The sequence below is a fragment of the Sebastes fasciatus genome, chromosome 2, assembly GCF_043250625.1.
Source record: "Sebastes fasciatus isolate fSebFas1 chromosome 2, fSebFas1.pri, whole genome shotgun sequence".
NCBI lineage: Eukaryota > Metazoa > Chordata > Actinopteri > Perciformes > Sebastidae > Sebastes > Sebastes fasciatus.
The window spans coordinates 29,850,850-29,970,507 of NC_133796.1; the positions used below are offsets into that span (position 1 = coordinate 29,850,850).

The window sequence follows — 119,658 nt, forward strand, 5'->3', positions numbered from 1 at the left end:
AGAATAACATACTATATACATTAGCAAAGTGTGCAAATTACAATGTTTTGTTTTTAAATAAAAAAAAAGAGGTAGTAAATGTGCAAATGTAAATATGCAAAATTCATTATCCGTCCATTATCTGTAATATCTGATCCCTGGACAGGTCGCCAGACTATAACAGGGCTGACACATAGAGACAGACAACCATTCACACTCACATTCACACCTACGGGACATTTAGAGTCAACAATTAAACCTGCATGCCTTTGGACTGTGGGAGGGAACTGGAGAACCCGGAGAAAACCCAAGCTTTCACAGGGAGAACATGCAAACTCCACACAGAAGGGCCCCTAAACTGGGTTTTAATCTGTGACCCTCTTGCTGTGAGGCGACAGTACTAACCATTGTGCAGCCCAAATATCAACATACAACATTATTACAGGACTAAAACAGAATGGAGGTTGAGACAGAAACGACAAAGCTGCGAGCTTAAGTGCTTTGCTTGAAATGAGAAAATCATTACTTTGCATAAATGTAAACAAAGTGTTTTAAAGTCTCAAGCCTGCAGTCAATCCTGTGAGACCAGGTAGAGGGAGCAGAGTCACCTTAATCACCGAGGAGTCTAGAGAAGGGGAGGCTATGTAAAGGCTGGGTGTGTTCTGTTTACATCCCTTTTGATTGAGACCATGCTGCCACACCAGCAAATTGTTTGCACAAATCCATTTGTTTGAGACCATGCTGCCGACCCAATCCTGGTACTGTTTTGGAGCCACTTACCTGTGAGCTAAAGTCAGATTGAGTTCTGGGTGGAGAATGTTAAAGTCTTTCACCTTTAAGAAGCCGATGCATTAATAATAAAAATCATCAACATCCATATCTTCATTCCTTATCCATCCTTCAACCTCCACCCATTATCCTCTCTGAATAAATGGTTAATTGGCTCTTGGATCCTGGTGTTTAATGTGCATCCCAGCTAGAAGTTCAATGGTCCAGCATTAATACTGTCCAACAAGGCAACAATTATCTAATTTAGGCCTAGATTATTATTTTTTTTCAATATTATATTTATTGTTTTTTTGTTCATTTTGAAACAACAGAACAAACATTCACAAACGTCCCCAATAATAACATTCTCGGAACAAAGAAACTTAATAAACCTAATATTAATATAAAATAAGCCAGTATAGATACAGGAAGAACATATATACAAAAAATAGATATATAAGTAAAAATAATTAGGCCTAGATTATTAAGTCTTTTTTTCACAAAGGGTCTAAGAATGACCTCATTGACCACATGGCAGTCACACTTTTTTATGTGATATTTTATTTTGAAATGTAAGCTTCGGCGGAAATGCTGAACGTGATGTCGCGGCACGAGCTTCACGAGGTTGAAGCGTGACCGCGTGCGCTGTGTGCGTTCACGTCCGGGTTGAGGCATGAGTCGCAAAATTTGTGTTTTTGGAAGTTGAGCACGACTGAAACCGACTGTTTTTGCACATTTTCCGGTTTTTATTGAGCAGCAGTGAAGCTGCATGTGTCCTGCAATATATGAGAGTCAAACTGAGCAGGAAATTAAATGTATTTGTCCAGTTTAGTCTGTTATAAACACAATAAAGTCAACTTACAGTACAATACAGTACAATACCACACATACACCTACATAATGCATGCACCCAACACACTGTAAACTACTATAAAGGGGGGAATAAGCCTGAAACGTTATATTAGCAGTAGAAATGTCACTATTATTTAATTTTTTACTATAAATGAGCTGTAAACTATAATGGGCGTGGCACAGCACAGGTAGGAGGAGGACAGCTCAAACAGGAAGCTGAGACAGGTAGGCTGTTCTTTCCTCTCGGCATAAACAAAAACTGAGATTGCGTACGGAGCCAAAAAGGTAGGAAATAATAATAATGTGTCTTTGTATTATTCACGACCCTAGAAACACTTTACTTTACCTTAAAACATGAACTCTAAACACAGGATGAACTTCTGCAACAGGGAGGAACAGCTCATAGCAGCTGCTATGAACTGTGGGCCTTTCACTAGAATGTGCTCTGGGCTCACATGTTGAAATACAGTCATCATGTTAAAAGTCTGATTTAGTTTGCTGACTTAATGCTCCTCATAGGTAAACATTTCATACCTTCCTACTGGAATTTATGAGCCCCAAAGTCATCACCACCTTTTTTCCTACTAGCCACTTTACAACTGAAGAAGCCTCTCTCTGTCTTTGGACCGTCACTTAGATAGATAGATAGATAGATAGATAAATTAATTAAATATATCCGTAGTAGTATAGATAGATAGATAGATAGATAGGAGTGGAAAAAGCATATTTCCCCAAAACGCCCTTCTTTTGTTTAATTTTTCTTTTTTCTAAATGTAATTTCTTTTATTATTATTATTATTATTATTATTATTATTTATTTTAACTTATTTCACATGAAAAGCACCCCATGTTGTATTTGTATGTTCTATAATTTCATTGTAAAAAGTGGAAATGTTGGTTCACTTCATTTTTGTATCTAATTAAGTATGTCTATGTAAATGTCTGAGTAAAACCAAATAAAGGAAAAACAAAAGGAAAAAAAAGATATAGATGTAATTTATTGATCCCAAATATCCAAAGAATACAAAATATGAAGAATATTGTAATACACTATAAATACTGTATACCCGACTACTACAACTAACATAAAAAATCTAAATTATAAACATACTACATACATTAGCAAAATGTGTGCAAGTCACAGTGTTTTGTTCTTCAATAAAAAAAATAATTGAGGTAATAGTCGTAATGCTTTATTGAGTACAAAAGAAAACAAAAAAAAGAGGACATTTTACAGAGGAGTAAAAAGTGCCCACAATATACAGAAAGCTAAAATTTTATTAAGTGCTCTTTGTATTTTCAGTTCAGTTATAATTAGTATGAAAAGTAGAGACGGTGACTTGGTGAGGGACCACTGCACACATTATCTTCTATATTTTTGTTACCATTGTACATTTTATCATCCAATATAATTCGTGCTGCAACTTGGGCAGATTTTCAAGAAGAAAAAAAACAATGCATCACTGCATTGTAGTTCACATTAATAGTAAAACCGTCACCTGCCATTTTTCCCCATACACCTCTAGACCTCCAGAATTAAGTGTTTCATCTTCATCACAATTATCGTTTTAACAAAGCAACTCCACTTTACCACCGCCAAACCTGCTGGTCTGCCATCTGATACAAGCCACATAATATCTTGTTTATTTTCTGATAAGTGCTTACTAAATATGTCTTTAATACATACCTGGGATTCAGATACATCTAGATTCTTGTATGGGAAAACACAACCATAAAAGTTGTGACACAGTCTAACATATAAACAGTATATTTTTGCTGGCGATTTCAACCCAATCAATATTTAAGTGTGTAACATTTGTCACAAGATCACTTATACACAAGTTTTTAGTATGGTACAGAGTTTCTTCTTCTTTGGTCCTTCACCTCAGCCAGCCGTTAATCTTCATTAAATAATCCTCCGTGTTGCTTTACTGTCCTCAGTGGCAGTTACAGAGACACAAGCCAACTATCCACTTTGTTTATGAGGGTCTGTAATAGCATTCATGTCCATCATCTTCTTTTGTAGGCAGAGGAAAATGCCAGAGAGGGGGAGACACCACCACCAGAGGAGTGATGTGTACGATGAGTACAGGGACAGGGACAGGGACAGGGACAGGGACAGGGACAGGGACAGGGACAGGGACTACTCACACAATGGAGACCAGCAGTCATACGATGGCAGAGATCGCCACCAAAAGCCGAGAGATGTGGACGAGAGAGGCCCTGCTGGTGACAGGAGGGCCAAACAAAACAGACGGAGGGACGTGACAACTGCCGCTCATGAGGAACCTGCGTACAGAGACCACGAAGGACCCTCAAGACTGTAAGGGACAGCATAGTGCCTGCACTCACTGTCATGTCTTCCACACACACACTTTTCACCATCTGTGGCATGGTTGACATTTGAATGTAAAATGACATTTTGTAGAGATGGAATTAATTCTGTGGTATTGTCCTTGTAGGTCCAGAGAGACGTCAGTGTATCAGCCTGCAGGGGAGTATTACGAGCAAGAACACAGACAAGCTCTGTACAATCTCAGATACGTCTTAACCAGCAGAGGCAAGTTTATTTCTTCTTCTTCTGTGAAATGTTGGTTTACAATCAAAGTGCATGCTCGTCAGCGGTTTAAATTTCTAGAATTTGTTACGGATGGCCAACTAGAAAGGCCCCAAACAACTATAGATTTATTATGATGTTTAGATAGATATGAAAAATATTAAATCGTGCTTCTAACTCATTGTATCCCAGAATAACTACAAAAATATGCAACTCAACTGTATAGGCCTACTACTTACTGTGTACTTCCACTTGAGAGGAAAACATTTTACATTTATCTAACGGATAAATGTTACTGGTTACGTTGCAGTTTCAGATTGGACTCAAAATATAATAATTAAAATATGATGCATTATTATTAGGGCTGTCAATCGATTAAAATATTTAATCGTGATTAATACTACTACATACTGCATTTAGCATAAAAAATATATGCTCAAATCATAACATGGCAAACTGCAGCCCAACAGGCAACAACAGCTGTCAGTGTGTCAGTGTGCTGACTTGACTATGACTTGCCCCAAACTGCATGTAATTATCATATAGTGGGCATGTCTGTAAAGGGGAGACTCGTGGGTACCCATAGAACCCATTTTCATTCACATATCTTGAGGTCAGAGGTCAAAGGACCCCTTTGAAAATGGCCATGCCAGTTTTTCCTCGCCAAAATTTAGCGCAAGTTTGGAGCGTTATTTAACCTCCTCCGCAACAAGCTAGTATAGGTTTTCTAGTTTACGATACTAGTATCTTCACCATCGCTTTAAAACTGAGCCTGTTACAAAAGATCGAATGCATTTAATAAATTAGTGACGTTAAAACGAATTTGCGTTATTTTGTGTACCTGTGACAGCCCTAATTATTATTCATCAAACTATCCAGCATCATATTAGAATTGAAAGCTCTACCTGAACAGACATTATGTAAATTTAAGTACATTGTGCTGATAATACCTCTTTCACTCTTCACTTGAAATAAACATTTGAATGCAGGACTTTTACCGTAATTAACATTTTTACTTCAGAAAATAAGCTTTGAGTAGCCTACTTCCTCTACCACTGCCAATACCAACATTCCCAGTAAGAGAAAGGGTGAAAAGTAAAGCAAGACAGGGTTTGCCTGAGGCTCTCAAATTGCTAAATCCGTCCCTGGATGGCCCCCTAATATATTAGACAATATAAAATGTAATATCATTTTTTTTTAAGTATTTCTGCTTTTTAATCACCCATTAAACATACAGTACTTCATGAGTCCAAATTAAATTAAATTAAAGCAAATATTTGACATTTTTGATTTAAAAAAAAGATTCAAATAAATTGACTCATCATTCCAGCTCTAGTCTCACCACGTTGCTGTACTTTAATGTCAGTATTGTGTTTATCTCCCAGGTCTCTGCCAACTTATGGAGGTGTTTGTGAATCTGCTTCTCGTCATCTGTGCCGGAGTGCCGCACAGCAACAACGGGGGCTACCGTGACCTGGCTAGCCTCGGTGGAATCTACTACTATCACTTTGGTGGAGCCAACGCCTTCAAGGGAGCCGACGCAGACAGGGTGAAGGAGCTGGATCGGCTGTTCCATGAGCTCAAGCGCCCCCCGTACGTCTTCACCATGGCCTGCGGTGGGTGCTTGATGATCTACGCCTGTGTCATGCTTGCCCTGGGGATTTTCAGGGTGCCTTACCGCTGGCCCCCTGTGCTGCTGGGGGAGGCTCTGGTGAACTTCCTGATCGGCCTGGGCTACATCCCCGCACTGGCTTTCTTCTTTATTAAGCTGCAGGAGACCTACAACAACCCCATCTGTACGGAGAGAGAGCAGATGTACAAGAGCAAAGGGCACAAGGGCTTTGAGTGCCAGTTCCACGGTGCAGATATAGCGGCAGGTCTCTTTGGGGTGCTGGGGGTGTTTGTTTTCATCTTTGGCGCGGTGTTAGCTGTCAGAGCTTTCAAGTCAGTACGGGAGCTGAAGACAAACCGGACAAATGAAGACAATAATTTGTAAGACTTTTCTCCTTGACATGTCTGAACAAAAGTGGGATTGATTAGAAATCCCTGCGACGTTTTTCTTTTTTGTTACATCAGGTGTTATTGTGTATTCACTCAGAATCAGCTTTTTATCCACTTTTTATACATTGAAGGATTTATTTTATTTTATTTTTTAGAATACTTTTTTATTCTTACTACTTCTCCAGTTTACATACCTGTGTACTGTGTCTGTTACATCTACTATAAAGCTATAATAAACAACTCAAATGGTGTATTATTATTACCAATTTTTCATTCATTATTTTATTTAATTATAATCATTTCATATATAATTATAATATGTAATTCAATTAAAAGGCAGATAGAGGAAACATTTGATTGCCAGAAATACCATTATTTATTATTATTTATATTTATTTATTCTTTCTTGAACACCATTGTGTGGCAGAGACAAACAACAACTAAGAATAATATTGTCTGATATGTTACCCAGGTATAGTCCTTTGGCGACCTGGATCTCTTTTAAAGTAAAAGAATTTCAGAGTGAAATGATTGTGCATTCCTCAGATCTGTCGCTGTCAGAGTGAAGCTCAGTCTGTTGATAATTAATCGTGGCAGTTGGATCTTGATACAGAAGGTAGCTGTAATAGACTGAATTGACTATCGAAACCAAATGTCCTGAAAGGAAAACATCCAGTTAACAATGTCAAATGTCTTTTTGTGTATCACAGGAGACAAGTGCAGCAAAGCTTCCTCTGCTTTGAATGCCATCATATGACTTTTTATGTTGTCTTGGTTTGTATACATTTGATAAAAGCCTAAAATATCCACAGTATTTCAAAGGAGTAAATGATATGATGGCTCCTCCATAGACTACATGAAGCAAGCAAAGTGTCTGACTTTGTTCCTCCCTAAAGGTCTCACATAACATCCGAGAAAAACTATTGATACCAGGCCTTTTGTCACATTTAAGAGGATGGATTTTTTCCTTGTAATTTGTCAACCACCACTCTAGAGTGTCATTCTGAGCTTCACCAGTAGATGGTGCATCTACTGTGTTTAGGAATTTTTCTCATTACTTCAACACATTGAACTTAACTGTAGGAGAAAACATCTATAGAAACTAGGTCTGTCAATTGATTAAAATATTTAATTGCGATTAATCGCATGATTGTCCATAGTTAATCGTAATTAATCGCAAATTAATCACATTTTTTATCTGTTCAAAATGTACCTTAAAGGGAGATTTGTCAAGTATTTAATACTCTTAACAACATGGCAAATATGCTTGCTTTATGCAAATATATGTATATATTTATTACTGGAAATGTCCAGAAACCCTCACAGGTACTGCATTTAACATAAAAAAAATATGCTCAAATCATAACATGGCAAACTGCAGCCCAACAAGCAACAACAGCTGTCAGTGTGTCAGTGTGCTGACTTGACTATGACTTGCCCCAAACTGCATGTGATTATCATAAAGTGGGCATGTCTGTAAAGGGGAGACTCGTGGGTACCCATAGAACCCATTTTCATTCACATATCTGGAGGTCAGAGGTCAAGGGACCCCTTTGAAAATGACCATGACAGTTTTTCCTCGCCAAAAGTTAGCACAAGTTTGGAGCATTATTTGGCCTCCTTCGTATTATTATTGCGTTAGATTTGACAGCCCTAATAGAAATCAAAGTAAATATATCAATAACCTCTTATCACATTATGACAAAATAAAACTGTAGACATTATATCTTATACTGACTGAAAAGAGTCATTTTGATGATATTTATTGGCATGAAATCATCATAAAAACGGTGAGCAAAATGGACACTGGACAAAAAAATTCACAGTAAAAAGTTTTATTGCTACTTGGCTTAAAGTTAATTTAAAAACAGCTCGTCTGCTCAAAACTAATGATAGCAGCATTTCAAATGAAAATAACGACCGTCTTCCACTCTCAAAGTTCAAGGGGAGTACAATTCTGTCTGATACACAGCAAAAGTGCTCATTGTTAGTCCTGCTCCTAAATAATAAATCTTTTAATCATTAAACATGAAAACTCAATTTTAGCAGTAATCTGCATGCTAGAATAAAAACCTCAAAATATTAGATATGCTCCGTTTCGTAGAAATAAATCACATTTTGTATGTACTCTATGCTTTTTATGTTGATTTATATTAAGGGCATGCTTTCCACATTAAATACAGCTTGAATTAGTACCTTCAGATAAAGTACCGTAATGAGTGACAGTTTTCTGTAGGATCCCAATCACTTTAAATTCTGTAGTGGAGAGGGAAATATAAATTTTGCATGAAACAATGGAAGTACAAAAATAAACATCAGCTTCTTGGCATCGAGAAAAAAAATATTCAAGCATTTCTAGAAAATAATGTACAGAAAGGAACCGTGAGATTAAACAAATGGCTACTTTGGTCACATGTTAAACAACTGGAGCATCTTGGATCAGTTTCATTCACCATACCCACGCAGAATTACACTCAATCCATTATTCACACGTGCATGCATGCACTTACTGCACTTAAGCTTCATTTTACACACAAACACAGACAATGTAGTTGTACTGGGAGCTTGTTAAGTTGTGCAGAGAGGAAATGATCCCTTACAGTTAAGAAATTAATCAGCAGTTTAAAAAGACACTGTAGCCTACTCAAATGCACACGCCCTCTTTTTTTGGTGCACAAAGGGGATTATGAGCATTTCACTACTGGACCCCCTCCACTAAAGAATTAAAGGGAATATTTGAAGCCAATGCACTGTGTACCCTGTGCTCCCTCTTCCTGTATCTACTGTGCGCATAGTCGCATACAGTCGGCATATGTACACGCACACTGATGGATCAAATATACTTCATGTTGGAAATGTATATTGGACAGGAGAGTGGGTGAATATAAGGTGTCAACCAGGAGACAGACAGTACAATGAGTGTACAACTGTATCAAAAAGTGCAATGCAGACTATTAAAACTACACCGCAAATGAGCCAAAGGAAGGAAAAATAATAAAAGAGCACACAATCCCAAATGACACACATCATACATACATACATCAGTCGTTATTCATTTTCAGACACGTTGGGAAATTGGATTCTTGTAGTTTCAGGTGATGGAAAATGAAGCTCTGATATATATGAATATAGATATACAGTTGACACTTTGCATATTTGTATGAGCGAATTCCCACCATTTTGTTCTAAACCTTATGGAAAGTTCAATCTCTCCTCTCCGAACTTGCTCATCAATTCAGTCTTCCAACTTGTTTCTGGTGTGTGCCAACATTATTCACAATCATAATCTGTCTTATAGCTTTTCTAGCTCCTCCTGTGGCAGGTGGACCTGTAGTGCCCATCCATGTTTCACTGTCACAGACGCCATGCGTGAGTCCCAGGTGTTCGGCAGGCAGACGCTGCACAGTCTGATCAATAAAGTGACTAGACACACTTAGCCTGTGTCCATAGCAACGGTCTTTTATACATAGCAAGGATCTGCTATAAAGAAATAACGGACCGTAGAACGCAGTGATTGACCAATCAGAATAGAGTTTTCAACAAAACGGTGTAATAAATAAGCATAATAAGGATAATAGCGGCTCTTTGATCTGGATTATAGTTATTATCTTAGACTACTGTTTTTTTCATTGCATGTACTTATTATGGAGGGATTTCAAAAAACATTTTCAGGTATGCAGTGGTGGAAAAAGTACTCAGATCTTTAAGTAAAAGTAACAATGTAGAGGTACTCTGCTACAAGTAAAAGTCCTGCATTCAAAATATTAAGTAAAAGTACTAAATTATTAATTACTAATTATTAATTAATGTGTTAATTTAATGTTGCAGCTGGTAAAAGTGGAGCTCATTTTAATTACTTTATATACTACTGGGTAGTTTAATCTATAATAATACATCATAATATATTAGTTGGATTTTATTTTGTATTAATAATCTGAGTCTGCAGAGTAACTGAAGCAGTCAGATATATGTATTGCAATAAAAAGTACAATATTGGCTTCCAAAATGGGAGTAGAAGTACAACGTAGCATAAAATGGAAATATTCAAGTACCTAAATATTGTACTTAAGTACAGTACTTGAGTAAATGTACTTAGTTACATTCCACCACTGCAGGTATGCCAGATATTTAGGAATCAATGAACACATTGTTTCAGCCAAATATTGATACTGGGTATAAATAATAAACAATAATAACTGTATTTCCTCTTTTTCAGCCAGGAGAGGGCCCAATAATTTATATTCATATAGAGTAATTTGGCAGATAGTGTAAGACTAGTTAAGAATATATATTATGTTGTTTGTGGTGCTGATGTTGAACATTTAAATATCATCTTGTAGAATTCTGATGTAATTGAAAGCAAACAAAAACAACTTTAATAAAATAAGAGAGATGTCATATTAAAATCTCACCAACAAGTGAATGTTGTAAATTAATTGTCATTATGTCACTTCACGTTATCATCATTTCTGTTGGCTATGTATTCTTAGACAAGAGGTGATATGTTGGACTGAGGGAAGCCACAATGATCCCAGAACAATATCTCATATATTAAACTCAAATATACTCTGAATATCACTATTTTATATGTACAAAGTGCTTTTAACCGTGTGAACTATAGCAAAACACAAGAAAAGATTCAGACTCGCACATCAATTAAGGCTTCATCACTGACTTATCACTCATTCCTGCGGAGCAAAGAAAGGACAGAGGGGTTGCTTTAATAAACAACACCCCTGGAGCTAAAGACCTCAGTCACAAACAGAACATGAGTGGGATGAAACAAAGGGCTTTGCCTTTCAAAAATACTGAGTAGTGTTTACTTTAAGGCTAAAAGGGAACACTGAAAGGTCCAGCTATGCAACAGCTGTGGAATGCCAGAGCTGCACCACTACCGACTCGGAGCGGCAACCAAAAATATACATCTAATGTAGTAATCACGGACATGAGCAATTGCCCAACTTTGGCCTTCTCATAACCACAGCGGCCCCGGCTGAGCTGCTTTCTCTTTTGGCACAAGGTGGGGAGGTTCAGGGATGGGCAAACTGAGGTTTCCAGGGCTCCATAATATTCACCTGATAATTCAAATAATAATGTACTAGATAAATATGATTGGCCCTACAAATATTAGGAAAAAAACAAACAGATTGGGAACTGATGATACCAACCGCTGAAGCACTGTAAGTGACTTAAAGGTACGTGTGTAGGATTTGGCGGCATCTTCTGGAGTGGTTGCAGATTGCAACCAACTGAGTACCCCTTCGCTCACTCCTCCCTTTCCAGGACTGCGGTAACGTGAGCCACAGAGTGAAAAACCATGGTAACGCTGTTCGCCTCGCTCAGAGGCCATTCTTACCATAATAACACTACATTAGGAGCAACGGAAGTCAGACAGCAGCTGACGGTGTCACGGTTTTGCACTCTACCGCTCACATTACCGCAGTTTCACAAGCGTGTCGGAGAACTACGGTGGCCTTCAGGTAACGTAAAAACATGAATGGCCCTCTCTAGAGCCAGTGTTCGGTTTGTCCGTTCTGGGCTACTGTAGAAACATGGCGGAGCAACATGGCGAACTCCGTGAAGAGGACCTGCTCCCTATAGATATGAAGGACTCATTCTAAGCTAACGAAAACATAACAATTCTCAGTTTCAGGTGATTATACACTAAAGAAAACATACTTATGACTATTATATTCCATTTCGGCTAATACATCCCCCGAAATGTTACACACTGTTCCTTTAATGGGGTAATGCTTTACTTACTTATAGTAAGGGACTAAACCAGTGCGTTCTTATTGCAATACCTCATACTGCTGCTGCACTGATAATCAATATTTATATCAACTGTGTGATCTGAACTCTATAGAAGTATTGCCACCTGATCAGGAAATGGCCTATACAGTATGCTGAACTATATCAAATTATAGCAAGACATCATTTGTTTATTTGTCCCAAATTTCTGCTCATACTTGGAACATATGTAGAACTGTGGGTCAAACTTTGTGACATCTTGTATACCCAGCCCCGATCGTACAGAATACAAGAATATGGGGTTTCGGTTCTGTTTATAATGGGCTAAAATAACACATCCTGAAAGTCATCTGGATGTGTGGGCAGTGCATTACAGAGCAAAGCTGAAAGAAGATTTGCTAAGATGTAAAAATATCAATAACTAAATCTGCCTACAAGGACATGGATGGACGTTTACATATTTAAAAGGGTAGCAGCCTCCAAAATTTGGATACACTAAAATGTACAATCTTAGTACCAGTGGACATATCATACAGTACATACAAATACTGCTTATATCCTTCATCTCTTAACAGTACACTGTGTAATAATTCACTTTTGTGCCTTTGACTAGTTTGTTCAAATGAAAAATGATATTGAAACATCCTGGGGTCCACTAACCAATGACCATAAATCTGACTTAATAATTCAACTCGTATTTTCCTATGCAGTTTTTAAGTAGATCATTTGATCATGCACTGTCACAGATTATACTCTTATAAGGGTTTTTGAACTCTACAACACATCCGCTCTGTACAGTTGAATGACTTTGATATTATTTTTGACAGCTATTCAAAATGCATTGCTCTAAATGGCAATGCTCTTCAATCTTGGTGTCAGCAGCTCGAGCACACCACGTCATTTGGCTGCTAGTTGTGAGTGCGTACTATACTGTATAGAATTAATTTATCCTATATAAGAATCTATACATATTTGTGTGGGAATGTTAAAAAATAAAACCCAACCATAACGTTTCTGGTGATTTAAATGCAGTTATTTTTTTCTTCACATCTTCTAGTCCTATGTGCCTTACAAGCATTTATACCGTCTGATTTCCTTTGTAAGCCACAGGAAGAGGAGGAGAGCAGAAGCTGTGCCAGTGCGGGTCTCTTAGAGACACCGTCCCTCCTCCGAAATTTAACTAACAAGCTCACATCCCCAAACACAGCCTGGACGTGGGGCTGAGCTCTAGGCTGAGTCGTCTGCTTTAGGCACTTTTTCAAGTTTCAGTCACAGGGCTTCTCTCCAGGACCTGAGAGACCACGGAGCCCACGGAGAGGAGGTTTGACCTCACTGAACACAATCTCCCGTACACACACCCTCTAGATTGCTTGCTTTCCAAGTAAAGGGAAATGTTGCTGACATGTTTGAACACATGAGGTATCCCATCTCAAGTCAGGCTTGTTTTGGTCTATGACAGCCAGCCGTCTTTTTCACAACATCATGTTATGAACTGGGATTTTTTTAGTCACCCCTTTATTTTCTTTGATACTCAGGCCATTTTTTTTTTACCTCACATTAATGGCGCAGTATCACTTAGTGACTATCAAGGTCCCATAGGTTTGTCTTGTCCTCACAAAAGATCTGAATGGCAACTTGAATTGGAATATCCCCCCATGTATGAGAAAAAATCTCCTCTTCTTCCCTGGAATGGCACGATCACATTACTCCAGCCACATGGCGCTGTGCTGTGTACCCCCTCTAGAGGGCGGTATCGTAGACTTCCTGCTGTAGGATGGGGACAGGGCCTGGACATGGGACCAGGTTGGAGGCAAATGCAGGGGGGTGTGGATGATCCCACACGGGGTCTTTTAAGGAAGGGGGTATGGATGGTAATGGGGGGCCTGAGACTAGAGGGTTCTGGCCTCTTAGCTGCTCCCTGACTTCCTGCTCCAGACTAGGAGGCACAATGAGCTGGTCCTCGGGGTCCTGCTGTGCTGGGGCAGTGAAGTAGCCAGATTTCTTCTTCGGAGCCTCCAGGGCCACCTCGATGAGATTATGACTGTCCTCGGGGGCTACCACGGAGCCATTGGACAGCTTTTTCCCAAACAGGCTGCATGTGGAAGGAGACTTTTTGAGGTCTGCAATCTCTCTCCCACATACAGCCAGCAGGCAGCCGTTCGTAGCAGAAACCACCACGCTGTTCTGTCTACGCATTTTACCGTTGGGATAGTCAGAGCCTCGCTTTTCAAGGTTCAAGTCTTTGGGGCTCTCAGGGGCCCCTGACCGTAGTTGGAAAGCACAGCAGTGAATGTCGACCTCCACTTCTAACTTGCTGCCGTTGGAGATCACACCCTCGAGCGGAGCTTCGTCATCGCTGTCCAAGCCGTTGTCAGAGTGGTTACTCGAGAACGTAGCAGAGGAGGGCTGCCGCTGGAAGAGGCCTGGGTGGGTTCCTGCCCCAACTGAGCCTGGCACCATGATCCCACACAGTGTAGTAGCAGGGTGTAGGCTACAGCGTCTCTCAGGGCGGGATGCAGGGCCAGAGGACGGGTGCTCGTCTGAAGCGGTGGACCCCGCCTCGCTGCCCACCTCTGAGGCTGATGTCTCACTGTTAAACTCTGAGACAATACCACTGCTGGATGAAAGGGTGACTGGCTCACTGGGGCCTGGGGTCACGGTCACAGGGACAGGCACAGGGGCGGGAGGGGGACCCCGGGGCTCAGTGGTGGAGACAGGTGGCTCACAGGTACAGCTGTCCTCACCGATATGCAGGGATACCACTGCAGCCTCGATGTTGTCCTTGCAACCATAGCTCTGAGCAAGTGAACACAGCTTCTTGGCAGCGGCGCGAGGATCCCGCACAGCCTGTACAGTGCACACCGCCTCCTGGTAGGAGACTCGTTCAAACAGCGCTCGATTCCCCAGGATCAAGAACTCATCCTGGGAACAGAGAGGCTCAGTGTGCACCCAGGGCTTTGGAAGCACCCAGGGAGACAGATAAGAACAGCCCAGCAGGCGAGAGCAGCATGTCACTCCACTCACTTTGTTATCCTGTAAAACAGAAGTGCCATTAGAATTGTAGATGAGTGTATAACTTCATAAAATATACACATCTGAATATGAAGCTGCACATTAACACGAGATCAAAAGTTCAACATAATGGCTCTAGTGTAAAAACAGGAACCCAACAGCTGTGCATTACCTCTGTAATAATGGCTTTACTGAGTTTAACTCTCTCCATCTCCTCAGTGCAGTTCTCCAAGCTGTAAACCTTGGATAGAGGTACAGGTCGGCCATCCCGGCACAACACTGCCTGGCAGGTGCCCACATTGGCCACAGTGAGGCTGAAGGAGCCTCCTGGATCCGAAGGCTCATGGTGAATATAACACAGCAAGGCAGAAGCGCCCAGTTTCTGGCCGGCCATTCCTAGTTTCCTGTCCAATACAAAAACAAACAAAGCTGCTGACAAACTCGTAAAGTTACTGGTTTCAGCCTTCAAAACTGCAGCAAGAGAAGAGTGCAATTATCTGTTTATTTGCAAGTACAAGAAGAAACTAATCTGTTTTACCTGTGTGAGGTGATGAAAGTGTTGCACATATACACATTGTCAATACTGGAGTGCTGCAGTTCCTCGCACAGCACATCTCCCATAGTGCACTGCAGCAGCCGGGGCACTTCCTCATTGCGGTCTCCGTCAAAGATGCCATAACATGCTTCCACACCGTCTCCGAACCGGTCTACAGCCAGCACAGACACACACAACCTGTCCCAAACGATAGATCCACATTAACCAACAGATGAGTCAGTGCCTCCCATACAGAGGTAAACATCATACATACTTCAGCATGTAACACTGCAGCTCCAGGTCGAAGGGGTGACAGCTGATAAAAGACACTGCTGTGTGGGCCCCTCTGGTGGCCATGACCCTGGAGGAGCAGCCAGGCATGCCAGGCTCTCAACACTGATGCACTTAAAACTGTTACAGATATTAAAACCCAATTGATTTATTAGGCTCTACTGCAACAGCTACTCTTATAAAATGTCCATTGACTGCTCTGATGCCAGTGCTAGGCGCGTGCCAATGATTCAGATATTGACTCGGTTGTAGACACCTGTTGTGTGCTTGTACAGCAACATCCAAGCAGATAGATCTACAGTACATCCAATGAACCAAAACAAGATTTAAAGAGTGATTGTGTGCTTGACAGCAGAGGACACAAAGTAAAGCTGGAAACTTCATATTGACTAGAAAGACACTGAATGAATAATCTTTTCATTTCATTTATTTATGTGGCTCAGGACCATGATCACATGGTATGGAGCACAAACAATACATACAATTAGAGCTGCAACAATTAATCGATTAATCAATTAATCGGTTTGAGTAATTTTTTAGGGAAAAAAAAGTAAACCTTCTCTGTTTCAAGCTTCTTAAATGTGAATATTTTCTGGTTTCTTTACTCCTCTATGACAGTTAACTGAATATCTTTGAGTTGTGTATAAAGCAAGACATTCGAGGACGTCATCTTGGACTTTGATCAACATTTCTCACAATTTTCTGACATTTTATAGACCAAACAACTAATCAATTAATTGAGAAAATAATCGGGAATGAAAATAATCGTTAGTTGCAGCCCTACATACAATAATAACAAAACGATGGCACATTCTTCAAAAAGGCACCCAGTTTACTAATAACTTTTGGCTTATCTGATTGTAATAACAAAAAACAATTTAAACATAAATGGGCGGTTTAAATAATACTTTGGCAAATACCTTTCTCTATAATTCATTATGCTTACATTCTTACATTCAAACAAAATTTGATACTCGTCTCCCAAGCGATTGTCATTTCAAAGGTTTGCAGATGCTCTGGTTTCTATCCTGTCCTTTAAATCTTCCAATGACCTTAGACATTCTGGTGTTGTTAAGTTACAAATAGACTGCCTGTACTTTTGGTTTTCAAACAACAGATACTTTTCCAATTTAAACTCTTGTTTGAATTCTACATAATATCACATGATGTCTTACTTATGAGCTCACTTTGCCACTTTTGCATTAATTGATCTTTTAGCCTCTGTTCAACTGTCAACTGTTTTAAAACAGATTTGTTTACACAATCATTTCTTTTATTTGTAAATGACGATTGGGATAGATACTGTTTGCAGTTGAGGGAAATTAAGCTCTTTATTTTCACAAACAAACAAAGAAAATACTAGGGGTGGGGGGAAAAATGGATTCATAGTATCGCAATATTTTGTATTGCAATATTGTATTATACACAGACTTCAATTATTGATCTTTTATTATAGAAATTATTAACCTCTTAACAATCCATCTATTCTGGCTTTCAGAGGTTGTAGCAGGCTCAGTCTTAAAGCTATAGTGACAATACTGGTAATGAAACTAGAAAACCTAAGGAATCGATTGGTACCACCACCCAATGGCATGTTAGCTTGTCGAGAAGAACAGTAAATAACGCTCCAAACTTGCGCAAAATTTTGGCGAGGAAAAACTGGCATGGCCATTTTCAAAGGGGTCCCTTGACCTCTGACCTCAAGATATGCGAATGAAATCTCTGAGATGAACAGAGTGAAAACTGTATCTTATTAGATAAAACAGATGTTGACAAACTGCATGATTTACAGTTGAAAAAAGGTAATAAATCGCAATATATCTTAACACAATACTACAATCGCAAAATGTTTAAAATCCCAATAATATCGTATTGTGACTTACGTATCGTGATAATATCATATCGTGGGGCCTCTGGTGATTCCCACCCCCAAGTACTCACTTGTTCCTTTGGCCGCTCATTTCAGAGTAACCGTGCTTCCATGGAGTGGAGGCACTCTGTGAGTCTCCTGCTGTCGTGGTGGATTTCTGGTCTAATTTCAGGGTGGTGATGTGACTAAAAAATGAGAAGAATTATAGTGGAAGGAATTGTAGAAGAAGATATATATACTGTACATGCACCATTTCATCACACAGATATACATTTATTATTTGTGGATTCTTTATGTTTCACATATAAGAATGAACTGGTCTCACCTGAAGAGGTTGAGGGTTTTATGTTCCAGCATCAAGCTGCTGTTGCCTGTCAGGTCCAGCTCTTGCAGAGTGGCCGGCAGCGAGTCGGGCAGCTGGATCTCAGTCAGCTCATTACAGCTTAGATCTACAAGCTACAAACGTACGAAACACATGTGAGCTGACACAGGCTGCTGAACATAATCATACACACACTGGTCAGGCAAATCATACTAGAACAAGTCTGACCTTGATCTCAGGCAGGTTGAGGATCTCTGGGAAGACAGTAATGTGGTTGGAGTGTGCTATGAGGGTGTGCAGTCTTTTACAGCTGGACACAGTGGAGGGGATCGTCTTTAGCTTGTTGCCACTTAGATTTAGCTCCTCCAGCAGCTCCAGTTTACTCAGCTTACTAAAGACACACAAACATGACAGTGAAAAAGCGAAACAAGTCGAGCACAACACATTATGAACACTGATTGACATGAAAGCTGAGGTAACCCACCTGGCAGGGAAGGAGAGCAACTGATTGTAGGCGATGTGAAGGACCCGCAGGTTCTGGTGTCCAACCAGCAGAGCACCGCAGTTCTCATTCAGGTTGTTCCCCGTCAGGTAGAGCTCCTGGAGTGTGCTGAGGCTCTCCTCTGATGGGCTGCTGGAAGGAATACTTTCCAGGGCATTGGCTGACACATTTAAGTATTTTAGGCTGTGAGGGAAGACAAATACAAACAACAGATACGTTAGTTTAAAAAAGGTATACAGATATCTTCCCTGCTCATTATTTTACAGCCAGGATCACATCCAATCAGGTCTCATTTACAATGGATTTGGAGAAGCTGAAGCTAAACATCTGAGTTGCCTGAGCAGAGTCATCATTATAATGGGGGATATTTATATCCTGAGTTCAGGGAAATACACATATTCTGTACAAAATAATACAAAATAATACAAATAATGTTATCAAATGCAACTTTCTGAAAAAAGGAGGCCCTTCCCCTTCCCATGAACCACCCAATGCAGAATGTAAACAAAAATTAAAAAAACAGGAATTAAAAGTGAGCAAATGGAAGGTCCAGATTAATACAGCTGTTTTTTTTCGGTCTATGTAGCTTTTCTGTCTTTTCCATGGTATTTATGTCTATACTGGGGACATAACTGTCTGCCTTTGTGTTTTAATTTTGTTTTAAGTACTTCAGGACTATGACTAAGAGCAGGCAAAGGGTGTTAATGTAAATATCTATTAGGGAGCTTATAAAATACAACTTCAAATTAAAAAAAAAGTATATTCAGTAAAGTAGTATTTAGCAACATGATTAATATCACGTTACTCTAACAATAGTTGCATGTATTGGTAGTGAGGGATAATGCCCGACGAGGCATCAATTATCAGGAATTTATTTTCCGCGAATACCCTTAATTCCTGATTATGGACACCTCGAAGGGCATTATCCCACTTGTAGAGTGCTCCAGGGATGATGTATTTTTGTAGGCCAACCAGGAAGTCAGCATTGCCCTGGTTCCTTTGACAAAAAGCCAATGGGATTTTTCCATTGGGGTTTGGGTTATTGCAGAAAATAAGCTCTGTGGCAAACACACATTTATGATACTTACAAGTTTTGTTCAGCAAGATAATCTTCACTAATGAACACTACCTTTATGATTTTTGAAGCGTGAATGCAATTGCCAGAAGAGAAAAGCTAACGTTAGGCTATAAACAAACTACAGCACGGTCGCATGAAGTATGGAGTATACACAACGAGGCTGTAAAGGCGGACGAGGCGGCCTGATGACGTTTAGTAATCTCATTTAGCCTCTTGTTAGCAACCGCCTTTTTTAAGACACATAAAGGCTTCAAAATTCACGAGTGGGATATTTACTGAATTATTTTATGTCGTAGAACAAAACAAAAATGTCTTCAGCTTGTGTTAACCACAGACCTTATTTCAGGCATCTAACTAAAAACACATTCAAAAAACCCATTGACTTTGAGACAAGGGAACCAGAAGTGCAAAAATGCTAACTCATTTTCCGGGTTTTAGGATCTCATTCCCGTGATCACTTGCCAAAGAAAAAAAATGAAGACCATTAATTTATATTTCCACTTGTTTTGCAACCAAAATCTTAAGTTTTTCATAATCATTTCACTCCGTTTTCCTGGTAACTCTGAGGGTTTGATAACACCTGGAAAAATCATAACAATCCCATAAGGTTCTTATGCAATGGAAACATTGGTCATTGCTCCAGTAAATAGGACGGACCTTAGATACGACTTGGTAACGGGAGATATTTCTAGTCCACTCAGCTCATAGAGCCCTTTGGCTCAGCTATGAGCCAGGAATCTAACGTTACTATACTAGCAAGATTTAAAGTCAATAGCCACCTATTATGTACAGAATATATAGGACGTACCGTAATGTTAGTGCAGGGATACATGTCGATTTTTGAGGTGTGGGTTTAAGGTTGATATTTTTTCTCATTTACATTCTTATTCTCATTGTACTGAAGAGGATACTTCTAGACACAGACCGTTGATTCATCCCTGCAAGTGGAGCATTGATTTACATGCTGTTGAACCTGCACTGAGAGGAGGACAGTAATTTGAGCTCCACTGGTTCTTATGTAATTGATGTTGTTAAGTCATTGTCTGTGCGTATCACATGCTGAACAGTAATAAAACCTCTCCGTCTGACACATGAGGGAGTGAACCTTGTCATGCTGTTGTTTTAAAACAGACATTATTAAAGTGCAATGATACAAGACTGCTGACACCTCACTGATCTTGTGGTCTTTTGGAATTCTGTCTCTACACGAATATGAGAAATATCAAAGATGTGAAAAGTGTTACTTAACAACCTCTATAGCCGTATAACGTTTCCATCAGTCCTGAGTGTAACTGCTTTACCCTGCAAGCTGTGCAGCTCTTAGACAACGTATCAGGAAACCCATCATGCACAAAGCAGTCACTGCCATTACGTCTCAGCATTAGAGACAGTAAAGTACATTAGGGCATTTGAACTACTAATGGGTGTTAAGTGATTTACCACACAGGAAATAGGAGGGCAAATTAAGCTCCAGTTACGTTTTGGAATGCTCCATTGATCTCGACCACAATCTATACTTCCTCCCCAAAACGATGAGCTGTGATACAATAACTGTCAAACAGGGAACACATGCTGCAGGTAAAGCAGCAGAGGAACCAGCTGCTACAAGACTCAACTAATAGCATAAATAGTCTTGAGGACAGAATGAGAAAGGAAACAGAAAGAGCTGTGAAGAAGAGGAGCTTGAGTGACTCACTTTAAGGCCTTGAAAAACAGACTCTCAGGGAGCTCGGCTAGCTTGTTATGCTGGAGGTCTAGGGCTTCCAGAGGGATGTGGTCAAGTAGGTCAGGCACTCTCTGCAAACGATTGTTCCCCGCCAGCAGCTTTCTCAAACTCAAGCTGTTGAGCAGTCTGTCGGAGGCCAGAAGAGACATTAGAGAGTCAGATTAAAACAAGAAAAAAATAACAGACCAACAAAAAGACAATAAACCAAAGAACATCGTCTCCCTGTGCAGACTTGACTACTAGCTGGGGGGCGGGGGGGTGCGAGGAATGGCAACCCATGCTAACTAATCCACCAATGACCTTTTCAGCTTGGCTGCCGAAACAGACCAGCACAGCGGCTTTTTTTATTCTCTCCTGAAACATCACAGAAGTCATGAGTGGGTACAGTGGATAGAGGAATATTATCTCATTTGCAAAAGCTTTTCTGATGTCTCATTCAAATGCAAATGCCTGCGCTGAGTGTTGAGGGCTGCCAGCGAATGATGGGCAGGCACTATAGGAGGCCATATTTTACTGTTTCACTATCTGACACAAAGAGACTACCTGCTGTCATTTGTGCCTCGTCCTTTCCATGGTTCCACTACCATAACCAATGCTTAAGATGGACATTATGAAAAGCAGTTTGGCAAAAGAGTGAGCAGTTAAAAAGCATGACAGTGTGTAATGTGACACATGATCTTCTAATTCTAGACGCGATAGCCATCTGTTTATTACAAGAGGCTGACGGCATTCAAATTATGCAACATAAAAGATAAAGTATCAGCAGAAAAGGTTCAGGATTAGTGACAGAATAAGGTCAGTAACCTGGAAGGAAGCTCAGACAGGAGGTTGTGCGTGACGTCCAGCATCTCAATTTTTCTGCAGTCACACACCCAGTCCGGAAGGTACTCCAAAAGGTTCCTGTCTCAACACACACACAGTCGCACACATAGAAAGACACACACACACAAACATTCAAACTGAGCGGAGTTGGCATTTTGCTTTTAATGGTACAGATGAGTAAACAGTTTTGGAACTGTGGTAAACACGAGGCCAAAATAATATCCTCCGGGTTATTTAAGTATGCAAATTATCTCTATCTGCATTTTAATAAAAACAGTTAATAGTGTCCACAGTTAATACTGGAGGTTGACTAGAAAAAGGACATTTTACAGATGTTTCTTACTGTAGGTTGGTTCAGACCTCTTTGCAATTGTTTAGCATCTTTGCCTCATACATACATACAAGATTCACTTGATAGATTCCACAGAGTATTTGTTTTGTTGGGTATTGATTATCCAATTCAGTATTCAAATTCATTTACACCTCCATTAAGCGCTGTGCACAACTAGATTAATGAGCATTAAGATAAAGATACTAATTTTAGACATCAGAGCCCCTGTTAAAAAATCTGTGAACATAGAGACCAATTCTTCCTCCCAGCCAGAACTCACTGTGATAGGTCCATGTGTGTCAGCTGGTTGGGGACTGGATAGATGTTGACTGTTGAAAGGCCTGTGGGCAGATAAAAGCAGCAATCAGCAGCTAAACATCTGGCCCGTTCATATGTGTGTTTATAAGACGAATGTATCACTAGGGAGAAGGGCCTGAACATACAAACAGGAGAATGAGGCAATAATAGCAGCTAGTTGACGCTCTGTTAGACTCACGGTTGCTGCCGGCATGAAGCATGCGCAGTGTGAAACCGCTGAGTGTGAGTGTCCCCAGCTGGTTGCGCTGGCAGTGTAGAGTCTCCAGGTTGCAGACGGAGCTCAGGTCTAGTGAGTCCAAGCAATTGTCCCGTATGTCCAGCTGGGTCACCTGGCTCACTGCCTCCAGACTCTCACTTTTCATCCAGTGCAGCCGATTCAATCTGCATTTAACACGGAGCACAAGAGATGAAATATCACTGGTTATTTCTACTGGAGCAGAAGAGATAAAGTGACATTAAATAAAAGTGCAGTGAAGAAACTCTGAAATGTCATTTAGCGCAATTTGAACTTTAAGGTTGGGGGTTCACCAAAAACAAATCTAGAGGAAATGTAATGTGTACAACACAGAGAGGTCTTGGTGTATTGGGATGCTGTGTGTAGCCTACATATCACACCGTGTCCTACCTGAATGCGACAAGAGCAACCGTCTGTGACAAAATCAGTTTGATTGCATTGTTTTCTACTGGAATATCCTAACAGGCGCTGAGCAGTGCGACGTGTTTCTATTTATTCCTGTCGCTCCCTTCGAAAGCGCCACAATGGACAAGGAAGGGCTGATTGATGAAGTTGAAATGAGGAGTTATCTGTACTATACCTCCTCATTTCACTATAAAAACTTAAATAAGGAGGCAGCTGGCTGAAGGGAGATCGCCTGAAAGTTTCCTTTTTGCTGTTGGCTATATTGTATGTCATTTCCCGTAAATATCACATTATAAAAAGTGTGTTTTCAGTTTAAAAAGTACAAATGTAAGAAGATAGCAAGTATCATCTATCTTTAAAGTGGTTACGTCTCCAGTCTGATTTCGAGCGCACAGCTGATGGGTACGTGGTTTGTTTACATTTAATGGATTAAGTGTAGACAGAGAGCATCCGATGTTGTTATAAGTAAATAAAAAGACCACCAATCTATCTTCTTATCTTGTTGGTTTCTTATTCTGTTAATAAGAAGACACAACCGATAGGCCGATATTCTTCATCATTACAATACATTATTAGTTCTGTGTTATTATAAAAAATATAGATATCGTGCATTTTTGGCTACAGTCACAAGGGGGTTCAGTGAGTCCCCTGAACCAATGCAAACTGCGCCTGTGTTTACAATGATTGTGGAATATATAGAAATTAATAATAGTAGTTAACATGTGTCCTCTAAATTTTCCAGTCTGGAATATGTCCCTGCAGTTTCACCTTGGGCCAGAATAGAGCAATAACATGGTAATTTAAATTACATGGTGAGGGGCATGCGGAAGTATGAACAAATATCGCAACAATCTTATAGGTCAATCAATGTGTATTTGAAAATGATAGATGAAACACATTTTAAACACATCAATCCCTCAGGTTTCAATACAAATATAACATTGGCATCCAAGATATTGTGTTTGTTGGAAGACAACACTGGAACCACTCCTTTGTCTCTTCCTTTCTTTCAACTGGGGGACAACTGCTATTAACTTCTTTGTCAGACTTGTCTACCAATATTTAGCATCTTACCTTTTAAAACAAAGTGAACAACAAAAAGTAAAGAAATTCTGAGTTTGTGAGCTCTCCCTGACCCCATCCATCCTGTTAATAAACAACACTTCAACTTTTATGAGAGCTGCCAGCTCACTAATCCACCACAGATGCACCTTGCCCTTATAAATATAGTCTGCCGGTGCCAAACCGCAACTTAACACTCAAGGTTGAATTATTAGCTGGCTGCTGGTTCGATCTTCAGACTGGTAGGAAAATCAATGAGTAGAGCCTTCCCATCCCTCATTACCCACCACAGAGGTCCCCTTGAGCAAGACACTTAGTTCCCAACTGTTCCTGTGGAGCCGCTAAGAGGCCAACACATATATAAGACTGTAGTTCTAGGCAGCTCCCAGGTGTGAAGCAGAGCAATGCAGAAAAAAAATCATTTGTGCTCAGCAAACCTGGCATCTATAAATAAATGTTTAATAAAAAAAAGGTGAGGCGAGGAGTGGCTGGGGTTCAGACTAGTGTCATTTATCTTCCTGTCAATGCTAGAGGATGAAATAAAAAACTAAAATATTATTAATTTTCACTGAATGATTGACCGTGTTTGGGGGTCTCCCTTCACATTACATATTACATTTTAGATACTGATCCAACAGAAAAAGAAGAGAGGAAAGAGACTAAGGAAGTGTAGACAGGCTGAGAACTACTGATTCCCTGGCAGGCCTCTTACCGGAGGTCGATGTTTTTCAGGTGGCTCATTCTGGCCAGAGTACACAACTCTAGACTCTCCACTCTGTTCCCAGCCATGGCCAGCTTGTCCACTGCGCTCAACCTCTCCAGCACAGCAGGGATGTGAGAGAAGTTGTTGAAGGAGAGCCCCAGGCTGTTGAGCTGGGACAGGCCACCCAGCTCTTCAGGTAGGGAGCTGAGGTGGTTTCCATCCAAAGACAGCGTCTGCAGGCTACAAGATGGAGAGGAGAAAACAACACGTCATGTTTTACTTCAAAGACTGGTCAAAATATCTGCTTGTGTTGATTTGTAGTTATATAGCCATTGTTTACTGAGCAGCATCCTACATTAAGCTGATCCACAGTATGAAAACGGCCCGATTTAGCTTCCCTGACTTAATCTGATTGCATAACAAAATATTTTAACTTAATGCATTTCACTGAATCCATTAAAACCTCAATCCAGATTTTATGAGAACATTAATTATGTGCCCAAAAAAGGGGCAAACCACAACAGCTTTTGACACATCACACTTCAGAAAACAAATGAACAAGACGGAACACATGATATTACTGAGAATAAATGGATTATCTTTCTTATTTCTGATTGAATATTGATGATATTCCTCGCAGCTGGAGGGCAACATGCTGTGTTTTCTGTTTTGTTCATTTGTTTTCATTGTTGTTTCTCTAAAATATTTACCATCAAACCTAAAAAATCCACCCAAAATATTATGAAATGTTGTTATGGCTTGCACTGCTCAACCACCATACATGTGATATATGATTATTTGCCAAATGATTAAGCCCAGTGCACCTACTCTATGTGGCATGTTTGTGACTATATCAACTCTCTAGTGTTTTTTTAAACACTACGCATGTATTGTTGTTTCTGTTAAAGGTGACCGAAATTGCAATTTGTGCAAGATTTCACTGTGTGGTTCTCTTTTGGATTAATTTTTTACAGAATTACTCGGTGTACTTTTTTATGTGCTGCTGCAATTACCTCATGCAGTTCAAATACAGTATCATGTTTGTGTGTACTGTTTGTTCATGCATAGCTATTGTATTCACGTACTGTGTGTACTGTTTGTTCATGCATAGCTATTGTATTCACGTACTGTGTGTACTGTTTGTTCATGCATAGCTATTGTATTCACGTACTGTGTGTACTGTTTGTTCATGCATAGCTATTGTATTCACGTACTGTGTGTAATGTATGTATATGCGTGTCACTGTGTCACACCTTTGAAGGTTGCCTATCTGTACAGGGACGGTGTGGAGATTATTACAGGACAGGTTGAGTTCAGTCACGGTGAGGATCTCACACACAATTTCAGGGAACACACCCAGACGGTTGTGAGACAAGTTCAGGCTCTTCAGCTGAGAAAACCTAAAGAAAGAGAAAACAGCATGAAGGACCTCACTTATCATATTCATTGTGACATTTTGCCCAGTTCATTTGCACAAATATCATGATAACAGATGTGTTGTAACAGTGAGTGAACACCAACATAGTGTGACAAACAGCAATCAAAAGCTGCGGTTTGAGTGAGGGAAAAAAGTTAGTTGTTGTTTGTTGTTGCTTTCATATGGATAACAGACACAGAGTGAAAAAGAGTGGTGAAAATATAGGAAGATTCAATGACGCAGAGACGAGCACCAGCATATTAGTTGGCCCGCTACTGTGGTCCACATTTTCAGTTGTGCCTCGGGAGAATGCAGTTGAGAAGGAATGTGAATGAAAAGAAGGTATATGGTACTAAGACTCTTTTTACGCTCTCATTCATTCACAAATCTCTGTCTCTCACTCTCTGGCTTCTATTCCATCAGCTGACTATAGGCGTTCACTCTAAGTTAAAAGGTATAATATGCAGGAATTTTCTAAAAAAACAAGGTACAGACTGATACAAAAATAATTCCTCTCAATCATCACTATTATGACCCACTAGAAGTGTGTGTTGGTGTCTGTATCTGCAGAGAGCCTGCCCTCTGCCTGTATTTTCTCTTTTCTTATATATTTTGCTGTGTTCTGGACGTTTCTGGGCTTCAGCAATAACGTTTTATTTTTCTGATTCACTGCTTTGTTCTCATTAACACCGATCCCTCTCTTCAGTCACTCTATAATTCGCGCTGCTCTCTCTCTCCCTTCCTCACTCGCTCGTTGAGCCGTGGAGGAGGGGGCCAACTTTGAATGCTGTGTTTTACAAACAGCAACCGACAAATGTTACATTATACCTTTAAACCAACCCGGTTTTGCCAAGATCTCCCTTAGCCAATCATATCGTTGCTGTCAAACTTTAAATAAAAAACTGTTCCCCTCTCTGCTGTCAATTGTCATTTCAGTACGAATGGAAGCGACCCTTCTCCACCCAATTCACCTCTAGTCTTCATCACATCCAGTGCCCAAGGTTCCTTCCACTGAGCTCATCAGAAGTCCCGCTCCACATCCCATCATCCAGATCTTCAGCCAACTTTCTTTCGCCACCACCAGTGTCTAGACTCCATCAGCGGGAATATTCCAGTACTAACCATGGCATCACTACACCCCCTAAATATGACTACGTCACGATGGGGTCTAATCGCCAAACACTCTCCACAATTCTAACTTTATTGTGCACCATGTAATAAATGTATTTGTTCACGTTAAATGTCTCTCCTGATTGAACTAACATCTCAGGCTGAACATCCGGGATGAACACTGTGGAAATTAGATACTGTAGATTCATTCACCACAAATTCACTGTGGGAGTTTGGTGCCGTTATTTGTGCTTCGGTCTTACAGCATGTTATTAAGACGTCTCTGAAAGCAGCTGGAAAAATCAGTCAGTGTCTCGGCAATCACCCCATTTGTGCCTTAGTATAACCAGTGTATGATGTTACCAGATTTAGATCGGCCAGTCATACAATGTCTACTACATTTGACGATTTGAAATGTGTGTTTGTTCATTCATGTCACCTCCTAAGGTATCAGCTGGCTGTTTCAAATAAAAACACGTCCTAAGCATCTATCCCGATGTGTGTGTGTGTGTGTGTGTGTGTGTGTGTGTGTGTGTGTGTGTGTGTGTACACATTTGCACATTTGAAGTAGTGCCATGCGGGTGCACAGTCAGATCTTCCATATTAACTCCACCTTCCTCTTGTTCCCCAAGGTGCTGTGAGTGGTGGAGGTGGCTGCCGTGAGTCACACTGTTCAGAGTACAGACTATTTCCTTTTATCTACAGGGTCAACTACAGAATAGCGCCTAAAAAAATGCAGTAGAGATTCTCTATTGTGCAGAAACATATTTCAGCGAGACAGACACTTTCCGCCACAAGGCCATGATCTCCTGGCTGAACAACGGTCTCCTACATCCCTCTGTTAGCAATTGTTTGTGTAACATGATTCAGGTTGAGAATGTGTGATTACCTGGGGAGGTTGAGCAGGCCTCCAGGCCCCTGAAGGCTCATGAAGTTGTGCCTCAGGTTGAGGTGGGTGATATCCTGACAGTAAAATAGATATTCAGGCACTGCTTCCAGACTGTAGCAGGACAGGTCCACCAGGCTGACTGTCTGAGACACCACCTATACACACACACACACACACGCACACACACACACACACACACACACACAGTTAAGAAAGGAAACTTTACTGAGTGACAGAGTGTAGAGCCGGCATATTTTCACATCATACTCAGTGAAATAAGAGTTTATTTCAACCAAACCAGAGTTGGTGATTGTTGGAAAGACTAACGAAGAGAGTTTTGGTGAGTTTTATTTTGATTTTCTCAAGTTTGATTGAAGTGTTTTGCGATGCTCCGCCACCAGAACAGCTGATCTCTACATAAACAAATACACGTGGATGATGACGCAAGTGTACTTGGGTATGGACCAACATTATCAATGTGAAAGCTGAGCGGCGGAGGAGTGGAGAGGGTGGGCAATAGCCAATATGAAAATGCCCCCAAGAGCTTAGAGAGAGTACTACTATTTTCTGTTTGGCGTGTCAGCATCACATCTTCTATATCACAACAAGTAGCTCATACAGTAGCAACCTGAAACTTGTATGCACATACCCAGTCAACATCAGAATCAGAAATAATGTAATGATCCCCGGAGGGAAAGAGGGACGTTACCGTTGCTCTTATATATAAGCATAAAGAAATATGAGGAAATACAGAAATAATGGAGTATGTAAAATGTAAATTATGTAATAATGACATAATATATGTAGAGCAATATAGATAAATGATAAAAATAAGAAATGAGAAATATAACAACTATGTACAAATGTGTGAATCAAACACATACAATATATAGTTACAGTGTAAATAAGTAAATAAATAAAAAATGCTGATAAGTGGGATCTATCTATTACTCCTGTTGTTGCAGTGCAGGCAGAGCAAATCACAATCAAAATGAAATCCATCTGGTTTTTCTGGTAAATTTATAAAACTAAGAGTTACACCACTTGAGCTAACGTAAATTGGTTTGACTTGACAGTTATCCTCATGTGGCATTGATAGCTTTATGATATTGGACTAAAACTCAATTTCAGTGACTTCCCCATCAGCACCAACCAAATCCAATCAAGAAAACCAGTATTCTCTCTTGCCCCATTACATCAAGACAATAAAACTCCTTGCCTTCTTGCTGCCTTGCAGCGACCACCCGAACGCCTCACGCTTTGTGGTGAACTCCAGCTCCAAATACAGCCAACAGCGGGCTCCACTATTTAAAGAGTTTTTACCTTACATGAGCTGGGTCAATGGACAGTGGAAGCAACTGCATTGGCCTCCGATTATGCAAGCAGCCAGCTGCCTTGCCAAGACATTACTTCAGACAGACAATGACCCAGTTTCCAGTTCAATGAATCTATCTTCCAGAGAAACACAGTCATCATGAATGGAGAGAGTAATAGAGTAACTCCTTAATATGAGGAAGTTACAGTCAAACCTTAGAAAACGTGTAGACATACACTAAGTTGCCAGTTTATTAGGTACACCTATTTAAAATTAATGCAGTCATACAACAGTCCGGCAATAAATCCTAACTTCATGAAGGTTATCACATTTAGTCTTTGCTGAAACTATTTTAGACATGTGTTGATTCTACTTTATGGTCATTTTGAAGGCTGTGGTTTGTGGAGGTGTTAAATTGTATTATATTGTAGAGTAATGAATGCGAGACACCGTAATGTCCTCACAAGTAGCAAAACTAATGAGTGTGAGTGTCAAGGAGGGTGTGATTGCATCTGTGTGGGATTTTGTGCTTATTTTGGAATAGTTTAAATCTCAGTTTCACAGCTTTCTCTCACATTTTTCTTTCAGGGCTCAACAATAAGGATGGACCGCTTGCCTGGGGCAAGTAAAATGCCACATCAGGCTAGTAAATCTAGCAACTCACTTGCCTGATTGGGCAAATGGTGAAAAATAATTATACACATTGTTTTTTTTCCTGAGCTGATGATAGAAGTAGCTAAGGAGTGAGCCATCTCACTTCCTTCTCATCTCTGATGAGAGTCGCACATGCGCAGTACCGATTGGGCACTCGCAAGAAAATGGTGGCGGGTAAAGACAAAGTTTATGAGCTGAAGCACAAGCGAGCATTTCAATTATACTGGAAACAGGAGTTTAGTTGGATGTGGGCAAAACTCCAGATTAATTTACTTAATTAAAGATTATACATGACAATTAACTTTGGTCTTTGTTGTTATTTGATAACCGCTAATAAATAAAACAATTTGTGTAGAGGCAAGTAGAATTCTGACCCACTTTCCCTACCTGGCAAAAAAACATAAAAGTTGAACCCTGTCTTGTACAAAATGTAGCTGCACAGACCCTTTACATTGCAGAGATGATTGTTTATCATCGCAGGCTACCCAGCAGTGCTCGTCCAGTCCAGTCTGAGGACAGTCTCCTCCATTAACTACAAGGCTGCACACTGTGCAGCAACCCAGAAAATGGGACGGCTGCTCAGCAGAGCGTGACATCACGTCACAGCTTTTAGAGATGACAAAGAAAAAACTACTCATCTCCCACAAAACTACTCATCTGCCAGCCACTTAAAAAAAACAACTCCCTTTTAAAAAGAGTAATTAAATGTTGTGAGAGTAGGACGATGGACACAGATTGACATAGCAGAATTAAAGAGGGGTAGAAAGAAAATAAAACCGTTTTGCTGTTTGAGAATGATTTGCAAAATAATTAAACATCATGACTGTGAAACACTGTGAAGCAATGTGATAGAGGAAGAAGACACTGAAAGGAGACAGCTGTTTTGGAAGGGGATAAAATGTCATAGCATGACTGGAGGTAGAGTGATTTCTGTTACTGTGGTCCTCTCAGTAATAAGTCACTACACATCGATTCAATCATTCATACATGCAATCAGATCATTTCCTACTGAGCTGAGAAACCAGGACGCTCTGCACAGCTGACCACAGCTAAACTTATCATATTTCTGAGCGCTCTTGTTTGCCTACTGACGTGTACATGCCATCACAGTTTAACATCCTATTAAAAATACTTACAAATATGTTTATTTAATACATTTATTTATCACTGCTCAAAAACATGTCATCTGCTTGCTTATGTCATTTCCTCAGGAATATCTAATCCAGTCAGGTAGCACTTGATTGACATCTCCAGTCTTTAGCTGTCACACTTAAAAACCTCATGATGCCAGTGACAGAGACAAGATGGCACAGTAGTTGAGCCTCCTCTGTGCGGCTTCTGACTTTTTAAAATCTGTAGAGGGTGTCCTTATTCTGGTGTGATCATTACTGAATAATGAGTTACACAATAAATATTATTCACTGAATTAATTAACTGTGCACACAATTTTAGCTGATGTGTAGTCAGGGCTACACTAATAATGCAATTTGTACATTAGCAACTAATAAATCACATAGACTTGTTATTGGCAGGAGATTGTTGATGCCATCTATGTTCTTGTACACAGAATCTCCACCAAATTTACAGCCTGTGGCAGCAGAAGAGGACGCATATTGCAAAATTAGAATGCAATTAATTTCACGTAATAGCTGTTTTTTTTATTGCATGATTACATAAGACCATAAATGCCATATTTACACAGCAGTCATGAGTCACTTGAGAGAAAGCTTTCTTTTGCAGTGAATGTCGTCTAGCAAACACACTACTGTTTCTTTGGTAATATATTAAAATGTACATTTCCTCTCAATTGTAATAAACCAAAACAATTGCTAATTTGCTGTAAAATCAGTTCATAATTAGTTTAAAAATGTAACTAATCTACAATATAATACACATATTCTGACTGAATATGAATATACAATATACAAATAATAGATACAGATACAAAAATTCTGATATGCTGCTCTATGGCCCTGTTCAGACCTGGTATTAACATGCGTCCGCAGTGATCGGATCACAAGTGGACAGCTTTAAGTACAGGTGTGAACGCACTCAAGACGCATTGAGATCCGATCTTTCAGACCACATTCAGAGGTGGTCTGGGCCACATATGACCACATTCCTTTAGTAGTGTGTACACGAATGTGTCCTGGGCCACACTGAAGGCGCTCTCAAGGTGCTCTTCAGGTGAAGAGACAGGCAGACACGAGTGCTTGTCTGCCTCGCAGCATTGAAACAGTTTCTGTGCTCTACTGTATCCTGTCGGCACAACTGTATTTTATTAAAATATATCTCATCTATAGACTACATATCTACAGACTATCAGAGTAGGCACGCGAAGTGGATTATCATACTGTGGGAGATGTGTCGGTGTTTTTGTTCCGGTGCTTTGCACGGAGCTGACAGGGCCTATGTATCCCTATTCAGTCCTGTCCTGCAAGCGCATTTTGCAAGCACAAATGTACTTGCTGACTCCCCCTCTCACGCACACAAACTCTTACGATTTATGCAATGTAGCATAAACACTGGCCCAAATTCACCAAAAACCTTCATCAGTCATCATCCCCATAGAGTCTCCATAGAAACCTCTTGTCTAAGTCTCAGCCTAAACACAGTGCACTAACAGGCTACTCTAACCCAGTAATCCATACCACCGTGGTAGAGAGAGATCCTGGACTTAGCATGAATCTGCAACTAATTGGATTTTCTGTCTTTTTTTTCTGTTGGCTTTCTCCCTCCATGGCTAATTGTATGCTGGCTCTGCCTCAGTGGAGGCTCTCACAGAGGCTGTTCAGCTCCAGGAAGGAGCTGCAGTACAATAGCCATTAATTAGGATATTAGAGACAAAGCAAGCTGAGCAGAACAGAAACAATGACTTTTTTTTTTTGAAGAACAGCTGTGAAGTCCTGGCAAGATTCTCTGAAAGACACGCAGTATATAACACAAATACAAAAATGTGTTTGGGTCATTTAGCATCCTCTAATCCACAGTGACTTGTATGACAAAAGCTCTACTGCTGAGGGCCTTTGTAAAAAAAACTCAATAGAAGTGCCCTCTGATGGAAGCAAAAATGATAAACTATGTGAATGGAGGTATGCCATTCAATCAATGCCAGACACCGCTGAGAGTCTGCCTCCGTGGAGCCAATCAGACGCACTCAGAGAGATGGTTTCTGATTGGGCGACTCAACAGGCAGAAGGCAACTGTAGTCCCAACATCTAATCTCTGATTTAAGTACAAACCTAGAGGGACGAACTGGAAACAAACAAACTGCTGCTGAGAGAAAACATGGGAGACACATATTGTGTCCTGCACACACAGCAACACACACTCTTTGTCTCTTGCTTACTTTTGATGCCTGCCGATGCCATCGCTGGTAGTCTGCGAGCGTGTCAAAGTTGACAAAGTATGTCTGGGCCTGTGATCCGGCGGAGCTGAACATCAGACAGTGCTGCCTCCGCTTCACCTCCTCCACCTCAATACAAAGACAATACACAGATACGATGAGGAGGAACACTGGGAGAGAAAACACAAACGGAAAACAATGATTATCATTACTCATTATTGAAATGATATTGGTAAAAGAATAACTCAATGTCATCTTAACACAGTTACATATCGGTCTGTGTTGTTCATTCCTTCAGCTGTGTGAGCTGTAGAGAGTACAATACTAAAAGCATTAATCAATTGTGACTGCACAACTGAGGTTTACCACTGAAAATCATATCAGCACAGAAATGTCAGCTACGTCTTCATTTGATTGTTGATACAAAGTGAGAGGAAATAGGGAGATGGTCCCTGTCTGGACCCTGGATGTATAAAGAGAACTGGATACAGCGTTGTATGAAGCCAAAATGGCTCGACTGCCGAATGATAAAGTACCCGTATCATCCGGCGATTTCCCGCATCCATTGAGCTCATAGAGCAGGCGCAGTAGCGTTTCCTTTAACCCCGCCTCCCAGCCCTCAGTCCAGCCCTCGGACTGGGGCTCATTCACATGAACAGTGGAAGGGAAATAACTCTGGATTCGGCTATTAATGCATTTTACAACTTTTAGCACCTAATGATTGAAATGAGAGCTATTCAAATGTTTGCATTGGGAAGTTGATTCACCTCAAAAAAATTATCCGCTGAGTTACAGCCGTCTCTTTCCCAATGTAAGTCTATGGGAAAAAGTATTTTTGGGTGTGACGGACACGGAAGTTGTAGTACCACCGTTTGACCACTACGATTAGTAGTAGTAGTAGTCGAGCAAAAAAGCAAAAGCCAACTTCCACAGGCCAGAATATGACAGCTCAATGGTTGTGTGGGGCTTTTAATAAAACAAAATATGTCCTTATGTAAAAGAAAACTAATGAATCTTTGATTTTGTTCTTGCCCATATTTCTACAAGTCTCATATAACCTGTTTCACAAGCCTGAATATGACAGCTCAATGGTTGTGTGGGACATTTAATAAAAAATATCAGTAAAAGATCTTTGATCATGTAGTTTACATGTCACATACAGCCTTCTGGCAGAGTTCTGGCATGCAGTCGGCTGCACATAAAACCCTAAGAATGACAAATAAACTTTGCAGTCAAGCAAAGATTGGTGTGGGGGCCAGATCCAAATTTGCAAGGGCTAGATTTGGCCTGGGGGCCTTGAGTTTGACACATGTGGTCTACATGTACAGTGGTGCGTCATCTCTTTAGCTGATCATATATCTAGCCATCTAACCCAGCTGTGTTGTTACAGTGTAGCTACACTCAGCTTGGAGTGTGGGCCTCAACCCAGGCACAGTGAAAGGTTAACACCCCTTCAGTTTATCTGATCTCCAAACACTGAACTCTCACCTTTCCCCCCACCAGGGGCAGGATGTGCATCTTCCCAGTCAGGCTGTCTTTGACGGAGGCCACGATTAGACAGGTGCCGCAGAGGATGACCTGCCGCTCTGCCCACTTGTGCAGCTGCGACTTGCCCTTCCTGACGCTGAATACGCCTTTCAGCAGGGTCCGCTCCTGCTGGTCTGCATTCACTGGACGCTCTGGGGGGAAAAGCCCACACGCGGAGGTTGGTGTAGATCTACAGACATCGATCTATTGCACAAGAACCCCCAAGCCTGCTGTGCTAAACAAATCCAGCTAATTAATAGCAAATGTTCTGCAGTTACACATAGGATCGAAGCTTCCAGAAAATGAAGTCATACATAGTCACAGGTCAGTATGATATCACCTATAGGTTAGTCAGCTCCTTAGATTGCAGGAACTGATCTTACATCAGCACTTAGGATGGACACTGCCCTATTATCTCATATACGGTACATCTAGACAGATCTCACTGCATAATAATAATATTGATCTTAGACCCCCTTTACACCTGGCATTATAATGCGTCTTGTATCCAGATTGTATCTAGATATTTAACCTGATTACAATTACATCTGTACACCTGGTAAATATGTGTCTTTAGTGTCCATACTGAGATCCGATTACTCTGTCTGAAAGGGCTGAGAAGAAGCCTCCAGAGGCTACACTACGCACGGGCTTACAGCCAGGAGTCACCGGAGAGGCAGTGTGTAATGCGTGGACACATCAGCCTCAATCGCTGTTGATAACTACCAAAGCTACGGAGCCCAAAAAAGTCCTAGCATTATGTATTTCCGCCCACATAGTTGTTGTATGTGGATTGAAAACACAATTGCATTTACACTTGTGTTCAATATGGTCACAATGTGTCCCTGACCACCTCCGGCGGTGGTTTGGCTGATTGGATCACAGTCCGTCCTTGGGTGCGTTTCGGGTGTATGTACACCTGTACTTTCACATGGTCAAGCACTATCCGATTGCAATCCGCTCAACCAAAACACGTGTAAAGGGGTTCTTAGAGAAAGGGGGAGACAGTTTCTCCATTAAACTCCATTATTATATAGAACTATTAAAATAAAGACATATTAGAGTTCTGCTTTGACTCAACCCAAGGCAAAACCCCATAATTTGTTGGAAACTGTGAGATACGGGTTGGGTTTGGGTTCAATTCAGATTCAAATTACTAAGAAAAAATTACTAAGGATTTAATCTCTTTCTCCCTCTGGCCGTCTGTACCAATCTGTGTTCATGTTTGTCAAGTGTTGCAAGTATATACACAATGCCCAGTGAGCAGTTGGAAAGAGAAAGAGTACAGTAAGGTAACAGCACACAAAGGAAGAGGTAAAATAAATATAGCAAAACTATTCAGGTCTAGTTTGGCAGTACCAGTCTGGTTTGGTGTTGGAGCAGTGGGTATGGCAGGTGCCAGAAGTTTAAGCCATAGCGTCTCAATGAAAGATGCAGATGGGGGCCAGGTTCGGGTCTCAGTTGGAGGCCAGTGCAGAACTCGAAGCCAAAGTATCTCAACAGATCGTGCAATTAAGGATCCAAGCTCTTTTTCTCTTTCAAATAATTCCTCCTCCCTCTCTTTATAGATCAACCTTGGATCTGTGAAATCAACACGCCAGTCAACACATCAGAGCTAAGGTGCAGGTAAATTGTCAAAGTGTCCTGGTAATGTTGTATGAATAATTTATCTATCTATCTCTTCGTTCTTTCTCTCTCTCACTCTATTACTGTATTAACCCAGCAGAAGCATCAGTCATATTGATGAATGACTCAGGGTTTTGTCACATTAAATTTCACTCTTTTCAATTAAATTATGCCAACTTGCACAGCAGGCAGCTTTAGCTGACCAGTGCTGAAGGACACATCAGACAGCAGTGCTGTTGTCTCTGCCAGGCTTCAAGTACACTCAGGTTAATGGCAGGTCAAATAAGCAGAGAGGAGACACTGCCTCAACCTCTTGTCCTCTGTTGTTAAATTTTCCTCAAACCAACTTATGCTGCCTCCCACTCAGAGGCTCTCATTGGCAATGAGAGCTCTCTCTCCCTCGTTCTGTCTGACTCGCTCTTCCTCTCCACCTTCCCGTTCACTTCACAAGGGCATCTAAAATGAAATGAAAGGCTGCTCATGTTTTTCTTCGCCAGGGAAACTGATAATGAACAAGCCAAGTGCTTCTGACAACAAATTGGCTGTCTGGCAGATCAATAGTAGTGACTGATCCTTGGGCGTCCCCTCACTCAAAGAGAAAATTGGAGACACAAACGCAGTGATGGAAAGTATGGAGCTATGTGAAAGGAGAAAAACACCTGGACATGGAGCTGGATATTGATTCGAACCACAATACTGTTTGGTACGGACCGTAATGTGTCTGTAGCACAGAATGTAGAAAGTTGGTATTGAATGTTTCAGATTCTTACTCTTCTTTACTTACTCTTTGACAAGACACTGACGTTGGAACATTTTAGTTTGAAGACGTGTTGGACGATGTATGTATATATTCCTCCAAGAAAGGTATCAAAAAAGTATAATTTTGATATTGGTACCGAAACTCAGGTATTGTATTGGCACCAGTGGGCAACCTCCATGGTCTGAGAAGTGAAGCCAATGTGGAAGTGCCTTAAACTTGCATTCTTTCTAATAGCCAGCAGGGGGCGACTCCTCTGGTTGCTAAAAGAAGTCAGATTGTATAGAAGTCTATGAGAAAATGAGCCTACTTCTCACTTGATTTATTACCTCAGTAAACATTGTAAACATGAGTTTATGGTCTCAATCGCTAGTTTCAAGTCTTCCTCAATACAGCATGATGTTCATTTAGTAAATTATGGTCCCATTTAGAGTCAAATAGATCATAAAGCAGGATAGGCTACCTTGTGATTGACAGGCCGCTACCGCGGTGTTGCCTGATCTGGATTGTCTTACAAATTTAACCCTTTCACAGTGTGTTTTCAGTTCATCAAAGTTAATTGTAAAATTTTGGTTGCATTCAATCATTTTGATATTCCTACCGAAACTCAGGGATTGTATTGGCACTAGTATCAAAACATTTAAAACGACACTCATTCCAACTGGACAATTGCCCAACTGGAAAGTATGGAGACAAGGTATCACTATCATGGACTGACGCTTAAATCCATGCAAGGAATCAACACACAAATCCCTTCTCTGTATGTCAAATACCACAAAAATGTCATCACATACTCCATTTGAGTATTTGTAATAGTAGTATACTGTCGACAACATAAAAGGTTTACAGAATATAGCTTACAGCGGAGAGAGTAAGTTAGAATAAACCAAAAATAATATATTCATTAAAACAAGTAATTAAGCAAAACACTCGCCCACTGCAGTGCACACATCAATAAACTCATCCTCACGCACCCACTCGCTACGAACCGACACAGGTTGACAAGATGCTCTCACTGGCTTCACAGTATATCACCAGAAACAAGCACACTCCACACTTAGCTTTGTAATGCTGTCAGGGGGCTACACTCTTAAGAGCACTACCTGCAGGATGTTAACACACAGTCTGGTCTAGCTTATTATGAACATCCATATCGCAAGAAAGAATTCCTAAACAACGCTAAAACCAGTGTGAAGTGGTTTGGTTGAAGATTTCCAAAGTGACTTTCCATTTTATGATATCTTAGTATACCAGCTATAATCTTCTGTAACTTCATCCTAATTTAAAATCACACTATATTTTTATTCTAAAGCTTTTCTTGATTTGTATGAAACTGGTCATCTAACACAGACTGATATGAGGCAGAACATACATTATTTGTGCTTCTGTGTGAGAATTAGCTTACAACTACAGCACCACAGACTCACAACTAGAGTAGAAGCACCTTCGGCTCACAAAGGAGAGCTGAAGCGATTAGTCGATGAATCAATCGACAGAAAATGTGCAACTATTTTGATAATCGATTGATCGTTTGAGCCATTTAGAAAGCTAAAATGTTTGTTTTTGCTCCTCAAATGTAAGGAATTTCAGATTCAGAAGTCCATAAGATCAACAAAACTTTCAATCAGTAAAATAATACCTCAATTAAATTAGTTGTCTGCTGGAGCTTTTTAGAAATATGCACATAATAAACATACAAAATGCACACTTCAATTCACAACATTGCTCTTCCATATCAATACAACCACTCATCTGAAAATCGTTGGCCTATTTACACAATATCAAGCAAGTCCCAGCCATAAAGAGTCAACTTTTAAAACAAACACACATGCTATCCCTCAAGGTCTGTGGGGCTATTAGTTGCTAGGGAAACAGGTTGTTCACAAAATCAAAGTCCAATATGAGTTGGTAAACCTCCATACTGTGTCCAGCAACTTCTGGCTGCTGGCCAAATCAATCCCATCCCACTGATGACGGATAATGTTGACCATTCCCAGCGGTTCCGCGAGGGGTTTGGTGACATGGTCGTAGATGTTGTGAAACACTGTTTTCTGTTACAGGATGTTTTTGTCCAAGCTACGGGAGTCTGGAGGAGCAGGGCCACAGAGAGGCCGTGCTGCCTCCACTAAAATAATCATCAACGTGTCAAGCGGCCTCCTTGGAGAGGCTGCTAAACCACAGGGACAGTGTGACAAGTGACAGATCAGAGAGTCGACTTTACGACTTCTTATCTCTCCTCAGATCATCTCAAGTGTGGCTGCGTCCTTCACTCGCCCACAAAACTCAGTGACACCTCACTTCACATGTCATGCCAGATGAGCAACGAGGTCCCGGCAGGTCAGATTCGGCTCACTTATTACTGAAGAATAAAAATGGAAGGGAGAAAACGGGAACAAAGAGGGATATTAAGATAGGATGTGATTGGGTGATGACAAATAAGAGAGGAAGTGAACTGAGGAACTAAAACAGGGTGGAGGGCTAGAAAGGAATTAGTCAAACTTATGCCATTTGTCAAAATAGCTCCTTACAGAAGAATAAAACTGGGGTAACTGCATGTCTTTATATCTATGAACTGCTATATCAATAGTAAACATTGTTAAAGTCGCTAAATTCAAATTCAGAGGGATTGCCTCCACACAGCTCTCAACATGGCAACGGCTGAGTCGGCGGCTAGCAGCTAACGGTGCCAACAGCACGGACAGTGCAAACAACGGCAACAGTGCTGGAAGAGATAACAATGTTTACGTTCAAGTATTAGAACTGGAGCACTGACAATTAATAAATTATTCGATAAGCTGACTGACAGAAAATTTATCTGCAACTTTTTTGAAAATGGAGAAGTCATTTTTCAAGCAAATTGATGGTTCCAGCGTCTAAATTATGAGAATATTAAAAAAAAAAGTCTAGTGATGTATTATAGCGATATTATAATAATATAATGTAAGTGGATTACAGTATTCATAATTTATAGATATGCAACAATTAATCAATTAATTGATTAGTTGTCCACTATGAAATTAATCGCCAACTATTTTGATAAAAGATGTGAATATTTTCTGGTTTCTTTACTCCTCTGTGAAAACTGAATATCTTTGAGTTGCTGACAAAGCAAGACATTTGAGGATGTCATCTTGGGCTTTAGGAAACACTGGTGAACATTTTTAACAATTTTCTTGCATTTTATAGACCAAAAAACTAATTGATTATTCGAGAAAATACGAAAATAATCGTTAGTTGCAGGCAGCCCTAATAATGTGTCAGCTCACTAAGTATTAATAAAAAGTTGGCACCACTCTGACTTCAACCAAAGTATCTGCTCTGTTGCAAATTACATTACATTGCAAAATGCTCCATCTAAAATTATTAATCATTGTAGGAGAGATAAAGAAAATGTTATTTACCCCCAAACAGGTAAAGTGGTCATTCTTTCTATTTTATTATTTATTTATATTTTAACGTCATTGTGCCAATTTTCATTTTCTTTTCTGTAATAGTTTTACTTTGTATCTCCTGATCTTGTTCTGGAGGCTGTTTTTGAAACAGTTTTTAACCACATGATTTCAGGGCAACTGTTGAGCACTCAGTTGAACACAATACTCCCAGTATCCCAGAGCTTTTTTGTCTTGCTCAAGATTGCATAGATTGTGTTAGCATGCAGTAGGGGGTCAGTGGAGGCGGAAACACAGTCTGATTTGACTCAGAACAGCAAGCTCTTTTTGGCAGCAAATTCAAATTCAACCCACCACCCAGATGCCTCCTCTTGGTGGTCTGTGTTTACCTCTATTTAGAAAAAAACTCTTATTTAAACTTTGTGCAAGGAATTCAATTCTGATATCAAATAAAGCAAGCCTTCACTGTGCAGAACACAGATGGGAGACGCAGCACAGCTGAATGCAGATGACATTAAAACAGACCATTAAAATAGTGTATATCTTTCAGCAGCAGTAAGCCATCTGACTTGAAACTGGCCATGAGTCTTGGATTAGAGACAGTCTGCAGGTTTCAAATGAGAAAGAGGAAATCCTCGGGAGAAACTGAGCTCCATCACAGAAACAGCATGTTACGAGGAGCTGTCAGGAAACCACGGAGAGCCCGCTCTCTGCAGAGCTCTGTTGCTCGGGGCAATTTTGTGGGAACCCGGATCTGAACAGAGTTTCATTTTTCTCTTAAATCTCAGTCTGACTGCTTCTCCACTCCCCGTAAACCAATTCTTTCTTCCTTTATACCATAAAATGAAGAAGCAACCTTGTGCTTGGTTATCCACTGTGATTTTAGCCTTTCTGTTCCTCCAGGACATGATTATCATGACTCAGGGATAAACCACTGGGCCTCAGAGTTTCAGACATTGGTTCACCGTCCATGTCAGCACAGTTTAGGACATTCACAGTCTTCATTTAGGTTTAATTCCCATTAGTAAATCAGCACCAGCCAAATCAATAACTTATTAGGGGAGTTCACACTGCTCTCAGATGACTTATTTCCTTCTGCTCTGACACTGACAGTGAGCTCAAAGATGTAAGATCACCCAGGCAGAGGTGGCACAGGGCGCAGTGGAGTTTACAGCAGGTCTTGTCTGTGCTACAGCTGCATGGGCCGACACAGAGAACCACTGGCCCTCAGGTCTCTGCTGTTGTTTTCACTAGGAGCGTTTTTTTATGAAGTCAGCATTTGGAAATATTTACTCCCCCGTCCACGTTTGTTTTCATCTCATCTGTGCACCGCAGCAGGACGATGTGTGTGTGGGGGAAGCAGGAGGTCGGAGAAGGTTCGAGATGAGTTTCCGGAACAAATACGAGGACGGTAAAGTTTAATAAATTACCTGCTGCATTGCACTTTGAAACCCTTCAGTGGCTTAAGAGAAAATAAGGCCATAAAACAGACAAATGCATGCACTTGACAATGAGCAAAAGCGCACACCTAGAGAATGCCCTTCTACTGAATTATTATAACAAACCAATGTCTACTTGTAACCCTGTACCTCTGGTTGAATGCCTGTGAGCCAAGAGGTTTTTGAAGAGGCAAACCTAACATTTCACAAGAATAAAATGAGAGAAAGATCAGAAAATATAAACTTTTCATAGCAGAGGTATGCTTTTTTTTCTTCTCCTTTACAATATTGTTACAGTTGAAAAAAAAAAAAGTATTTCCCATTATCAATTGTTTTCAGAGCTAGTATTTCTTTGGCAGAAAGAAATTCCAATGAAAACCAATGTGGTTTGTGGATTATTCAGATTATTCAGAGTAGCCAAGACATTGTTTATGCTGAAAGACATGCTGCTGTTCACCTTTTTTAAAAGTGAAAGTACAAGTAAAAGTGAGCACCATGAACAAAAACCCATTCACCTCCATTGTACTGTGGTGGTGACAATTATCTTAATACCTGGGTACATAAAACCAGAACTATCAGCATGGCGAGATGCCCTTTTATCAACTTGCATTCCCTCAGGTTTATTTGCTTTCAGGTTGGGAGCCAGTGATGTAGACGCTCAAAGCATATTGAATGCAGAGCTGACACATGCAGTGCACCACATCGGGTGGTTCTGTAGCGGCTGTAGTTTTTACTGATGGACCACAGTTTCCCTCATCTGCTTAGTCAGATCATTACCCCTGACAACAGCTGTGAGACAAGCAAGCACCTGGGAGAGGGATCTCAGAACAAGGCTGTTGTTGTGTGTTTCAACAATGCATCACAGCCCACCTACAACACCGCTGTGGGTGGGAATAAAAAACCAGGGCTGCCTTGTGCCAGCCAAAAATTGAGGTGTACTGGTGAAGCTGTATGACTGAAGAGTTCCTGAACACCAGCACGGGGAGGGTGGGTGAACACACTGAGATAATTCAGTACAACCAGCAAGTTTATACTCCAAAACAGTTACTTCTCACTACCTCCCCAGTTTTAAGGACAGAAAATGTCCAAATGAAGTTGTGCTCTCAGCCTTGGCGGAGCATCAAGAGTGCCTGAGTACCAGTCATGCCTGGTCTCTGGTCCTCTTTTCCCATGAGTTGACAAAAGGAGGCAGGAAGTCTCCAAGAGGCCTGGCTAGACTCTGACCAATGTGGCCTGACTACTGATAGTAGCCAAGATCCGACCAGTTCTCATGTTGGCACAGGGCAAACAACTGTAAAGCTTCCATTGGACACATAGAGACTAGGAATAAGACTGAGGCCACAGTGAGTTTAAGATCTGACAGCTAAACAAACAGACATCAGTTGTATTACCAGGCAGAAATAAAGAGAAAGTTGTATTCATTCTAAAGAGGCTAGCTAAAGTCAGAAAAACACAACACTGTTGCTTATAATAAAGTGGCAACCGCCGGGTCTGAAAAGTGAGAGCCTTAAACTTGCATCTTTCTAACAGCCAGCAGGGGGCGACTCCTCTGGTTGCAAAAAGAAGTCAGATTGTATAGAAGTCTATGAGAAAATGAGCCTACTTCTCACTTGATTTATTACCTAAGTAAACATAATAAACATGAGTTTATGGTCTCAATTAGGGATGTTAATAATTAATCGTTTAACTGTTAACCAACAATATGAATTTTGACCGATTAATGCTATCAGTTAAACGGTTAAAAGAAATATTAAAAAATCAAATAAAAAGTTGAGCAAAACTCAGAGGAGCAGCTTGTCACTTAAAGGAGAGTAGCTGGTCCACCTTAACAGTGAGTCTGAGCTGGTGTTGCAAGATACAGAAACTTGACCTTTGTCTTGAGGAGTTGTAGCTGACAGAGTACGCCGGGCAGACACACAGCTGACAACTTCACAGCAAAACTAATATTGGGGGAGACTTTTACTGGGAAAGTGGCTGCATGTGTCCACCACAATACATGCAGCATTGTGGCTGCTACAGTAACTCTCCCAGACAGGTGAACTCTCCCAGTTGTCTGTTTTGCGCATAGACTGCAGCTGGCAATAAATGATGGATTTAACCTGTTTGTGCATTGGCTTATCGTTGCAGCTGTGCGGCTTGTTAGGCACTACAACCACAGCACCGCTGCATGCAAAGCACTAATCTTGTTAACGGTTGATGATCGGTTAACGTGGGTCGGTTATCAGTCAGCAAAAAACAAAAATCTAAATTAGCATCCCTAGTCTCAATCGCTAGTTTTCAAGTCTTCTTCAATTAAATTATGGTCCCATTTAGAGTGAAATAGACGATAAAGCAGGGTATGCTTCAGGTCGTTACCACGGCGTTGTCCGGTCTGGGAGTTGTCCGTGTTTTTGTCTCATAACTTTAACCCTTTCACAGTGTGTTTTCAGTTCATGAAAGTTAGTTATAACCTTTTTAGTCGCCTAAAAGTGTCTCATTCATTCTCATTTAGCTCCACCCACTCACGTCACTTCTGGTTGCAAAGAAAAAAAGATGGCGACGGCCAAGACCAAGATGGCGACGGCCAAAATGCCAAACTTGAGGCTTCAAAACCATAGTTCACAAACCAATGGGTGACGTCACGGTGACTATGTCCACTTCTTATATATATATGCTTATAACCCAAATTTCATTCTGATGAGTGGTGATTATCAAGACTGTGTAGTGTGTTTATGAAAGATAAAGCAGGACGCCACCTTATTCTACACAGAAGTCTAGGATTCAAATTTTACGCTTCTCAACTGAGCATGAAAAATGTCTGAGAACCCTCACAATTATATCAAACATGTTATGGGGCATTTCTGTGTGGAGTTTGCATGTTATCCCCTAAATTTGTTACTAAGTCTTCACAGTCAGTTTTTAAAGTCTCCTCATGAGTCAGCCAACCAGATAATTGCAATACAAAGCGACTGAGATTTGTGTTTAGCTTGTATTCTTATTCAGTGTGGCAGCGCTGCATTTTAATGTAGGGAGGGTTGTGTACTTTATGTGGGAGGAATTACATGTGAGCTCTTTAGTCGCTGTGGTTTGCTCAGTCTTCCTGTTTCACTGGCACAGCAGCATGTGAGCAGTTCAAACCCCCTCACATAAGGAGTTCCACTGACTCAGCAGGAACATCAGTCGGTTTATCAAGTGGAAACACATTACCAAACATCGTTCACCATTTACCCTTAATGGCAAGTCCCATAATTATTGCTACTGTAAGAGTATCATTAGACCGATGCACAGACTCAAATGGGGAGAGCTAGAGATGTCTGTTGGTGTATGTGAGCTGTATTAAGACACATGCAGGTATACAAATGTCTCCAAATAGTCACATCAATTTTGCAAGTGCATTAATATATCACACTGACACAGGGATACTTAATCACCCCAGTCCTGGGGTCATGGGAGCATGTTGACAGCAGCAGGTGAAAGGCAGCCCACATGGGGGTGGAGAATCACCACAGGATGAAGGATGGCCGGTCACTTATCATGAGGCCATGATGGGTGTGTGTTTGTTATCCCAGGCTATATTGAATACTAGAGACAGCTTCAGAAAGCCATCACTCTCAGGGAGCCTCGAACAACAACAACTGGCTTCACTTTGTCCTTGGTAGAAGCACACACACTTTCATGCACACACACAGACAGAAGATCAAAAGAGGATGTAATAAAAAACGTTTTGCAACATTTGACCTGCTGCACCCTGTTTTTAGGCCTTCAGGACAGTTTTCCTCCTGCCATATCCCACTGAGCAGCAGCAGATCATAGTGAAGATTGGGGATGATGGCCCCTGTGGGTCAGTACTCACCACTGTAGAAACGGATCAAACAGCTGAGGTCGGAGTTGGCTGCTTCTTGCTGCACTCGTACAGGCTCTGCGTAGCCCATGGCTGCCAGGTAGTCATACAGCATCTGGAGCGGACGCTCAGAGGGGTCCAGCCTCCTACAGGACAAAAGAAAAGGAGAGGTGGTGTAACAATGACCGCCACTAATTGGTTACACCAGTTTCTCTCACTCAGTCAGTATTAAGTGGTGCAGGGATGACGTATTTTTGTAGGCAAAACCAGGAAGTTAGCATCGCCATGGGTACCCTCGACAAAAAGCGGATTTATCCATTGGGTTTTGGATTATTGCAGAACATAAGCTCTGTGGCAAACGTTTATGATACTTACACGTTTTGTTCAGCAAGATCATTTCCACAAATGAACACCACTTTTATGATTTTTTGAGTGTGAATGCAATTGCCAGAAGTAAAAAGCTAACGTTAGGCTATAAACGAACTACACGGTCGCACGAACGTGAGTATACACAACGAGGCTGTAAAGGCAGACGAGTCGGCGTGATGATGTTTAGTAGTCCCATTTAGCCACTTGTTAGCAACCGCCTTTTTGAAGACACGTAAAGCAAATTCACAAGTAGGATATTTACTGATGTATTTTATATCGTAGAACAAAACGTTCAAATCTCTTCAGCTTGTGTTGACCACAGACCTTATTTCAGGCATCTCACTAAAAACCCATTGAAAAAAAACATTAAGACGGGAAGCAGAAGTGCTAAAATGCTAACTCATTTCCAGGTTTTAGGACTCATTCCTGCACTACTCTGTAAGGGGAACACACACACTGAAGCATTAACATCAAACTAAAGGTGGGCCGTTTCTTTATCCCCATTAAAAACAGCAGACAGTTTTTGAATGGGATAGCAGAGTCCAGAGAGAGTCCAACTCCAAAGAGAAAAGCTCTTCTTGTTCAGGAGGTCTAAATATGCAGCACACCACATACTATATGTATATACAGCACTACAAATTTCAATAGCTTCAATGGCAGATGACCTGGCCAGGCTGAAAGCACAACTGCCAGGGACTGACCGTTGATTCCTGTGTGCTGTTTTTGGTGTTTCGTGGAGTTTTATTAAAAGAACAAATGTTCTAAGAGGTTTGACAGAGCTCCGGATGGTCATTTGGAGCCACAAACTTACCAAACCTAAAATTGTAAAAATGCGCTCGTGCAAAATCCAAAAATGCGATTGGTACTGCTGCATCTGCAGCTTCAATGGTTTGGGTCTGCACAAAATTAGATAAAGGAGTAATAATCGCATTGCATCTGCACCCTTCGGGATTTTTTACATAGCCATTGAAAGTTTTTCCTTCATGCAAAAACTGCATTTCTCACTAAGACTAGCAAAATGAACTAGGTACATATTCACAGTTATTTTCTCAATAAAACCCAAATCAATTTGTTAAAATGTATAATTAAGTCCTTTTTCCCTCTAGCTGTGCATGTGACTTAAACTGAGGAAATCATCTCGGTCCACTAGTTATCACTTTAAGGACTCTTCCCGCTGATTTCTAACAGGAACAATGTCAACGCTGAAATCCGGTACCCCTGATTCAAGCAGCCTTTCACATAAAGGCTTACTGTCTGGCTGCATGATGGAAGTCTTTCAATCATGATATGCACTATACGATATGCAGAATCATGTTATTTCAGAGATCTGTGGCCACAACACCTCAACACCTCAATGCAGGATTTACAGAATACAGCTTCCAGCAGGTCAGCTAGAGGAGAATGACTGACAGTCCCTCTTGACCATTCACACTGACTTACACTTAGATATGCCTCATTTAGTCACAGATCCTCCAACCTTGGGCAATGCAGCAAGAAGCTGTTAAATCTCTGTCAAATGCCACCCAGTGGGTTCATCCGTCCTCAGGGTGGAAGGTAAATTATGCGGCACACTATGGAAATGTGTCCCTCGATTTACTGTAGCCTGTGTATATGTGATAGGTGGGGTTTACAGAAACAATGGTGTATCTACACAGATGTTTTCACTTAATTTGGTTAATTAGACCTCTCTGGACTGTGTTTGTGTGTACACACAGTGGTTGATTGACCTTTTCTTTACACTTTTACATTTATTATTAGTTTGTGCTGTTGATTCCCAGCATGGTTCAACTCAACATCAACCTGAGTAGAGGTCTAATCAGCCATAATAACTGAAAATGGGTGTTAAGTGCGAAAACTGACTCGGTTTGCAGGAACAACGAAGATCAGATAAGTGTATTTTTTATATCATCAGGGTGTGTTTTACATTTTATTAGCTGGCAGGAGATGTGATGCCTCAGCAATCATAGATCATTTAGCAAGGTTTCAGTTTCTTACCATAGATGCTGAGTGCTGAGTGAAAGAGGTTGTTGTTTGCAGAAGAAGCAGAGGAAAAGGAACATTCCCAACTGTGTAAACTTATTAACTGGCTGCTATCCTTGTACTATACCGTCAGGTCCCACCTCCTGTAAAAATCAATAACCAGACCATACTGGTACAAATCTTACAATTTACAATCCAAATCACAATTAAAAACAAAAACATCTTCCATCAACACGTTCACAACCCAACCCCTCCCCTCGTCCAACAGGCCTTTCACCCAGCCGATAGCCTTCACCTTGTCAGTGGTGAGCCAACAAGATACTGGCCCTGCATCACTTATTTGGGTTGTGTCTGATCAAGCTACAGGGGTCACCTATCCTGACTCCCTTAGCTGGCACTGTGTCCTGATCCTTCGCGAGGCTCACAGGGGTATTCTTGAATTGCAATTGGTCTGGGCCCTCACCATACAGATCGTAGATACAAGCAGATGAGATTTCTCTGTAGGGCGACTGACCTCACTTTACATTTCAGAGTGAGGAGCTCAGTGATTTGGGAGGCCCATGGTGTCAAGCCACTAACTCCTCTGAGAGGAGTCAGTTGAGATGTCTGGGAGCCTCCCTTTGGAAGTGTTCTGGGCATGACAAACTGGGAGGAAACCCCGGGCATACCCAGAACATGACAGAGGGATTATATATCTCATCTGTCATGGGAGCACTTAGGGATCCCCAAGGAAGCGCCTGTTGCTGGGAAAAAGAGCACTGGACTGCTCTGCTCACCATGTTGGCACTGTGACCCTGACCAGGATAAGTGCCTCAAAAATGGATGAATGGAAGGATGGATGTCCTCCATCAACTCCATTGCCTCAGTAAATTTATCTTAAAAGGGAGTTTGTCTGACTGAAAATACAAGCAGGAAAAAAAACAGACCATGTCTTCCTGTAAGCAGCACATTACTACAGGCTATAAAAAGAAAATCACTAAAAAAAGCTTCCATCCCTTCCATCGTGTCCTTACTCACAAACCTTTCTTCAGTGCTTGTCTCAGTGCTGTCGACAGCTTTGTATGATAAAGATGTTCATTTATACAGTGCACATATCTATTATAAATCACAGTGATAAAACCTATTACACATAGAACATCTATCTATAGAGAGTTTATAAAAATAAGTTACAAAGAGAGAAAAGATAGAACTAGAAGCTCCTTTAAGGTCAAACATAAATGGAGTCCTAGCTCATGCATTTTCCATGGACATGCATTTAATGCATTTAATGCAACCTTAACTTGTCTTTACAGTATGTGCTTTCTGTCTGTAATGGAATTTACTTTACATAAACAGAAATCATAGTTTACTTAAGTCACCAATACCCTGTTTTTGGATGAAGAAGATTTTAATATTACATTTAAATCCACATGGTTATACTCGCCTACTAGACTGGCAATTTCAGTGCTGTACTGCTGGAATGCAAACTGGACCAACACAGCCTATCCACAGGCTTACCAAAAGCCTTTCATTTATTACCAGTCGGCATGACTCTGCAGTGCCTACAGCTTTTAATCAGCATAGATATAATGAAATTGGTTCATATGCTGTTAGCTGATCACACTATTGGCTACCAGCCTATGAAGTGATTAATAACCTCCAGTCATGTTTCCAGCACAATATCTGCAGCACGTCCATGGCATGATCTTCCAGCCATTAATACTACAAGCATTCGTTTACAATTCTCCACTAAAAATACACCTACTCACATTTTGCTGGTACCCCACACGTCTTGTACAATTTGAAGATTTTGCTCTTTCTCAATATCCCACATCATAAAAAAAAAAACTGAACAGACAGTAAGGCTCACATAGAATATGCCATAAACCACTGTGATTTTGCATCCAATTTGACTGTTATCAGGCCATTAAAGGACCAGCGTGTAACGTTTAGGGGGATCTATTTGCAGAAATGGAATAAATATTAATCAGTATGTTTGCTTTAGTGTATAATCACCCGAAAATGAGAATCATTATATTTTCGTTACCTTAGAATGAGCCGTTTATATCTACATAGGGAGCAGGTCCCCTCTCCACGGAGTCCGCCATGTTGCACTGCCATGTTTCTACAGTAGCCCAGAACGGACAAACCAAACTCTGTTAACTTTTTGTGCTTGGGCCGGAGTCGATAATGTTACTCACTCCCATCGCCGCCACTCTCTCTCTCTCTTGCTTCGCCACTAACTCACCCCGTACACACACTTTACGCACTGGCTCTGCTCCAAATGGCTCTGGAGACGGCCATTCGCGTTTTCGCGTCGGCAACCGTGGCTCTCCAACATGCTTGGCACACAGGAGAGAATCTGGCTAGATACCACCAGATCCTACAAATTGGATCTTTAAATAGGTGTTATCAGTCACTATAAAGGAAAACTTAAAAGCGACATGTTCTAACACGTTGTAAAAGTGAATGAAATGTTACGTTTTTTGTTTTTTTTTAAAGTTATTTTTTTGGGGGCATTTTTCCATTTTTTATTGAGAGGACAGTGGATAGAGTCTTGGAAAGGGGGGAGAGAGAGAGTGGATGCGGAAAGGGCCACAGGCCGGATTCGAACCCGGGCCGCCGCGGTCAGGACCAAGCCTTGGTGCATGGGCGCCCGCTCTACCAACTGAGCTAACCCAGGTGCCCAATGCTACGTTTTGAACACAAACAAAACAGCTTCTTTGGGTTTAGGCAACAAAAACACTTGGTTAGGTTTGGGGAAAAACATTGTGTTTTGGCTTAAAATAACTACGTTTCAAAAGTGAAAGTGAAACTTAATGTTATCGCCCTAACCTTCAACCCATATGGAGTTTCACACTGTCTATACTACAGCACCTGACTTCGGCTTCTGCCCCTGTCATAATTACTACGGTCGCTAGAGGTCACTGTCGTGTTCTTTTATTCCTTCTTTCGGTGGTCTACCATGTGAATAGATGATAATATTGGGTGTAGCAGGCCCTTTATGACCCACATCTATGGTACTTATAGCAACCGATAACGCCTATTTATTGGCCTGATAACAGTGTAATCGGCTGGCTTTCTAATATCTTCACATAGGCTTTCCCAGGAAAGCAAAGGAGGAATGGCCCAGATTCCATCCTGGTCACGGATCAGAGAAAAAGCTTTTTATCCTTTCACAGATAATCAAAGGGTCATTTGCTATTTCTGTCCACATATGTCTTGTGGAGCTGAAAGAGGCGTACAGTCATGTTCCCTGAGGGTATCCTGAGTGAGGTGCTGTGGGAGTATGGGATGTTGGAGTAACTGCAGCAGGTCCTCAGTGCTGTGTTTGCCTTCTTTGCTTTAAGTCAAGATTAATTAAGGTGACATTCTGTTTGTGGTTTTCATGGACAGGATATCAAGTAAAAGCCCAGGCCTGGTGAAGTTTTTATATCATTTAAATAAAGAAGAGATATGGACATATATTTAAAATGACATTGCTTCTAAATTGCTTTTGTTGGATGTTACTGTGCATCATTATACCCAATTCAGCTGTGTTTTTGTGTCTGATGGAAGAGATTTTAACCTATGCAGCTGTCCTAACTAGTTGTAAAACATCTCATGTTTCACTTGCGCTATACTCACATAACTGCAACCCAAAGCATCTTTTTACGCTTCAAGTCATTTTTTCTTTCTTTATTTATTTTTCTTTTAGGCTAGGGTAAGCTTTTTTAGTTTCTTTCTTTTTCCATTTCCATGTTAGTACATGATGAGCTGTCAGATGCTTCGGAGTGCACAGCAGTACTGTATTGAACAGATCCAATGATGAAGGACAGCAGATGTTGGATGCATTTGTTGGCCCATTCAGAGTACCGCCGAATTCACACCAGGCAGCGGGGAAGTGCTGCTCGCCACAGTAATGAAATTTTTCTGCGGCCGGGACGCGTGTTCATGTGTTTCAAGCGCGCCTGATTGGCTGTGGGTTCTCTGGCCGCCCTTCACCGGTAAAAGTGAACTTTTCCCAACTTTTAGTTTGGCCGTACTTCGGTGCAGAATCAAACGGCTGCAGCTGGCAGAGCTCGGGAGTGGCCACAGCTTTTCATAGACATTGCATGGCAGCTCGACGCAGGCTGCACTTTGCCACTGCTCTGGTGTGAATTCAGAGTAACTGAGGCAGGTTTAAACCACATCACTGTGTTGCTTTGAAAGGATTTCAGGATATCTGGAACACTCCGGCCATGACCAAGGAAGGCACAAGCCTCCGAACTACAGTTGGTTTCTGGGCAGCCATTCTAACATTTTAGGATATTTTTACGCCAAATGGATCAAATGCAGAGGACACATGACAGGTCACAGGATATGATAAAGTATAACTTGACTTTGATGACTTAAAGCTTCAGTAGGCAGAACGTTTTTGGCATCATTGGGCAAAAAATTCATAATAACCTTTCAGCATATTGTAATTCAAGTGTTCTGAGAGAAAATTAGACATCTGCACCTCCTCATGGCTCTGTTTTCAGGCTTTAACAAATCTAACCTGTGACGGGAGACTTTGGCCAATCACAGGTCATTTCAGAGAAAGAGCGTTCCTATTGGCTGTGCTCCAGCTAGTGGGCGGAGCTTGCTTTTCTTCAACAGATCTCAACACGGCTGCCGGGTCACAAACTTCCTCATTTTACAGCTAAACATTACACTACAAGATGATTCTGAAAACATTTGAGGTGAGAAAAAGGGATTACAGTAACAGAATATTGATTTATATTTTTATCAGCACTGTCTAGTTTGGCTGTTTGATCGGAGTTCACGAGTGACCTTGACAGCCGGCTCTCATAGACTGCAGCTGGACGGCAGGCTCCAGCTGGGCTCTGATTAGTTGTTTTCTTCCGGTCTGTCTCCGGAGGACACCGGAGGCACATGATTTTTATCAGATTTCCTGTCTCATGTACTACTGTCAGGATATAGTGACCGTTTTATAAAAATAACTTTTTTAATCATATTTGGTCCAATTCTACCCACTGCAGCTTTAACTTAGAGTGTGTTTACCTGACTAGGTCTCCATGCAGCTGAACATAGAGTCCCTGTCCGTCCCTCTGAGCACACAGGTCCTCCACTGTGGTACTGGTGGAGCAGAGCACCAACTGCAGGTCTGTCTGAGGGGTGGAGGAGGTCTGTGGGCCAGAGGCAGGCGTCTGGGGGTCCACTGTCCCCCCATACAGACACACACAGCCCCGCTGGGTGTCCCCCTTTAGCCAGTCCCGCTCTCTTGATCCAAATCTGGTCTTTCTCGTCACACAGCCGCGACTCCCATTCCGCTTCATGTTGCGCTGCTGACACAGAAAGAGTCATGTTAACACATAGATTGACATCAGATACATATCAGCATGTTTAACAGCCATGGGCTGCCTAAAGAGCCTGAAGAGGGCGGTTCAACATGTACTCCTGACCCTCCCAGAGGTGCTATGGGCTTACTCCAACACATCTGTGCTGATAGTTACCAATTGGATAATCTCAATGATCTACTAACTCACATCAAGAGTGGTTTTAGAGTGTTTGAGATCAGGACTGGAACATAAAATGTTATCAAACTAAAAATGTGACAAACATGAGACGGTTTAGTAATAAGTGTCCACGGGGCAGATACAGTCATTTACAGCAGACAGGGGTGGAACTCAACTACAGCCTCGGAGGGACAAAACAGATTTCATCCTGGTTGTGTGGACCAGCTTATATTCCCTTGGTGTTAATAGAGTTGTGCAGGAATGAGTCCTGAAATCCGGAAATGAGTTAACACTTTAGCACTTCCGGTTCCCTTGTCTGTAAGTCAATGGGCTTTTTGAATGGGTTTTTAGTTAGATGCCTGTAATAAGGTCTGTTGTTAACACAAGCTTAAGAGATTTTAAAGTTTTGTTCTATGACATAAAATACTTCAGTAAATATCCCACTCGTGAATTTTGAAGCCTTTATGCGTCTTAAAAAAGGCGGTTGCTAACAAGAGGCTAAATGAGACTAATAAAAGTCATCACGCCGACTTGTCCGCCTTCACAGCCTCGTTGCTCGACGCTCATGCGACCGTGGTGTAGTTTGTTTATAGCCTAACGTTAGCTTTTTACTTCTGGCGATTGCATTTACACTGAAAATCGTAAAAGTCGGGTTCATTTGTGAAGACTATCTTGCTGAACAAAACGTGTAAGTATCATAAACGTGTGTTTGCCACAGAGCTTATTTTCTGCAATAATCCAAAACCCAATAGAAAAATCCCATTGGCTATTTATCAAGAGAACCCAGGGTAATGCCAACTTCCTGGTTGGCCCACAAAAATACGTCATTCCTGCACCACTGTATGAAGAGGTCATCAAAATGTGTTCATTCTGTTTAACAATGTTTAGTGGAATGCAACGACATTCCCTGATATCCACTAGGATGCTCAGAGAGACTATGCTTTAACAGTGCTGTTGCTGCACACCTTCCTATCTGTATACAACTGAAATGACTCGACAACTATGCTGTTGAATTAAGTGAAGGTGACACTGCTGGAAATTGGTGCAGTTGTATTTGTAGTAGTGAAGGTGCACCCTTCCCCTACATTGTAATCAATGTTCTATAATCAATTTTCAGTTATTAGCAAGTATATAGCTAGTAATTCCACTTGCAGTTGTTTTATTTTACATAGACTCAACTATACATTTCCTGAGCAGCATCTGCCTGTTGCAGCAGCACTGACCATAATATTCAGAACAATCTTGAATGTTTTTTCCTTCTATCACCTTTCCCGCTGAGGACAGACTCTTGTTACTGCGTTACCAACAGGAACCAGAATATCATGTTGTTGTTTGCTCTTGACCTAATCATGTTAGCCGGATGTGCAGTAGCCTAATGCCTTTCCTGAAAATTATACAATGTTAGACTATCTGAATTTGACATTAATAAGGACTAATGATGTGCTAAATTGCTAAAATGTGAGTAACACCAGCTTATCTTGAAAGACTACCATTCACAGGCACAACAAAGGCATTACAGCACATCACTCATCCGGTAGGTAAAGATATCTAATCACCATTCTGACTCACACTCTGCACTGCTGTTGGAGTTTGTCAAGGACGCACCTTGACCCCACATCTATTCAGAAGATTCATATGAAAGCTTTGGAGAACATCCAGTTTGGTGACTTAAAGGTCTCATCAATATTGTTTGAAAGTGTTGTCATCGTCACCTCATTCCGTGGTGATATTCAGTAAGCCTTTGAGCAATTTGCTTCTGAGTGTGAAGGAAGAGTATCTAAAAATAAACAGGGTCTCTCTGGAAAATGTCAAAAGAAGAGTAGTTCAGTGAGTAAAGGAAAGGTCTGCTGGACATCCAGTAAAAGTGGATGCAGTATTGCGGGCTTAATACTGGACTGGAGAGCTGAGCCCCAGAGTGAGATTTTTCAATTTACAGATCACAAACGCACACATACGCAATGATGCAACAGATAATCACACATAATTGCATTTTTTTTTTTCATTTAACAACTGTGACTTATTTCACCAAATTATAACAACAACACAAGTTCAGACACATCAACTGACTGCATGAACACTTCTACTCGGAAGATGCAGTCAGGGTTGCAACTGATGTTCACTTAGCTTTTAGCAAGCTAACAGCTTTGCACAGATGGTGTGGTTACACTTTGCAGTCAGTCCGCTGGCTGGTTAACTAAATTCAAATGCGACAGTGTGTGTGGGGCCTTCGTTGATAGCGAAGACTTATTTGTTATGGAAATAATTTAAAAACAGGATTGAGCTCACACACTGCGAGATGAGTGTGCTGTTACGCCGGCAGGCTCCGTGTGACTCAGATTGTAGACGACATGGAAAGTTTGGTGTCATTTCTGAGTAAGTTAGCTATCATGTGGGGAAGGCCCATTTTTAAATCTAGCTAAACATGCAGACATGCCAGGTCGGAAGTTTCTAGTTATTGATTCAATTAAAGTTTAACTTGGAGACAAAATCTACACAATTAAAGTTCAACTTAAAGCTGGGGCTACATGTGTCAGAGAGTTCAAACTGGCTGACGGTTCAATAACAGGAACACACCCAACGACCATAGAAACCTCGCTAAAGACTTCATTCTCCATGCTTTCACACTTCTTCCTGGCCTCAAAATTGAGTGTTTCTATTGGCTCACTCACTGTTCAGCAAAGAAAGAAGTCACTGTTATCGTTATGATTAGTTTTGTGTAACTTTGGTTATTGAATATCAAAAAATAACAAATCTTAGTCACAACTTCCCAGAGCCCAAAGTAATGTTTTAAATTATGATGAAATAATCAGTTTGTTACGACCAACTGTCAAAACAGTAGTATTATTTCCACAAGGTGTAAGCCTGTGTGAGGATTGTGCGTTTGTAAGTGTGTGTGCGCATGTGTGTGTATCTATCTGTCTGTCCACAGCTAACCTTGCATACTACTGGACCCATCAGCCTAAAGTTACTCAAGGACCTATCTTTGAAAAACCTATTTTATTGAGCGTTTTATACTGTCATTGACTGCTGATTCCTCACTCCTCTTGATCTGCAAGTAGGGGCCACAAGTGATCAACAAATGCTTCAGTAGCAAAAGGCATTTCCCGCAACTGGCTAGGCTAAAAAGCTTCACCTAGTCTGTTGCAAGCCACATTTTGGCCTTTGTCGTGGCTCAAAAACTGACATCCGCAGAAAAGTTTGGTCTCATTTTGATACAGCGCATCTGCAGATTAATTCCATACTCGATATGTTATGATCCACTATAGTTAGGCACGATACGAGATGAATAACTCCCTGTTTTTCTTATCTTCGCCAGGAGGGACAGCTGAGTGAGATTCAACTATTCTTTGTTTGAGAAGGGAGGGAGACGCACCTTCCAGAGACTTTTCTTGTTACTTGATCAATTATTTAATAATCAATAGCTTATCAAAACAGCTTTCAATTCATAAATAATTATTAATAACATTAATAAACGAATCAATCAATTGGGAAATCCTTTCAGCTGCGGTATTTGATGTCCAAAAGAAAATGTATTTTGTTTGAAATTTAAAAAAGAATGGTTTGCCACTTTCACATTAGTTACCAATTGATAAAGCCTACATGTATTTTAATAATATGATTTTAAAATACATTTCTAATGTTTTGTCCTTCTTAAATGTAAAAATCAGTACAGTCTAGGTCAAATAATGGTAGATCTTTTTTTTTAAGTTTTTGAAAACTACTGTCATTCATTACTGAACATGAATGATTTAAAAAAAACACTTGAACTTGTTAACTTCCTAATTTAACTTCTCTATTTCTGTTAATAGAAATTGTCTCCTTCTATCTCACCGTCTTTATCGACAAATGACGTTTGCTCAGTCAAGCTAGTAAGTGGACGTTGAGTTAAGATGATTCTGTTAAACTTCTATTTTCAAGGTCAAGAATAAACTTAGGCTTTCACTCCTTAAATAGGTCATAACTGGAGCAGCGTTATTTCAGAGATTAGAGGGGCGGGAATGTAACCATAGAGAGTTTTGTTTAAATTCCACACCTGTTGAAAAAACTGTGGCCACAGTGAAAGTAAGCTGCCGTACATCAGCTACTATCAAGGTGCGTTTGAGTGAAGCATTAACCGCTGCTGTGGAATCACTCAGTGGTCAACCCAGTTGACTACAAGACTGGGCAGCTCCACAGGGCAGCTCCCAGGTGAGCATATGTTTCACTGTGAGAATGTGAAGCAGGGCTGTGCTGAATAAGAGCGTGCATGTTCAGTCAAACTGTCATGAGTCAGAAAGGAGTCGATAAATATACTCATATGAAATGAAATAAGGACAGATGTGTCAATGAATGATGGCTGACCTGGCTCAGTGTTACAGTTAGTCCCTTCGTGATGATACAGTATGTGACTGTAACACAAATCTTGTGCTTCAGCAAATCAACAAACGTGGCCGTATTTTAGCAAAGACAGGCAGGCAGATAGGGTTTGGATGTGGCCCCAGATTTAATTAACACGCCAGGGTGCATTTTCTTACTGATACTCAAAAACACAACTGGATGATCGAATTTATGTTGATGTTAACAGGCATGAAAAAAAGAATAAAGAGGATTTCCCCTTTAAACTGACTGAATTATGGGTGAACGGGTTCACAGACAAAAAATCTGTTAGTAGAAATATTGTAGGGCTTAATCAAATCTGAAGAAAACATTTTTACTTATGATGTTATGCACTTATTAACAAGGTGACCCGTTATTTATTTTATGATTTTGATGTGTGCTCTTCCTTCAAATACACAATAACTGAGTAATGCATACACTTTAATTGAATGGCACAGCTGAGATTTTCTGTGTGTGTGTTTTTGTCGTTGCCTTGTGAGCAGCAGCTACCTCTGGGACTTGTATGTCATTACACATCATGTGTCTTGCCCTAAAATGTCATAGAAGAACTGTTCAGCAGTAGGCCTTCCTATAATAAAAGCTCTAACAGCTTACTGTGTGTCTGTGTGTGTGTGTGCGTGTGTGTGTGTGTATGTGTGTTAATTGGCTCTGGTACATTCCTCACTGAGTGGCAATCATCCACAGATCAATCATCAACCAGAGAACATCAATCACTGGATATATCACAGCTACATTACATAATATTACAATGATGTGCGTTTTTTTATTCTCATGCACTTTGCCCTGTTTGAATCACAATGTAAGAAAAACCCTTGACATGTAACACAATATAGAGATATTTTGTCGAGCACTTTGTTTGCATCACCTATACTGCATCACAAGAGAAAATAAATCCCTATGACTTGCCTTTAGCACTCGGATCCCCGTCGCAGCATGAGCTCCAGCATGACCACTGCGGCTGCCTCCTCCGCGACCTGCAGTCTGATTCAGCCCCGCTTGGTGTACCACCGTGTCCGGCTGCCTGTCGATGCAAGCCCCGTTATCTCCGACATCACCTCCTTTCTTGATGATACCAGTTTGGGTGTTAGTCGCCACGACCGCTGCGTTAGTATCCTCGTCCTCCATCGCCATGTATGATCCCCCTGTTAGTAATAACAACAGCGACAATAACCAAGAGGTGCCGTCCCGGTGCTCGGCTGGCAGATTCCCACGGAGAGGTGCAGATTCATCCGGTGTCGGTGCAGCGACGCCATGTCCAGACTGACTGTGACTGCTGTCAGATAGGCCTGCTGGACAGCTGATCAATAAACATTAAATGGGCGGGTTTAAGGGTGTTTATTATTCACCAGCCACTGCCCCCTTTCTGAGGAGAGAGGCGTTATTAAGGCAGGTCTTTACCACTTGATGCAATTCATAATGATAAATAACGATAATATGCCCTTGGAGGGCGTGTTTCTGGTGTTATTGAGTTTATAAATTGCATTTATATATATATATAGCCTACATTTTATGGCAGCACTTGCTGTAATGTAATAATAGATATAGATAATATTTACATGCATTTATTTACAGATATTACATATATTTATTTATAGATATTAAATAGATTTATTTATAGATAATATTATTTATAGATAATATAAGTAATAGATACTGTTATTATATTATTAATAATAATTATATTATGTTGTTATTCATATTATTATATATTATATTATTATTATAATTATATTAATTATTAATTAATAACTCATTAACTTGTATAATTCAATATGACTGGCAACCCCAAGTCTTTACCACTTGATGCAATTCATAACGAATAAAAGACGATATGTCCTTGGAAGGCGTGTTTCTGGTGCTCACGGTGTTATTGAGTTTATAGATTGTATTTATATATATAGCCTACATTTTATGGCATCAATTGCTGAAACATAAATGTAATACTATTCAGTGCCAACCCTCTATAAATGATTCATAAACTGTAACTTGGATTTACCTGTGCTATACAGTTGTGTTGCCAGGTTGGGGGGAAATCCCTTCACACATTTGTGCTCCAGCAAAAATCTTTTTAATTCAATTCGTCATCAGGTAAACCTATGTGGTAAACCTGTTTGCTACCTTATGGAAAAATAGCTGAAGAGCATCTGGACAAAATATACATTTATTAAAATTATTACACCTGCAAACTGGATTAATTATAATAACTCATTAACATGTGTAATTCAATATGACTGGCAACCCAACAGTGTTAATTTTCCTTTTCAGACAATTTACCACAAAGTGCATAATAATCATTAATTGACTAACTAACTGACTAACTGACTTACTAAAGGGAGTGAGAGGAGTTCAATATTGAGGTAGGCTATGTGAGTAGCCTACAGGTCAGAATATAGGCCCTAACGTTTCAAAATTCTAAACTAAATATTAATTTGAGCTGTAAATTAAGTTAAAATGTACTTATTATACTGAACAGACATGTTTTATTTAATTCCCAGACTCAGCTGCATCGGAAAACACCGGACACTGAGTACAAATATAATATCAATATCATGTGCAATACTACTTTTTACATTTTCATGTGCAATATCACTGTTCATTGTGTGCAATATTACTTATTTTTCAGTTTGTTAGCTTACTTTACCTTTTTTATTTTACTTATCTCATCTTATTTACTCATTTTACTAAATGTATCTTACTTTATTGTTATTCTATTAGGGCACTGGTGCTAGAAATAGTGCTTTTTTTTATTTTATACACTTGTATTTTATACACTTGAACTTGTTGTAATTTTGTTGTATTTTTGAGCAATCTCTGGCACAAGAATTTCCTTCGGGATTAATAAAGTTCTATCTTATCTTATCTTATCTAGGATGAAAGGTGATGCAGTTTATTCAAGGAGCCCTAAGTGAAGAAGGGCCACAAAATCCAGTCAGGAGCACACCTGCTAATAATAATTAACTTTAATTGAATTCTCAGCTTTTTTTTTCTCCCCACAGCAGATGTGTTGAAGCACAGGTGATATAATAATAACATTAATGATGGCTCTGTTCCATTCAAGTGTCCCAGTAAGCCATGACATGCATTCGTGTCATTAAACCTCAGCTCTTCACAGGTCCCCACTCACCCTCTGTAACTACCAGTACACTCAACGAGGTGAATAAGGTTGGATTCCCACAGAGGCCCTTCATGCTCAAGGTTTAACCCACTCCTGTGACGTTATTAGATGCTTAATAAAAGCAGCTAACATGGCTGCTAGTTGCTCATTTAACATTTCAATATACTGACATTTTATGATCAATGACTAGCCAACTTACATAGGTATAGGATAGTCGATCATACAATAATGGTCTGCTAAAATCTGATGAGCTAGGGGTGGGCAATAAAATCCTCCATCATAGTATATGTTATTTTATTTATTTATTGCAATATCTGTATATATCTATTGCAATATAGTGAACTTTATGTAAAATCCATTGAGAAATGGTTTATGAATTAAATATTAAATTGTGGCTATTGCAGCAAATAGAATACATAAGAAATTAAGGTCCATCACATTGATGCAAAAATCATAAAAATCTAATATGACCACTGAGCTATCCTGCTAATCAATTTGCAACATTGTCGGTCTAAAATGGTAAGAAATAGTTACTTAGGTATAAATGGTACAGCAAAATCTCTGAATCTTCATATTATTCATCCCTAAAAAAAACCAACTTAAAATGAGCCCAGCACTCAGACTGTTGAACCACACCCCCAAACCAAGAAAACAAACTAGATTTTTATTTGACTTTTTATTCGCTTGATCATTTTCTCCAACCCAAAGACAAGAATACACAGCATAAATTGAAAATATCCCATTTAATAGTTTACAACTTCTCATCTTTAATCATCATTTCATCCTTTCAGTCTGACATTCACACTCACCTTGAAGCCATGGAACTGGGATTCAGTTCAACATGTCAAACTTGACTGGAAATAGTGAAGCTCATGCCTCCACCCTCCCCCAACAAATCAGACACCATATTGTTTTACAGTCAGGACAGGCCAGGGGGGTTAACAAACAGATTTTGTCTTCAAAATACAATGGATGCATTAGTTTTTGATTCAACAGGGAAAGTGAACATGGGTGGCAATTCAGATGCTCGACCAAGCCCTTTACACACTGAATTCACCCTAACAAATTAAAAAGAACAAAAAAACAGAAATCAATTATCCAATTAATCCAAATGACGGCTGTGCACTTTCATCACTCTTAAAAACATTAACAGTATTGTGGAGCACTATCTGAACAACTTCCTATTGTACATATTAGTACTGACCCATGAAGGTGGTGTGACAGATTTCATAATTTGAACTTTTCTTGCATTTCAAAAAGAGTCGCAGGTCAAGAGTAGAAATGACATTATTTACACTGGTTTTCACATGCAGCTCAGAAGCTGAAAGTTGAAATTGCAGCCAAAAATCATGTCCTATCTAGATAAAAGACATGTCGCACTTATATTCTCTCTGTCTCACACTCTCTCTCACACGCACGCACACACACACACACGCATACACTAATATCACCTCAAACGCTGATCACACCGCTGATGGGTATTTGTTTCCGTTTCTTTTCTTCCTCTTAAGTTACAGTGTCCAAAGCACTTATGTTGGGTTCATTTGTACATTTAAAACTGCATGAATTTACGCTATCACTGAAAGAACTGATCAGATGTGATTAACAAGGGTACATACTGGTTGAATAAGACAATACAAACAACACCAACAAAAACATTCAGGAATAGATGTATGAAACTCTTTCCCATCTAGTCAGCCTTCCATTTTGCACAGCTCCCCCTTGTGGTTATTAGCTTGTAGCACAGGCTTGCTGTTGGGGCTGGTATGAGCAGCAAAGCACTCCATAAACACAAAATCAAAAAAGGTCCCAACAGATCAAAAAAACAATCCATAGCCTTCCTGCCTCATATCCTGCCATGAGTAACTGCCATGTAATGTTGAATTTGAAACAGAGAGGGCTCAGAGCAATTTGACATGTGTTACAGCCCCGCCTTTTGTATCGGTGACTACAAAAAGAAACTGAAAGGTGTGCCATGCAGAGGCGGATAACGTCAGCGATAAGCGACGAAAGAAAGCCAAAAGAAATCCCTGTACTGTTCAGACCCAGGGAAGGACACTGCTGCTCCAACATACATAGCTGGAACCACATAATAAAACTTCTATCAGCTCTATTCCAATTTAAACCTATTGACCACACTGGGACAAATGAGTTAAAGGTTTAGAGGTTAAAAATCTCCTAGTGTGGCACTAGTTGGTTGTGACATGATGCTTTTAGGAAGGTGCTACATGGCAGACAAAAAGGTATCTAGGCAACCATGAGAGCCGACACGCCAAAACCACAGGGCATCACTTCACCAATCAATTTGTAGGTTGAAGAGAGTTTAATAGATCAAGAGTGCAGAACGCTAAAACCACACAAGGCCAGAAGAAAGTGGCAAGAAACCGGCTCCTTTTCGAAGGAGGGCGTGGATACATGAGGCGTTTGAGGGGAAGCAGACGAAGCTGCTGTGCAGCACTGTGCTTAGGTTTCTCAGTAGTACAGAACATCATTCAGACAACATCTGTTGAGATAGATCCAACCCTTATTTCAACATCTAAAAGGAACCCCGACAAGCAGCCTACCATCTTTGTAAAAGTAAAGATGACACATCCGATCATGAAGGAAGTAGGAAGTATGGTAAATCAAATGCAGCTCAATTGCATCCTTTTAAGGTTCTTTTTTGTACATATATGCATACAATTATACTTCCTAGCTAATCTTTTAAGTCTTCATGTGGGTTTTATTTAATTTGATCAGCTTTTGTTTGTTTTACAACTATATACAATGTACAGGCAGCAGATCATATATCTTTTACAATGAATGAGTGATGATACAGGGAAGTCTTTATAGACTGATGTTGACTAGATCCATTTAGACAATATACATTGTGAATAATTGGAATTTTTAGAAAATGGTATCTAAAAAAATGATGAAAGATAGTACAAGAGACAAAATTGTAAAAGCCCTCAATATGTACAGAAAAAAAGCCAATATAGCATTTGTCAACAGAAAAAAAGTTAAACTGAAATAATTTTCTCCATATACACATATAGCTCAAAAATATTTTCCAAAGCTAATAGTCTCTCTCTGATTTGGTCACAGAAGTTAGAAGACAGTGAAGCATAGTGAAAAGAAGTATACAGCCTGATTGAACATCTGAGGAGCTCAACACAGCATCGCAGGGCTGCCAAGCTTGTTAAGTAATGAGATGTACAAACTACCGTTAGTTTCTCTCATGCAGAGGCTCCCCTTGATTGCAATTCGTGACTAAAAAAAAGCTGTCAATCTACTGCAACTGAAAGTTAACAGAAAGAGAGAACATCGTGAGGTATTAAGGTTACTGACCCCGACAGCACGGTCAGAATTCTGATTTGGAGAAGACGATAGCCAAGAAATCATACGAACAGTCACCACAGAACGACCCGTCCCAGTACCTCACCAAGTGATTCAAACTCACACTTCAACGTTTGTTAACAGGGGGGGGGGGGGTGGGGGTATAACATTGAAACCTTGTAGCCAGCCTATGATACGTTTACATCTATTAGCTGCCATAATCTTTGCGATTTGCTTTATTTTTTAGGATTTATTGTGTAGCTATAATTTATGTTTTTGACATTGCTGTGGACAACCAGGTAGGCCAGTATTAGTGGGTGACTGAATTAACTTATTATGATATAGAAGTGAAAAACTTATTATAAACGTATTAAATGAAGTGATATACCAATTCAAATCCATCAAGACCATTTCCCTCAGATTGAAAACACGATCAGCACACAAGCAGACTTACAAACGAAGCTCATACAGAACTCAATAGTTCAGGGGCTTTTATCTAGCCAAGTCAGAAAGGCACATCACTTTGATATCAGGCATAAATAATTAAGTCAAATTACTGCAGAAATAAAACATACTTTCACAAAAATAGTGCCGATAAGATGAACGTCCCCATCGAAGAAGATGAGAAAGAAGACTTGAGGGGGAAAAAAAGCATTCAGTGCATGTAACTACATTCATAACAAGCTTCATTTACATGTATGTGCATGGTGACTTAAGTTCAACCAGGTTAAACAAATCAGAAATGTATCTAAATCGCAAGCTAGACTGTGAGGACACAGATGCAGGAAAAGTTTAAACGCAGATCTCCAACACAAATGCAATCAGCTAATCTTCAGATAAATTTCAGGCCTGGATTATAATCCAGCCTAATGAATGAACCTCCTCACACTATGCAAAGCAATTTACCGTTGAATTTATTATACAGATCGAAAAACTAAAAGCTAGAGATGAGATGATTTTAGGAGAGCTGTGTGGGAATATCTGAGCACATTCTGTGAAAACTAGCCACAGATGATCAAACTGGGCATCTTGGATGTGTTTATGCTCTTATTGTGACAAAACATATGTAGACTACTTCCTATAGAAACATAGGAGAGGCCTACTAGCAGAACCAGAAATTCCCCTCCGAGCTTGAGTCGGGGCGCGATGTGATCCTATCAATGCTCAAACATGCTTTAAGCAAATTAATGTAATTCAAAATGAATACAACTCGGACAAGTTATATCACTCGGGATGTGTGGAGAGTCAAAAAACAAAAAAGGGTTTTCAAAGAAGTTAACGACTGCACTAAATAGACCTTTCAGAGCTTTTTCTGCTGCCATCATAGGAGTGACGGTTCATATAAAATAATCTGAATGCAAAGCCAATCATAAATATTAATGGAGCAAAGTGTTTCAACTGCATTTAAGCCCAGTTATAAATTAAAATAAAACTATGCAGTGCTCATAATGGGCGACACTTTATCTCTACAGTGACTTGAGAGGTTAAGTGTGCCACAGTAAATGGTGTGCATATGTGCTTTAGTGGGTGGTAATGGTGCTGGGTGGAGGGTGTATGTGGAAAATAGTACTACTACACAAAAGACATCATGGAAACCAATTAAGAAAAAAAAGAGAAAGTTCATTGATTGATATGTTTTCCCAATTATTCTGGTGATGTCAATAGTCAATAGGGTCTTCGTAACATCTGTATTTTTCTCCTGTGTTAGATGCTCTGCTGCTTCCCATGCAACTCGAGGGCAGCGGACTGCAGTGACGTCACGGGGGGGGTCCGTTGGAAGAAAGGAGGCGGGGTGAAAGGAAAATCGTTTTCATAGTTCCCTTGATGGGGGGCTTTTGAGAGCGACAGCAGCAGCTCATCACTGCCAGGACTGAGGGGGGAAGTTATTAACCTCAGACAGGTCTTGCACAGGCGAGCCTTTAAGGGTGTACGTCAGCTTGATCCTCATTCGTAGCTGTTGCTGAAATTTTGTGAGGATGATCATGTTTATAAAACGAGGAAATTCTTGAAAATCATTTGAGACTGCACAGGTCTTAAATGTATGCTGACTGTGCTTCAAAAGGACAAACAAACACAATTTGTGAAGGACAGACTCACCTTCTGTGGGTTGAGGACTCTGATGACCTGTGTGACAGTTCCCTGGTTGAGTGCTGGGACAACATTACTGCTAGGGGAGAGGAGCTGCAGCTGGAATGTCTGACAAACAGATTGGGGACACCATGTTAGATGAAAATTTGATGAAACCCATGGAGAAATGGGGTCATTATAGCAGCATAAAATAGGGTTGCTCACATTGATCATACTCTGACCACAACTGATGGAACTTCAGTTCATATGACTCAATTGTGCTTTTTAAATTTGTCGATCAGATAAAGTGATTGTAAAATAGGTAATGCTTTATCTCAATTACATTTGTTATCTTCAGTGCATAAGTGTGTTCACACTGAGAAGTATGGCAAAAGGCAGTGCCCTCTAAGTACGCGGATCTTGTACTCAAAATGGTCCAAACACTGAGCGTGGAGCGCTGGACACTTCTCACCCTAAACGGTTGCCATCTTTGCTACGTAGCGGAAGGGGAGGGGCCACCAACTAATTTCAAATTTGTGAAAATAAGCTACAGCAGTTGCGATTGAATCGACGAACACTGAATTATACAAATTAAAGCTATAGATGTTTTTTTCACTAAGTACCACTATACTGTAGTCAGATGGAAGCCATTATTGGCTTAATTTAACTGTCTGAATTGAATTACTGCCGATGCGGCGTGATGTCCGTGACTGACTATCACCAGCTGATCTACTGAGCTTCTGGTGAGTGGCGTCTGCGATTTGAAACAACACTACCCTGTCAAAATTGACGCACTACGCAAGTAAGAACATAGTGTGCAGAGGGTACTAAATGGAAGTGTACTAACGGAAGTATCTGAATTGAGACACAGTTTGTGTTTCCGTTGCTTGAACCATCATGGCCGCCAGAGCTCCCCGACAAACACGTATGTAGCTCATCTTTCTGTCAAACACAGACTCAGGATGGCGCCATTGGCAATGGTGGGACTTGTAATCCAGTGAGGCAATCTTATCTTTGGGCTGCCTGGTGAATAATGGAGGCCTGTAATAGCTTGCTAAAAGCTAACTAAGATATTCAAAGCTAGTTACTTAAAAACATGTTTAAAGAGTGTTTTTTGCGTGTTTTATAATTTCAAGACAACATAATCTAATGTAAATTCTAGACTACAGAAACAACAGACCGTGGTGGCACTTAACATGCTACTCTCTTAGTGCTGGGCAGACTTGCAGTCTGCAACATTTCCCAATAAAATAGCATATTACTTTTAAAATCCATTATTACTATTAGTATAGATAAATACTTAATTTTGGAGTAGTTGAGCCTAATTTTGAGAATAGCATGGGTAACAAACATGAGATGAAAGGTGGTGGCTTTTACAGCATCTCTTATGCCGCAAAAAATAAATACAAAATGGATCAAGCGATTTGAATTGGTATTGGTCCCAAAAGTCATAGAATTCCTAAGATAAAATATATATAACATAACTAGTAAATGCTACTGTAGACAGTAGAAGATAGCATACCAAGGCATTGCAATTCTATTAATGATTATTTTCCTCTAGTACTGACTGGCTTAAAGAATAGCTATGATTTCAGGTTACAGATCCAAAATGTACATTCATCTAGGTTCTGCATACATTATGCATTAGGCATTTTACATTATTAAATCTGTAGGGCAATCACATTGTAATACTACACAGGAAATTCATCAGTAATGAACACCATTATGCATCAGAACGTATTAAAATTCAGCCACTTAATATCACTGTCAGACGGTGCCTGCTTACCTTTGGTACTGCAGCCTGAAAAACAAAATCTGTCATATCTGCCTCTGTTGAGTTGGAAGCATGGATGGTGATGACGGCGACGTTTGGATTGGGATTAGCTCTCTCAAATGTGAAGTCTATTTTCAGACCATTCTTGTTGTATGCCGTCATAGGAGGAATAGCTGTATAGAGATTTCAGAGGGACAGACCATCGAAGGATTTAGAGATATGTGTCATGGTAATCCAAGAAAAGAAATACACAATGACCAAGTAATTTAATACACAAGGACAATACCACAAATGACTGTATATTTGTAATCAGGTTAACTAAACTCTACAGCCAGGAGACAAATGCTGTCAGAAAAAATAAATGGTATCAACAAGGTCTGTCAGACGATGGATCACTCATTTTATCATCACTCAGCATTTCAATGTAAGCCTTCCCCTGTCCACTGTGGTACCACAAACACACTTTTAGCTTGAGGCATATAAGGCTGCAGCCAGCAATTTGCAATGTCGATTAATCTGTAGTTTATTTTCTCGATTAATCGATTAGATGTTTGGCTATAAAATGTCAGAAAATGGTGAAAATGTCAATCAGTGTTTTCTAAAGCCAAAGATGACATCCTCAAATGTCTTGATTTGTCCACAACTCAAAGATACTCAGTTTACTGTCATAGAGGAGTAAAGAAACAAGAAAATATTCACATTTAAGAAGCTGGAATCAGAAAAATTTGACTTTTTTTCTTTCTTTAAAAAACATTCAAACCAATGAATCGATTATCAAATTAGTTGGCAATTAATTTAAGAGCTGACAACTAATCAATTTATTGATTAATTGTTGCAGCTCTAGATGCATATCAAAGTATGTTGTATACTGTATTCTGTAACACAACCGGTGGATTTTATTCCCTCTACACAGGCATAACTGACATTTTATCTAATTCATGCCGATACAGTTAATTCTGAATGGTTCTAGCAACCTGGACCTCTGTGCTTAAAGTGCCAAGAAAGGAAAATTAAAAGCTGAAATATCATTTACACGGTCACACAGGATGTGTAGCAATGCCACAAATGGCTGTATATTTGGGAGCGGATGGTCAAGGGGAGCAACCGACTCTCACCTGCAGCTGCAATGTCATTAAACAGGGGCTGTGAGGAGAGGCCATCCAGGAGGAAAGAGGGTTGGGAAGTGGGCACAGAGGGAGCAGGAGCAGGGGTCGGGCCGCCTGGAATGAGGGGACAACAACACAAGGGTCTCTGTTCACTTCTTTATACCAAAACCAGACAGTGTCAGCAGTACGTTACTGCTGAACAGGAGCAGGCACAGGTTGGACATCACAGTCACACTGGTGGCAAACACAAGTTTATACCAGGTCCTAGAGAGCTTTAAAGAGAGCATCCTACCACTTAGCGAGAGGTCACCCAGCAGATCAAGCAGCTCTCCTCCAGCTGAGGCAGGCTTGGTGGGCATCGTGGTCTGGATCACTGGCACCACGTCATTACCACCGAGCAGGTCTAACAAATCATTAGCCTGTGTAACAAAGACAACATGTCAACATGATAAAATACCTGCAATATCTATGAATATGCCACATTAAATAATAATATTACAAAAAAAAAAAAAACTTAATCAAGACAACTTTTCTTTAGTTTAGCACAAAAATATTACAACTTATGGTGATTAAAGGTTCTGTTAACTGTTTATCTAGTAAAAGAATTGTATGGTCTTTAATTTCTTCATTATAAAGTAATTAAACTGCCCTCACCTGGTTGGTTGGCTGGGTGAGAGGTGGTAGATGTTTTGATTCCACAACAGAGGGCTCCGTCTCCCCGTTTGTCTGTACAATCTCTGTGGGGCCATTAGTAGCGGTTTTCTCCATAATGGGCATTCGCTCCAGGAGAGCTGGCCTGAAGTCAGGGAACAAGCCAGGAATAAGGAGGGAGACAGAGGCAGCAACCAACTCAACTACTGGAAGGTAATCCTTATCTACTAACTACAATGTGGTTGTGATTATGTGATAGTAATTTCTAGTAGAGTGTAAAGCAGTTTCACCTCATGTGGTCGTATTTTTTGAACAGCGCATTGTACTCCACAGCTCTCTGCTGAAGCTCGACATCGATGCTGCTGCCATATATCAAAACCACCTTCTTGATTCGGCTGAAACAGAATTTAAAATGTAGCAGGTTAGAAAATGGGAAAAATAGCATTGGTAATGGCTCGTGAACTTTATCACCTTAGCACCCAAATGTTTGCAAAGCTTCAAAATATAGGATGGCTGTAAAAGGCCGTTACTCACTTAACACTGCTGAAGCGAGTAGACAGCTTCATGATGGCAGTAAGGGAGTAACCCCGGGTCACAGGCGTGGACATGTTGGACACCAGGAGGCCTTCCAGCACGTCCAGAACTTCATCCTCGGTCACCTTAAATCAAAAGGAAGAGAAGGAAAACACAACATCTGATGACCTCTCTCAGGTTTGAAGTTTGTGCATAATGTGGTCTTTAATTTGTGTGTGTGTGTTTATGTGCGTGAGGTGTTTGGCTGGGATTCTTCCAGGTGTACCTGGATGGGTTCCTCCTCCTCGCACTGTCCGGATACTAGCAGGTCCCCGTACTCTCCTATGCACCAGGACGCCACCTGCACTAGAGGTTGCTACAGAACACAAAGAAACACAAGTCCAGTCAGGTGCACTCTTAAGCTAGTATGAATGTATGATATCCCAAATCTAATCCGTGACCCAAACCAGAACTCCTCTGACCTGTGAGATGTCATCCAGCAGTGCTTTGTAAAGTCTCTGTACTGTGTAGGCATGCATCTCCACACTGTTGGTGATGAGCTGGATGAGGTTGGGAACAGAGTCGTCTCGCACATAGCTCCCTGCCTGTAAGGATGAGCAGAGATCTCCATGAGAAATGCAAATGAATCTCAGATATTAATTTACAAGTTTCCAGTAAAACTAAAGCAGCGTTGGCTGAGGAGGTTCATTACCAGATTTGATTGAATCATTAGAGATACTCAAGGTAATACTTATTATTATGCATGCTGAGAATAAATTCCAACCAACAATCAAAAGGCATTAGAGCCAACACTGGCGTGTTTTTGTAATATACGTACCGTTGTCAGGACTCTCATGATGGTGTCTATGTGCCATCTTTTCGAAGGGGCGTACCTGTAACATAATACATTGCTTAGTCTCATCAAAGGACTGAAGAAGAATCATGAACATGATACGCTATCTTAACTCTATACAACCAGGAGACAAAAGCTGTCAGAAAAATAAATGGTATCAGCATGGTCTATCAGACGATGGATCACTCATTTTATCATCATTCAGCATTTCACTGTAAGTCATCCCCTGTCCACTGTGGTACCACAAACACACTTTTAGCTTGATGCATATCAGAGTATGTAGTACATTGTATCCTGTACTACAACTAGGGATGTCATGAGAATAGAGACTTCGGTAACAAGTCGATGCCAAAATTCTGAAAACGTGATGGTACTCGTTTTTCTACAGTACCGTAGGTACCTTCAGGGCCCGAGACGAACGGTGTCCCGTCATCCCGGGGATGACAAATGTATGATATATTAGGACGCAGTTAGCAGCCGGTAAGCAGCACAGTTCTGACTCCTGCATGGAGCTAACAGCTAAGGTTAACAAGAGGTGGCATTGATTTACATTATGATGTGTTCAGGCTCTATTCAGTAATGCTGAAGATAAATTCTAAAGTTATCAGAGGGAATTATGACCTGTTTAACTTCCTAACAAAAAACAGTATGCAAACGGTAATAAAGGAGTGGATGGGATTTATTTTTTTATTTTACCGTGGTTTTGAATTGGTATCGAGAATCATGGAATTTCACTGGTATTGGTATCGACTGATAAATTTCCGGTATTGTGACATCCCTAATCACAACAGGTGGATTTTATTCCCTTTTAACAGGCATAACTGACGTCTACATGTATCTAATTCATGTAGATACAGTTACTTCTGACAGGATCTAGCAACCTAGACCTCTGTGCTTAAAGTGCTAGGAAAGGAAAATGAAGAGCTGAAAATGTCTTTTACAACCTTGCACATGACAAGGTCACACAGGATGTGTATTAAATTATTACAAAGCAGCTGAGCACAGGTGTAATGTGTAGTGAAGTCTGAGTCAGTTCCATACTTCTCTGCAGCTAGAAAGACTCCTGATGCACAGTCTGCTTTGAATTCCGGGTCACAGGAGTCCAGGAAGTAGAGCAGCTCTTTCATCATGCCTCTAATGTTGTTGCCGTTCACCAGGGCGAAGCTCAGTTCCATCGCACGTCTACACAACAATGAAAAGTAGACAAAGGTCAGAAACAACAAGGTTAAATAGTAAGAAACGTAAAAAAAATGTAGTTTAAGTAATGTGTGCACTTGTGAATCACCTCTTGATGGACACATCCAGGTCTTTTAAACAATCCACAATGGTGCTCCGATGCCTTTGCACTGCATTGTGGTCTGTCTGTACCGTCTTTAGTAGAGATGTCAATGCCACGTATCTGGAATGGCGAGTTTAATTAAAAGATATCATCAGGAATTAATAAAAACATTTTGGATGACTCAATACGTCCAAGGTCAAGTACTACAAGCAAATTAATTACCTTATATTTTTGTCATTGTTAAGGAGGAAGCGACCCAGTATGTTAATGGCCAAGACCTGTAAAATAAAATGCATTTAGGAAAGAAAACAAAATATGCCGATTCCATTTTTTACTTTAGATTAAATGAACTCACCCTCAGTCCACTTTCAGACTTGATGTCCATTATAGTCAGTACAGTCTCGTAGAGAATCGCATTGCCTACATTTTTACTCGTCTCTGTGTTCGTTGCAACCTGCAAGTACACACACCACACATTTGTCAAAATAACACTCAGAGGCTTTTTTCCCCTCCAAAAAAACTGATTACAATTAATTCTAACCTGTGCAAGAATGTCATTCATTGCTTCACTGGAGTCATCGTCACTCTTGCCTAAAATTCGCAGTAGTCTCAATATCCGCACCTAAGGAAAGAATGAAAGAAACAATCCAGTCCTGTTAGTTGACGAGTGTGTTGTACTTTATTGACCCCTCCAGGTAAAATCTGCTTTCTTTTGCCCCACTCCTTGCTTGCTGCTGGTCTATTGTCATTTTGGTTCCTTTTCCACTGTCACAACTTGAGGCCTTTGCACACCAAGTCTGTGTTCTTCATCCGAAATTATCACATGTTTAAAAATAAATACAACCTCATGTTGTGTCAATCACGTTTACACACCGACTCTGAAACTTTCGTCCGTTATTAAAGTTTACGGGACAGGTTTGATTTTCTGCGTTTTTTCCACATCCCTCAAAAGTAGAAAGAGGGTTGTTTGACCACTTAGAGCTACCGTCCGCGCAAACGCCATCATCCAAATGGCCTGATTAACATTCACTTCGTCTCCCAGCACAAAGCACTTTACGATTAAGAAATCAAATAATACAGAGATGCAGAATTTAAAGACAGATTGTAGCAGGCGACTGCAGAACTGCTTGGAGCCGGGGAAGGTAGACAGTAGTGATTGTGCTCTGGGCAGCTAAACGGTAGCTTCTTGCTAATGTCATTCATTCATTAGCCCCGTTTTGGATTTGGCGCTATCCATTGCAACCACGGAATTCATTCAGTTTCATCTTGTACTGCGAATTTTCGCAATAAATAGAATAATAAAACCCATCGGATTCAGTGTGCAAGGTTTCTGTGGGTAACGTTTTGTATCGGATGACGAATTTAAAAAACACATGAAAAATACAGACTTGGTGTGCAAAGTTTTGCTGTCAGAAAAATAAATGGTATCAACATGGTCTGTCAGACGATGGATCACTCATTTTATCATCATTCAGCATTTCAATGTAAGCCATCCCGTCCACTGTGGTACCACAAACACTCTTTTAGCTTGATGCATATCAGAGTATGTTGTACACTGTATCCTGTACTATAACTAGGGATGTCATGAGAATAGAGACTTCGGTAACAAGTCAATGCCAAAATTCTGAAAACGTGATGGTACTCGTTTTTCTACAGTACCGTAGGTACCTTCAGGGCCCGAGACTAACGATGTCCCGCCATCCCGGGGATGACAAATATGTATTATATATTAGGACGCAGTAAACTCACTATCGACGCGTCTAGGGGATGCAACCTTTTTTCCCTGACAGTGCTAAGTTGTGAACAATAAATCCACGTTGAAAACGGCAGGAGGAGAGCTAGTTAAAGTTCGCTGTTAGCAGCCGTGGATGTATAAAGAGAACTGGATACAACGTTGGAGGCGGGCTCTCGTTCATTGCTATGAAAGTTGCTCAGTGGCACATGAAGCCAAAATGGCTCGACTGCCAAGTTATAAAGTACCCGGATCTTCCGGCGATATTCCATATCATTGGGCCCATAGAACAAGCGCAGTCACATTTCCTTTAACTCCGCCTCCCAGCCCTTGGTCCAGCTGCGGCCTGGGGCTCATTCACATGAACAGAGGAAGGGAAATTAACTCTGGATTCGGCCATTAGTGCATTTTATAATTTTCAGACTTGGTGTGCAAAGTTTTTTTTTTGTCAGTAGGTGTGCCATTCAATACTTCAATGATTTGTAATTCTGACTGTCCACTCCCTGTTTAATGAAAATGTATCTACACCAAGACTAGGATCTTTTTTACACTTTTTATGATACGACAGTTTTAAATATTCCTTTCATTTCCTTTGATATTTCTGTCCTAACGAAGCAGAGTTGCTGCCATGTCACGAGTTCTGTTCATGCTCGTGGTATGGCGAGTACAAGCATCAGGCCAAATGGAAATCTGCACTTCCAGTAGAGAGTACTACTTGCATTAAGAAAGGAGATTTACCTGCAGGAAAGGGTCGCTTATGCCCGACACATCATGCTCAGGCGAGTATCCAGACATGATTAGGTTCTTCAGGATTCTCACCAACTGTGGAACCAGCTACAAAAAGACCAACAACAGAACAGAAAAGAAGAGGTGTCACAGTATTTTGTGTAGATCTCTCACATTCTAACATTTATGTAACATTGTTCTTCATTAACTTTTTAAGTTAATAATTTCTTATTGACAGTGGCAGCCAGCCAGACTCATATCAGGAGCAAAGGGGTTGGGTTTTTGCTTATTGAGGTTGAGTAATGTGGTTGAAAGTTAGGTGATTGAATAGCCACATTTTTGAGGTGGTGAAATCAAAATCTTGATCGTACAAAATATTAGGTTAGAACATTTGGCTTTGAGAGAAAAAGGAAATCTGCATACACATTTCTGTAACTTACTTCTGAACCTCGCTAAATCAACAGATGTATTTAAAACTAGAGTTTAATTTAATGCCAACAAAAAATTCAATTATATTAAGATAGGAAACATCTCGTCACAATAATTAATTTTCTAAATCTATGTAATTTCGTTCTCTCAATGCCTTCTAAAACAGATTATCAAAATGTAACCTTAAAGAAACACTCCAACACTTTGGGAAACAGCTTGCTGTCGTATCCAGCCTTAAATTAGAAGTATCATTTTCATTTTTTTGCACCCAGAACAGAGATAAGTATAGGGTGTGTTTAGCCTAAATAACACAAATACTGGCAGCAGGGACACCTGCTAGCCCAGTTCTCGGAAATTCTTAGATGTAATGGTGACTATCTTACATATAAAGCATGTAAATGAAACAAGATTTGGGTTGTTAGAAGCCTACTTTCTTAATTTTTAGTTTTGTTTTGGCCTGCTTCCTGTCTTTCTGTTACGCCAGACTGAACACGTTTCACACCAGACCACTTTACAGGATAAATAATAATAAATCTTCTCCTCTGCTGTGGGTTTGACGACAAACAAGCAACCCAAAATGCCAGAGTGGGGGCCTAAGACAGTTACTGATATGATAAATAAGCTACCTCCAACAGTGACACCAGGTGTTCCTAGTGACAACATCTGAGGCTATCATGTGATAACACACCCACCAAACTGCTTTTTTTGCGATCAAATGAGTTGCATATTAGGCAAAAATGACACTCAAAACAATAGTGAGAAATGTATCTGACAAATGGGCCATAAGATTATTTTATAATATTCAAAACACTGACATAGTAATGATCACTGTACAAGTTAAGGAAATTAAAATTATAAATTAAAACACAACATGACATTACTCATTACGAATTTAGATACGTGTGAAGTGAGTGTGAGGAGTGATTACTATTTACAGCATGCACCAGCTATGAGATCAGAATGTACTCTTACCTTCTCATTCTAACACAATGCAGGAATTGTAACAAAGACAAATGACAGAAAAAATATGAGGTAGATGTTAGGGAGGGGAAACTGGAAATCATTCACTTTCAGAGAGCTTAAAATAATGTTTAGATCATGAGCATGAGGGGTGGTGCTTCTTTACACCTAGAGGAGGAGAGGTACAGCAGCAGTTGAAATACAAGAGGAAAAGACAGTGGTAGGAGATAAAAGATTGAGACATACTTTGAATGTAGAGCAAACCTGTAGTGCAATCCAAGCCTCAAAAGTTTAACATGTTTGTCTAAGCTTAGCTATACCAAAGCGAAATGTGTACGCAAAAGGAGAATGAAATGTGACGTGAGCTTAACACAAATGCGTAACTACTTTAATGTCCTTTGGGTAAAAGAATCTGTTAGTACCTTTCTGAAGTGGGCCAGCATGTCAGGACTTCTTTCACACATCTCAGTGAGGAGGACAACTGATGTATGGAGAACACCTGGGGGTATAGACCAAGTAAAGATTAAATGAATATGTTGCCAATTTGTTACTGGGCATTCAGACCTAAAAACGCGAGGGAATATGTTGCTGGGTGCCACTGTTTTAGGTTCAGAATCAGATGATACAATAAAACTAGAATTACCACTTTGTGGTTGAATACCTCCACCAAGCAGTCAAGTTCCAGTTTACATCCATGTCTGTCCAAAATGTCATCACTTCATCATTTTATCCTAGTAGACATTTGTGTAAAATTGTCATAATTAACATATGAATTCTTGAGTTATGGTCAGAAGACGTGAAAAAATCCAATCCGTTCATCATTGATTCCAAGAGGACGTTTGTGCAAAATTTGAAGAAATTCCCGGGCGTTTCTGAGATATTGTGTTCACGAGGATGGACCGGACGAACGTACGGACAATACGAAAACATAATGCCTCCGGGAACGGCTACTGCCAACGCAGAGGCATAAAAACAATTCAGGAGAGCCAGTTTGAGTAATAGATCCATGAGTTTCATGGCCAAAACACTGCATAGGAGTGTGCGCTTGTATTCATTTGATTAGTCAATACAGTATGTTGCCGGATGATGTTGTAACAAAAGTTGGACCAGGTTCAACTTTTTTGCCGGAGCCCTACTAGGCTTGCCGCGGTAGTCGGTGTTACCGGTGTTAAACAGTGTTTATGAGTGTTTGTGTGGCATACACCGATTACATTACTTGCCACCCCCACCGTTGTTTTGCTTTTTTTTATAGAAATAAAACCTATTTAGTTAATTTTCGCGCATCAGCATCGGACAACGGATGCTACAGACTGAAAGTGTCTGTTTTGTCAGATTTCACACACACGGGACGTGAGCGAGTTGACAGACAACACGATGGCAGAGGAGTTGGTGTGAAAGCAAAAGGCAAAAGCATCCAATTTGGCAATATTTCAGATTTAAACCCAATGCTATAAGGGAACTATAACGTTAATGAGGCAATCGCCATGCGGAGGACGGAGCGGTCACAGCGCCATATGGAAATCTGCGGCCCAACAGCGAAAGTTTGACCAGAGAGGCCAAAGTAAGCGGTCTACACATATTGAGCGTCATCTTTTTTTTGTAAAATGTCCAGTATAATCGTTAACACCAGTGTTACAAGTTTATTAACTGGTGGGAAAATGTCCTCACTTTGACATTCCTAAGCGCTACGCCTTGGCAACCATGTTGTGCCAATGTAGTAGTCTTATCAAAATGAATGGACATGCTCTGTTATTGCCACACAGTGCTTTTGTCGGTCTGAAAACAGACTTAATGACAAAAATATTCAAGCATTCGGCTTTCACAACATCTATGTACTGCATGTGCCAAAGGACAGACAAGAGGTAATCTGCCATGCTGCTGTTAAAATGTGATTTGCACATATTACAAAACATGTACTAATATGCAGACTTTGCTCTTGTAGCCCAAGTCAGATGTCAAAAATGATGTACTAGCATACATATGATTAACTGCAGGGAACATCAGGTGACAGCATCATAAATCTGTAAGATTATCACACAGGCTAATCATTTCCTTGTGACCTGATCTGAATGTTACAAGGTTGAAAACTCATCTTCTAGGTGACAGCAGAGGAAAGCACTGGTGGCGAGCTCTGAAGCCACGCAACACAGTCATAAATATGTCATATCATAACATAATGTTTAAAATTCATAGTGACTTTTTGACTTTACCTTTTCTAAGTAATCAATTCTGTAATTAATTTTTACATGTAAGAGGACTTATTCACACCATTGAGTAGGTTGGGTGTTTGTATAAAAGTGAATGTATATTATTAATAAATATTTTACATGGTCTAGTTACGATATGCATGATCACAAATCAAACATTATTTTAATTATTCATTATCAGTTTGCATCTGAAAGTTCGCATTAGCAACTCTTGACAATGCTTGGTGCATATTTGTGTATCGTATGGCTATGTCACTCCATCCTCCATTTACTGTATACAATATTCCTTGGGACAGACAAAAAAAACAAAAACATGCATTTTCAAATAGTTTCATCTGAAGCAATCACTACTGCATTGCCACACAATGTCAAAGAAGATCAAGTTATTTCAGCACCGTTACAAAAAACCTTTTTCTCTGACATACTGTATCTCCCCTAAGTGGGGTACACATAAGCCCCGGCGTTCATGACAGACTCATTAATTCCACTCTCCTCTGCAAAGGACAACACAAAAAGGACTCGAGCTGGCCAGCTGTTCCGAGCAAAGCACTGTGAGTGGCAGGAAATAGGGCAAAATCTGCATTGGTGTAGGACACGCACACTTCCCCACGAGCCAGCAACTGCATCCTGACAAACCGTTTACACTTACCGTGGTTTTTCTCGCTCAGCAGGTTTTTTGTGGCTGGAAGGAACATTTCCATAAGTTCTGGAACCTTCCTGATGACGTGAACTGCACACAACGCCGCCTGTCAACAAATATTTAACACACTTAATGAGGAAACGGTCCAACCTTTAACACAGTTTTTCACTTTCAAGTGTGACTGTTCAGCACACACGCCTACAATTTCATTCATGGATATGATCGGTATCAGTGGTGGAATGTCACAAAGTACTTTTACTCAAGTACTGTACTTAAGCACACATTCAAGGTACTTGTACTTTACTTGAGTATTTCCCTTATGCAACTATATACTTCTACTCCACTACATTTCAGAGGCAAATATTGTACTTTTTAGTGCACTACATTTGTGTGACAGCTTTAGTTACTTTTCAGATAACAATTTTTCATCTCCTTCCTGTCCAGTGAAAACCATGTAACTCCAGGTGTGTGGATTTTGAATGTTTGAGATAAACTGAAGGATGAAGTGCTCCTTTAGCGGTTTGAGAAAATTCAACATACACATTAATGCAGCACTAATATTAATCCAGAAACATCATAAATAATAGGGAAACACTGTCAGGGAACATTTTACTGCACAATGAGTACTGTTTTGATACTTTAAGTAAATGTTCCAGATAATACTTCCATACTTTTACTTAAGTCAATTTTTGAATGCAGGATTTTTACTTGTAGTAGAGTACCTTCACAGTGTGGTATTAGTACTTTTACTTCAGTAAAGGCTCTGAATACTTCTTACACCACTGTCAAGTATTCATATAAACATGACAACAATGAGACTTACTTTTTTCCTCAAGTAGGAGTTGGATGTTTTGAGCAGCTTCTCTACCTCCCCAGCCAGGTCACGACACATTTCTGAGGAACCCATGCAGCCCAAAGTGCACAAGGCCAAGCCCTGGACGTATTGTGTGCTGTGATTCAAGTCACTGTGTTGAGAGAAGAGAGTTGAATGAGCCAGGGAAACACAGAAATACAGATACAAGAAATATTTTGGATGACAGTTCTAGTAGCAGGTGAGGTAGATTTGTTTTGGGGTTACAAATTCCCATCACCTCATGAATTTCATCGAGATCCAATTACTGTGCATTGCAAAAAAGCACCATCTTTAAAGCAAAATATTAAATATATTCACATAGGATCTTGCCTCCACTTACTTTTTAATGCAGTTTGTCATTAGTAGGTGGACATCCTGCCTCTCGTCCAACAGCAGCATAGCTCCCAAATAACCTATTCGTTTGTCGGTGAACTTCTGGGACGCAATCAGCTTCAGGCACTCCAGCTGGAAAAAAAGTCATCATGTCACAAAACTGTCCATCGAGGTAAGCTTTGTATCAATAATGTCACTGGAAATCCAAAAAGCTTTTTCTATTAATTTTGCCCGTCCCCAGTCATCCTCCCACCATCACCGAACATACCTGCCCAAAGTGTGCCGGGTAGCCCAACATGTGCATATAAAGTAGCTTTGCCACATTTCTGCAACGGTATGTATTGTCTTCCTCTCTAAAGGACGAGCGGATAGCAGCACACTCTTTCTGGATCATCTCACGCTCCTCTGCCTGGGTCCGTGCTGTCCGGATAGTCCGGATCAGCTCCCGCAGTCTGATCGGAGCTGGCATTCTCTGAAAGACATTAAGTAAAGAAACAGATTAGTAAGTAAAACGTTATTTATATAGCAACTTTCTAAACAGAGGTTACAAAGTGCTTTACAAAAACATCCTTAAAACACATTACCAAGAACAACGCGCAAATATAAACAAACACAACGCACTTAAGAACACAAAAAACACACACACAGGTCAACCCTTGGACGTAAAGGTAATGTATTATATGAAAGCCGACCTAAAGAAGAGGGTTTTTAGATATTTTTTGAAACAGTCGACAGAGTGTGGGGGGAAACGGTTTCAAAGTCTGGGTGCTAGGACAGAGAAAGAGCAGTCGCCTTTGGTTTTACGTTTGGCATGCGGTATAGCTCGGAGATGTAAGCAGGAGCTCGGCCCTGGAGTGCCTTATAAGTGATTAACATAGGAGTAATGTGAGATCTACGGCTAGTCCTAGTTAAGAGCCTAGCTAATGCATTGTGTACCAGCTGAAGACAGGCCACTTTGACTGAGGCAGGTGAAAAGGGCATTGCAAAAGTTGAGACGGGAAAAAAATGAATACGTTAACGAGACGTTCTAAATCAACAGCCGAAGCAATGGTCTGATTTTTGCAATGTTTGGCAGTCGGAAAGAACAGGATTGAACCAATTTATTGACGTGGTTTTCGAATTTCAATTGAGGATCAAATATAAGGCCAAGATTCCTGGAGTTGAGTTTGATATAGGGGGCAAGAGATTGGCACTCATTGCCTTAGGGTTGGCACTAGACGAGACCATAAGAAAAAAAGAAAAGCTACACTTCTAATGAAGAAAAGTTGAGGAAAAATTAAATGTGTCGCACTGCAGCGTCTTATACTGTATCACTTATACACCTAAAATATGCCAGCCTTGGTTCAAGAACATGGTATAGAAGACATTTTATTGCGGACCTGCTGTACTAAATGTTAATTTTACAGTTCTAAAGTCATTGCAGTGCATGTAAACACATTCTCTGGTTTCAGGCCTTTACCAGATACCAGAGACCAACCCAACTCTTCAAACACCGTCGGCAAACAATATGATGAATATTTAGCATAAGGAAGCAAATACATGACTATTCCTTTACGAGCAGCATTTTTTTTAACAGTATTAAAAGTGCAGCAGGAAAGGCGAGTGGCAGGTGAAATTACATTCCCTCGCGGAGAAGCTTCAGAGAGCACACAAGCTTTAAGCCACAGGAAGAGGTTTAAATATTTATAAGTACATGCTTAGTTGTGAGAATAAATTGTCTTGTGTTTATATACAGTATGTACCAACATATCCAAAAAATTACCATTTACAAAAAAAAAAAGACCCTTTGCTTACTTCTTCAAAACAAGCAAAATAGGCAGCAAGGTGACGGCATGAATCAAAGCTGTTCTGTCATTATTCTGCTGTTTTTTAAAGTAATATCTAACTTACTCTTTAACGGAGCAGGGCTTTTTTTTATCTATAAAAAGGGAGTGTATCTTTGATTTAAGTAGCCTACCATGTTTTAACAAACTAAAGCTAGTATGAATATCTCACAAAAACTAGAGCTGCAACGATTAATCAACTAGTTGTCAACTATTAAATTAATTGCCAATTATTTAGATAATCGGTTTGAGTAATTCTTTAAGAAACGAGTGAAAATTCACTGATATACTTTCTGGTTTCTTTACTCCTCTATGACAGTAAACTGAATATCTTTGAGTTGTGGGCAAAACAAAACATCTTCATCTTGGGCTGATCAATATCTTTCACCATCTTCTGACATTTTATAGACCAAACAATTAATCGATTAATCGAGAAAATAATCGACAGATTACTCGACAATGAAGATAATCATTAGTTGCAGCCCTAACGGAAACTAAGAGGCAGGATACGCCACACATGGAGAACAATGAGACAGAGCTTCATAAATTTGTGGTTTATATGATGAAAACTATATTGTTAAATTCCTCGTGACAAACAGGAGGAAGCTTTATTTAGGTCCTCTTTGGATTCATTGTACTACCTCTGTAGCGCTGTCTTTTGTTACCTTTGAATGAACATGCAGGTTCTCAACATTTCAATTCTAACCAAACTGGAGTTACTAATGGTGACCCCTCTACTTAGAAAGAGGAACATTTTGTCTCCCATCTCATGAAGCCTTTATCTGGTAGCATGCAGTACATAATTAAGCTGCTACAGCAACAGAAATGATGGTAATTACCTCCATTTTCTCCATCCAACTAGTGCTGAAGTGGACTTTTGGTAGACAGAAACATAAAAGGCATTTGGACAGAGCAGATACTCTAAAAACCCCTAAATAAATCTTGTGATGTGATAAACTAGTGAATAGGAACTATGACACACAGCTTTTCTCATGAACAATATAATTCTGTTAAATGTGAGACTGCATTGATAAGTACTTTATAAACCCTTGGTTTTATTATCCAAGGTAGAGGATTTAAGTGATCACAAAACATGTCACAAAACATACATTTGTCCTAGAAATGCTATTGTTCTCAGCCATGAGACTTATGGAAATCTTACTAGGTCCTGAGCTGGCTAATAGCCAGAGAGCCTTTCATTGAAAATCAACGCCAGCTCCTGTTCCCACGTGACACCAACTCCGAAAATTGCCTCAGCATGTATAGATTAAGGTGACTGTGAAGAATGAGCTTTAAATTAACCTAACATCAACTTTAAATGTGTCTTAGTTTAAATACTTGGTTGCCCCCGACTCTTTTTATAACTCTATACTGTGTGGGTTGCAATATTTTATCGGTATGGAAGAAGAGGAAACTCACCATAGCTTTTCTTATCATTAATTATCGCTGCCGAGATCAAATGAAATTCTTTGAAATTATGCCAGTCGACTGAGGGAAATAAGGATCCAGACATAAAGGGAATGAGGGCATCCTTTGTTGCATAAGGTGGAGGTTTGTAGAGAATTCACTGTGATCAAAGAGGAGTGGGGAGGGTGGTCAGGCAAGGCCACGTTTTAATAAAGCCAGAGATCTACTGTCCGTCTTAACACCATTTAAATTACCTGAGCTGAATGGGCCTAGTGTTGGGCTCCATAAATCACAACTCCCTTTCTCTTGCTGTGCTTATAATCAAATGTGTACACATTAAAGAAGGCAAATCCAGCCTCTGCTGAGAGCTGATTAAATTACAGTTCCTCATTCTTGCAGTACAAAGGCACATTCTTCTACAATCAAGAAGACCAATCATATTTCTTGTTATCCATAATTGCCATTACTTTCAAGCGGTTACTAATTCTGGGAGTTGGAACAGTGTATTTAGTTTAAAAGACAAAACTTGAAAGGAGGGATTGTGCACATCGTAGGTGGATTAGAAAGACCACAAGATGGTGAGCTTATTCAACAGTTGGGCAGCAACAGCCTCTGGTTCACTCACCAAGGTCAGCTTTACTCAACCTAAAGACAAAAGGGGAACTGTTCTGCTGTATGGCCATATTACAGATTAAGGTGGTGTTGTTGACAAAATGGCTCAGTGTACCTGGGGATATCTGGATAAGTGTGACAATGACAAAAGATGCAGGTCCACGCCCTGCGCCAAAAGGTTGAAAGAAAAAAACAATACTGTGACAAAACAATAGTTTCGTAGGCATCTCATTTTAAGCAAGGTATTGCAGACTAATTACCCCTAAGACCTCTAAATTTCTTTCAACCATTAAGAACCTGACTAACTCTATGGGTCATTTAGTCGGTCTGTGCAATATCATTAACACATCTTTCCTATACAGGCATACTTTGCATGTACTGTGAAATGTTCATAACAAGCTTTTACCCTCATGAGAGTTGGGGAGCCAACCCAGATTAGCTTTCAGAGCCTGACAACCAGCAACAAGCAAAAAGCATGCCACACCTCCCCTGTGCCACAGGGAGCAGTCAACCTGAAGTCTGAGACAGCATACTACAAGCATTAAAAGATAAAACATAGTTTTGCATTAGATCATTGAACACCATGAGGACTTTGTTAGAAAGTGAAAGCAAAGATTCAATCATCACTACTATCTTCTTTGTTGAAAGAGTTGAACTATACAAAAAGATCAACAGACAGATGCAAGATGAAGAATATACAGAGTCACCACTGGGGAGACGCATTTTCCCTACTCAATTTGCCAAGCTGTTGTAACCTGCACTTTGTCTCTTTATTCTCTCTCTGTGCTCAGCTATGCACTCAGATGTTAGAAATGAGATACTATAAAAGCAGGCCACCACTCTATTCCTTCTTACATCACCAACTATAAGTGATCAGCTGTGCAGAGCAATAAATAATTGATAATACCACATACATGCACAACAAGGAAGAGCAAACATGCAAGACACATCCGACAGTCTGACACTATTACAACATTCAAATCCCACTTCAAAACTCATCCTATCCATTGTAGTGTACATCATTCTGTGTCCTTCCCTTCACATCCTTACTGTTTTATTCCCCTTCATACATGTCTGCCTAAATGTCTTTTATGTTTGCTCTGCTGGTGTTTAGGATAACAAATGTATTTGATAGTCCATATATGATGACCGGTGTTTCACATGTAAAAATGTTTTTGGGTGGCCCACCCAAATAGAGTTGAACCCAACTTTATGGTTTTTCAAATTTTTGAATTCATCTTTTCTTCAGTACAGAAGGATTGATCGACAAGTCTGCCAGACTGTTACATCGATGTGCAAATAGTAGTTAGCTTGTGAATACAACACTATGCAAGTGTGCAAAACCTGGTGATCAGTGGAGACAGCTGAGAGCATTACTGAGCTTAATACTAACTATTTGGAAATTGTGAATTAATAGCTGAACCAGTAGAGGCTCTGCAGTGGCTCAACAGATATCAAACCAACAACCGAATGCAGCATCACAGAGTTCAAATGAAGAACTAGCTGTGTGCCCCAGCCATCATTTCTCTACTTCAAAGGAGTAGTTGTAGCTTCAAAGATGTAGGCTCAGTTAACCTATACAAATAGGTATTTGTTTAGGTGTTACGTTGCAAACTAGCCAGCAGGCAAAGCTTGCAAAGCAATAAACACTAATGCTGAAAAACAACGACTAATGCGATCTCCTTCAGCAGTTTCTAGATCATTGACTTTGTGGGTCTGAGGGAGTAAACAATAAATGAAAACTCTGTTAAAAATCACCTTCTGTGCAAGTCAAATGTGTTATCCAGACAGTGGTAATGCCTACTAAACCATGATTGGCTATCTAGCAAACTGACGATATTGAAATGCAAAGTCAAAAAGATTAGAACTGCAAACAAATCAAATAATGTAAAGAACTCTACTGATGTTAAGATACTTCAGTCTTTTTGAGAACTACAGCTGACCAAAATGCTTCGAAGCTTTGACTGTTGCCATGGTAATTTCCCTCCAAATCAGTATTTGATTAGTTTGTGTAGAGGTGCGTGTGTGTATATATAGTAGTCCGTCCCTGGCACTTAAACGAGTGAGATGGAGACAGACAGACAGAAGTGCTGCGACGCTTCGAATACCTTTGAATATTTCTCACCGAAGCTTCGAAGCCCAAAAAGTGGTATTCGGGACAGCCCTATTAAGAACCATCAGACAAACCCAGGAGCTAATTCAATTTACAGTGTATGAATTACTATTATGTATTCATATTATTTCTTTATATTAATCTTGTCTCTAGATGGAGGCTTCAGATAAGCACAGTGGGGTTTTTGCCTCTTCTTGCACTGTATATCATTTATTTATTTTTTGTTATGTTGTATAGTCTTAAATTGTGCAAAACAAACAAACAAATATGAATGTGTTACTATATTGTCTGATTAATAACTGCCAACTCTACTGTAACCTACTGTATTTAAATCTCTACTTAATGCACCTGCTCAAGTAAGTGTTATGCCACAAAGTTAGTCACCACACCACTGTTGGCAGAGTTAAATGTTAATTTTTAATTAAGGTCACAGCTGTCTTGTTTCAAGCACAACCTTATGTAGTCCTCATGTTATTATGCTGAATGATTAAACATCAGGGGACAACTTTGTATTCTGTTGAATCCTGGATATTTCTTCACCATATGCAGGGTCTGAAATTAACCTTTTTCCACACCTGCCCCTTTGGCAGGTCACTGAACATTTCTACCGGCCACTCAATTTCTTTTGTCTGCCACTTCCACTTCTGAAATCTAGGTAGAACACTTTAATATTGTAAACACTGTGTCAGTGGCACCCAGACCGTAGAATTATGGAATATAACATGTAACCTTATATTATATAAGTAGTATAAATTAATATTTAATTTAGGCTTTAGAATTCCTTTTTTAAAATAATATTTCTTAATATAAGGAAAGAATATCTGCCATGGTGGCCTGAAGGTTTTACCTGCCACAGCCAACACTTAACCCTTTATGTGGCAGGTGGCAGGTGCTAATTTCATTCCCTGACCATAGGCTTATATTAAGACATCTGTATCCTGTCAAACAGTGATCATTACCCAGGAGATAGCTGATATGTTGGAACATACTTCCACAGCTATCAAAGAGGGATGTGACCAACCAGAACAGCAGCCACCCCAAACTGTACGTCACACTCATTCGATCACTTCCTACTTAACCTGATTTCCTTAACGTTTATCCACAAACTGTTTCTATTAAAAACCTGCTCTTCCTCAGATCACGTATGGGCATTATGAATAAAACAAGTATATCTTAATGTTACCTTCTTAAAAACACACCAAAGTAACACAAACTTATGAAACTACAGCAAAAAAAAGGAGTCCACGTCCTTAAACTCGCTCAGCTAGCCTCCTAAGTTAGCTTCCTGGATATGGAAATGCTGACTTAAATGTTTACAATTGTCAAATATTAGGAAAGTGACACCATTGCAAAGCTTTCACACAAATGTCAAATGCAGTAATGTTACTTAGCTAACGCAAAATAGCAATAAAGTCAGCTAGCAGCCAGCTAACACCAGTATATCCAGAGAAAGGGTGACACTCCAGCTGTAGCTTCACCTTCCCTCACATTAAGGTTAACATCAACAGCATGAGAGTGTAGTGTCGAGCTGAACCGATAAGGCCATTACAGGCTTGGCCATGACACCTGATCGCAGATTGATCAGGACATGATGCAGTTTAAGGCCTTCTTCATTTGGATTACCAAGCTAGCTGTGGCGTTAGCTACCTGACCACTCTCTCTTACCTCTAGTCTGAATACTATCTGGACTAAATGGTAAATAACTAGCAAGTTAGCAGGCTGGAGAGATGTAAAGTTGTCATTACGTGTTGTCACGGTGCTTAGTGTAGACACCACAGCACGTAGTCTCTGTAGAGCTGCACATCCCTAGCCCAGCAGCTTGATAGCATGCTAAGCTATGCTAGCCGTGCTAGCTGAGTTAGCTGCTGACAGGCAGAACCCCGGTGCACTGACCTCCTACTGCAGATACACACGAACCACTGAGCACTGCTCACACGTAGAGACACTTCCATACATATGTAACGAGGTAGTATCTTTAAGGTATACTTACTAGCCGTAATGAAGCCAGGAACGGACTGGAATCGTCTCTATTAGCAATGGAGGGAGGAACACACTAGACATGCAAAATGGTGGCTTACTCCAGCCTCAGCACATCTACCGCAGGCGGAGGGTTACACTGACAGAGCCACACAGCGGTTGGTTGTAGGGATGGGAATATTGGCTCTTTTTAAAGAGCCGGCTCTTTCGGCTCCCAAACTCGGCTCTTCGTTTGACCACTTCTGCGATTTTATAATTCAGCCAAATTTAGCTTTAGCTGTTTTGACCTATTAGTATTTGTGCACATATATCACTTAAAGGGACTATTTGTAACTTTCAGAAATGCTTCTTAACAGCGACACCTGTGGCCGTGAAATCAACGAAAGTCAGCGTCGGGCTCGCGCTTGCTCGCTCTCAATATACACTCAAAACAGTGAGGCGACACACGTCAGCTAAAACCACAATATCACTCTATATTTCAGCTGCTTGGCAGTAATGTTAGCTGACCAGACGAAGGTCTCTCCATGAACATGATTTAGATCTGATCCTAGTGTTGGCTTTTCCTGCCTAAGTGCAGGCTGAGGCAGCGGGGCTCTGCAGCGTGTCTCCCTGCTCTCTCCGCCCGCAGCCGGAGAGAGCAGAGGAGACACCGGCACCCGGTCGGTAACGAGAGGGTAACGTTACTAGCTAAGGAGCTACGTTACTTCACAAGACACGGGAAACCTCTGTTGGTCTGGAGGAGCTGCAGCATTTTTTTTCTGCGCAAACGTCCCCTGTGCATTCACTAGATATTCTCAGAGCTAAACTAACTCTTCTGCAGTGAGGAGTGAGCGCGCGTTCACGTCTAGAGGTGGAGCGAGCTGAGAACGCGCGCGCTCTCTGAGCGAAGGCGAGCAGGCAGAGTTGGAGAGGCAGCGGCCACACGCGAACGCGCATATGTGAGCGCGCATGTGTGACGACCCGCTACATTTATGCGCGTACAAAGTTACAAATAGTCCCTTTAAATTATTCAATATAATTATACTAAACCTTATAATTACCATAATTTTACATGCTGCTTCGTTTCCGACTGTCACTCATCTTGTCTGCTATTCGTGCACTACTCCTCTCATGGTACGTGTCCACAAGGGCGTTTTTTTATCGCAAGGGGGCGCGACGCTTCCCAACATTGGACACTTGGTGGGCTGTCACTAGACACAAGGCTCTAGGCTCCTGATTGGACGAACGCTTTCCCTCCGTTGGCTGCTGCTCCCAGCTTTCAAACCGGAAACAGTATGGAGGCTCGTTTGGAAACTTTCTTCTCTTATTTCATGAAAATAGTTCATCGAAATGTGTTTCTGAAAACATTTGAGGCGAGAAATAAGCCGCGCAGCTGCTAAATCTGTCTTTATTTTGGATCGACGACGTTTATTTTAAAAGATTCTCGGGAGTTTCGAGAGGCGGCGAGTCGCGTCGGACGCCTGTGATTTACATAAAGTAGACTAACCCTAAACTTTATGCAAATGAGGAGCTAGCGTAGTGACGCTCTGTTTCTCGAATCGCAACGCCACGCTACCAGAATGCATTGCGCGGCTGCTTACATAGACAACGTATGGGGAGCGTGGAAAGCACGGAGCCTGTGGACACGTACCATTATCGTTCACTTATAAGAGCCGGCTCAATGAACCGGCTCGTTCTGGACCGACACATCACTAGTTGGTTGGTGAAAGAAGCGCGGACGGACGGAGAAGTTTATCATCACCACCGTGTTACAGTAGAGGTTAGCTCCGTTAGTAGAGGACTTCTACACAGTCTGAGACTCTGCCGGAGACTCCCACCTGATATGCCAGTGTTCACTGGACACCATGGGTAATAGTTGAATTATGTCTTCATGATGATGCTCTGTAAATCCTGGTTATCTGCTAGTTGCTGTCTAAGCTAGTGAGCCTGATCTCGTCCATCGCATTGACTATAAAGGAGCTATTTGTTACCTCTCAACCAGCTATAGCTAACGTTAACATCATTCATCTCATTACACTGATTGACTCTAGATGATTGTGTGCATGTCATCTGTTACTTGCTAGCTACACAAACGCCGTAAATGTCATGACACACACGACTATGACATTATTTTGTTGGATGGCAGTATTTTCTCTTAAACCCTGCGGAAGAATACATTTTTTTTTTTTTTTACCCTGTCAATGTCGTGCTGCGGTCCGTTTACTCGTGGCAGTCAGTGATGACGACTACATGAACTGTTGTGACAATTAGCAGCTCAGCGGTGTGGAGCGCCACCTGGTGGTGTTACTGGATTAATGGCTTATTAGACATTAGATAAAGGACCGCAGCAGGTTTACTTAAAGGTCCCATATTGTAAAAAGTGAGATTTCCATGTCTTTTATATTATAAAGCAGGTTTAAGTGCCATATAAATACTGTTAAACTATCAAAACGCTCAATATACGGAGAAATACACACAGCCCATATTCAGAAATTGTGCGTTTGAAACAAGCCGTTAGGATTTCTGTCCATTTGTGATGTCACAAATATACAATATTTAGACCATTACACGGTTTTAAACGTAAACATTCTAAATGTGTCCCAGTTTATTTCCTGTTGCAGTGTATGTGAATGACATCAGCTGTCCAAGTAAACATGGACCCAAACTGTTGCCGAGCAACGCAATTCCGTTGTAATGCGCTAAAACGGAGCGTCTTGAGACAGAGGGTAAATACAGGTATATTCAGGCAGACAGTATGAGGAAAATAATGTGTTTTTTGAACATAACAGCATGTGGACATGTTCTATTAGAAACACAAAATACAAGTAGGAACCAGAAAATTAGCATAATATGGGACCTTTAAGTCTAAGGCAATTCCTAAATAAAAAGAATCAGTGATTAAGGTTACATGATCCTGTTACCGCTGACTCAGTGTTTACTAGGGGTGTAAGAAAATATAAAAAATATGGAGTATTGCAATATTATGTTTTGTGATACTGCATCAATTCTCAAAAACCCTGTATTGATTTCTAATTAATAGTTTACAAGCAAAGATTATCTCAGTCAATACTTTATTTTACTTGCAAAGAGATATGCAAATGCAGATCCTACTATTCTCATTGCATAAAAAAGTTTAAAACATTTTTTTTTAACTCAGATTTTATGCATGTGGTGGTGTGTTTTGTATACTATGACCGTTTTCCTAATTTAGATTTTAAAAAGTCAATATAATGCCTTGCTTCCAGTACCGCAATATGTCGTGATATATTGAATCGTAACCCCTGTGTCATGATACGTATCGTATCGCCAGATTCTTGTCAACACACAGCCCTAGTGTTTACAATTCTTAAGCGTTCTACCTAGATTTCAGAAGTGGCAGACAAAACAATTGTGTGGCTATTAGAAATGTTCAGTGACCTGCCACAGTGGCACGTGAGGAAAAAACTTAATTTCAGACTCTGAACAGCACCAATAATCAGATGGGTGTAATCAAAAGCACTGGCTAAAAAAGGGATGTTGGTGTCATAAAAATTTATTTTTCTATGACCCTTGGATTAATTGCAGTGATTGTAATGTGATGTGACTTTGGTTGAGCCTGTTATTCACGTGTTCACAGCCTCACTGATCATAAATATGATCAGAAAACTGAGTAAACAGGGAATCTGCTGAATGTTTTCATGTCATATGGGAACACTGAAATGATCTTGAATTTATTCAGTTATATAGTTAAATAACATTAACTTGCTTTGACATTGTTTTAATCATCATTGACATTTCTGGTGCTTTGATCTGACTTTTTCCATTTTGTTTCAAGATACAAACTTACATTTTTTTAGAAAATTCTTGAAACAGAGGAACTTCTCTGTGATTTTCTTTTTAGCCTTGCAGAAAAATGAAGAGGGTTATTTTAAAATGCCATATAGCAAAACATGTTACATCGTTTTCTAAGTGGATAATGTGATGCTATTTTTCATGTACAATTAGTTCATTTAATGTGGCCTTTCCTTTTGGAAAATGCTATATTTTGTGAATGGTGCGCAGCACTATTGTCAGCCTTACTATAGACTCTGGAGAGTATGAATCAACACTATGCATTTATTTATACAAGTGCACACCCATCAAGTCACATTTTCATGCTTTTGACCTGCCAGCCCAGAGGCTTATCATCTGGGTGAACATTTACGCTCCTATCAGCATTCATCCACTCTAGAGGCCTATATCACACAGCAGGAATACAAAGTTACCCAGATAACTTTGCTGTGTTCAAATCTGGAACACCGACTTAAGTTTAAAGGGTTGGTTCACCCTTATTACAAAACATTTTCTCAATTATCCCTAGTGGTATATATGCCACTGAGAATCAGATTTAGTCATTGTAGAGGCCTCATTATCTGCCGATATTAACTTATCACAGATAGAGTATATCTGTATGTTTCAGCTGATAAGTGACAAAAAATTGCAGTACAGAAATGTCAAAGTTATGTTTGTGGTCATTTAGAAACTGTCGCCATTGCATGGTTTGTCCACCAGAGAGCACTGACAAGTGTAAAATGTCCTGCTCATAACTTGGTCACTATTAGCCTAATTAATAACCTAATTAAGGGATCATTATGAAAAATATTTGTGTTGTGCGTTGTTGAAATGAATATTGGCTGATATATTATTGGTATATGTTGGTAAATCTTCTACTAAGGAACTTATTCTTCAATGGATTTCTTCCTTTCCCCTTAAATGAGAAAAAGCTTGGAAGCTATGACAGGATACAACTTCCTGTTGTATGTGCTTAGTTGTCATGGAGATGAAGCTGTTGACATGCACGCTCATTAGCCGTTATGGTTTTAGGTTTTAGCACTTTTTTGACCTTGAAAATGGTAGTTTGCATTTACTGTTATCCAGTTACTACCTGTCTGGCACTTTGAATCTAGAAAAGCACTTTACAAATAAAATATGAAAGTAGCAATACTACAGTGTAAAAATGCTCTGTTACAAGTAAAAGTCCTGCTTTCAGTAAAGTAAAAGTACAAAAGTATTAGCACCAAAATATACTTAAAGTACCAAAAATAAAAGTACTCATTATGCAGAATGGGCCTTTTCAAAATATATTATATTACTGGATTATAATTATTGATGCATTTCTGTGTGAATCACTTTAATGTTGCAGCTTGTAGCTTTTCTTACCTGCTGGGTAGATTAACCTATAATAATACCTACGTACATACTTTATAAATTGATATATATTTTGCATTAATAATTTAAATCTGCAAAGTAACTAGTAACTAAAGTTATCAAATAAATGTTGTGGAGTAAAAAGTAAAATGTTTGCCTCCAAATTGTAGTGGAGTGGAAGTATAAAGTAGCATAAAAAATGGTAAAGTAGAAGTATCTCAAAATTGTACTTAAGTTGAGTACCTGAGTAAATGCACTTCATTACAGTCCACCACTGATTATTATTACTATTATCCATCTACTTCCACTTAATATGTTTACAAATATATCAAAATGTTCAAAATAGACTACTTTTAATTGGCATTAATTCTGATTATTTTAGACATTCAAATATGTTGTTCTTCTCACGAATAGGCTATCTTACATCTGCAAGTATAGCAAATACACTCATATATATATATATATATATATATATATTTAGTTATGGCTTTCTTACTACTTGCCAAGAGAATCTTTATTAAATATTTATCTTTGTGTAAAACATTTTCTGGTATTTTTCCCAAGTACAGTGTAATGAATGAGTACTTTAACTTTATTCCCATTATTTTATGGATCTCAGTTGCCACCTCTTGCCAATATGGTTGTATTTTAGGGCATGCCCAAAAAATAATAATATGGAAATGATCAGCCATTGAGGTTGCACATTGCCTCCACACTCAGATATATTTTGAATCTATATTTAGACCACTTTTTTTTTTTTTATATATTATATTTATTGTTTTTTTGTTAATTTTGAAACGACAGAACAAACATTCACAAACGTCCCCAATAATAACATACTCGGTACAAAGAAGCTTAACAAACCTAATATTAATACAAAATAAGCCAGTATAGATACAGGAAAAACATATCATATACAAAACATAAATAAATAAGTAAAAAGAATATACACAAGTAAAAAAAAAAAATTCAAAACAATAAAATAAAATAAAATCTATTTATATATACATATATATACCGTATACATATATACGCACACGCAGTATATACACATACCAAAACACATATAATCTATTTAGACCACTTTTAGATTTTTCTTATCTCTAAAAAAACATTGAGGAAGTGTATTATGTGGAAGTTTCTCTCAGCTTCCTCTCTTCCCCGTCGTCTTTTCTCCCACACGACCTGAACGCACCATATTATCTTTAGCATGAACTCTCCCATCCATCGTCCCTGCATATCCCACAATCCTGTTCGGCTGTGGCTTCGCTGCCTTCACGTTAGAGATCAGCTGAGCTCCAGCATCGCTGCAGTGAGAGCACGGTGTGCCAGCAGCGGCTGCTCGGCTCGGTGATCGGAGCAGCTCGGGGCCGCTCGGGAAGCTCTCTGGTCCGGCTTTGCCAACATTCTAAACCCGCTGATCGACTGGAGACTGGATCTTATTTAAGAAAGCTGCAAGAATGTGACTCTTTTTATGTCTCCGTTTTTAATTTTTTTACCCCCCGACTCTGCTGCTGATCGAGTAGACGATTTGATCACATTTTTTTTTTTTTTTGTATTATTATTTCGCTCATCATCATCTGTCCCCTCAGTGCGGAAAACACCTGGACTGGTCTCTCTCAGGGTAAAACCGTGCTGGTTCAGGAGGAGATCCAGGTTTTTAACCGGGACTGGGCAATAATATGTCCAGGCGAAAACAGACCAACCCCTTCAAAGTTGACTGTAGGTATTCCAGGTATTGTCTAATGCGTTATTTATCCATGTCACGTCCTTTTATCCGTGTGTACTCTGGCTGTTTGACAGGAATGTGTTTAATTATTATTGTTTCTGTAGCATTAACCAGTTGATGTAGCTTATAATAGATTCATGTAGATGTATTAAACCAAAGATTCAAGGATTCCTCAGGATGACATACCATCACATCACATACTCTATTGAATATTCAGAGTATAGCAGCTGACATTTAAATATCTTAATTTTTGGTTTCATTTTGGTTTATGGTTGTGTGTGAGAATACAATAATACTTTATTGGCTGATCAATACATTTTTTCTTTTTCCACAATTGCCCCTTTGAGTAGTTACATTTAAATATCTTTATTTTTTTTGTTTGAGTGGTGATGGATATCTCACTTTCATTTTCATTGTGTGAGAATACTTGATTGGTTGATCAATGCATTTTTTCTTTATTTTTTTCTTTAGTTGTATTGACATAGTTACACATACTGAAATGAAGTAAGAGGACAGCTACACTCATTGACTAAATCAACCTCTTGGTAAATACAAATGAGCACAGTAATTGCTTAAAAGTAGCTGTTATTATTTTGACAAACTCAGCAAGATTGGTATGTTGATACGGTGTAATGGTGCTCATCAACACCTTGATGTGGTGCCAAACATATAGCACACGCTCTTGTGACATAGTGATGTCAACATCTTTCCTTTGAAATTGATAATTACTTTATTTTTTTGGTTTGAGTGTTGATGGATATCTCACTTTCATTTTGCTTTATGGCTGTGTGTGAGAATACTTTATTGGTTGATCAATGCATTTTTTCTTTATTCCACAATTGCCCCTTTGAGTAGTTGTATTGACATAGTTACACATACAAAAATAGGTTGAAATAAAGTAAGAGGACAGCTACACTCAATGCCTAAATCAACCTCTTGGTAAAAAAATATAAATAACTGAATAAAAAAACATGCAAATGAGCACAGTAATTGCTTAAAAGTAGCTTTCATTATTTTGACAAACTCAAGCAAGATTGGTATGTTGATAAGGTGTAATGGTGCTCATCGACACATTGATGTGGTGCCAAACATATAGCACACGCTCTTGTGACATAGTGATGTCAACATCTCTTCTTTGAAATTGATAATTTGTGCAATCTTTCAGTGACATGTTGGTCGACTAGTATCACTATTTGTGTGTTTTTTCTGAGAAGCCTGTGATAGTATCATCCTGTAGTGAGCCTGTATGTCAGCACTTGTGGTTAACCATGTTTCTGGCTTGTGGATTTTGTTTTGAGGTGTCATTTCTGTAGATTTTATTTAGCAAAAAGGCCTCTAAGAAGAAGCAGAGTCTCTTCACAGATAGCATAAATGGTGATCAGAGGGGACAAGCGTTTCTTTTACACACTGTGCATGGTGTCAGCTCAGTTTGCTCTGACGTCTCAGTTCCAGTGCAGGATGACAAGAAAGCAATGCAGAGCAGAAGAGTTTAATTAACAATGAATCAATAAGGGGATTGACAAGAAACAGGAAGCTATTTTGATAAACATCTAATTGTTTTAGTATTTTTTTTTTTACGAAAAATGTCCAAACACTCTCTGATTCCAGCTTTTCAAATGCGTGGAATACATTAATTTGAATACCAAAGACGCAAGGATTAATCGATTAGTTATCAACTATTAAATTAATCGGCAACTATTTTGGTAATGGTAAGATCAGTTAATTAAAACAGTTAAGAAAAAACAAGTAAAACTTCTCTGATTCCGGCTTCTTAAATGTGAATATTTTCTGATTTCTTTACTCCTCTATGACAGTGGGGACACGGGAAACACTGATCAACATTTTTCCGACATTATATAGACCAAACAACTAATTGATTAATCGAAAAAATAATCACCAGATTAATCGACAATGAAATCGTTAGTTGCAGCCCATTATTGAATACATCATCTCGGGTTCTGCCAAGTTCTAATTGGCATTTTTCTCTATTGTCTTATTGTCTTTATAGACAAATGGATTCCTTAAGAAAATAATCTGCAGATTAGTCGATAATGGAAATAATCATTATTTGCAGCCCCACAGAGCACATATGCGGCAAAAACAAAGTAAAGCCTCAGCGATTCAAAATATGTGCAATGCTTTGTACTTTAGGATGAGAGTTGTTGTTGAAATCTTTTTTTTCCTTTTTTAGATTGAGATATCGACAGTATTTCTAACTTCAATAAGCCTCTTCGTACACATTTTCTCATATTGAGTGCTTTCTGAGTGGCACATTGTCCTCAAGCATCCTTGTTTGTATGCAGGGCTTTTCCTACCTATCATCAATGGCATTACACTATGATGAATTACAGCGTCCCATTTTGATTTCATATTGTAATGAGATATTGGCATACAATACACAGAATTAACTTAAAGGAAAACCGTGGAGACCCCTGGTGTGAATAAACCCTCTCTGTGCTTTAGCTTTTGGCCTTCTTCCCTCAGATCTCCTTTTTGGTTTGACAGCATGCTGACCTCTTAAACACGCTTCAGTCCACAGAAGGGGATTGCCCAGTGTAATCTGCTCAAGTTATGTATGCTGCAGCCCTCCTTTCTAAACATAGTCTGTTTAAACTGCTGTTGAAATGCATCTTGCACTTGCGACTGCAATAATCCCTGCGAGCTAATGAGCTCATTTGCCGCTCAGTAACACTTCTACAAGAGTCTGGAGTGGGTGCCGAGCACCCTCAGGAGGGCCTTGACGATACGATGTAATGTTGGCATAACGTTCGTGCACTTCATGCTGTGACGAACGCCAAAACATTTTTTAGACTTGACAAGCCATACCACCCGCCGTGTCACTGGAGTGTGAGTTCAGGCGCTGTGTTTTGTTACATTGACTCTCCTCTCCTCTGCTCTGCTTGATTGTTTTACCTGTCTTTTCTTGCGAGGTATGAACTGCATGCGTGGAGCTGTCCTCCAACCCCCCCAAACCCCCTGAGAGGGTTAGACCAGATAGACAGACTGACAGACCAGACAGGCAGGGAGACAGTCTGACAGGCAGGCAGCCGGGCTCACACACACACACACACACGCACATGCACACACACATACGCACACAAACACACACACACACACACATAGGGAATTCCAGACAATAATACAACAGTGCTGTCTGTCTAGCTTTGTGTCCCTCCTTGAGTTTGATGTACAACAACAGCAAGAATAAACAGCATTATATTAAAGTTAATCAGAATTGGAGGTGGTGCATGCCTTATGGAGGAAAGTGGATTTGCCCTTCAGCGTGACGGTAAATAGTAATAAATACTGTGCAGGTTATTTTAGATTTTTTTCTGAGTGTACATATGTGTAGGACTTCCACTAACAATTATTTTCATTGTCAATTAATCTGTTGATTATTTCTTTTGATTAATCGAAACGTTTTTTAGGCTATATAAAATGTCAGAAAAATGTCGATCAGTGTTTCCCAAAGTCCAAGATGACGTCCCCAAATGTCTTGTTTTGTCCACAACTCAAAGATATTCAGTTTACTGTCATAGAGGAGTAAAGAAACCCGAATATATTCACATTTAAGAAGCTGGAATCAGACTTGTTTTTCTTAAACAAGACTGAAACTGATGAATCAATTATCAAAATAGTTGGCGATTCATTCAACAGTTGACAGCTAATTGATTCATCGTTGCAGCTCTACATATGTGTGGGTACAGAAGATACAATTCTTGTTAAGTGGACTTGCATTTCATCTAATATGAAAAGTACAGTCTGTTTCTGTCAAACATCTGAACATGGTTTTGAAGGAGATGGAAAAAGAAAATGTTTTCTCCCAAATTAGCTCAGCACAAATGTGTCTTGATTATCTGTGATTGCCGTGTGCTTTCATGGCAACAGTGTAGTCTGGTGGCCGGATCAAAAGCCCAATATAAGTATGTTAATATTACTTTTCCGTTGAGATTATCACGGAAGAGCATTTCAGGTGCCAAACTAACCAGAGAAAGTCTTCCACAAAGAGAAAAGAAAATGGTTAATCACTTCCCCTTCTTCTTTCTAATATTAGGTCACCCGTTAATGTGAGGATTGATCAGATGTCTGGCCCATCATCCTCATTCTCCTGCGTGTGTGTGTGTGTGTGAGTGAGTGAGTGGATGTAAGACGGAGGGCCCCAGCACTTCCTGCACATTCAGACGGTGTTGTGCGTCTGCGTGTGTGTGTGTGTGTTTTTGGAGGGGACGGCGGCTGAAAAGGAGACGGAGGGGGCTCTGAATTCAACAGGACCCCCATTGCTTGGTGTTTGAGTAGAGTTTTGGCATTCTATCTTTTGTCTGTTTTGTTTTGCGCGCTACCCCACCACCACCACCACCCCCCCCCCACACCGCCTCCTCTCTCCCTCTTCTGTGTGTCTGTTGGCTGATGAGTTTGTCTCTTTGTCTGGATTCAGTCAGACACTGCGTCACCTCCTGCCTACAGACACACAGACTCAGAGATAACATCACAGTGGCAGAGAGGGGGGGAGGGAGGGAGGAGAGACAGATGTACAGACAGAGCCCTAGCGGTGGGGGGATGGGTATCTCTCACACATCAATCATTGGCTATGTGCCGTGAAGCCAGCTTGTTGTAGTAGTTCATAGTTCAATACTCCGACCCACCACTCTACCGGTGTTAATGAAGGCTTTGATTTCTTCAGGAAAAAGTGCCCAAACTGCGTTCACATACTAACTTCTCACCACAAGTAGTAGAATGACAAACCTCAAGATTATACCTCTGTTTTCCTCTGACACTCAGAGAGAGAGAGAGTGTGTGTCTGTGTGTGTGTGTGTGTGTGTGCGTGTGCAATACCTCAGGATTGTGACGAGGGCTGTAATTACTTCTGTCAGTCTCAGGTAACTGAAGTCAGGATCTCTCTCCCATCTCTGATCCGTGTGTTAATGGATAGAGAGCACACACACAAGAAAGAAAATTGGATTTTAAGCTATCATTAATTTCAGTGATCTGAAGTGTGTTCTTGTGTGTGTGTGAGAAGCTCTCAACAAAACTGTCTCCAGTGAAGCAGCGTTGGCAGTTAGATACAGGTACTTTGCAGGGTCAAGTGTGATAATCAGAAAAGTGAAGGGGATTCTTGCAGCATCTCTGCAAACCAACAGAGCTGTAAAACAAAAGAGTGGCATCACGAGGAGTTAAATGAGCCACATATGGGCTGTCACGGTATGAAGCTTTATCCTCCCCCTCAGAGCTGATGATGGTATAGACATGGAAGTAGTCAGAGCTACATACAAGCAGGGAGGACAGAGGGCGAGCCAGGCTGTTCGGTGTGGGTGGTACTGAGAGAGAAACACACTGAGGAGCAAGGCAGCTAGCTGGAGGAAAAGAGTGCAGGCTGCTTTCTCCCGTGGGACTGCAGCATGGCTGTCGAACAGAGCTAGCATGTATCTGCGAGTGTGTGTGTGTGTGTGTGAAAAAGTGGGGGTTGGGATGCAAATGAAGTTAATGTGTGTGTGCACATATATATATGTCCGTGTGCTTGCCTTGCTGGCTTAGCATTCATTATGCTTCAGTGTCGAATGGTTCATGCAGAATCGCCAAAGACGTTCTTGTGGTCTGGAGTGGAGCCCAAAAGTCTTGTGGAAAAATGTAGAATTGTATAAATAATTCACGATCTGGGACTGTGTGTTGTTGTTGTTTTTTTGTTTGTGCTGTTCTGATCATAGGTTTCACTTTTTTTTTTCCCATTTTCTGTTATTGTAATATCTACTATTCAGAGGCCTGGACATATTTTGTGTGTGTGCGTGGACAAAACCAGAGCTCAAAGCTATAGGCGAATGCACCAGTGTTGAAAAATTCATACCTTCTCCTGGTATGCTGTGACAGTAGATGTAGTTTCTATGTTGCTATGGAGATAAAACACTCATATGCTGGATACAGTATATATAGGTAAAAGGTGGCATCTGCATTAAAACGGACTTTGTTTATTGACATGTTTGAATGTGAATTTTAAAAAAGCATGTTATTTGTGAAATCGATTCCTCACCAGGAGGTCCTGCCACCACGGTGCACACTCTGTCTGTCTGTAGACACACTCATATTCTCCCTGTATGGTTCATGGTATGCAGGAAATTGCAGTGTTTTGTCATACATAAGCGATCTTTGAAATAGTGAAACTTGATAGATAGGCTTCCATTCATGTGCTCCAAACCTTTTTATGCAACTACAAACATAAGAGTCATTGATTTTATTTCCAGTTCTTTAGCTTGTCACATACGTCACTTGCAGGTCTTGGAATTGTATTATTGATTGATGGATTCATAGAGTGGTGCAGGGATGACGTATTTTTGAAGGCCAACCAGGAACTTAGCATCGTCATGGGTTCCCTCGACAAAAAGCCAATGGGATCTATCATTGGGTTTTGGATTATTGCAGAAAATGAGCTCTGTGGCAAACAAACGTTTATCATACTTACATGTTTTGTTCCATAAAATGATCGCTAGGCTATAAACGAACTACAGCACGGTCGCATGAGTGCGAGTATACACAACGAGGCTGTAAAAGCGACGAGTCGGTGTGATGACGTTTAGTAGTTTCATTTAGCCACTTTTTAGCAACCGCCTTTTTTAAGACACGTAAAAGCTTCAACATTCACGAGTGGGATATTTACTGATGTCGTAGAACAAAATATTAAAATCTCTTCAGCTTGTGTTGACCACAGTCCTTATTTCAGGCATCTAACTAAAAACCCATTAAAAAAACCCATTGACTTCCAGTCGATGGAACCAGAAATGCTAAACTGCTAACTCATTTCTGGGTTTTAGGACTCATTCCTGCACCACTTTATTCATTCATTGCATATCAACAACCAGTACTAGGGCTGTTCTTAAATCATATGATGATGGTATAGTAGAGTTGGATGGTGCAAAACCTTTGTATCATTGAGTGTTAAAAAGGGTGCCATATAGATATACATATTGTGACGTAATACATTTTCTGTAAAATGAATTGGACTGTTAATGGATGGAAAACAGACAGGAATGCAGATTAAATCCCCGACATATGAAGGTAGTTAATCTCATTGATGCAAAAACAAAGAAATGGTTGCAACTTTGCCAAAGTTGGTCTAAAACATGCAGAGATGTTAAAGGATAGATACCATGGTATGACAAAATCTATGATATTACGAAAAATGTATATTGTCTCATGGTATATATCGTCATATTACCCGTCCACATCAGTCACTCCAGTTCATTGTGCTCACTGGAAACACTCATCTTACCATTTTTCTGTCTCCAGGGCCATTCCACACTTCAGGCATCACAGGACTTCAGCACACTATTAACATGGATGGCAGGGACGAATTCACCGAAGACAGTGAATGCTGCAGCAACAACTCCCAGGAAGTACAAGAGCAGGATAGCATCTCAGGTACAGGATGGAGGGACGGGACGGGACAGGGGAGGACTTCACGGGCTCTGTGGGACGTCCTCGGACTGAGGGGTGTTAGTGAGAGTAAGCCCTGCTCTGTGTTCTGTTGTCTGTCTGTATTGATAGGGCTGTGTTTGCCTCCATAGAAGACAGCGATAGTGACCTCGACAACCACGGTGAAGACTCGTCCTCCAACACCTCCGCCGACGACCACATGACCACCAAGAGATCGCAGTGCCGCCTACAAGGAGCGGGAGTCAAAGAGGTGAGAGATCGTGCCACTTTTTTGTTCATAGTGGCCACTGTACTGTGAAGTCGGTGGCGTGGGATAGGGGTGGTCAATATATCAAATATACTCGATGATGTCTTGCGAACATCGAGTACAAATATCAACCTGCAGCGCTCCTCCGGTCACCGAACCACCGCGACCAGAGAGATCATCACCGCCACCGCCGCTCTGTCTGTGCTCAGCGTCTCCTCTCCTCATCCCGAGTTTAGTCAAAGTCATGTGCCCGGCTGCAAGCCTGTGCATCATGCAGCCTCTGGAGGCTTCCTCTCAGCCCTTTCAGACAGAGCGATCGGATTTCAATCATATCTCAGTGTGGACACTGGAGACACATATTAATACCAGGTGTAAATGTAATCAGGTTTAATCATATCTAGATTAGAGCTGTCAATCAATTAAAATAGTTAATCGTGATTAATTGAAAATGAATCACACGTTTTTTTTATCTGTTCAAAATGTACCTTAAAGGGAGATTTGTCAAGTGTTTAATACTGTTATCAATGTGGGAGTGGGTGAATTTGCTTGTCTGTAAAGAGGAGACTTGTGGGTACCCATAGAACCCATTTACATTCACATATCTTGAGGTCAGAGGTCAAGGGACCCCTTTGAAAATGGCCATGCCAGTTTTTCCTTGCCAAAATTTAGCACAAGTTTGGAGTGTTACTTAACCTCCAATGCTAGGTAGTATGGCTGGTACCAATGGATTCCTTAGGTTTTCTAGTTTCATATGATACCAGTATCTTCACTCTGGCTTTAAAACTGAGACCGCTACGACCTAAAAAGTTGTGTTAACGCGCTAAAGAAATTAGTGGCGTTAAAACAATTATTATCATGTTAACTTTGACAACCCTAATCTAGATTCAATCTGGATACGAGACACATTTTAATGCCAGGTGTAAAGGGGGTCTGTGTTGCAGATATATAGAAATATATAGCAGATCATTTGAACAGGAAGTACTGATATCTCTTGTATCTGACATTTGACAGTTTCCTTCCTTCCTTCCTTCATTTATTAAAACTGTGAAACACAAACTGGGTTTCAACTAGTTCTACTTAAGTGCACATATATATATTTTTTTATTTGTTGAACTTGTTAAACATCCATTTTAACATAAATCTCAAGACAGTAAGAAAAAAAAAAAAGGTATTTTCGTTTTATCTGCAAAAACCTTCCAGAATGTCATATAACCATTGAGAGCTTCTGTGGGGTGTGACAATTTGTGACTTTTGTAAACCAAAATATACCCCTATGCAAATAAGAAAAACGGCAAGCACTTGGGTTTAACGGACTTGAACAGAACACCTCCTGGTATCAGCCAATATGTTTTGTGCCAGGACCTTCTGTTTTGAAAATGTTCTGTATTTCAGTTTGTGTGCGAGTCACATCTGTGACAGCACATAGCATCATGTCACTGTTACTGAGTCATTGGGGCTTGTGAGAATTTTCGCTCATTCACACACTCAACACATCCCCACCACTTGCAGAAACACTCCAGCTGGAAACGTGAAGTGAGTAGTGACTCCACAAAGGCCCAGCAAGAAATAAAAAAAAAACTAATTACAGTGTCTAGCGTTATTCTTTAAGCATGCATCATGTTAGGTTTATAATCTGTCTTGCTTCAGTTTGTCCGGATAGAAAACGTGCAGAGATGTTGTGGTGTAGGGTTTTCCTCCTGAAATGTGTTTTAATGGTGCTTGGTTTTCCCTCAGGAGAGCGAGGAAGGGGCAGACCACGGCCACAACTTTATTTGTCCTCTCTGCACGCTGGATTTCAGCAGCCCTGAGAAGCTCATCTCCCATGTCTACCAGGTGAGAAAAACGTTGTCTCGCCTGTCCTAATCCAGTACAGAAGTATGAAAACAAAGCAGCTTTAGATCCTTTATTGCTGTCTGTTTCTAGTAAGCTAGAGGCAGGTCATCACCTTTAAAGCCCCTAAGTAGCTTCCAGCATCAGCACTGCAGTGAAATGCAGGTTAAAGGAGAAGGGATAGACTTGTATGATCTTGTGCTAACCTTGTCATGTTACTGCATATAAAAAGAAAATGTATTCAGTGCCAGATATCTTGAAGATTATTATATATTTGCTCATAGTAAATGATGCTCTCTTATCTGCTGCAGCTGCAGGTTCACCTCCTCTTCCAGGCTCTTTACCTTTCATTTTACAGCAATCCACAGCGTTCACTCTCATCGTATGTGTGTTTCCACCAATGGCCATGAGGCCCCACTTAATATTCAATAGCTGATTTATACCTTACTTCAGCATTTGCAGAATTCCCACAATCAACGCTGTGCATTTTTTTTTGTCGGGCAGTTTGTGGTTCTTGCACTTAAAGATGCTGAAAGATGAGTGTGCAACCTGTCACTGTAATGTTGATCGATCACAACAGTGTCGGCCTTGTTAACCGCTGTGGAACGTACAGTATGGACCGTGGCACAAACCACAACAGTGTCAATTAAGTCATTGCAAGACTAGACTGAGGGCCACATTTCATTATTTGAAATATTTGAAATATTTGAAATATCCGGTCATTTAATTCCTGTTTATAGACAACATTTTTGTTGTTGAGCTGTAAATAACATAAAAATGTTGTTTATGCTACCTCTGCTTTTTCTAAAAAGTTCTCTCCATTCTTTGAGAAAATACTAACTTAACATACTTACAGCATGTACAGCACTGTGCATTACGCCCACATCAGCAATTATGATTATTATAATATTTTTTAGCAATCATTAAATTAGATCTGATACTAATAACAAAAACATATTTTTCAATTATTTTATTATTTTTAATTAGAGCTGCAACGATTAATCGATTAGTTGTCAACGATTAAATTTATCGGCAACTATTTTGATAATGGATTCATCGGTTTGAGTAATTTTGAAAGAAAAAATAAATAAATTCTCTGATTCCAGCTTCTTAAATGTGAATATTTTCTGGTTTCTTTACTCCTCTATGACAGTAAACTGAGTATCATTGAGTTGTGGACAAAACAAGATATTTGAAGACGTCATCTTGGGCTTTAGAAAATACTGACTTATTCACCATTTTCTGACATTTTATAGCCAAACATCTAATCGATTAATCAAGAAAATAATCAACAGATTAATCGACAGTGCAAATCGTTGGCTGCAACCTTATATGCATCAAGCTAAAAGTGTGTTTGTGGTACCACAGTGGACAGGGGAAGGCTTACATTGAAATGCTGAGTGATGATAAAATGAGTGATCCATCGTCTGACAGACCTTGTTGATACCATTTATTTTCTGACAGCATTTGTCTCCTGGCTGTAGAGTTTAGTTAACCTGATTACAAATATACAGTCATTTGTGGTACTGTCCTTATGTATTAAATTTAAAAAGTATCTGATTTCAGCTGCTTAAATGTGAATATTTTCTGGTTTCTTTACTCCTCTATGACAGTAAACTGAATATCTTTGAGTTGTGGACAAAACAAGACATTTGAGGACGTCATCTTTCGACATTTTTCAGCATTTTCTGACATTTTATAAACCAAACAACTAATCGATTAATCAAGAAAATAAGACAGATTAATCATAGATGAAAATTAGTTGTAGCCCTACTTTGAATAATTGATCACGTACAGTTTAAAATATGTTGTATGAGTTTATTAATATATTTAACAATATTGGGAGGTGTACTTTAAATGTGTCTCTTTTTTAAATTCCTTCTCATGTTTTTGCTGTCTTTAACAGCACACGACTATGATGAGCAACAGCAAGAGCTATGTGTGCCCAGTGTGTGGGCGAGCCCTGAGTTCGCCTGGCTCGCTTGGACGACATCTTCTCATCCACTCCGAGGACCGCCTCTCCAACTGCGCTGTCTGTGGCGCACGCTTCACAGACACCAACAACTTTAACAGGTTCGGCTCCTCTTTGCTGCGTCTCTTGTCTCAGGTCTTTAACGCACATTGCTCTCATCTTCTAAAGGAATAGGTCTACATGTAGATAAGTTTTACTTCAAATGAATAACGTATTATCAATAATTAAGCAGTGGACTGATGTTAAGTCACTTGCTTCCACAGTTTTCAAGTAGATAAAAGACAAATAAATAATAAATCACAATAAGTAAATAATGTAAAATACAGTGTTTACCTCATAGTGATTTGCTGTTTTCCTGCTGCTGTTTTATTCATCTTTAACCTACAACAAATCCTTTTATCAGCATACAAAGGCAGCAGACATCACCGATTCAGCAGGAGGAACTATTTTAAATAGTGCAGTGAATGAATTCAAAAAATGTCAGAAACACATTTAGGTTGACTGGTTTCCTATTTGTGCATCCAACAAGGCGGTCAAATCTGTGAAAAGGTGAATTCTGAAAATGAAAGTGAAAATGCGTCTTTAATACTCGAACACTACAGAGCAGCGGTTCTCAAAGTATGAAAACAAGGCAGGATGCAGAACATGAGGGATGAATAAAATTAGTACTGCAATGACAGATTTAATGGAAATAAACGTGCATGTTGCTTAGCAACTACCATTACGTTTCAGATTCAAACAGCACTGGCGAGGTCAGGACACATAGTAGAAGGAGAAACATAGTGAGGAGCCGTAATGTAAAAGCAGAGAAAAGAAGAAGGAAAAAAAAACATGAGCTGCTATAGTTAGTCGGGTGTTACTATAAGTAAAACGGCACAAGTACTACGTATAAATCAGGAGGATAAAATGTTGTTTCAGGGGTCTAATGCCTCTAAGAAGTCATAAATAAGGGGATGTATGTGGGTGGCTGTGGCTCAGAGGGTAGAGCAGGGTGTCCATCCCGGCTGCTCCGGTCACATGTCGATGTGTCCTTGAGCAAGACACTTAACCCCAAATTGCTCCCGAAGGCATAGCCATCGGTGTGTGAATGAGTATTTAGATTAGATCCTGCTGGGCAAAGTTGGCACCTTAGTAGCCTCTGCCATCAGTGTATGAATGTGTGTGTGTGAATGGGTGAATACTGATATGTAGTGTAAAGCGCTTTGAGTGGTCGGACGACTAGAAAAGCAGTTCCATTTACCATATTACTTTGATCAGCTATTTAATACTGTGTCTTTTCTTAGGGAGAAGCTTAAAGATGTCCTCGACACAACCAGGTTGGATGTTTCCGATGGAAGGGACTCCTGCTCCATGTCCCTCTCCAGCAGCCCCATGACCAGCCCGGGCCACGGCGCCTGCTCCTGCCACGGACCGGGCCCCAGTCCCAGTTCATGCCAGGGCCCTCACGCCTGTCAAGTACCTGACCCCAACCCCAACCTATGTCAAGTCCATCGTACCTGCCAGGGACCAGGCCACATCCCGAGCCAGTGTCAAGGCCCCAGACCGTGTCACGGCCAAGGACATGGACATGGACCGTGCGCAGGCTCTGACCAGGGACCCTCCTATCCCTCGCTGCCCGACGGCCTCCTCTCCGAAGGGCCATCACTGGCGTCTATCCCCGACGCTCTTAACTCCTCTTCCCCGGGCTTCCCTCCCATCGGCGACATCCTGAGCCCGATGCCGGTGTATCCCGCCGGAGTGCTCCTGGTGTGCAACAGCTGCGTGGCCTACCAGCAGCTAGTGGAGGCCCAGTCGCCGCTGCGAAAGTGGGCCCTGCGCAGGAAGAACGAACCCTTGGAGGCCCGCATGCAGCGTCTGGAGCGCGAGCGCACGGCGAAGAAGAACAAGCGGGCGTGCGAGACGGAAGACGAGAGGGAAATAAGGAGGCTGCGGGACCGCGAGGCCAAGCGCATGCAGAGGATGCAGGAGTCGGAGGACCAGCGGGCGCGCAGGCTGCAGAGAGACAGGGAGGCCATGCGTATGAAGAGGGCCAACGAGACGCCGGACAAGAGGCAGGCCAGGCTGATCCGCGAGAGGGAGGCGAAGAGGATCAAGCGGCGGCTGGAGAAGATCGACCCCGCCCTGAGGACACAGATAGAGCACGATCCCGCTGCCATGGCTGCCCTCACAGCGGACATGAGTCTCTTTCAGTTCCCCTGCCCTATGCCGGTCCCTTCCATTGATAACGGTCTGTTCATGAAGCTGCCCTGATGGGATCGGTCCACTAGGGGGGGGAGGGAAGCAACTGGCCTCTAGCAGGCACCATTAACCTCTGCACTCCGCCGTGGTCACAGTGAACCATTCCCAGCTGGTTTACCTCCAGCTTCTTCTGTGTTCGAACAGCTCCACAGACAAACTGCTTTGTTAAATACAGCAAAAAAACTACTTCAATTTCTAATTTATTACAGTTTAGAAAACCTTGGCGACAGGGTTGAGAATGTTTCATATTGTATGGATGATGACATAAACGCATGTTGTAAAGAGATTTTATCTGTTCGTCAGCAGATTTAACACAGTTCATTCTAGTAGGAGCAGTTATACTTCCTTTGAGGAAAAACAAATCTTTTTGCACATGGACCTTCAGTGACAGGAGCGGGGACTTTGTAGCCACAGCCCCACCCCTCTCCCTTGTTCCCTCCCTTCTGGTCCACTCCGCCAGCCCAGTGACTCGGGTTTACTGGTAGCTACACCTCTCTATTCAAGCTGCCACCGTGGGTCCCTGGGAAAGTTCATATTCAGTCAAACTCTACTACCTCAGCTGGCGCCGTGGTCGCGCCCTTCTGTCTCGTGGCTTACTCGCGTTCCAACTCCCAAGCTTCCAAAGCTCTACGTGTACTGTACAATAACTACAGAGGATTGCGGGTTGCTTTACCACAGTTTTGTGTTTATCACTCCGGCACTTTTAATAGGACACAAACATTCCCAGGAGATTTACAAACTGCACCATGCATTTCCCAGGTTTGATTATAATGTTTCTGAACAGATTATGAATGTTTTGTCCTATTGAACCACGCCCAGTGTTGAGCAGCATTCCCCCCCCCTCCTCACCTCCTGCGTTGTACAACTTGATGCATTCGCCTCTTTACATTCTTCTTTGCCAATATTTGAATCTGTTTTTCTTCTTTCTACATCGTTACACTCCAATGCCAATGTCATTTCTTTTTTTCTTTTCTTTTTTTTACTATCTGTTACAGAGCTTTTCTTTGGCTCATAAGAAATCCAGTCTGTGCTGCTGTACAATACATTAGTTACCTCTTTTATATTTTGGGCTCATCACGTTAAGGAATATTGTGCTAAAAATGCTCCGTTAAGTCGTCACAATGAAACAGTTCCTTATATGATATTTTACTTGAATTCTGCCCACTACGTTTTGTTTTCCTCTTGAGTCAATTACAACATGTGTTATTATTGTTTAGAGGAATCATACACACAGATAATGCATCCTCTGCAAGCAATTTGTGTAGCATTCACAAGCTGCAGTACCTTCAGTATATGTGTGACCTGTACCACTTAAATTGGGGTTTAACGTAAATCCTGTCAGCAGAATTGATGAAAGCTATTTATTGATTTATATGAACTCCTTTTAAACTGTTTTATTTTTTAATCCCCATCCGTTACTGAGCACTGGGGCTGATCTCATGACACATACAGCCCATACTGGGAGAGAGATTTTATTAATCTATATTCATTAACCTCATTCCAGCACATATTTATGCAATATGATGTGAATATATTTTTCTCGTGAAAATGTTTTGGGTTATTTTGTTTACCGTCGGTGGTATAAAATAGTTTAAATGTTTAAATTAGAGGCCATTTCTGGACTTCCCTTGTTTTAATTTCCTGTAAGGTTACCTCCTCTCGACTTCATATCTCCAGATGCAAAACATTTTACAGTGTCAATAAGCAGTTTCTGAAGTATTCTTCAAAGAATACCAGAGACGAGGACAAGTACCGGTTCTGTTTGAGTCACTCCTAGACGAGAGTCAACCTACCTGGCTGTTTTATTACAGCAAATTTAACAAAAGGGGGGAAATAAATAGGGATTTATTTTGTTTCATCCTCAGAGGCTTTTCTAGGAGTGCATCAAACCTCTATGCAACAGATGTGTTATTTATTCCAATTCACTTTTCACTGAAACTATGCAGAATGCAACTTTAATTTAAAACGGACTTCAACGTAAAGAGTTTAGCTTCTCAGGCAATTTTAACTCAGTGAGAGGGCTCAGAGACAACACCCTGGTCCATAAGAATCATTTATAGATCTATCACATGACGTCATAGCAACAGTTTTTGGCAGTTGTGTGACTTTTCTAGAGACACTTTGTCTTCGGAGATCTGTTTTCTCTTCCTGGTTCAGCACATGAAAGCAACAGGGTCTCACTGCCATCCTACTCATGACATACTGTACCAAGGGCAGATGGGTGTTCTCCACAGAGGCTTCAGGTGTCATGTATTCCTCTCTTCTCTCAGACTATGAATACTGGGTATTCTCGGAGGTTGCTCTTTGAAATTGCTGTGATCCCCTTTTTTGTCCTACAGTGGACCAATGCGACAGAAGCCTGCTTGCGGCGTCTGTGGTCTGACATACTATTGCAAAAGGAAGTACTCTGAACTCTGAGGCGGTGCTGGTCTTTTACGAGCAGCACTCTCAGTGTGGATTAGGTAAGCACTGCATGTCGTGAAACTGCACTTGTCCTAGAATGGTTCAATATGAGCTTGTGTTCTACTGTTAGTTTATGCCTGCCTGTTTTTTACAGTTTAATCAAAAGAAAAAAATGTTGTTTAAAAAAAATACTAAAAAAAAAAACGTTGGCCTTTCTGTATTAATTCTATCAGGATTTTTCTCTCAATGTCCATGTTTACAAAACAGATCTCTGAACAAGGCCAAATGAATGAGCTAAACTGCTAAATGAGAACATTCATGCTTGCTGCGATATCAATGCATTCTGACTGGATGGCACTTTGGGGATGCCATCCTCTGTTACTGGATTAACAGATGTACAGACCGTGATGAAACCTGGTAAAGAATGTGGAAATAAACATTGACTTTACTATAACGGTAGTGTCCCGTGTCACTTCCCTCCTCATCTGTTTTATACACACAAATACTTGTTTGTTTTTAATGGCTACAGTGTCGCACACGATTCTTTAACAGTGGGAGGTCTTTTCTTGTTTAAGAAGAATTATGGCGTTTGTTTGTTGGACAGTCGATTAGACTGTTGTCAGGCTATTAAGTAATGGATAATGTACAGCGAGCCGGTCATTGTGAAAGAATCCCATCGGCGGAGGGGTCTTTAATCGCCCTGAAGGGGATTTCTTTCACAACAACGACCCGCTAGCTGTACATTATCCCGCTTATTACACAGCTACTTACTTAAGAAATCAATATTTTGATGCAAAAATGGTCCGCCACAGTCCGAAATCAGAGCTGCTCCCATAGCAACAGTCTGTTATACATAGCAACGGTCTGTTATAAAGAAATTACAGGCCGCAAAACGCCGTGATTGACCAAGCAGAATCGAGTATTCAACACAGCCGTGTAATAAATAGGCATTATTGGTTGCTAAAAGTACCATAGATGTGGGTCACTAGGGGCCTACTACACCCACTAGTAGGTTTTATCATCTATTCGCATGGTAGATCATACGAAAGAAGGTATAAAAGAACACGACAGCGAGCTCTAGCGACGTAGTAATTATGGCCGGAGTAGAAGCAGATGTCAGGCGCTGTAGTTTAAACAGAGTGAAACTCCATAAGGGGTGGAGGTCAGGAACGATGGATGGGACACAAAACACAGGGTTTTCACCCATGAGTGCAGAATTTGCATCCCCTGTGAAACCAACAAAGTGTAGTTGTTTTTGTGTTCGTAGTTATTTTAACCCAAAACACATTTTTACCTAAACTAAAAGTTTTTTTTTGCCTAAACCTAAAGCAGCCTTTTTGTTTGAAATGTGACGTTTCAGTTTCACATGTTAGAACGTGTTGCTTTAAGTTTCACTTTTACAACTTAGTAGGCCCCTAATGACCCACATCTATGGTGCCTATAGCGACTGATAACGCCTATTTAATGGCCTGCTAATGTTCGAATTAGGTGCGTTGGAGGTCTTATCCGCTGTACTTGTACTGAGGTATTTAAATTTTATTCTTTATGCTTCTACTACTTCTACTAAATTTAAAATGAATACCAAAATATTGTAGTTTTTAAGGAAGCAAATAATACCCTTACAATTGTAAAATTGTAAAAACCTAATTGTTAAATTAAGTCACAACCAAATACTTATATTTTTGTTGAAATTGAAATACCTCTGAATTTATAGCATTTAAATATGTTGAATTGAAAACCATCTGTATTGATTTGGTTTGAATTTTGCTCCTTGACATTTTGAGAAAGTAATTTCAAGCGGTGCAATTTCAAAAACAGAGTTCACAAATGACAGTCTACAATATTTTTATACCTTTGCGCCGGCGACAGCCGTAGCTGTATCTCAGGAACAACTGGAGGGAATTTCTTCAAATTTGACACAAACGTCCACTTAGACTCGAGGATGAACTGATTAGATTTTGGTGGTCAAAGGTCACTGTGGCCTCACAAAACACATTTTTGGCCATAACTCAAGAACTCATATGCAAATTTTGACAATTTCACAGAAATGTCTAATAGGATAAAATTATATTTTAAACAGACATGGATGTAAACTGCAACATGTCTGGTTGGCGAAGACATACAACAGCAAGGCGATAATTCTTTTCAGTATATTCAAGTTGCTCAAAATTCAATTTCTAAAAAAAAAAAAAAAAAAAATATTTTTACTTTTTGTTTTAAATTTTGGTGTCTGGTACAATTTAAGTTACTTGAATATATACTTGAGTATTTTACAGAATTAGTGAAACCTGAGAAAAAAAAATCTAGTTTTTGATATCTCACCACTATAAATGACCTTCTGGAAACTCTGGAAAAGAGCGAAATTCAAACCACAAGAACTCATAAATGGTTTTCATATTTCATTGTGGCATTTCAAGTAGTGGTACATTTTATTATTACATATTCAGTTGCTTATATGACTCAAATTATTATGTCTATTACTGGCTTCCACAGCTTTATATCACTGCATTGGCCAGCTATACTGTAAAGATCAAGTTTTGACATCTAAAACATACACCGATCAGCCATAACATAAAGACCACTGACAGGTGAAGTGAATAACATTGACTCTGCTGCATATTGCTGCTAATACTTTTAAAAGTAAAATTATGAATTTTACAATGTGCTTTTACTCTGGTAAAAGATCTCAATACTTCTTCCTCCTCTAACTCTTTCTAAATGCCACCAAAGAACCAAAAACTAAAATGAATACATACAGTACATGCAACTAAAGAAACACGGCACACAAGTTGGATAATAGTTTATATTTATATTTGTATATATATATTATATTGTGTTTACTTAACAAACATGATAAATGCAATGTCTCCAAGTTAGCTGTAACAATAAAAATACAATATCTTTGTGTCCTTAAAGTACATAGAATTAAAACAGCAAAACAAAAACCGCCCTAAGTAGTTCACAGAGAGGTACAAATATACAGTACAAATCTATTTTATTCAAAAACGGTACAAATAAAAATGCAACAAAATAGAGATATTAATGCTTTGTTAAAGTCAGGTAGGTGTAGGGTATTCTAAGGGAGCACTTTCGGTCAACAACTCTAAGGCTTCTGATAAAGATCAATACATATTGGTACGGCCATACGATATTAAAACTCACTATACAAAGTTCATACAACCTGGATTATACTTGAGGATTGAATGTTACATTTACATCATTGCATATATTTTGCAGATTTAGGCATTTGAAGAAAAAAAAAAGATGCTGTTTTTTGTGTTTTTTCGATAGTTGCACGTCACATAAAAAGCAGTGTCACCTTGTGCCAAAAAAGTACAATGTCAAATCTGAAAATACAGACTTCTTTAAAACTTTTAACCGTTCTCGTTTCTCCTGATTTAAATTGGACATCAGCAACACCAAAATCATCCTAAATTCACCTTTGCAGTTCAATACGGGATCAAACGACAGGAAGTAGTTCACACGGGGAGTAAAAATCCCCACTGCCAACGTCACAAAACATAATAAACCATCACATCACCACCAATGGAAAGCTATCTGATTAACGCAGCCTGTCTGTCTCCACTTATTCAAACCTGTTGTCCAGAGACTGTGGGACAAAGCACAAGACACCAAACACAATCCATTAATTCTAGGGATAAAAAAAACTACTGATCTTGTGCAACAACAATAAAAACAACAGGTGTGTGTGTGTGTGTGGAATTAATGGACTGCCCTCCGTTGCCGACACTCTTGGCATCGTCTTGTGAAAAGTGCAGAGAAGAGCTTCCATTTACTTCACTTCCACACATTGAAAAAAAAAACAGGAATTAAAAGGTAAGTAAAGAGCGTATTAAAAATGTAACGGAATAGATCATGAAAAAGGAAAAAAAACGAAAACACCACGCAAACAGAAAAGTTGCAGATTTCATGGTTGAACCGTCTGGGGCCCAAAAAGAGAATTCACCGCCACCGCCACCCCTTTCAGAAATATGAATTTCTGCTCATAAGCGTGACACGATTTCTGATTTGCTCTTGTACAGCTTGAAAAAAAGGGAACACCAAGTCTACCAGAAACATTATTCCATTATTTCAATTTCACACATTGTACAAAGCAGAATTTAAGGCATTATCGACAAGCATCATCAAAGCTATCTATACAAAAACAAAATATCTACAGAAACACACAACCTGCGATTTCTCCATGATTTTGTGTGCTTTACATTTTGAAACTCTTCAATTTACCAACAGGTCAAAACACTGTAAAAGGAGGGCATTTAGTGCAATTACTTACAGCAACAGACTATCAGTGATGTGAATAAGATTCATCTTGGTATAGGAGAGCTTTCCTGCTTTAACATGGCACACGCTGCTCAAAGCAGAGGGCAAAAACAAAACAGGCTCATGGCAGCACGGGATGGTCTTGCTGTGAGAATCAACAGGAGGTAAAGTCACCGGTGGCACTGCTTGCACCATTTACATCCCATCAAATGCATTTTGACCTATAATACAATGTCAAAGTGGCTTGGCCAAAATAAATGCTGAACAAGCACGTGAAAATTTGAACGCCACTCGTCTCGAGTGATTTGGCTCCGACTGCGTGGCATCGTGACGAGACAATAAAAGTTTACTGATCTGTGAGTCAGCAGTGTGCTATACGTAGGAAGATGGGGAGCAAAAAATAAGAAAGCAAATAGAAAAGCAAAATACTGGTTTGTATTCCTAAAAAGGTTCTTTAAAGCTGAACATCCTATAACCAGACATCAGCGTGAAACGACTGCATCCGCCCCAACCTGCCCTACTGCTTCAGAGAGCTGTACTTAAGACAATGAAGGGTACAATACTGAGTTTACTGCATAGAAAAATGCCAAGACTACATGAAATGTTTTCAGGTATTGTGTATATTGCTTAAAGCATGAAAAAGACTTATTGTGGTGAGCTTGTGATGGTAAGATGTGACTATAGTAAATTTATTTTCTTTCCCATTGCAAAGCATTGTAAAGGATAGGTTCACAGTTTTATCTTAATACAATACTAACTCCATATGTACACTTAGTCGATTAGACCAATGGTTCCCAACCTTTCCCCAATAAGGGACCCCTTCTCTATCATTGAGTAAACTGACGACCCCTGACTAAGTGACATATTTTCTGGATATTTCACATTATATTCAATGCATAACAATAACAGTACAGAACAAATGATAAACTGCAGGAAGTTTTATATAAAATTAGCGATTTGGATGAATTTTGAGTAGATTATTTTCTGTGAATATTGCATCAGATATGAGTTTTCCTGTTATTTTTAGGAACTTTTAATACAATTTCCTGTCTGTATTGTGTATTTCTTTGAGTTTTAAACAATAACACCAGTGGATTAGTCGACTAAGATTTCTTTAGTTGCTCATTTTCTATGCTTTTTTCATGCTGAATGACTTATTTCTAAGAAACTTATGAGCACATCTCTGGTAAACTCAAGATATAAAGTGGTGCTTTTATATGATTCTTTGTGGAGAAACTGTCAATTAAAATCAACTAATCGTGTTAGTTGTGTGTTAGTCAACTAAGAATTTCTTTGGTTGAGGACAGCCCTAGTGTGATCATCATTCCTTCTGTCCATACCAGGGCTGAACAATTTTGAAAAAATACGTAATTGCGATTATTTTGACTAATATTGCAATTGCGATATGATTGTACTCGTTTTCATTGAAAAACATATTCAAATGATTATGGTGTGATTTTTGAGTGGATCTGTACCAAACAAAGATGTTTTCCTAAGTCTGTAAAATAGGCAATATTTAATCTAATATGATATCTTGACACACATTTTGCCTTAAACAAATATTGCGCCTCCTGCAATTTGAAAATTGCTGTAGGCCATAATGCGATTTCAATAACATTTCAACTTTCAAATTATGCAGCCCTTGTCAATACTGGCCATAAAGAGATCCCTTTCTAATGTGATTTCAGTTCAAGAGATGGGATCGGGGACAGAATGTCTTATAATCAGTGTCGAAATTTACTTTTTGACTCATCGGCCAAAAGGACTGGTAGATGAAAAAATCCACCAGCCAATCATATTTTTTACCGGCCACAATAATAAATTGCCTTTATGTGTCATATATGAATTTGTTTCATTACATTTCAGACTCTCAGTGTAACCGAGCATAGTTTTTTACTACATGACTATTTTGGTATAAATGTTTACCCACCAGTGTGGCAGATAGCCTTCTGAGATTTACTCGCTAAACAGAAAATATACCTGCATTTGGCGCTTAGACGGGTGTTAATTTCAGACGCTGCTTACAACAGAATAGCATCAGGAAGTAATCTTTAAACAGCCAGTATGGACAGGAGGAATGATTACAGCGAACAATAACCCTTTATGTGAGAATTGTTATAAAACAGACTTGGAAAAACTGTGAACCTATCCTTTAACGTTGCTCATAACGACAGTACCAGAGGGTACTCGTTCTCTCACGGCCTCTCTACCTGCTGACAGAGCGTCACGCTGTATACTCAGTGAACCATGAGAAGTTAAGAGAGTTGAAGAGGACAGACAGGCACACATATCTGGGGCTAATGAACAGCACCTGCACATAGTCAAACACACAATTGACAACTATGTACTGATCCTCCTGTCTGAGCACATCCAATGAAAGGAAATAAAACAGGTAATGCATGAAATATATTAAAAAATAATAAAATGTTTTGCCAGCGATAAGTCCAAAGATCTATGACAGAAAAAAAGAAAACTGTGTGATTTACACTTTTCAATGGGAATGTCTGCTTGAGGAATGCCGTATGATTATAAACCTCTGAATGATTTAATGTGTGGTCTAATTGCACTTATTTTCAATTTCACCCTTTTGGTTGTTTTTTTTTCTCTCTCAGTGACAAGGATAAAAATCTGTCAGAAGGAGGAAACTGCAGCATTCATCTTGGCTAATTTGTAAACAGAGTTAAAAATGCAAGTCAGTTTTTTTCTCTCTCTCTCTCTCTCTCTCTCTCTCACCACAAAACACCAACAACAATACTTCAAACATATTCCCTTCATTAAAAAAAACAACACATCTACTGTACTGTGATTCCTATTAACAAGGTCAGTGTGAAATCAATGAGTGACATTTTCTATGTGCAACACAAGACAATCATAAGATCCACTGGATAAAGTACATCCAAGTACAAAAGCGAAGGACCGTATACGTTAAAACAAAAAAGACAGAACAGAAGATAACTTGATAATGATCACAACTTAATTAGAGTCAAGCCTTTCTTGGAGATGCACTTGAGTAAAAGATTAAATATCATCAGCGAGATGGAGAATCAAAGAGAAGCATCTACAATGATTTCTTGAGAAAGTTGTCATGCATTGCTTGTGTAGAAATACTGAAAAAAAATCTATGAAAATGAATAGTGCATCACCTTTAAAGGTTGGGGTTTAAAGAGGGTCAGATCTCACACCTCAGATGTACAGAGATATAATACAGCCCACGACGAGAGACTCCTGGGGGAGCAGGAGCAGTACAGCCGCGTGCCGTAAAAACAACTATTGCTTTAATTTGGTAACTGAGCAAAGAGTAACTAGGAGAAA

The 119,658-nt window shown here is 40.1% G+C and overlaps 4 protein-coding genes across 10 annotated transcripts; 2 read left to right on the forward strand and 2 right to left on the reverse strand.

Annotated features, from left to right (window-relative positions):
* The first annotated feature begins 1,442 nt into the window (after nt 1–1,442).
* marveld3 (MARVEL domain containing 3) lies at nt 1,443–6,407 on the forward strand. Of its 2 annotated transcripts, none has more exons than XM_074617929.1 (4): nt 1,443–1,884; nt 3,626–3,922; nt 4,062–4,159; nt 5,542–6,407. In XM_074617929.1, exons 2-4 carry the CDS (start codon nt 3,636–3,638, stop codon nt 6,150–6,152), a joined length of 996 nt encoding a protein of 331 aa, XP_074474030.1. In that variant the 5' UTR covers nt 1,443–1,884; nt 3,626–3,635; the 3' UTR covers nt 6,153–6,407. The 2 variants fall into 2 exon arrangements, with proteins under 2 accessions (XP_074474030.1, XP_074474040.1); XM_074617939.1 differs by having other exon boundaries at nt 1,443–1,824.
* A 3,225-nt stretch (nt 6,408–9,632) lies between these two features.
* Nucleotides 9,633–59,900, reverse strand: phlpp2 (PH domain and leucine rich repeat protein phosphatase 2). 2 transcript variants are annotated; one of them, XM_074617882.1, is made up of 19 exons: nt 59,501–59,900; nt 53,763–54,043; nt 46,422–46,555; nt 35,340–35,530; nt 33,855–33,980; nt 28,537–28,691; nt 26,374–26,520; nt 25,130–25,360; nt 22,894–23,096; nt 22,678–22,738; nt 22,049–22,144; nt 21,215–21,370; nt 18,423–18,623; nt 18,167–18,329; nt 17,942–18,072; nt 17,688–17,801; nt 15,459–15,653; nt 15,093–15,324; nt 9,633–14,941 (listed from the first exon to the last, which is right to left on the reverse strand). In XM_074617882.1, the coding sequence occupies exons 1-19, from the start codon at nt 59,723–59,725 to the stop codon at nt 13,649–13,651; spliced, it is 4,335 nt and encodes a 1,444-aa protein (XP_074473983.1). In that variant the 5' UTR covers nt 59,726–59,900; the 3' UTR covers nt 9,633–13,648. The 2 variants fall into 2 exon arrangements, with proteins under 2 accessions (XP_074473983.1, XP_074473975.1); XM_074617874.1 differs by having other exon boundaries at nt 53,763–54,046.
* Nucleotides 59,901–62,370: 2,470 nt separating this feature from the next.
* Nucleotides 62,371–89,236, reverse strand: ap1g1 (adaptor related protein complex 1 subunit gamma 1). Its single transcript, XM_074617959.1, has 23 exons — nt 89,093–89,236; nt 81,416–81,619; nt 81,155–81,279; nt 80,785–80,926; nt 79,971–80,067; nt 77,537–77,613; nt 75,738–75,833; nt 73,809–73,889; nt 73,623–73,721; nt 73,490–73,545; nt 73,274–73,387; nt 73,030–73,170; nt 71,974–72,028; nt 71,618–71,740; nt 71,422–71,511; nt 71,157–71,281; nt 70,913–71,017; nt 70,626–70,767; nt 70,264–70,390; nt 69,981–70,085; nt 68,878–69,038; nt 67,122–67,220; nt 62,371–66,984 (listed from the first exon to the last, which is right to left on the reverse strand). The coding sequence occupies exons 2-23, from the start codon at nt 81,614–81,616 to the stop codon at nt 66,883–66,885; spliced, it is 2,463 nt and encodes an 820-aa protein (XP_074474060.1). The 5' UTR covers nt 81,617–81,619; nt 89,093–89,236; the 3' UTR covers nt 62,371–66,882.
* Nucleotides 89,237–90,767: 1,531 nt separating this feature from the next.
* Nucleotides 90,768–112,518, forward strand: znf821 (zinc finger protein 821). 5 transcript variants are annotated; one of them, XM_074617996.1, is made up of 6 exons: nt 90,768–90,927; nt 103,229–103,360; nt 103,507–103,625; nt 105,357–105,455; nt 107,359–107,525; nt 108,708–112,518. In XM_074617996.1, exons 1-6 carry the CDS (start codon nt 90,924–90,926, stop codon nt 109,672–109,674), a joined length of 1,488 nt encoding a protein of 495 aa, XP_074474097.1. In that variant the 5' UTR covers nt 90,768–90,923; the 3' UTR covers nt 109,675–112,518. The 5 variants fall into 5 exon arrangements, with proteins under 5 accessions (XP_074474097.1, XP_074474081.1, XP_074474089.1 ...); XM_074617980.1 differs by lacking the exon at nt 90,768–90,927 and adding an exon at nt 95,481–95,946 and having other exon boundaries at nt 103,510–103,625; XM_074617988.1 differs by lacking the exon at nt 90,768–90,927 and adding an exon at nt 95,482–95,946 and having other exon boundaries at nt 105,360–105,455.
* Nucleotides 112,519–119,658: the final 7,140 nt, after the last annotated feature.

Bases quoted from the DNA above. Each gene is read 5' to 3' on its own strand.
- phlpp2 (XM_074617874.1), bottom strand. From the start codon at position 59,725: ATGGCGATGGAGGACGAGGATACTAACGCAGCGGTCGTGGCGACTAAC. The intron at 54,047-59,500 runs GCAAGTCATAGG...TTTCTGTGTCAG, and splicing joins CGGGGATCCGAGTGCTAAAG to CAGCGCAACATGAAGCGGAA. The intron at 15,654-17,687 runs GTGAGTACTTGG...CGTTTGGGACAG, and splicing joins ATGAGCGGCCAAAGGAACAA to GTTGTGTGTGTCTGTGCTGG.
- znf821 (XM_074617970.1), top strand. From the start codon at position 95,907: ATGTCCAGGCGAAAACAGACCAACCCCTTCAAAGTTGACT. The intron at 103,361-103,506 runs GTACAGGATGGA...TTGCCTCCATAG, and splicing joins AGAGCAGGATAGCATCTCAG to AAGACAGCGATAGTGACCTC. The intron at 105,456-107,358 runs GTGAGAAAAACG...TGTCTTTAACAG, and splicing joins TCATCTCCCATGTCTACCAG to CACACGACTATGATGAGCAA.
- ap1g1 (XM_074617959.1), bottom strand. From the start codon at position 81,616: ATGCCAGCTCCGATCAGACTGCGGGAGCTGATCCGGACTATCCGGACA. The intron at 70,391-70,625 runs GTGAGGGCAGTT...TTTGTTACACAG, and splicing joins TCACCCAGCCAACCAACCAG to GCTAATGATTTGTTAGACCT. The intron at 70,086-70,263 runs GTAGGATGCTCT...CCCTCATTCCAG, and splicing joins GGGTGACCTCTCGCTAAGTG to GCGGCCCGACCCCTGCTCCT.
- marveld3 (XM_074617929.1), top strand. From the start codon at position 3,636: ATGCCAGAGAGGGGGAGACACCACCACCAGAGGAGTGATGTGTACGAT. The intron at 3,923-4,061 runs GTAAGGGACAGC...TTGTCCTTGTAG, and splicing joins CACGAAGGACCCTCAAGACT to GTCCAGAGAGACGTCAGTGT. The intron at 4,160-5,541 runs GCAAGTTTATTT...TTTATCTCCCAG, and splicing joins ATACGTCTTAACCAGCAGAG to GTCTCTGCCAACTTATGGAG.